Here is a 117388-nt window from a genome sequence, read left to right as displayed (position 1 = left end):
ACACAAACCATCTCTTCAAGGTGACTAACCTCCCACATCGTGTGACCCGACCACCATAAAAATTGGCATCAAATAAGATGAACACAACTTCTCCTTGCGAAGATTCACATCAGGTCACTTGTTCAATCTCCATATTTTGCGGAGGTCAGAACGGGAGACTCCAAGGGCAGGATGCTTCGCTCCGAGACAACAAAACAGGAAAGCCGGACTAGGACTAGGAAGCAGGCCTCCAGCCGGGGCTAACCCCACAACCCCGCTGGCCCCGCTCCCTGTCCCGCCCAGGCCGCCTCGCCCCAGGCCCGCTGTCCACTGGGCAGGGGGTCCCCCAGCTCGCTCTTCCTTCAGCCACCAGAGTTGTGACTTGGGGTGGTCTGTGGGGGTGGGGGTGAGTTCTTTCCTGGGGAAGTGGGAAAGAGAGACAGGGCAGAAGGGAAGGAGGAGGTAGAGAAAGGGGGAAATACGAGTGTCTAAGGAGGGGATGAAGGCGGGAGGATGAGGAGGCCAAAAGAAGGAAGTGAGGGAAAGGAGCCTGGCTTAGTCACTTTTCTTTCCCTCCCCGCAGGCCCTCTCTTGAGTAGGACGACCATATAATTTGTCACCCGAACGAATGAGGACAGTTTTGAGAGTGAAAGAGGTGCTAACTGGAACGAGAGGCATAAACCAGACTCTAGGACAGAGTGCAAACCAGGACTGGGCCATGTGGTCACCCCATCCCCGGGGGACACCTGTGAGCCCCGGATGTAGACGCCCCGTGTACCGTCCCACCTCAGGTCTGGACCTCAGCTTCCAGCCAGGCGCCCTCACCCCTCCAGCGGCAGAGACCTTCCATTTCAACAAGCCCGCGAGCACTTCCTCCTCCTTTATCTTCTATCCCCACTAAGGAAACACCTTTCACCTGGCCCCCCAACCTGGAAATCTCCTTAACCCTTACTTACATCCACCTGGTCGCCAAGTCCCTGCAGCGGCGCTTGCGCTCCCACCGTGCGTCAGGAGTCGCCCTTCCTCCTTGCCAGCCCTGCTTGTCCCTTCGTGCCTTCGGTGGTGCCTCCTCCAATCTTCTCTCCCCCGGGCCACCCTTCATCTTCCATGCCCAAAGCCCTAGAAGCTCTGGATTTGGGCTGAGTCAGGGACCACACTGGTGTGAGACATCGGGCAGAACCGCCTAACCTGTTGGACCCATTTCCTAACTTTTGTAAATTGTTCCGGAGTCTCTCCAGGGCTTTTGAACGGTTGGCCAACCTCCCAGGGACCCCACACAAGTGCCCAGATACATATAGCCCTTGATTTGCTTGGGCCTCAGGAGCCATGTAGGAAGGAACGCAGCCTCGCTTAGAGTCAGAACTTCTTAGCTCTTAGGCTGAGGTTTCTGGAAGATGGCTGGCAGGACACAGCCAGGAAGTACGGTGAGGGAGGTAGGGGGCGGGGGAGACACAGCCTGGCAGAGGCCCGCTGTTGGCCCAGAGGCCAGGCAGCGGCAGGGGTTAGCGGAGCAGGCCTCGAGTGGGGCAGAGAGGTCAACGGAGTAGAAAGATGGCGAAAGGAGCCTGAAGTGGCTGGGGAGGTGTGTGCAACAGCCCTGCCCCATCCCGTCTACTGGACAGAGAGCCGTCTCTGAGTCCGTGAACTGGGGGAGGCCAGAGAGCATTTGGGTAAGCACCTCTGAGAAATCTAGGAAATATTGCATCCAACTTTTTCTTTTAGAAAATTCGAAGCGTACGCAAAGGTAGAGGTAATATGCTTATGAACCCCCGTATTTCTATGTAGCTGCTTACTCCCCCTCCTAATATGTTTTTTAAAAGTGTTACTGAGATATCTAATTCATATACTGTAACAACTCATCCATTTAAAGTAGACAATTCAGGGGCCCCTGGGTGGCTCAGTCGGTTAAGCGTCCGACTTTGGCTCAGGTCATGATCTCACGGTTCGTGAGCTCGAGCCCCATGTCAGGCTCTGTGCTGCCAGCTTGGAGCCCGGAGCCTGTCTTTGGATTCTGTGTCTCCCCCTCTCTCTGCCCTTCACCTGCTCATGCTGTCTTTCTCTCAAAAATAAATAAAACATTTAAAAAAAATTTTTAATAAATTATACAATTCAATGTTTTCAGCATATTCATCATCTTGTGCCACCATCACCATGATTTTGCCATAAATATGATTTGTGTCTCCTCATTTGTGTCCAGACTGGGCAGCTGTACTGTCATTAGGCATGTCTAAGGCCACGCACCCATTAGAAAGGATGCTTACAAAAGAATTGCAATGATTTGGGGAAATTCTCATTGTATAGTGTTAATGTAAAAAAAGTCAGGATAGCATTTCATGAATGGGTGAAAATAAGGAAAAGAAACAATCAAAGGGAACATGCTCTAATGTTAAAATGTGTCTGGGTCATGGAGTAAGTGATATTGTTTCTCTAAATTTAAAATATTCGAAGTTTTATACAGTGAAGAGCCATTTTTTGTTAGACGCCAGTTTAAACTTTGCATACAAATGAGGGAGTAGGACCTGACGGTATCCCAGGCCCTGCTCACCTCGAAGATTCTGATATGTGAATATTCTCCAAGCAGGCATCTTGTTGCCCACCAGAGGGCGCAGCGGGACCTCACAGCAGCAGGGCGAGGGCCCTCTGGGGTGGAGGAAGGCCTCCGATGGGGGGACCGGGACCACATGAGGGTTCTGGGGATAGCAGCCAACTTCCCTCTTCATAGGACACCCAGGGAGTGTCCTCACTCAACCGGTTTCTTTGATAAAAGAAATTCTTTCAGAGAAAAAAGAAAAATTCTTTCACTACCTCTTTTATTTCAAATTCAGGCACTTACTACATTGCACTAAACATACATAACCGTTTGCTTTTAGAGTTGCCTTTCATTTCACTTACAATCCCTAAGTAATTTCCATGGATATAGCCCAACATTTTGTTCAACCTGTGTTTACAGGTTGTTGCAGATTGTCTTTTGCAACATTAAGAATCAGACAACTGGGGTGCCTGGGCCAATGACTCTTGATTTCCGGTCAGGTCATGATCCCAGGGTTGTAGGACTGAACCCCGCATTGGGTTCCTCGATGAGTGTGAAACCTGCTTAAAATTCTCTCTCTCCCTCTCTCTCTGCCCCTCCCCAACTCGCTCCTTATGGGGTATATGACTTATTTTTCTCATTTAAATACAAGTTACAAAACATATATTGTAGTAACGATTTCAGGAATAAAATTTAGTGATTCATCATTTAAAGGGGTATATGAGTTAATTATTGAATAACATTTTTTAAAGGGGGGGGGCAACCTGGGTGGCTCAGTCGGTTAAGCATCCCACTTCAGCTCAGGTCATGATCTCACAGTTTGTAGGTTCAAGCCCCACGTCAGATTCTGTGCTGACAGCTCAGAGCCTGGAGCGTGCTTCGGATTCTGTGTCTCCCTCTCTCTCTGTCCCTCCCCGAGACTCGTGCTCTGTCTCTCTCTCTCTCTCAAAAATAAACAAAACATTAAAAATGTTTAAATAATAATATGGAGCATCTGGCTGGCTCAGTTGGTAGAACATGCAACTCTTGATCTTGGGGTCATGAGTTTGAGCCCCACCTTGGGTGTAGAAATTAGTTAAAAATAAAAAAAAAAATTTTTTTTTTTTTTAGTGTTTATTTGAAACAAACGTGAGATCATGACCTGAGCCAAAATCAAGAGTCGGATGCTCAACCGACTGAGCCACCCAGGTGCCCCAAAATAAAAAAAAAAATCTTTTTAAATAAATAATATAACTATTCCAGTGAGTGACTCTAGCTACGCGTTGTACAGACTCAGAATTGTGACCGTGTCCTTACATGTCTGTCGGCTGACAATTTTTCCAATTGTTCGTTGCTACTGTATAGACACTGTTGATTTGTATACAGCGAACTTCAACCTTCTTAAATTTACTTACCAGTTTTCATTTCTGTTTTTGCAGTTTCCTCGGGATTTTTCTATGCACATAATTGCTTGCCTATGTAAACAAAGACAATTTTATTTGATTGTCTCCAATCTGTATGCCCTTTATTTTGTGTCTCACTACACCAGCTAGGACCTCTAGTCCTGGGTTGAATCAGAGAGCTGAAAGTGGACATCTTTGCCTTGTTCCTGATTTTCTAGAAGGAAAGTCTTTCATCTTTCACCATTGAGTACGATGTTAGTTGTAGAGTTTTTGTAGGTGACTTATCAGGTGAGGCAGTTCCCTTCTAGTCCTAATATTTTGTTTCTGTTTGTCCCCTCTATTTTTTGTTCTCTGTTCTTCCTTTCCTGCCTCTTTTTCTATTTAAAGATTTTTTTTTTTAAGTTTTCTACTGGCTTTTTAACCATACTTCTTTCCATTGTGTGTGTGTGTGTGTGTGTGTGTGTGTGTGTGTGTGTGTGTTCTAGGGATTACATTATTCATTCTTACATTTACCCAGTACTGTTCCATACTAAATGTAGAAAACTTGTAACATATAGACCCATCTATCCCCTCTCCAATATACTATAGTGCTAGATGGATTCCTAGATACATCTTATTGACCCCACAAGACAATGTCGTTGCTTTTACTTTAAAGAGTCACACATATAGGGGTGCCTGGGTGGCTCAGTCAGTTTAGCATCCCACTTCAGCTCAGGTCATGATCTCATAGTTCGTGAGTTCAAGCCCCATGTCAGGCTCTCTCTGCCCTTCCCCCACTCGCACTCTGTCTCTCTCAAAAAAAAATAAACATTAAAAAAAATTTTTTTAGGGGCGCCTGGGTGGCTCAGTTGGTTAAGCGTCCAACTTTGGCTCAGGTCATGATCTCACAGTTCGTGAGTGCGAGCCCTGCATTGGGCTCTGTGCTGACAGCTTAGAGCCTGGAGCCTGCTTCAAATTCTATGTCTCCCTCTCTCTCTGCTCCTCCCCCACTCATGCTCTGTCTCTCTCTCCTTCAAAAATAAATAAAAACATTAAAATTTTTTTTTAATTAAAAAAATTTTGGGGTGCCTGGGTGGCTCAGTCAGTAAAGCGGCCGACTTCGGCTCAGGTCATGATCTCACGGTCCGTGAGTTCAAGCCCCCCTGTCGGGCTCTGTGCTGACAGCTCAGAGCCTGGAGTCTGTTTCAGATTCTGTGTCTCCCTCTCTCTGACCCTCCCCCGTTCATGCTCTGTCTCTCTCTGTCTGTCTCAAAAATAAATAAATGTTAAAAAAAAAAACTTAAAAAAAATTTTTAAAAGAGTGACACATATAATAATGAAATCAAGAAGAAAATAACAGACCTTTACACTTACCCACTGATGGTCTTTTATTCCTCTCTGAGGATCTAAGTTTCCACCTGATATTATTTCCCTTCAGCCTGTAGGACTTTCTTTAGCAATTATCGTGTGCAAATCTGTGAATTCTCTTATCTTTTATCTAAGAATGTCTATTTTACCTTTATTCTTGAAAGACGTTTTTGCTGGATATAGAATTTTGAGTTGACACCCTTTTTTTTTCAGCCTTTAAAAATATCCTTTTACTTTTGTTTGGTATTTACAGTCCACTCCCTAGGGGCTTAATTTAGCTGTGTGTGTGTGTGTGTGTGTGTGTGTGTGTGTGTGTGTGTGTGTTGAATCCAGAGTTTCTCTTTTTTTTTCTTTCCTGTGTAAAGTTGCTCTGGTAGGATCTTACTCAACCATCACTAGAGGTAGACGACATATCCCAACTTAATTTTCAATTAAGCCTTTTTTTTTTTTAAGTTAAACCAATAGGAAAGTTGCAAGAATATTGCCACAAAGTCCCATATTCACCACATAATACCTATTACTCTTTCTTTTTTCTGAACCATTTGAAAGCAAGTTCTAGACATCATGCTGCTTTGCCCAGCGTGTGTTTCCTAAGAACTAGAACATTCTCTTACACAGCTAGAATTCAATTACTAAATTCAGGAAATTTAATCCTAATGCATAGTATTCAGTTCATATCTAATTTTTATTATCCAATATTGACCTTTATACTTCATAGAGTTCTTTTTTTTTTTCAAGATTAAGATCTAGGCTCATGCATTGTATGTAATTCGTTGTTGTGTCTCTAATCTAGAACAGTTTCTCAGCCTTTGTTGAACTTCTATGAAACTGACCATCTCCAAGAATACAGACCCTTTGCTCTGCAGAATGATCAGTCTGGGCTGATGCGTCACTGTCAGGAATACTCAGCACGTTGCATCAGGAGACAGGTGATGTCAGTTTGTCCCATTTTTCATGATATTAACTCGGATCACTTGGTTAAGGCGGTGTCTGCTGGGTGTCCCCACTGCAAAGGCACCTTTTTCCCCTTTGTGATTAATGAAGAATTGGTGGGAAAATGTTGACTGAGTCAGCATGCTGTTTCCAGTACACTCTCACATCCCATGATAGCATCCATTGCTGGTTCCTGCCTCGGCCAGCTACCACTGTGATGGTTGCCACATGCTGATTTCCTAACTATATCATTTCCTCATGAATCAGTTGGCATTCTACGGTAAGAGGACCTTGCCCTCCACCCTCCCTTTACTTATTAACAATTCACAAATTCTTCTAAATTCTTCATTTATTGTGATGCTCACACTGAAGTCTATTTGACCGGTGTGAGCGTCTTTCAGCTAGTTCCTGGGTTCCACCGTCATGGTCCCATAATTCTTTGGAACTTTTCTTACTTTCTGGAACAACAGGACGTTCCAGGGTCATTCCGAGCATTCCCTGCCTCACCTAAGAATGGACTCAGCCATTTTTTCAAGAACTGCTGCTTCCTGTTAGTGATCCGTGGATGGTACTCTAGGGCAGTACTATCTTGAGTCCAGAGGAGAGATGCTCATCAGAGATGACAACAAGAAGCTTGTGTTGTCATCTGAGGGAAAAGTGTCCACAATCCTGCCCACCTGCTGCTTATCTCTGTGGATGCAACACCATAATAATCAACTGCCCTCTCTGCTGGCAGGCTGCATAGACCAAAGAACAGTCTGAAAGTCTTTCTTACTGCTCATGATTGAAGTGCCATGTGGGTACTGTCACCACGTGTTCTTACAAAAAGCTGAGCCAGGGGCGCCTGGGTGGCTCAATTGGTTAGGTGTTCGCCTCTTGATTTTGGCTCAGGTCATGATCTCACGGTTTCATGGGTTCAAGCCCCACGTCAGGCTCCGCGTTGGGGGTGTGAAGCCTGCTTGGGGTTCTCTCTACCCTTCCCTCACTCACGCTGTCTCTGCCTCTCTCAAAATAAATATATACACTTAAAAAAACAAAAAAAAGCTGAGCCACATCGGAGTTCTGGGGGACTCTTGATCTGGGGGTTGTGAGTTTGAGCCCCACGTTGGGTGTAGAGATTTCTTAAATAAATACAACTTAAAATAGATAAATAATCTTAAAAAGTTTAGCTGAGCCATTCGTAAGGACATTTAAAAACTGAGTTTAATTTGTTGACTTTCAGTCCTCATTCAAGTCAGGACATAACACTGTGGTAGTTTCATTTTTATTCATCCTCTACAGTTAAGAATAGTTCACTGAAGATTTTCCTTCTTATTTCTGTGGTGTGAATTAGGAAATTACTTAGAACACAGCAAGATATAAAAGAACCACAATTTGATTGACTGGCAATTTACTGAATGTAGCTTGTTATTGCAAAAGAAAACATGGAAAGGAACCCATCAAGGGGCTTTTTTTCTTTTGTATGTTTATGGTTTATCATAAAAAAGAGACTATTGTAAGGAGAAAGAGGAATTGAAACCTAATCCTTATCTATAGGCTGTCTCTGAAATGCTTCTTCCTAAAAATAAATAATTCATGAAATATTTACCTCAGGAAGCTAGAATTTTAAGTTTGGGGTCAATAGTGCTGAACACAGTAAATCATACTATGCCTCTTATAAGTTGTGTATTTTTTAAATGAATATGTTTCTTTATTCATTTTAGTTTAGTTATTATTTTTAACTAAATAATACATGTTTAGGGGCACCTGGGTGGCTCAGTGGGGTTAAGCGTCCAACTTCGGCTCAGATCGTGATCTCACAGTTTGTGAGTTCAAGCCAGGCGTTGGGCTCTGTGCTGACAGCTCGGAGCCTGGAGCCTGCTTCGGATTCTGTGTTTCCCTCTCTCTGCCTCTCCCCAGCTTGCACTCTGTCTCTCTCAAAAGTAAATAAACATAAATTTTTTTTTTACAAAAATAAATAATACATGTTTATCCTAAACAAAACATTTTGACTCTAAATAGTATTTTAAGCTTAAGAAAGTCCTAAGTGATCAATATGTTTCATTACTTTCCTTAATCCCTATTTTTTATTTTGTAAAATTTATTCTAATTAAACTTCACTCTTACTAAGACTTGTTTTTTTTTTTAATGTTTGAGACAGAGAGAGACAGAGCATGAGGAGGGGTGGGACAGAGAGAGACACACACATAATCCGAAGCAGGCTCCAGGCTCTGAGCTGTCAGCACAGAGCCTGACTCAGGGCTCGAACTCATGAAACATGAGATCATGACTTCAGCCGAAGTTAGACGCTTAGCTGACTGAGCCACCCAGGCGCCCTCACTAAAAGTTTTTTTTACAAAACTATTTGTTTGTTTGTTTGTTTGTTTAGACAGAGAGATAGAGAGAAAGTTGGGGGGAGAGGGCAGAGAGAGAAGGAGAGAATCTTTTTTTTTTTTTTTAGCAGTTTCTTAAAATGTCTATTTTTCTCAGAATAGCCGATGATTTTCTGTTGTCTTTTGGTTCATTTTTTTTTTTTAATTTTAACTTGTTTTATTTATTTTTATTTATTTATTTTTTATTTTTTTTTTAACGTTTATTTATTTTTGAGACAGAGAGAGACAGATCATGAACGGGGGAGGGGCAGAGCGAGAGGGAGACACAGAATCGGAAGCAGGCTCCAGGCTCTGAGCCATCAGCCCAGAGCCCGACACGGGGCTCGAACTCACGGACCGCGAGATCGTGACCTGAGCTGAAGTTGGACGCTTAACCGACTGAGCCACCCAGGCGCCCCTATTTTTATTTTTTTTAATTTACATCCAAATTAGTTAGCATATATTGCAACAATGGTTTCAGAAGTAGATTCCTTAGTGCCCCGACCCATTTAGCCCATCCCCCCTCCCACAACCCCTCAGTAACCCTCAGTTTGTTCTCCATATTTATGAGTCTCTTCAGCAGCTGCTCTCCGTGTCTTTTTCGGCACAGAGGCAAAGGCAGTGTTAGTGGCCAAGTCCAGGGCCAGCTCCTTCTCATCGTTTCTGAAGCCTGTTCTTGGACAATATCTGCATGACCCCTCCAGGCTGCGGCCTGCAAAGCTGTGTCTCCCAACTTGTTCTGTTGGTTCAGTTCAATGTTTGGCTGAGTGAACAGCATTCCCACTGTATCTGTGTGGCCCCCGTGGCAGGCCGGGTATAAAGTAGCGCTTCTGGCTTTGTCGGAAGCCATTAATGCCGGAGCCATTAACACCGACCCGGTTGTCCAAACGCTCTCTCAACCAGAGCAAATCGCCTCTGTTTGCAGCCTCGTGCGATGGATTCTGCCCGCTTGGCCACACAGTTGCCTGGGATTAATCCGGTCCTGCCTTTGGAGGTGCCTTTCCACCAGCTGGTACAGCTCAGGTCAGTCGTGTAGACAATACGCCCCTCCTCAAAGTACAGTTCATCTGCAGCTCTGGGTTCAAACGTATACAGAGATCTGAACACTTTAACTGGCCCTGGTTTGACCAGTGTGGGTGGCCGCTTCGACATCATCGCGCTCCCTTGAACAGCAGAGGAGCCTCAAGACCACGCACGAAAAGCCAACCCAACGCCCCGACAGCCCGCACTCCAGGGGCCCCAAGGTTTCTTTTTGTCTGGTCTGCAGCTGTGGGCCTTCAAGGACCTGTGCCCACCCTTGGCCGTCAGACCAGCAAGTGCAGGCAGAAGAAAGAGAATCTTAAGCAGACTCCACGTGGGGGCTCGATCCCATGACCCTACAGTCATGACCTGAGCTGAAATCTAGATCTGGCATTCTGACTGAGCCACCCAGGTGCCTGACTTTTTTTTTTTTTTTAAGTAAGCTCTATGCCCAAGGTGCAGCTTGAATTCAGAACCCACCCCCCCGCTGCCGCCGCCCCCCATCCCATTGCAACCTCTGCCCAGTGAGCCAGCCAGGTGCCCCCCCCCCCCCCCGCTAAGACGTTTTTAAATCTGATGTTTCATTATCCTTTTGGTGTCTTGCTTTTAAATATTTTTATTTTTACAATATGACAAGTTTCAGAATCCTTTAAGAATGACTTCATTCAAATTGTTTTCTAAAAGAGAGATTCTGGGGCGCCTGGGTGGCGCAGTCGGTTAAGCGTCCGACTTCAGCCAGGTCACGATCTCGCGGTCCGTGAGTTCGAGCCCCGTGTCAGGCTCTGGGCTGATGGCTCGGAGCCTGGAGCCTGTTTCCGATTCTGTGTCTCCCTCTCTCTCTGCCCCTCCCCCGTTCATGCTCTGTCTCTCTCTGTCCCAAAAATAAATAAAAAACGTTGGAAAAAAAAAAATAAAAAAAAAAAAATAAAAGAGAGATTCTGCGCTGGGTGTCGTTCATACTGTTCAGAACCACATTTGCCTGAATAAACATTTCGGATGGACTTCGTGTCATCTGGGCCCAAGCGACAGCAAACGATGAAGCAAAACTGTAGAAACTGTCCAACATCTTTTGTGTGAATCAAGTCGATGAATTAGCTGAGCATCTAACAGCTTTGCCTTTGTCTGCTGAGACGGACCGTCCAATAATTCCAATGAAATTCCCATCTGAGCAATGAGACAATTCGATCGATGGAAGAGAATAGAGAGCCAGAAATAGACCCATAGAAATATACTCAGCTGATCTTTGACAAAAGAGCAAAGGCATTCAATGGCAAACGAAAGAATAGTCTTTTCAACAAATGCTGCTGGACCAACAGGACATCCACACGCAAAAAAAAAAAAAAAAAAAAAATCTAGAGGCTCTTGGCTGGCTCAGACCATGCAGCGTGTGATTCTTGATCTCAGGGTTGTAGGTTTGAGCCCCAGTTGGGTGTAGAAATTACTTTAAAAATAAATTGTAAAAAAAATACAGAAAAAAAGAATCTAGACACAAACCTTACACCCTTCACAAAAATTAATTCAAAATGGATTCTAGATCCAAATGCACAATACAAAACTATAGATTTCATAGAAGTTAACACAGGAGGAAACGTAAGTGACTTGGGGTGGGCGATGACTTTTTAGATACGACATCAAAAGCACGATTCATGAAAGAAAAAATTCATGGAAGAGATATTGGACTTCAGTAAAATTACAAACTTCTGTTCTACCAATCTGAGCAGTGGATAGAGCGTGGACAATATTCACGGTTACCAAAGAGTGTTAGCTTCCTTCTCCAGATTTAAATCTGACATTTTGAAGAAGGCAACAAATCCTAGGAACTAACATATGGGCCTACATCTGAATCAGAACAGGAAAAGGGCAGCTTCCCCTTTTCCTCGGGAAATGGAATTATTCCCATCACAAAAAAAGTACAACATGGCTGATACTTTCATAACCAGGAAAATCAACCACAAATTTACCCTTACACTGCTTTGCAGCTGTTTACAACAAGGATTCCAGCCACCTGGCAGGAGGGGTGGAAGGCGGCAACTGAGAGGCCCGGGCTTACTGATCTAGTCAAGCCAAGGAGTTTCCAGAACTTGAGCTCCTACCCAGTCACCTACACGGTGACTGGACAGCCCTCCTGGTAAGTTGGATCTATCCTCATGTCACAAGTAGACATCCTGGCCTCGCAAGTAGATACCCAATCAATGCAGAAACTCCAAACTCACTGTGTAATCACTGGCAGTTACATGAGAATTTCAAAGTTTTTAGCAAATTATATATTTCAACTTATTTGTGTTCTAAGTGGAATTCTATTGAAGAAAAGCATTTAATTTACTACTGAACCACTGATAAAATTAAAAACAATATAATGCTATTGTTGAAAACTATGGTAACAAAAAAACTTGTGGTAACACAACATAAAGTTTACCATTTTAATTTTTTTTTATGTTTACTTATGTATTTTTGAGAAGGAGTGGGGGGCAGGGAGGGACAGAGAGGGAGAGAGAGAGAATCCCAAGCATACTCCGCAATGTCAGCACGGAGCCCGACACAGGGCTTGAACCCACGAACCATGAGATCATGACCTGAGCCAAAATCAAGACCAACTGAGCCACCCAGGGCGCCAAAATTTACCATTTTAAAGTGTACAATTTGGTGGCATTTAGTACATTCACAACATTGTGCGCCCATCACTGCTATCTAGTTCCAGAACATTTTCATCGCCCTAAGAGGAAACTCCACACCCACTAAGCAGTCCCTCCCCAGGCCCTCTCTTCCCCAGCCCTGGCAACCACTAATCTACTTTCTGTCTCTGGGATTTTTCTTTCTTTTTTTTTTAATATTTATTTTGAGGTGGGGGGGGGGGGAGCGGGGGGCAGAGAGAGAGGGAGAGAGAGAATCCCAGCAGGCTCTGTTGTCAGCACGGAGCCAGACGCAGGCTCGATATCATCAACCACGAGCTCATGACCTGAGCCCAAATCAAGAGGCAGATGCTTAACCCACTGAGCCACCAGGCGCCCCTAGGATTGTTCTATTCTGAATGTATCATACAAATGACTCCTACACCACGTGATCTTCTGTGTCTGGCTTCATTCACTTAACCACAATGTCTTCTAGATTTCATCCCTTTTGTAGCATATATCAGTACTTCGTTCCTTTTTGAGGCTGAAAAATAGCCCAATGTATACACAGACCACATTCTGTTTATCCACTCACCAACTGATGGACATTTGGGTACTTTCTTCCTGTTGGCTATTGTGAGCAGTTCTGCTTTAGTCGGCGGGAACAGGTTCTTGTTTGTTTCATTTCTTTTGGTTACATACTTAGGAGTGGAATTGCTGAGTCATCTGGTAGGTCTATGTTTCATTTCTCAAGGAGTCACCAAACTGTTTTCCACGGTGGCTGCACCATTTTACGTTCCCACTAGCCAGGTACCTGGTTCCAGGTCCTCCACATCTTAAGCAACACTTGTCTTCTCGGTGGGGTTTTTGGTTGGTTTTGTTTGTTTGTTTTTGTTACGGCCATCCTAATGGGTGTGGAGTGGTATCTCATTGTAATTTTCAAGACAGAAGGGGCTTTTTGATGATTTCAATCTTTTTAAATGTATTGAAACTTGTTTAATGTAGTGCTATTTTGGAAATGACACGAATCTATTATTTTTTTAATGTGAATTCTTATTATTACAGTATTCTGGGAAATTAAATATTAATAAAGACAATCGGTTCTGAAAAAGGGAATTGTAAACGCTAGTCAATTGTATACCTACACCTCTGTGTGATGCAAAGTCCCATTTTGATATCGTAGCATATATACTTTTTATATCATTTCCTAAAGTACTGCTTCATTTTTTTGAAGACTTTATTTTTAAGTAATCTCTATACCCATCATGGGTCTCAAACCCACAACCTGAGATCAAGAGCCACACGCTCCACAGACTGAGCCATCCAGGTCCCCAGTACTGCTTTATTTTTACTATAAATATCAAGGAGTGAAAATAGCCCTTCATGAGGGCATAGACTTCTGTGAGTCAGACCCGCCTGGGCCTGAACCAAAGTTTTTCTCCCTGCTGTGTGACCTTGGAAAATTACATAACTTTGCTGAGCTTGCATTTATTTATGTGCCAAATGGGGACAATGATGCAAGGAGTATATATCCTAAGTCAGGATTAGTTGAAATCAGATTATAAAAGGTGGCTGGCAGGGGCGCCTGGGAGGCTCAGTCGGTTGAACATCTGACTTCAGCTCAGGTCATGATCTCACAGTTCATGAGTTCGAGCCCCTCGTGGGGTTCTGTGCCGACAGTGCGGAGCCTGCTTGGGATTCTCTCTCTCCCTTTCTCTCTGCTCCTCCCCTGCTGGCTCTCTCTCTCTCTCTCTCTCTCTCTCAAAATACATAAATAAACTTTAAAAATAAAAGGACAAACATGGTGTCTGAAGCCAGGAGTTTGATGGCATTCCCCGGGGCATGAGTGCAGATAAAGGGGAGACAAGTGCTCTGAGAACTGAGTTCTGAGACACTCTGACACTTGGAGGTCAAGAGGAAGACACCAGCAAGACTGAGGGGGAAGGGGAGGGAGTGGAGAGCAGGGTTCTGGAAGCCAGGTGAAGCAAGTGTTTCAGGAAGGAGGGAGATTCAGGCAACATCTCAAGAGTGAGTAGCCACTCTGACCTTGGCAGGAGCTCTCTGGCTGGGGTGGAGGGGAAGGAGCCCTGAGGGAATGCTCTAGAAGGGTTGGAGACAAGTACACACGGCGCTTTCGGAGAATTTGGCATAAAGCAGAGCAGAGAAATGGCTGTTGGAGCCGGGCATCCCAAGGAGAGGGCTTGTATTTTTTGCTAAGTATTAGAGATATTTCAGCATGTTTTCAAGTTGTGGTCTTCCTGTCCTTGTGTGCAATATTGTGCCCTTAGAAGAGATTTCCCTGTTCTAGGTGGTTTGGAGCCATTTCTCTAGAAAACATTTTCCCTCTGAGTTATCCAGTCCATTTTTGTCAACGCTGAGAATTTGCCCAGAGTAACGGCTTCCTCTCTAATTGTGGCAGCCAGTTTAAAAGGGAGGTTCCAGGGGCTGGAGTTTTGTACCCCTGCTTTCTGCCTCTTACTGCGTGTGAGGATTAATCACAGCCCTGACGGGAAGGTTTCAGGTCACCACAAGCCTGCGCTTCATCCTGCTCGTTTCCCAGTAAGAGTAGAGGCGCCAGGACAAAGTGGAGATGGCCTTGATGGGGAAGAGAGAGCGACCTGGGCCCCCCTGCAGCTCAGGTCCCATCAGCTGTGTGACCATGAGTATGTCCGGTGGCATCTCTTGGCGTCTGTAAATTAAAGCACCACAACCAGATCTCTAGGTGACCTATCTGTCCCTCAGATTGTGCTTGCTTTCTTGAGAATTTGGCTACGCACTTACAGTTCTTACAATGCACCAATGATTCCTCCTGCTTGTTCTGGAGACCACGTCCTCCGGGTCCACTGGAGGCGGCTTGCTTCCTGGGCCAGCTGCACAGCTGTCCAGGGCTGGCTTCCTGGGACCCGGGGCTCCCTCTTTCTTGCGGCACATTTTCATTTTGCAAGAATGTCCTGTAATAGATTCCTGAGGATGTGAGCAAGGGAAGGAAAAATTTACCTCTTTGTATATCTGAGTATGTCATTTTGTATTTGACAGTAAATTGAGTAAGTACAGAATTCTACATAGAACATCCCTTTCGTTCAGAATTTTGAAGATACTGCCCCATTGTTTCCTAAGTGCCTGCATTACTTTAGGACAACGTATATCATTCAGGTTCTTGATCCTTTGTATTCCCCCCCCCCCAATACTTTTTATTTTTTCTTAATCTTTTCTTTTATCCTTGCGGTTCTGAAATGCCACGATGACGTTCCTTGGTGCAGGTAGTTTTTCGTTCTGTGCCAGGCCCTTTCAATCTGGAGACTAGTATCTCTCAGTTTGGGGCAGTTTTCTTGCATTCTCTCTCCAATGATCACCATCCTTCTGTTTTCCTATTTTCTTTTTCTGGACCTCCAATTAATCCGATTGTGGCCTTTGGATTCGCCCTCTGAATTCCTTACCATTTCTTCCACTTTTCTGTCTCCATGTCTCCATTTCCCTCTCCACGCCCCCCCCCCCCCCCCATCTTTTGCTAGTTTGTGTTTTACTTTCTGGGAGATTTCCCTCATTTTCACCTTCTAATTCTTCTCTTGAATCTTTTATTTCAGTTGACCATTTTTATTTTTGTGAATTCTCTCTCATTGTTTTTGTTTCGTTTTGTTTTGTTTTTTAAAATATCATCCTGAAGCACCTGGGTGGCTCAGTCCGTTAAGCATCTGACTCTTGGTTTCGGCACAGGTAGGTTGGTTGTTCGAGCCTCGAGGAGGAGTAGGGCTCTGTGCTGGCAGGGCGGAGCCTACTTGGGATTCTCTCTCCCTCTCTCTCTGCCCCTTCCCCGCTTGTTCTGTCTCTCAAAATAGATAAACATTTAAAATATAGCATCCTATTCTTATTTATTTATTTAAGTAACCTCTACCCCCAACACAGGGATCTTACAACCCTGAGATCAAGAGTCACGCACTTACAGACTGAGTCAGCCAGGCACCCCAGCATCCTACAGTTGCTTTACGAATTCAACATCATGTTGTATCCAAGGATATTCATTAAAGTGCATTTGAGGTTTTTCTTTGGTTTTCTCCAGGTTTTGTTTTGTTTTGTTTCCTTTTTCTGTCTCTCTGTTGGTTGTTTTATTCTCTTTTATGTCACCACGAAGAACTGAATATCTGATTCAATGCAAGTATCGGTTAAGTCTGGGTATCGGGTACGTGGATTTTTATTCATTTTTCTATACTTTTCTGTATGTTTGAGCGATTTCATATATGTTTCAGGTAGATTGAAAACTTCATGTATGTCCGACTAGGTGACTGGAAACCTTCAGCACAGCATAAGCCACAGCGAGCTGGCCTTTTACGTGGTATGACTCCAAGTGCAGTATTCTCTTGTGCCAGGTTTCCCAGAGCAGATCTTCTCATCTTCTGCCTGGACATCCCCAAATTCTGGGGGAATGGAGGCGAGAACGCAAGAGTCTGAGGAGCCCATCATTCAAGATGCAGCCGTTCACTGCCCTGCTTTTGACCCTGCACCTCATCCCCACCTTTCCCTATGCCTGGTGCCCTTGAGTCCAGAACCTCTGTCACTCCATTTCTGCAGATAATAAACCTTCAGCTTCCCGGCTGCAAGGGATGATCAGGGACACCTGGGGACCCCATTATTCCTTTTTTTAAAAAAAGATTTCATGGGGGGGGCACCTAGGTGGCGCAGTCAGTCGAGCTTCTGACTTTGGCTCAGGTCATTTGGGAGTTCAAGCCCCGCGTCGGGCTCTCTGCTGTCAGCACAGAGCCTGCTCTGTCCCCCTCTCTCTCCGCCCCTCCCCTGCTGGCTCTCACTCTATCAAAAATAAACAAACATGAAAAAATACATATACTTTATTCTTTTAAGTAATCTCTGCGCCCAACATGGGACTCGAACTCAGAATCCCGAGGTCAAGTGTCGCACATGCTACCGACCAAGCCAGCCAGATGCCCCCCATTATTTCTTATACAGACTCTCTACCTGTCCCGTTCCATCTATGGCCACATGCCTGACATCTCAATGGTACCCGGTGCTCCTAAATCCTGGAATTGGGGATTCAGGGCAAATCTCACTCTTTTTTGGCATTCTTCTCTGAAAACATTGAGGTTGTAACTTCTGCTCTAGGACATTTTAGCTCTGTTCCCCATCTCTCATTTTTAGAAGACTTAGTTCAATATTTGCATAAATAAAACTTTTAATCCTCACAGATGTCACTTGCCTTTGAATATATTTTCTAAATTTGGGTACAAATGACACAAAGTGTTACATTAGTTTCAGGTGCACAACATGGTGATTCGAGAAGTCTATACTTATGCTGTGCTCACCACGGGTGTGTAGCTCCCATCTGTCACCATGCGACACTGTTATAATATCATTGACTATATTCCCTAAGCTGTACCTTTCATTCCCATGACTTATTTATTCCATAACTGGAAGTCTGCATCTCCCACTTAATTTTGTGTGGCTATGTTTACCATAAATTCGACAAGACGGGATCTCACACTGACGGGCTCTGGGAAAATTTCTCACGGACACAATGGAGACATGCAGTTCCCAGAAATGGTCACAAGGTGGCGCGGGGACTCTACATTTAATTTCTAGTTTCTCCGCACTACCCCAGCCAACCGGCAAGAGTTAAAAGTACTGTGAATCTTGGTTAAATCCAGCAGAGGGGAACCAGCAATCTAGGATCTTTCTGCGGAAAGGAGTCTCAGATTACTTTCTGGTCCACCCGCTTTTAGAGACAAGGTAATGGAGATCCACAGGAATCAACCAATCTGTCCTATATCCGGAGGTGGTCAGTCGGAAAAGACCCTAGGCTTGAATTTTAAAATTCTCTTAAAGTCATATTCAGAGTTGCCTTCAAATTGTAATACAAATGTGAGTGCATGAAGGTGGCCGTAGGAACGAGGAGGCCAGTGCAGTCCCTGCGGAATGAGGTGGCCTGAAAGAAACAGAAGTAAAAGTCGCCGGTTCACTTACCCCACGTCCTGAGCTCTTGCCGCAGTGTGCGAAGTGTTGTGAAGACATGAAGGGGACAAGACAGGGTCCCCGCCCTGCAGAGTTTACAGTCTGGTAATGAGCCAACAGGAGACAGTGAACTGAAACCAAGGAAGTCTGCCCCGGGGGAAGGTAGGTCACAAGGGCTCCTCTCAGTACGGAGAAGCAGAAGCCCCTTCCCTGCTCAGGAGCGGGTGCCCTTGCTGGTGGGATTTGGGCTGGCTCTGGAAGAACAGTGGAAGTCAACCCTTCTCAAATTGGAATCTGCTGCGCCTAGGGCTTTTGTTTAGACGCAGATTGTAACTCAGTAAATTGTGTGTGCTGAGATTCGGCATTTCTCCCAGGCTCCCAGGTGATTCCGGTGTGGCCTACCTGAAGGAACAGCAAGGCTGGAGGCACTGGTTCTTGAACAAAAAACTACTAACACTCCAGTCTCACCTGAGAGATACTGTGTTAATTGGGCTAGGGTGTGACTTTGGCATTGGTATTTTTAAAAGCACTTCCCAGGGGCACCTGGGTGGCCCAGTCAGTTAAGCGTCCGACTTCGGCTCAAGTCACGCTCTCGCAGTTTGTGAGTTCGAGCTCCGCCTTGGGATCTGTGCTGACAGCTCGGAGCCTGGAGCCTGCTTCAGACTCTGTCTCCCTCTCTGTCTGCTCTTCCCCCACTGGCACTCTGCCTCTCTCTCTAAAAAATAAGCATTAAAAAATTAAAAAAAAAAAAAAGCACTTCCCAGGTGATTCTAATGCAGAGTAAGGTGTGAACATCACTGATGTGGGGGACATTTGTCACTCTTTCTACCCAGCACCTGAAACCCCCCCACCCACACACCTAGAGTCAGAGCCCACCCCCACACTACTGAAGCTAAAATCAAGAGATACCCTTTCCCCCACTTCCCAAACATCGGGGGGCACAAGTGTGCACTTTGGGCTTCACCAACCAACTTAACCATCTCAGACTTTGCAGCAAGAGCCACTGAAAGGAGTGGAGGCTGCACGGTATTGACCTCAGCCAGGATTCTGGCAGTGTTGGCAGCTACATTGTTCCCAGAGGCAGCGGTGACAATTCCTGGGGCACGATGTGCAGCAGCAGGAACTGTCAGACCTTAGCAGACCAATTCTGCTCAGCCTGATTTTGAGCAGGGGACTGGGCTGCACAGCCTCTGAAGTTGCTTCTGTGGTCCCAGAGATTGGGGGCTACCCACTGTAAGTTTAAACCCACACGGAGGCTTTATGATTAAATATAATATACACTTTAAAACACCAGAAAACAAATGCATGGGTTAATGAGTTGCTACAAGGCAAACACCCTTATAAACACCCATGCTAGAAAATTTTGCTGTCCCCGAAACTCACTTATAACTCCTCGCTCCCTGCTAAGAATATCCCTGTCCCGACTTTTAGAGTAATCATTTCATTAATTTTCTTTATAGTATATAACTTCTGTGGTTCCCTAAACACCTTATAGTTTAGTTTTGTCTTTTCTTTTCCCCTTTCAGTCTTTGATTCACTTAGAATCTCTCTCTCTCTCTCTGCCCCCACTGAAATTTAATGGTTTGAAGAGACTGGATCAGTTGTCTTGTAAAATTTACCGGTCTGGATTTTGTTGATTGATGCAGTTCAGTGTGTTCCTCCGTCCTCAGATTTCCTAGAAACTGGCAGTTGCATCCAAACCAAAGGTTTGATCTGAGGCTTGAGATTTTTTGGTATGGCCTCATCACAGGAAGCACTCTGTTAATGGTCAGAAGTACATGTCTGTCTCTGTTTTGTTGAATCTCCCTTTGTGATGTTAGCCATTAGTCATTCCTAGATCCATTAATTGATTAGCAATTTCAAAACAGTAAAATTCTGTTGCTTCTCTCTTCTTTGGTGGAATACTTCTCTGTAGACTAACTTCACCTTGTTTACTATTTATTGAGAAGAAAAATGTTCTCTGTCCTCCTAGGGGCAGTTGTTTGGAAACTTGCAAACTCAACCAAAAGACACATTAACAAGAGAAAAGCAGATTTTTATTCACTATGTATCTGTGCGTTCACGGAAGAATGTGTCTCTTAGAATTTGGGGTTTATATACCACTTTAATGCAGGATAGGGAAGGGCAGAGAGGCACTTCTAAGGGGACAAATGACTTCTTATGGGGGGAGGGGGAGAAGGGGCACTTAAGTGACTTTTTGGAAAGATAAATGATCCCTTAGGAGGACAGGGGGTAAAATAGTCCTGCGACGATGTATTTGGATGTGATACAAATCTGTCCAAAAGCTGAGTTGCTCCTTAGTGACAAGTGAGTTCTTTTGGGAAGCTATGTTTTTAGGCAGATAAGGGATTTCAGAAACTCAGATACTTTTAAGTTCAAAATAATTTTTAGGCCACAGTGGCTTATTTTGGCCCCTTCACTCTTTTAGTCACCCAGTGATATAGTATGCATGGGGAAATCAAGGTAAATTCTTGATTGTTTTCTTTACCAGGGAGAGGTGTGGTCGGGAGGAGAGCGCTGTTTCCCAAGCAACCTCCAGTAGCGACCAATTAGGGGCGTGTGTGCACGTACATGTGTATTACATCATTATGGAAACACAGATTTAATAGTATTTGATGTGTTTGAAATGTCCTCTCTCTGGCCAGAGTGGGCTTCTTCAAGCTGGCATCCAAGCCATACATCCTTATGATGAGGGAGCGTGGGGCAGGCCGAGAGCCAAGTGCAGTTCACAGCAAACCCCGCCCCGTCCTGTCCCCCACCCCAGGTGGGATCTGTGTGATATTCCCCGGGCACTCCTGGCTACCCAAGAACAAAGGAAAGGGGCGTAAGTGCTTGCCACGATGATGTGGGAAACTAAGGCAAATGAAACATTAAATTCCCTTGCTGTCTACAGTCCACTGACAAGCCCTTGAAACTGGCAGAGTGACCACCTTCTACGAGCTCAGCTTGCCTGCATGATGACACTGTTAGTGGCCAAAGAGAATCTTGGCTGACCACGCAGTGTAGCAATTCCTGCCCACGGGTCCGGTCCCCGTGCTTTAATAAAATCACCTTTTTGCACCAAAGACATCTTCAAGAATTCTTTCTTGGCCATCGGCTCCGGAACTAGCCCCCCACCCCCCATCACCCTAAAACTTCATCGCTTAGATTTTCAGAACTTCTCTGGTATGACATTTTCTGGTTCATCTTACACATTTCCTGTCACAAACATGGACTCTGCCATTTCTTCACAAAGCTCTGGTTTCTTTTAGTGGGAAAAAGGAACTTCTGAGGGCCCAGTCTGTGGTAGCCCTCGGTTTATAGAAGATTCCCTGCATTTGCTGTTGGAGGGTGCAAGCCCATGTGAGTGTCAGCTACGGCTCCAACACTGGTTGGCAGAGTTTCCAAGCACTTGCTGGTTATCTTGGAGTTCTTCGATCCATCAGATGCCCCATTTCTTCCCCGTTTTCTTCTGCGCAGATGTTATTATGCAGCTCCCGTTTCTGTCAGATTTGGAGGCTTATGGGGGAACGTCATCAACTACTTTGGCTGTATACATCGTTCGTGGGTTTTACTGTCCTACGTGCTGTGTTTTTATGGCGGCCTTTGTGGAAAATGGAAAATTATGCCACTGCTACCACCTTCTTATAAAAATGCACCTTTAACAACCTCGTAACAAATGTCCTCCATCGTGTAAGTAAAGCCACACTGGTTTTTACCGTTCTCAGCAAAGAACCAAAACCGATACGGAGGGGTCTTAATTAAGCAAAGGGATGGCAGAGGCAAGGATTTGTCACCTGACCTGTTTTGAAGCCTCCAAAGAGCTAAGTACATTTGTGTAGCACTTTGGTTGACAGTTAAGGCTGTAACATGGGTTGGGGCCTGGAGAAGGTCTTCAACTGCCGGATTAGGTCGACTCACCGTTTTATTTCCCCGGAAGCTTGGATGGTGACAAACTGTGATCAAAGCACAGGACACATCCTTGGTGTAGGCAACTGGGCCACTGGAGATTCTTGAGCAGGGGGATTCAGAAGGTGAACTTCTGATGCGTGCAAGATGGACAAGGGGTGTGTGAGAGGTAGGCCAACACGGGGTGTTGGGCCCGGAAAGTGGTGCAGTGTCCAGAAGAGAGGACCGAGCACCAAAACTAGAGCGGTGGGAGTATGAAGGGGAAGGCGGGCAGTAATGGGGGGGGGGGGGGGCAGTGGGAGAGACTGAACAGTACGCGGTGACGGGGAGAGGAAGGGCAGGCAGCGGCTGAGGTCTCAAAGCTGGGTGATTAATAAGAAAATAGGAATGTAACCTCCTACACGAGGGACCTCGGGCTGAAAGCAGAAAAATGATCCCTGTCCTAGGAATTTATTCTTTACACAGTTCTCTTCAAACATTTCTTTCCTAGGAAATACTTCATCGGCCTGTTAGAAAGCAGAGCGCATGGCCTGTGTTGACGCGGGATGGGAGGAAGGAGAGAGCGGATGGGAGGAGGGAGGGAGCGGGGAGAGAGGACTGTGCTGATGACGCGGAATGGGAGGAGGGCGCAGCCCTCGCTCGGCTGTTCAAGCGGCGGCCCGTGGGAGGCGCCACAGAGAAAGGCGCCCAGCCGCAGCCCGGCGACCTACAGTCACTCCGGAGCTCGACTCGATCTCATCCCACAGCTCGCCCGGAGAAAGTCGGTGCCTTCACCTCACAGGCACTGCTCGCTGCAGCATCCGCCTCCAAAATCTGCCAGACCTAAGTGGTTTCTGTAATTGCCAACGTGAAACTGAAGAGGCTTTAACGGAATACCTGAAGCACTTCGGAAGAGGCACGGGTGGACGGCCTCTCCTTGGAGTCCGATCATGTGTTCAAAGCAATATCCACTCTGCTACCTGCACATCCGGTCGAAAGTAAATGGACCGTTCTCACCGAACACGAAGACCCTGCACTTCAAGCAGTCACAGGAGAGCGCAATCTTGGATTGACTACTCTCTAGCTTCAGTCAAAGGACGAACTGAGCCCATTTCTGAATCAAATGAGAACATGAATTACCCTCTCTTGAAGAACCTTTAAACAAACAGTAAGTCAAATCACCAGAAAGCTACAAATGCCACCACTGGTTTTAATTTACTGTTTTATGGAAATTCTCAAAAAGGGTAGAAGTACACAAGCAAATTTATGCATTTTAGGAACTTGCATTGGAGACGTTTTCACTTGTAGGCCACTGAACCTTAATGGCGGGAATTTCTGAATTTTGTGCCAGAGATTTTTTCCTTAGCAACCATTCTCTTTAAGATGTAACAAGACTACACACCTTTTTACCTCCGTGCTGGAAATCTCAGACCTAAATTCAGTGTCCCAGAAAAGCTTGTATGACTTAATCTTATATGAAGTTATACCGTACTAGTCATTTGTTACAAACGATCTCAAATCCACCTAAGAATTTGGCAAAAACTATATCCAGCTACCTTCCTTCCCCTCTCCTGTATTTTATTTCACCATTACTTGTGGTAGCAATTCATAAGCAACCCAGGTCCCTCTCAAAGTCTACCCTTAGCCAATTAAGAGAAATGTGAAAAGCAACTGCCTTATTGTTGACCTTCAGGCAAAAGACGTCTGGAAGGAGGAGGAAACATAAAATTGGTAGGGTGGCAAGGGGGAATATAGGTTTAAACTAACAAGGGCTTTACTCTATGAGAAAAGTGTCAAGGTTAGGCTCAATGGTTAACATTAGCTCGGTAAGACCTGGGGCACCCGGCTGGCTGTCAGAAGAGCACGCGTCTCTTAATCCCAGGGTTGTGAGTTCGAGCCCCGTGTTGGGTGTAGAGATTAAGTAAATAAAATTGTTTTTTAAGAACTAGGTTAAGACTACACTCCAGCACTCTGTGGGCTCTGGCACATGTTGATCACTCCCATTATAATCACTATAACCAAACCCTAAGACTCTTGTCCTGAGAAACTGGTAAAGTGAAGATGAAAAGAAGGAGCACTGGCATCACGCTTGTTTTCCAAACCCAACTCCAGCACCAACTGGATGTGCAACCGTACGACTTAATCTGAGATGTTTTATTTTGTAAAATGGGTACCATTTCACCAGGTAGTTGTGGACATAACCCAAAGAATATAGAACTGTGTCACAGTATCTATCAGGCTCCTTAGTAGGCAAGAAATATTCTTTCCCTTTCACCTACTGGAACTGAAAACGCTGCATTGCCCTCTGCCATCATTTTAGCCTGGTCCTATTCAAATCTCAATTCACCTAACTTCCTAGGTGATCAATCTCTAGGACCCTCCTGCTTTTTTTTCTCCGTTTCCAACACCTCCAGACTTGTTTTCCTCAGACACACTTCTCTCTTGCCACTTCCGAGAGCTTACCAGGATTCCCCACTGCCAATCATCGACCGGTTGGGCTTCTGGTTTCTCACGTAAGCAAAGCCTGTTACAAATTTACTTGTGGACCCTCCTTCCCTTCCCCCTTAATTCACTTATTTAAGAACCAATTCATGTCCCTATTCCCTCAAAAGCCACCCCAACTATTACCCACCAACTGAACTTGCTCTTAAATATTAATACAGCACTTGGGGCGCCTGGGTGGCTCAGTCGGCTGGGCAGCCGACTACAGCTCAGGTCATGATCTCACGGTCTGTGGGTTCGAGCCCCGCGTTGGGCTTTGTCCTGAGAGCTCAGAGCCTGGAGCCTGCTGCCGATTCTGTTTCTCCCTCTCTCTCTCTGACCCTTCCCTGCTTTGCTGTCTCTCTCTCTCAAAAATAATAAATAAAAAAAATTTTTTAAAGTTTTAAATACAGTACAGCACTTAAAACCTGAATCACATCTAATTGGGTAAGCTCTACACCCAATGTGGGGCTTCAACTCATGACGCCCCCGAGATCAAGAGCTGCGTGCTCCACCGACTGAGCCAGCCAGGCGCCCCTAGTTGGCTCTTACATCTGCTTACCTCATTACTGCTTTTGCTTTCTAAACAAAATCATACACTTAAGGGCAGAGACCGTGTTCTATCTTCCCATACCAATATCAAAAAGAGAATCGTGGGCCTCATCCTAGACGTACAAAACAGAGACAGTTGGAGTGAATGGGGAAGCATTAAAAACACTCCCGGGGGCTCCTATCAACATCGCAGTAGGAGAAAACTACTCATTACCCTGCCAGCAGAGATCATCTCGTCAACATTTATCTCTACTAATAACACCCTAATACGGGATCAAGAGTTTTCTCTCTATAAAACAAAGCTGTTGCTGATGGTTCACAAAAAAGGAAATACTTTTTTTCGGACAAGAGGATGGTCACTGCCGCAGCAAGTGCTCGGCCCTCCAGCGCAGGAGCCCACCGCGGTGCCCCCGGGGAGTCTGCTGCGTTCGGGGGCAGCTGGCCTTCGGCAGAGTCCAGCGCTGTCAGCCGCAGAGGGACCATGACCCTATGACCGTGGCGTCTCTTTGGACACCAGGACGATGCTGCTTTAGTGCCCCAGAGAGTTCCGTTTTTTAAGCAGTTTCTTACCAAAGGTAGTTCTTGAACTTTCTGCCCCTCTGATACTCAATTTGCTATTTTGCATTGTTTTCAGAAGTAATCCTCCAACTCCATGAATAAATGAAAACCAAGCCACACAGTTGGAAATCAAGTTTTGTTTTTATATGAACAGAAGTAGACCATCTAGAAATATTTCAGTTTATTTAAATTGTTAAGTAGAATATGAAACCGAATTTGTAGCTAGTACCAGAGAATGGACTTAACTGTTTGGTGTTTAATGAGAACAGCTTCTACACAGGATCCCAAGAGACTTACAGAAAAAGGGGCAAAGCCCTAATATTAAGCAAATAAAACTCATGTTTCAAACAGGTTATACAAAAATTGATTTATACTCCATTTCCCTTTTTTTTTTTTTTGATATTTAGAAAGTGCAGATTTAACAAAAGGTAGCCATATCCTTTCTATGTACAATGCCGATTATAATTATGCAAACAACAAAACTGTCAGTCTGTTACCCAAAAATCCCAGTGTTTAGCTCTCAAACCTTAAGTCACTGAATTGAATAAGGATTAAAGAGGGTTAAAAAATAAAAAAGCTATTGCCACATTCCAGATAAAGGAAAGCAACACATACATTAAAATTAATCTAACGACAGTAGGTTTAACCTATAACTTTTCGAGAAGCTTAACCTCATTTCATTATTATTTTTAGTGGAAAATTAGGGACTATTTGGCAATGCTGCTTTTCCTAGTAAACAATGATAAAGTCAAGTGAAGGAAAAAACCTAAGAACAACCACCAGTGAGGCATATAAAATTGTTTTTAGGGCACTATCTGAAAAATTCATGGATGTTCAGAGCAGATATGTCCCTATGTTGGTGATGTGAGCCAAGAGGGCATTAAAATGCTACCCACGACACAGAAAGACTTTTCAATGGAAGCTGCTGTCCTAAACTCAGCCTCTGCTAGAAATGAATCATGCTATTCACAATTATTTCAACAAAGGTATCATCTTAGGATGCTAGCAGCGTGGCAAACTTAACTTACCCTATCCTGATGATAAGCAATGAAGCGAAACTAGAAAAACGAAGTGAAAAAGGACAGGGTTAGAGACAGCCGGAGATCTGATCTGTACATGAAAAGCCTTTTGTTGTCCTTTTCCCAAATCCATGGTAATACAAGTTTTCCAAAGGGATGTGAAGATAGGACTTCAAATTAATAATACTCTAAAGTACTTCTAATCTTAAGGTAAAGACAACTTAACACTGAAAAAGTGTTCTTCAAAGGCCAAATCTCAGTATATTTGGCAAACATGTTAATAAATTTCACTCCTCCTTCCCACCTTAAAAAAAAAGAAAACCAAACAAACAAACAAACAAAAAAAACAAAACAAAAAACATAACTTTTACTGGGCTACCAAACTGCTAGAGGAGTTGCCAAAATGGAGACTCTTCAAATTTAGGTTAAGAGATTTATTCTAGGAAAGTGAATAGGCTATACACCTAATTAGAAAGACAAACCACAACACCCTCCAAACACTAGTGCATGCAATTAACTCTTCCATTTCATAAACTCAATGGATAGAAAGGGAACAGAGAGGGAAGAGGAGCATGAAGTAAAAGAGCTGATGAAGGAACCTGGGGCAGAAGTTTTAGGGGAAAGAGAAAATGAGGGAAAGACATTAGATAGTAGTAGGCAGTTAGAATTTCTCTTTCAGTTTACTTAGCAAGTTAAATCAGTACTTTATGTTAAACTTGAAAAACCTACTAGTTTGCCCCTTTCATTTTGAAATAACTCATACCATCGGGTGGTGGTGGGGGGCGGGGGAGCAAATAAAGCAGCATGCAGGAAGACAGCGAGGAGAAAGTGGCCAGACAGAAGAACTGGTGGCAGGAACAGTTTGAAGTATCAAGGCCACTTGAAATTAAGACTCAGCAAACCAAAGCTATCATTTCTGCATTACCCTTTGTCCTCAGTTAACTACTTTGAAAATTATAGCCAAGCAAACCACAAACATCTGAATGGTTTATGTTTGGATGATATGTATGTCTCCTGCACATGCTTCCACCAAAACAAAACAAAACAAAACAAAACAAAACACAAAACAAAACAAAACAAAACAAAACAAAAAAACCAAAGCGGTTCCTTTCCACATAAGGCACAGGACAAAATCAATCCCATTTACATATTCAAGGCGAAAATGAGTGTTTTCCTGGCTTTTGTTTCTTTTGCTATCACATGTCTATAGATTATAGGGACTCAAGCACATTATCCATGACAGAAAATTCCACTGTTGTACAAAATAAAATTGTTAATTCTAACTTTTATTCTTATACAATTTGCAGAATAGAGTTGAAATGATTGCTATAGGTTTTAATGTTGATAAGAAGAACTGGACTATAATACAACTGAAATGCAGTGGTGAGCTGAGCAAGTACATTTAAAAATGAAGTCACAGACATGATTTTTCTATACATTTTTTTTTTTGGAAGAAAATTATAAAGTCAGCAAGCAGTCACAGATGAAAGAACAAATAAAATAGGTGGACTGGATAATTAAGATGAGGAACAAAAGTATCTGTTTCGAGTTAAAAATGGACAGAGTGGTTTATTTTGCAGCAAGAGGAGCCAACAGGGTGGTGGATGGCAACTGACGGAACAGGAGGATGTTCAGCAACATTTGCTCTTCCAGCCTGTCACGCCTCCTCCACTGCTGATATCTACATTCTCACTGTTGGGCTCTTTTACAGGGGTCTGGAACACACACACAAGGAAAGTAACCCATGAATAAACACTGCTATGAAAAAATCAAGATTCAACACAAATATTCTCATAAATGTAACAAAACGTAATTACGGTCACATAAGATAGGTGTTCTCTCCCACGCAAAAAGTAAAGATTTGGCAGCTTTGTTTCTGATCTACATTTTGCCTGCTCACTCCAAGCTGTGAATGTCTAGAGGCCTCCTGGCATCCTTTTAATAAAGCTTCCAATATCCCTTCTGCTGTCTGCACAGAGGTTTTTCTTAGCCCTGACCCCTGAGTGTTTAGGGCTTAAAAAGCATTATCAGGCAAATGTATAAAACCAATGTTGGGTCGAGTCTAACCTCAGAGAAGTGAACCAGCCCTTTTCTGTCTAGTTAACTTGACTTTTGAGACTGAAGCTTGTGATACCTTACCATACCTTTAAAAAGGCAGTCTCAACAATGATATGCTAACATTAAGTGGAAGGAAATGGGTGGGGCAGAACACAAAGTTGTAGAATTCATATTAAAGATGGACACAGAAAAAAGTCAAAAGGAGAGACATCAAATGTCAACAGCAGTAACCCTTAGGTAGTGGGGTTGAGTGATTTTATTTTCTTCTATGAATACTCCTAGATTTCCCCAATATCCTAAATAGTACTTTTAAAATCATAAGAATATCATCTTCTCAATGGACAGCCTACACTGTATGTATGAAAGGAACATTTTTTAGCAACAGCTTGTATTTAGTAAAGTATACAATTTTTTTTGTTTTTTTTTTTTGTTTTTTTTGTTTTTTTTTTTAAATTTTTTTTTTTATTTATTTTTGGGACAGAGAGAGACAGAGCATGAACGGGGGAGGGACAGAGAAAGAGGGAGACACAGAATCGGAAACAGGCTCCAGGCTCTGAGCCATCAGCCCAGAGCCCGACGCGGGGCTCAAACTCACGGACCGTGAGATCGTGACCTGGCTGAAGTCGGACGCTCAACCGACTGCGCCACCCAGGCGCCCCTTTTTTGTTTTTTTAATGTTTACTTTTGATAGAGACAGAACACGAGCAGGGGAGGGGCAGAGAGAAAGAGAGACACAGAATCTGAAGCAGGCTCCAGGCTCTGAGCTGTCAGCACAGAGCCTGACACAGGGCTCGAACTCACGAACCACAAAATCATTACCTAGTCGAAGTCAGATGCTTAACCGACTGAGCCACCAAATCTTAACTGTGCTTAGTATATAATATGAAACTATCAGATCAAAATCTAGAATGTAATACTCCCAGAAGGCTCCCTTATATCCCTTTCTAGCCAGTACTACCCTACTAAAGGTAACCAGTACTCTCATTTCTGTCACCGGAGATTAGGTTTTTTTCTGTTCTTGACCTTCATATACACGGAACCATGTTTTATGTATTCTTTTATGCATGACTCCCTTTACTCAGTATCAGTCTGGGAAATGTATCCAGATTGTTTTGTGTGTTAACAGTAGTTCATCATGAGTAAAAATTTAAAAGCTAGGATGTAACTGGGAATATATTCTCTCCTAGAAACAATATAAAGTTAAGGTAACCCAGGGGGGGAAACAAAATATTTTAAAGGCACGTAGCCCAAGAGAAACCTGCTTAACTAATACTGAGGTGAAATTTCAACTTGCACTTTGAGGTCACCTACCTATTCTCACTGCTTTATGGGATTCTTCTCATTGTACGTTACAGCTATAAGCTTTGCATTTAAAAAACCTTTGTGAGTTTTCCTGAACTAACTTTATTCCTATTGCAGATCTTGAGAAAAATGAACAGAAGAGAAAGAGGCCAGTCAGCATCTCGCCCATAGCAGAAGAATATGACTGCACAGGAAATACTCTCTCTGGTAACTTCCAGGTGTGGGTCAGTTAAAAGTACATGGGTGCTTAAAAACAAACAAACATGGGTGCTTGTAAGCAGGGAGGTCACTATATCTATTCACTTAGCACTTCATTCACAGTCCATCCCTTCACAATTTAACTTAGAGCCTTGAAAGAGACTCCCTAAAAAAGGGAATTATTCTATGCAGAGCAAAACATTTTAGAGCCAAAAGTATTAATCAAGTTTATTAAGTACAACTCCAAGCTGTTCCCAGCCAAGAATAAGAGAAAGGCCAATAACTACATTTAAAAAGTGAGGGAAAGAATAAAATAAGTTTACAGAAAAGGATATACAAAAGTGATTGTTAAACAGATCTTTAAAAATGCTCACCTTACTCATAAGAGAGCTGCAAATTAAATCCACCTTTGTTTCTTGTTTTTAAACCTGTCAGGTTGGGGAAGATCTGAAGGTCTTACAACCCACTATGTGGTCAGAGTGTGAGTAAACAGACGTCCCCATACACTGCTAGCAGGAGTGTTAATGGGTACAACCCTCAGGACAGCATGTGGTGCCATGTATCACAATTATTAAAAAACACATATATTTTCTCTTTGGCCACTTCCAGGTATCTGTCCTTCATATATTTGCACATAATCATGTACTTACAAAATGATTTAAATACAGGATTATTCACTGCAATACAATTTATGAGATCATAAGGTTGAAAATCACTCAAATGTCCTTGAGAAAACCTGTTTAATTATGACAAATCAACTCAAGGGAGTAGCATTCAATTATTTAAAAAGTGGACTTTATGTATACATTTAAAGTGTCAAACAGTGTACACGTTGCCTTACCCAAAGAGTGGGAATAAAAATATATTCATATTAACACCTATATTAATAACTAAGAGGTTAAACTGGTTACCTGTGGGAGAGAAATGAGGAGTTGGGGGAATGCAGTGGGAAACTTCTCTGCACTTTCACTCTCTTTATTTTAAATGTTTGAACCATGAGAATGAATTACCTAGGCTAATAATTAAGTTAAAAAATGGTTTAAATTGCTTTCACTCTGAAGTTAATTTTTCTTGGAGCACCTGGGTGGCTCAGCCAGTTGAGTGTCCGACTTCAGCTCAGGTCATGATTTCGTGATTCATGGGTTCAAGCCCCACATCAGGCTCCATGGTGACAGTGCGGAGCCTGCTTGGGATTCTCTCTCTCTTTCTGCCCCTACCCCGCTTGCTCTCTCTGTCTCTCTCTCAAGCATCACTCCTGTTTCCCATATTCCAATGTAAAACAAGTTCATGTTTGATGTTTTAACTCATAACCTGACGACAATGAAAAGCATTATGTATGTGCATAGAAAAAAAATGCAACCTCACATTTGGGCCTGCCTACATGGGGAAGACTCCAGACTGAGATCTTTATTGGTGTATCCATACTTTTGAGCCTTTAATATGAGAACAAGGAAAACCTATTTCATAGGAAAACAGGTTATATGATTATATAAGCATTTTTTAAAAATGACAACATTAGTGAGAAGTTGAGGGCTACAGTACGGACAGAAAGAAATCAGAAACCATGGAGAAAACTAAAAAATCCAGAAAGAGAACACAAAGAATATTAACAAGTGTTATGGTAAATCTTATGGGTACTGGAATAATTTTTCACTGTGACCCACAAAGCTCTGAAATACAAAGTATATTATCACTAACTTAAAAAGTATTTTGTGGGGCACCTAGGCAGCTCAGTCCATCTTCATGATCTCGCGGTTCACAAGTTCGAGCTCTGCGTTGGGCTCTGTGCTGACAGCTCAGAGCCTGGAGCCTGCTTTGGATTTTGTGTCTCCCTCTGTCTCTGCCCCTCCTCTGCTCGCGCATGCTCACATATGGTCACATGCGCGCGCGCTCTCTCAAAAATAAGTATTTAAAAAAATTTTTAAAAATATTTTTCTATCCCTGTTATTCCCTTCATTTAAGTAAAAATGCAAACATTTTGGGGTGCCTGGGTGGTTCCATTGGTTAGTTAACTGTCTGACTCTGGGTTTCGGCTCAGATAAGGATCTCCCAGTTTATGAGTCTGAGCCCTGCACTGGTCTCTGTGCTGACACTGTGGAGCCTGCCTGGGATTCTCCCTCCCGCACCCTCTCCGCCCCTTCAGTGCTTGTGCTTTGTCCTTCTCAAAATAAATAAACTTTAAATTAAAAAGTACAAACATTTTTCCTTATCCACCTAGTATTTTAATTTCATAACTGGTTTTTCTTATTTTTTAAATTTACTGTTTGTTTTTCTTCTTTTTGATGCTACTGTAAATGGAATTATATCCTTAACTTCATTTTTGTTAGTTTGTTTTACAGTCACTCTGAATAGCAATAACTGATGACTTTTTTCCAGTTTGAACACACAATTATAGTTGACAACTACATTTTGCTATATACAAAAGTAAGTTGTTTGATTTCTCTGAAATTTCACTAGATTTGTTTTTGAGATACCATTTCTATTACACCTTATGTTTTATATATATATACATATACATATACGTATATGTATATGTATATGTATATGTATATGTATATGTATATGTATATGTATATGTATATATATACACACACATAAATTATATATACATAAATGATAATTTCCGGGATTGGTTTTTTGAAAAAAAAATATTTCAATTATAAAAATAGAAAAGTTACCAGAGCAATTAAATTTTCTCCTATACAATGCTTGCTTCTCCTATAGGATTTGTGTAAAAACAGATTTGTTCTGTTTTTATGTGCATTTAAATGTACTATAGAGTGAATAGAGAACTCAGGATTCATAACCAAATCTGTGTATTGTATCTAACCATCTGAGGAAAAATAGGAAAATCAGATTTCCCAATTTTGCTACAAGTTACTTGTAGTGGTGAGTTTCACAAATTAAACCCAGAAACTAATCTTGAGGCAAAGTTAATTCCCTGAGATTACATTTTATCAATTTTTAACACATCACAGATTGAAATGATTGGCTAAAAGAAATATAGAGATGGATTTACTGTATTTATTCAGTATATAACAGATTGTGCCCTTTACTGGCACATCTGAGAAATGACTATATAGAAAAAAAATGATTCTGTACAAATCACCATTAGCTTAAATTTTAAGAAATTACCTATGGAAATGCAAAGAATGTATAAGAGAAATGAGTCCAAAAGTAAACAAAAGAGCCACAACACCATGGACCGGACAAAAAGTTGAAAAAAGGAGCATGAAATTAGGGACCTGAGAGTCAGTGTGGGAGTTCAGAACAGTGTTACCACTGACCAGAAGCCACAGATTTCTAGTGGCTCTCTGTTCTCCCCAGGTCCTACTTCACTTTGGAGGGCTAGATGTTGGTGATAGGTAAACAGTTACGAACAATACCACCCAAATCTAATTTCTGTATGTTAATCTAGTACTTCAACAAAGACTAAATGCTCAATTTTGACACTGGCACCTTAGAATTAAAAAGTAAAAATACGATCTTACCTTTCGAAGGATATCTTCAGCTAATGTGAGAAAAGCCTTTTCGATGTTTATATTTGCTTTCGCACTAGTCTCAAAAAATCTAATACCATGCTCCCTTGCAATCTAAAACAGAAGCAAAATGTCATCATAAAATTATCAAGCATAGGGTGCTGACTGCTGACGTTAGTATCCTGGAGGAAAAAATATTATTCTAAAGGCAGCAGTCTCTACTAGGTTATATAAAACGAAGTTATTTCAATGGGTCAAGATTCAAATGGTCAAGTTCTTTCAAAAATAAATAAGTAAACAAAAATACTAAAAGAATCCTCTTCTCACTTCAGGAGTCTACTTCAGATAGCCTAAGTGAGGTACTTAAAGTCTGAAGTTAAAAAATTGAGAACCTCTTTGTAATTTAAATAAGGTTAACAATACTACCACCACAGGTTTGATTCTCCCATACATGTTGGACATGCACTGAAAAAATTCACTCAAAGGATAAACTATTGTTTCCCACAGCATTTATAAAACATTGTGAATAGCTCAGCATCCTCCATTACCAGTAGCAGCCAATCGAAAGCAACACCATCTTTACAAAGAAAGCATATTAGTTTCATTCAGAGCTTTTTACCTGTTCTCCTTTTCCTTTAGGTACAACTCTTTTATCATCCATATCACATTTGTTTCCTAGTAACATTCTTTCCACATCTTCATTGGCATGCTACAATGGAAAAAATTTTAAATTTACACACCACCACCAATTATAGCTTAATATTCTCTAAAAATGACTTTATTTTTCTCAATTTTCAGTGTCATTTTTATAATCTGAAAGTTTTAAAGCAATCATCCTGAAATCATCCCCATGCTAAGGCCTACACAAATTCATAAATTACTTAGAAAAAGAAACACAATCCCTAATATTGCTGTCAAATATTATTTTCCCCCAATAAGAGGCTGTATAGTTTCTAATATATTCTCACCAAAAGAGAAGATTTAGGCAAAAGATCTGAAACTGGAATCTCTTATGCATAATCTAAATCCAAGAAGGATGATGATTTTGGAGAATATGTATTACCCTGTAGAAGCCTTAATTATAAATTCTATAAAGCCCTTAAAATCTCAAAAAGCTATACTGCTAGGGTGCCTGGGAGGCTCAGTCACTCTTGACTTCAGCTCAAGTTATGATCTCACCACGGTCTGAGAGATTGAGCCCTGCTCTAGGCTCTGTGCTGACAGCACAGTGCCTGCTTGGGATATTCTCTCTCTCCCTCTTTGCCCCTCCCCTACTTGCGCATGCTCTCTCTCTCAAAATAAACATTAAAAAAAAAAAAAAAAAAAAAAAAAAAAAGCTATACTGCTAGAGCACTGAAATCCTAATAACATCTTTTGCACAAATAGAAAAACCCATCCCTAAAATTCATATGTAATCTCAAGGGACCCCAAACAGCCAAAAATGATCTTGAAAAAGTACAAAGTTGGAAGATTCATACTTACTTCCTGACTTCAAAACTTATTACAAAGCTACAATAATCAAAACAGTGTGTGCCACTGGCATAAAAAACCATATGCAAATAAAACAGAATCCAGAGCCAAGAAATAACCCCTTGCATGCATCTGACAAGTGCTCTGACAAGAGTACCAAGCCCATTCAATGGGAGAAAGAAGTCTTTTCAACAAATAGTGTTGGGCATACCAAATATCAATAAGCAAAAGAATGAAGTTGGGACCCCCAACTTACACCATATACAAAACTAAATTCAAAGTGGATCAAAGGCCTAAATATAAGACCTAAAACTGTAAAACCCATAAAAGAAAATACAGGGGAACAAGTTTTATGACACTGGATTTGTTAATGGTTTCTTGGATACGACACCAAAAGTATAGACAACAAAAGAAAAAAAAGGCAAATTAACATTTCATCAAAATTAAAAACTTGTGTGTGTCAAAGGTCACTACCAGAGTGAAAAGGCAACCAACCCCCGGAATACCAAAAGTATTTGCAAATCATCTATCTTTGGCCCAACACACCTTTCTTTCCCTGAATGTCTCTGCAGCCAAGGTACAGGTTTTCTAGATAACGAAGTAATTTGAGATTTGATTGGTCTTAAATTCGAACCCATCACATTCTTTTTGACTAGCCCCATTCTTTTCTGGGTCACTTGTACTCATTTCTTCAGGTCTCAGCATAAATGTCATTCCTTATATCAAGAGGGTTTGGCTATTCAGGGTCCCTTCCATTTCCATATGAATTTTATCTTCCAATTCATAAACACGAAGTATGTTTCCAATTACTCAGATCTTCTTTAATTTCTTATAACATTTTTTCAGTATTTAAGTCTTGTACCTGTCTGGTTACATTTTTCATAACTAGTTTTCCTCTTTGTTTTTTTAATTTATTGTTTTTCTTCTTTTTGATGCTACTGTAAATGCAATTATATCCTTAATTTCACTTCTGGATTTTTCACTGCTCGTGTATAGAAATACAACTGACTTTTGTATACTGATCTTATTTCCTCCAAGCTTACTGAGCGTGTTTATTGGTTCTAACAGTTTTATTTTTTGGTGTATGTGTATGGACTCCTTAGGATTTTCTATATACAAAATCTCATTATTTACAAATATAGTTTTACTTCCCAATCTGGGAGCCCCATTTTTTTCCTCTAATTGCCCTGGCTAGAACCTCCACTACAATTAAGAATTACAGGTGGCATACTTCTCATTTTCTTAGTTGCAGGGGGCAGGTATGATGTTGGCTGTGGGATTTTCACAAACATCTTTTTTTTATTAATCATTTTTGTTAATTTATTTATTATTGAGAGACAGAGAGACACACAGTGTGAACTGGGGAGGGGCAGAGAGAGGGGGAGACACAGAATCCGAAGCAGGCTCCAAGGTCTCAGCTGTCAGCACAGAGCCCCACGCAGGGCTCAAACCCACAAACTGTGAGATCATGACCTGAGCCAAAGTCGGTCGCCTAACCAACTGAGCCACCCAGGCACCCCACAGACATCTTTTATTAAGCTAAGGAGGTTCTCTCCTATTTCTAGTTTGTGGAGTGCTTTTATCATGAAAGGGTGTTGGTTCTTTGCCTCCTATCAATATGGTATATTACACTGATTGATTTCTTTTTTATTTTATTTTGAGAGAGAGAGAGAGTGGGGGGAGGGGGGAGAAAGAGAGAAAATCTCAAGCAGATTCCGCACTGTAAGTGCAGAGATCAACAAGAGGCTTGAACTCAGAAACCAAACCGTGAGATCATGACCTGAGACAACAAAATCAGATGCTTAAACCAACTGAGCCACCCAGGTGCCCCTATACTGATTGATTTCTTATATTAAACCACCTTTGCATTCCTAAGTAAATTCCTCTTGATCATGATATATAATCCTTTAGAAAATGTTGTTGGATCGGGATGCCTGCGTGGCTCAGTTGATTGAGCGTCTGACTTGGGCGCAGGTCATGATCTCACCGTTCATGAGTTCGAGCCCCGCATCCGGCTCCAGGCTGACAGCTCAGAGCTTGGAACCTACTTCAGATTCTGTGTTTACCTCTCTCTCTCTGCCCCTCCCCTGCTCATGCTATGTATCTCTTTCTCTCTCACACAAAAATAAACATTAAAAAAAAATTTTTTTTAAGTTTCCTTAAAAAAATAAAAATGCTGTTGGATCAGTTCAGCTTCTTTTCATTTAGTTAAAGCTTTAATTTCTACAAAAAAGTGAAAATTAGGCAGCACCATTCTTCTTTGAGATAAGAACTCCTTTAAAAAAAAAAAAGTATATTTATTTTGAGAGAGAGAATGAGCAGTGGAGGCGCAGAGAAAGAAGGAGACAGAGAATCCCAAGCAGGCTCTGTGCTGTCAGTGCAGAGCCCAACACAGGGCTCAATCTCAAGAACTGAGAGATCATGACCTGAGCGGAAATCAAGTCTCAAGAGTCAGATGCTTAACAGACTGAGCCATCGAGGTGCTCCCACCAATATCTTAGATGGCTTATATATGTCAGTTATGTATCTTAACTCTCATGTTGGGAAACTTAAGCCATCCAGCCTTAAGTATGTAAGGCTGTAATATAATAAAAAACATATTTGGTCCCTCTCCCCTGGCACAGTACTCCTAATTTCCAGAGTGACAGATTGTCTTTTGTTATTCATAACAATGCCCTTTCAGCTTATCTAAGTTTATGCTAATGAAGACTAGGGCAGAGGGTACCCACAGAGCTTCACAATGGAAGATGGTCACCAGAGGAACCAAACATGTAATTAAGGAATTGGAACTTCAGCCACTCCCCTACCTCCCATGAGGAGAAGGGACTAGAGATTAAGTTCAATCGCCAGAGGTCAATGATTTAAGTAACCATGCCTATACAGTAAAACCTAGATTAAACTCTGAAACAATGAAGTTACGGCACCTTCAGGTTGAACAAATCAAAATGCCCAGAGGGTGCCATGTCCAGAGACGGCTTGGAAGCAGTGTTCCCCAACCCCAATACCTATATGCCTATGCATCACTTCCATTAGCTGTTCCTGTACTGTATCCTTTATAATAAAGTATTAAATGTAAATACAGCACTTTCTTGAGTTCTGTGAGACATTCTAGCCAACTACTGAGCCAAAAGCGGGTCCTAGGAACTCCCAAATTTGTAGCCAAGTCAGAGAGAAGTGAGGGTAGCCTGGGGAACCAGGATTTAACATTTGAAGGAAGGGCAGTCTTGTGTGACTGAGTCCTTAAACTTGTGGAGCCAGAATGGCATTGAACTGTAGGACATCCAGTTCATGTCACAGAATTCAGAAAACTGGTTGCTGTTAGAACAACACTGCACAGTCTCTTTATAAACTGCTCCTACTACACATGCTACTTGGCTGAATCATAAAATAAAGGCTAAAAGAAATCGAAAATGGAGCCTTTTGTGTCAAAAATCTGTGAACTGTTAACTGATTATTAAATACTAATAGGCTTCTTGAAGATTTATTGTAGCGATGGAAAAGGTAGTAATGAGCTGTTAGGACTGGTACCATTGAAGATACCATGATCTTGTGTCTAATACTGGCTTAAGCCTTGATCTTCATGTACCTAGCCAAAAATGCTTTAAAGAGTTATTAGTCTTAATGAAATTAAAAGTCTAGAAGGCAGCAGTAAGACATGAAAAATAATTTCAACAAGAAGCTACCTATGCTGCAGCACAGAAGCAGACATGCTTTGACACATATTTTACCTTATAAAAACTGACATCTTCACATGCAATGGTATGGTTCTATTTTCTTGGTTAGGTTTTTAACACATTACTACTCTGTATCTTTCAAAATGTCTAGAAGTGATATGACCTTTCTGTTGTTTTTAAATTACTACTGAAAAAGGTAGTAATTCATTCATTCATTCAATAAAAATTCACTGAGAAATAATTCATTTAGAGAGAGCTGTGTAAAACCACTGGTAGCTTCTATGTGGGGCCATCTTAGAAGATGGCTGCATAAAGGTTTTGGGTAAGTTAGTAACTGCCTTGGACAGGGTTCTAGACAGACCCAAAACTTTAAGACAAAGGTAGGCAAAATATAACATTAACCTTTAAAAAGGAGAAATAACTAATAAAGACAGTACATTATATACTAAACATCAATTAGAATATTTATTCTTAACACAAAAATGTGTCTTTATAAGGGGTTTATACAATTTCTAGGTCTTACCTCATCTATGTTTCTAAGCCATTTGCTGATGTTTTCAAAACTTTTACCATTGGTGATGTCATATACTAGCATGATACCCATTGCTCCTCTGTAGTAGGAGGTTGTGATGGTGTGAAATCGTTCCTGGCCTGCCGTATCCCTGAAATAAACAGCAATAATTTGTATTGAGCATTTTGATATTACTACATTCTAGATAAAGGGCAAAACAGAATGGTTTGGTAAGAAAAACACAAAAATCCATTATATGCCACAAAGCAAAACTGAACCACTCATTTAATTCTTAGATGTTAATAATTCTGGTTTATTCTTAAGAATAAATATATATAACTTTTTTTTAGTTAAAGAATTTAATGACCTACCTATACTGGATGAAAATCTGGAAGGGAAAACAGTAGAAGAATGACATGTAAAACTCTTGGGAAATTACTGTAATATGAACACCAGCAAGTGTAATAAAAACTCTTAAAATTCTGTTTTATTCAGTGATCTAGTTCCATAATGTAATACAAAAGCATGTGGAATGTTTAGAACATTAAAGGACTACACCGTAGTACAGCCACATTTACCCATTTAGAATCATTTACAAAATGTTATAAAGATAACTTCATTTTTAAGTTAACAAGATGGAAATACGTAAATAGTATTTTTCAGTTCTTTCATGTCAGAGATCTAAGATCTGTATTTTGCTCCTGTAATTTCCCCCTTATTTGCATCACCTATTTCTTCCTTTTATAGATCATTCTCATCAGGATACATACTTGCTTTAGTATCCCCTATCTTTCTTTTAAAGTTAATTTTATTTAAGAGAGAGAGAGAGAGAGAGAGAGAGAGAGAGGGAGGGAGGGAGGGAGGGGGAGGGAGAGGGAGAGGGAGAGGGAGGGAGGGGCAGAGGCTGAGCAGGGGAGGGGCAGAGAGAGAGAGAGAGAGAGACAGAGAGAGAGAGAGAATGAATACGAATATCCCAAGCAGGCTCCGTGCTGTCAGCACAGCTCCCCGATGTGGAGCTTGAACTCACGAACTGTGAGATGACCTGAGCCAAAATCAAGTTTCAGACACAACCAACTGAGCTACCCAGGTGCCCCCTCTTTTTTTGTTTACAGTTTTATTTAAACTTTATTTATTTTGAGAGAAAGCACGGGCAGGAGAAGGCAGAGAGAGAGAGGGAATCCCAAGCAAGCTCCACACTATGAGCACAGAGCCTGACACGAGGGTCAAACCCACAAACTGTTGAGATCATGACCTGAGCTGAAATCAAGAGTCAGACACTCAACCAACTAACTGAGCCACCAGGTGGGCCCCTTATCTTTCGTAAAAAAGTAAAATTAAAACAAAAAAACCCACTCTCAACCCTACATCTCTTCAACTAACATCACATTTCTGTTCCCCTCCCCAGTGAACTTTCTTTTTAAAATAATTACAGGCTCACTGGAAGTTACAAAAACGTATTCTTGTGTATCCTTCACCCAGCTCTCCCCAATGGTAACATCATACACCATCTCACAAAAGCAAAACCAAGAAAGTTACATTGGTACAATCAAATGACCTTATTTAGAGTTTTTTTTTAACATGCATGTGCACATGCATGTATTAGTTCTCTGCAATTGTATCACATGTATAGATATGTGTAATCACCACCAGAAACAAGATAGAAAATTGTTGCATCACCTTTCCATCTCCTATAGTCCTACACCCTGGCCAATTATGTTTTCCGTATCTATAATTTTGTCATTTCCAGAATGTTATATAAATGTAATCATGCTGTATACAACCTTTTGAAATGGTCGTTTTTCACTTTTTTTAACCATAAATCTCTTTGAGATCCACCCACGTTGTTGCATATAATACAATCTGTTGTATTATAATCTGTTCTGTGCTATTACTGAATAGTATTCCATGGTATGGACATATCACAATATGTCTAATCACTCATCCATGGAAGGACATTTGGGTTGCTTCCAGTTTTGGGCCATTACAAATAAAGGTGCTATGAATACTTACGTATAAGTTCTTGTGTGGAAATTAAGTTTTCTTTTTCTGTGGGATGAATATCCAGGAATGTGACTGCTGAGCCATATGATAAGTATATGTTTAACTTTATAAGAAACTGCCAAACTTTTCTAGAGTGGCTACACCACTTTATATTTTGACTAGCAATGTAACATAACACATCCGGTTTCTCTGCATCCATCAGCATTTGGTGTTGTCGCTCTATTTTTTAATCTAATAAATAGGTTGCGAGTGATACCTCATCGTTTTAATTGGCATTTCTCTATGGCTAATGATGGTGAACATTTTTTCATGTAATTATTTGCCATCCATGTATCCCCTCTGGTGAAATGCTGTTCTTGTTTTCTGCCCATTTTCTAATTAGATTGCTTATTTTATTTTTTTAAACTGTCGCATGTTTAGGGTTCTGTACCCAGTTTTTTAATTCTCTTGACAGGGTCTTTTGTAGAGCAAAAGTTTCAAATTTTGAAACCTGGGGTGCCTGGGTGGCTCAGTCAGTTGAACGTCCGACTTCAGCTCAGGTCATGATCTCACAGTTCGCGAGTTTGAGCCCCACGTCAGGCTCTGGGCTGACAGCTCAGAGCCTGGAGCCTGCTTCAGATTCTGTGTCTCCCTCTCTCTCTGCCCCTCCCTTGCTCATACTCTGTTCCTGTCTCTCAAAAATAAATAAATGTTAAAAAAAAAATCTTAAAAAGTTTAAAACCAGCTTGTCTAGATCTAAAAAAAAAAAAAAATATCTCCCCAGCAAGGTTCTGCTCTTCTTCAAAAGGTCTCCAGAAACCACTGATAGCTAAATCCAGGATTTAGTTCCTTTTTGTATATTTTAACCATTCATCAGGATGCCATAAAATTGACCACCTTCTCATTTTAAAACATTTTATTCTCATGACTCTTCTGACACCACCTATTTCTGCTCTTAGCTCTATGGCACTGGCTGCTCATTCTCAGTTTCTCTGGCTAGCATTCTAACATTCAGAGATACACAGGCTGACAGTCCCCACAGAGTAGCCAGAGTGATCTTCTTTAAACTAATGCTGCCACTGTGCAAAATAGTCTGGCGGTTCCTCAAAATGTGAAACATACAGCTACCATATGATTCTGCAATTCTACTTCTTGGTACATACCCAAGAGAAATGAAAACATATGCCCACACAAAAACTCATACACGGATGTTCATAACAACATTATTCTTAATAGCCAAAAAGTAGAAACAATCTAAATGTCCGATAATTGATGGATAAATAAAATGTGATCTAGTCAGAGAATGGAATATTATTCAGCCACAAAACAGAATAAAGTACTGATTATCTGCTTACAACATGGGTGAAACTTGATAACTGATACCATTATGTTAAGTGAAAGAAATCAGAAACAAAAGACCAGATAGTGTATGATTCCATTAATATGAAATGTTCACAACAGGAAAATCCACAGACATTTAGTGGTTGCCCTGGCTGAATGGTTTGGGCAGGATGGGCAGTTTCTTTTTTGGAATATACACATGTTCTAAAATTGTGATGATGGTGAATATATACATTGTAAATACACTAAAAAACTAACTGTACACTTTTAAAATGGATGAGTTACATGGTACATGAATTAAGTCTTATCTCAATAAAGTTATCACAAAACAAACACAAAAGATTACTAGGCTAAAAAACAAAACAAAATTTCCAATTCATTATAACCAGAACCAGTTTCAAAACCTTATCTCGAGGCTTTCAAAGGGCTACAGGACTTGTTCTTTTCTCCAGCCCCCCATATTTTGATATATTCCTTTCCTTCAAAGCTAGAGCCGCGTTTGTTTTTGTTTTATTTAATAATTTGAGCTCGTTGGTCTCACGTTTTTTTTTTTTTAACGTCACCAAATTCACAAGCTTGCTTTCACTTGAAAACTACTGGCTGTTCCCACAGCCTCACTGGCTCATGTTCACATCTGAACCGTCACCTTAACAATGAAGCTTTCTCCAGGCGCCCAATTTAAATAGTCACCCAGTCTCTCTCCATTCCGACTCCCTACTTCACTCCTCTGTATAAAACTTATTACAGATTTATTTCTTTACTGTCTCCCATGTCCTCTAAAATTTAAGTTCCATCAGATTTGTCTTGTTCATCGCATAATCCATGGTCTTTACATGGGAGAACAAGCATTCAAATGTTAATGAGTCAGTTCTTCAGAATCCTATCTTGCATTCTTCATTATTTTACAATCAAGCCACTCTAATTCAGTTATATAATCCTTAAAAAACGTATTTTTAAAATAATACTCAGAAGTACCTGGGTGGCTCAGTCGGTTAAGTGTCCGACTTCAGCTCAGGTCACGATCTCGTGGTTCATGAGTTCAAGCTGGGCATCAGGCTCTCTGCGGTCAACACAGAGCCCGCTTTGGAACCTCTGTCCTCTCTCTGCCCCTCCCCTTCTCTCTCTCTCTCTCTCGAAAATAAATAAACATTAAAAATATTTTTAGGGGTGCCTGGGTGGCTCAGTCGGTTCAGTGTCTGACTTCAGCTCAGGTCATGATCTCGCAGCTCATGAGTTCGAGCCCCGCATCGGGCTCTGTGCTGACAGTCAGAGCCTGGAGCCTGCTTCAGCTTCTGTGTCTCCCTCTCTCTCTGCCCCCTAATCTACTCACATTCTGTCTCTCTCTCAAAAAGAAATAAATATTAAAAAAAAATTTTTTTTAATATTTAAAAATAATGCTTATATGCCTAAAAATATGTGTAGCCAGAAATAGAACACAACTACCAACACATCAATATTCCTTACGCTCAATCCTGGTGTACAATTACAGTGTTCGTACATCTGCCCTCTATCCATCTATCCATCAATTCAAATATGTACTGACTGTCTACTGTGTGCTAAGCATTATACAAGAACAAACAGAGAACATGGGTTTGGAGTCAGATCCAAGTTTATCCTCAGGTTCTAATCCTTCCAGGTGGGTGAACTTGAAGGTACGGCAACCCTTCTGGATCTTTGTTTTTTCATTCACAACTAAAAGAAACAACTCAAGTAAAATTCCATAATTTATTTGTGTATGTGTTATAGATAACCTCAAAGCAATCCGTAGTATAAAAATATACAAAGATGCAATAATGTCATTTTGTGATTGTCCCAAGTCAACACCATCTCTGCAGATGCTCTCTCAAGTTAGTGTGTCAGTGTTTAAGCTGTACTCAAAACTGCTTCACAAGGAAATCCCTGGCTTTCCCTGAAGCCTATTTCTGTATAAAGATAAAATGAGATGATTTTTTATTTAGCCAAGTTAAAGACAACCTGGCTGGACTTTTCAATTTTCAGAAGAGAAAGAATTTCAGGTCTGTCACTTGCCCATCTCATCTCAAAGTACATGGATCTGCCCTTTAAAATAATATAAAATCCCATTTATTCATTCTGTAGGTATTACTGAACAAACAGTACATGCCAGACACGCTTCTAGGCAATGGAGAGAAAGCTGTAAACAGAACAAAAACTCCTGCTTCAATGAAGTTTATATGCTCCTGGGGGCAGATAACAAACAAATAAATCGTAATTCCTAGAATATGTATCTTCAAGTACCAAGAACACAAAAAGTAAAGAGAATAGGGGCTAATGCTGGAGATGGTGCAATCAAGTAAAATTTTAAACAGGGTGGTGAGGGAAGGCTTCGGTGAGAAGGTGAAGGGAAAAAGGAAGTATCAGGGCATCACAGTGTTCCAAGAAGACGGGAAGAACAAGTACAAAAGTCCTGACACACGGTTGGGGAAGAGTAAAGAGGTCAACAGGACTTCAGCTTTTCCTCTGAGATGGGAAGTCTACTGGAGGGTTTTACAAAAAGAAGTAATTTAACCAGGGTTTACAAAGAATCATTCTTATTTACTGTGTTGAAAAGGGGTGTGTATGCAGAAGCAGAGGTAGGAGGTAATGCAACACCAAAAAACTGTCAACAGAACTGTCATTTAAGAAAAAACATCTAAGACACACTATCAGTTCTTCCAGGTTGTATTCTTACATCAGGTTAGACTGGTAAAGACTACACACACATACAGGCACACATATGTATTTGTATTTACATGTTTATTCACATTCTTAGACCATAGTTTTTATCACCACTACCTCTTAATGTGTTAATTTATTAAAAATCACCACAGGAAGGAGCTTTATGAAAATGTATTCTTTTTTGTTCTGATCTATTTTTTCCCCATTCTTCATATTATTTCTGAAAAGAGTAATGCAATCTATTGTGGAAAGCCCCCCTTCCCAGTCCCCCCGCCCTTTTTTTTTGCCTTGGCCCCTAAGAAGTTTCTAGGTTAAGTTTTACAAATTAAGCATAGCAAGAGGGTTGTCCTTTAGAGATCATGTATTTATATCTTCCATTTTCCCCAATTCCAAATTCTTGTTTTATCTTTTATTAATCCTATTTAGTCACAAGGTACCTGCAATCAGGCATAATTTATGATTTCATGGGGGAAAAAACCACAAAAATTTTGTTTCAACACATTAGAAATAGTTTAGCTCTTTTCTGAACTGCTAAAAAGTATAAATCAACTAATAATTGTATACCCTGGAAGAGGAGTTAAAGTCTCCTAGCTAAAATCCAGTATGGAAATGTACTCACTCAGTAGTGCCTACTAGCTTTGGTGCAGGAGGCATGGAAAACTTTTACTTCATTTTTTGTCATAATAACAATTTAAGAGATTTCTACAGCACCTCACTATGAACAGCCACCCCCAACTCTATCGTTCTTCTTCAACAATGAAAACCATTCACGTTACAAAATTAGCAAATTATACACCCATTTCGGTGTCAAATCTATAACTACATTCTCTGCCAAGAGAGAATACACTGCAAAATAAACTACTTAGCTAAATCTAAATTAACGGCACTTAGGAGGTATAATACTGGTTAGATATGAAATGTCAATATAATAGATACTGAAATATTAATGGCCCCTATGAAAAGAGAGTAATCACTATTTAGATTCAGAGCGAAGTTTCTGTTCTGATCCATGGCATTCTACTCCCATCTGCTCTTTGGTCTCCTCCACCTTTCCAAATCTCTTACACCCAAGAACCTTCCTTCCCTCTTTATATGCTTTCCCTGCAAAGTCTTTTTTTTTTTTTTTTTAAGGCTTTCTATATCCCATTTTCATTTGCATTTACACATGCCATATATTTATACTTCCCAACATGACTGTATTCACCCCACATGATGATCTGGCTCCTCAGCTCCTTGATTTCCAATTACCTTTTTTCTGAGCCGTGCCTGGATACTCTTACCAGCCCCTACCAATTGTTAAGGCAAGCAATCATTTATTTCAAACCAGAAACAGTCCTTGCTCACTACCCCTAAGCTAACTGATGAGCCTCTGCCAGGGCTAAAAAAAGCCACAGCTGCTTATTCATTGCCCAAAGTATTTTTAGGCTTGCATGCACACATACATACACCCAAGATTAAAGACAGCAGGTTGACTCCAATAAGCAAAGCCAGGTATTAAATACCTGAAGAGCAATTAAACATTGTATATACTCACAATATATTTCTATGTACCATAATGCAGGTTTTAAGCCTATTTCAAAACACTCAACTTGGGGTCGCCTGGGTGGCTCAGTCGGTTAAGCATCCAACTTCGGCTCAGGTCACGATCTCATGGTTCACGTGTTTGAGCCCTATGTCAGGCTCTGTGCTGACAGGTCAGAGCCTGGAGCCTGCTTCATGGATTCTGTGTCTTCCTCTCTCTGCCCCTCCCCCACTTGTACTCTGCCTCTCTGTCTCTGTCTCTCTCTCTCTCTCAAAAATAAATAAAACACTTAAAAAAAAAAAAAAAACACTCAACTTGGTTTTCGTCTCCTATTGTAATTGTTTTTCTTCTTGGGAATGCAAGCTGGTGCAGCCACTCTGGAAAACAGGATGGAGGTTCCTCAAAAAACGAACAATAGAACTACCCTACGACCCAGCAATTGCACTACTAGGCATTTATCCATGGGATACAGGTGTGGTGTTTCGAAGGGACACATGCACCCCCATGTTTATGGCAGCACTGTCAACAATAGCCAAAGTATGGAAGGAGCCCAAATGTCCATCGACAGATGAATGGATAAAGAAGATGTGGTATGGTGTAATACAATGGAGTATTACTCGGCAGTCAAAAAGAATGAAATCTTGCCATTTGCAACTATGTGGATGGAACTGGAGGGTATTACACTAAGTGAAATTAGTCAGAGAAAGACAAAAACCATAGGACTTCACTCATATGAGGACTTTAAGAGACAAAACAGATGAACATAAGGGAAGGGAAACAAAAATAATATAAAAACAGGGAGGGGGACAAAAGAGACTCATAAACATGGACAACAAACTGAGGGTTACAGGAGGGGTTGTGGGAGGGGGGATGGGCTAAATGGGTAAGGGGCACTAAGGAATCTACTCCTGAAATCAGTGTTGCACTATATGCCAACTAATTTGGATGTGAATTTTAAAAAATAAAAAATAAAATTAAAAAAAATTAAAAAATAATTGTTTTTCTTCTCAGCCTACATTTAAGGTTTCTAAAATTACAACCCAGTGGCAACAGAACTTCCCTTACAGAAAATAATAGACACACAGCTAAGACAATCCTATTTCCCCCCCACTGACATATTATAAAAGGAGTGATATATGTTCCTAGGAACTAAAATAGCTTATTTCCTTGTTAGTCCCACATGCAGGGTCAAGGAAGCTGTGTACCCTGGCTGCTATTCTGACAGTTATTTTTAGTTTGGACACTGACAGCACTGGAACAGGCCAGAGACAACATCAATCTGCTCTGCAAAGAAGAGACCCCAAATTTCATAACTTTGTGTTTTTGGTAACATAATGAGGTTATTTCTTGCTCTGTAAATTAGATGTCAAATTTCTCACTGAAGTGTTTTTTGTTTTTAAAGATTTTATTTATTTCATTTTTTATTTTTTTTAAAGATTTTATTTTTAAGTAATCTCTACACCCAACACAGGGCTTAAACTTACAGCCCCAAGATCAAGAGTCTCCACCAACGGAGCCAGCCAAGCATCTCACACTAAGTTTTACTTTAGCAAGACCTGGATTTCCTCATAGACATGCAATTTCTCTACTCAAAAATATGAGTTTTAATTATGTTTATCTTCATTTAAGAAAAAAGTCTGAAACCTGGCCTTGCAGAGCTTACATTCCAATGGGGAAAGAAACAAATAAATATATACTCCCATATTATGACAGATGCTAACAAGGTAAATAGGGCAGAGAGATAAAGAATGAAGTATGGGGGAAGGAAGAAGTAACCTAGATAAAATGATCAGGGAGGTCCCTGATGCTTAAGGGGAGTGGGAAGTATGAACAGAGGTCAACCAAACAAAGTCATTTAGTCACCAAATATTTACTGAGCATCAGTATTTGCCAGGCTCTGTTCTAGATGGTCATCACAATAACCACCAATCAGACAGAAAGAATCCCCACCCTCAAAAGGGGGGAAATAATGGGCACTTTTTAAAAATATGGTAACTTTAGATACTAAAAACATACTATGATAAAAATAAATTAAGATACATGTGACATTGCCTGAAGGACTGGGCTACTTTAGCTCGGCATCATGCAAGGCCTACCTCAGAGAACGTGGAGCTGTGAGATCTGAATAAGAGAAGGCAGCAGGACAAAGATCTGATAAAAAGCATTCCAAGCTGAAGAACAGTTAAAGCAGTACAAAGGCCCTAAGACAGGAACACGCTTGGCATGCTCAAGGGAGAGAAAATGGCCACACTGTTGGAGCAAAGCTGGTGAGAGATGAGGTCAGAACCAGTACTAACAATCTGACATTTTCAGTTTTTATTTCTGATGACATGGGAAGCTTCTGGAATAACGTGGTACTTCAGAATGTTCAGTCTAGCCACAGGTGGGGGTGTGGAGGTGGGGCTGTTTAAGGGAGATCTACAAGGCATGTACCAAGGTCCCAAATTGAAAAAGAACTTGCCATGTCCATGCAATTGAAAGGAGATCAGCTGGGGGTAGAGACTATATTTACACAAGAGAACACAAACTGATAAAGAGGCCCACTTTGTTAACTGTGGTAAAGAATTTGAATTTGGATTTGGAATTTAGACTTTCATTTGAAATGCAATGAAACGGGGCACCTGGGTGGCTCAGTCCGTTAAGCATCCGACTTCGGCTCAGGTCACAATCTCGCAGTTAGCTGAGTTCGAGCCCCGCATTGGGCTCTGTGCTCACAGCTGAGAGCCTGGAGCCTGCTTCAGATTCTGTATCTCCCTCTCCCTCTGCCCCTTCCTAGCTCACTCTGTCTCTCTCTGTCTCAAAAAGAAATAAACATTAAAAAAAAAAAAAAAAAAACTGAAATGCAATGCAATGAAACTCAAAACGGTTATAAATGGGGAAGGAATAAAAACCATGATCTATATTTGATTGTATTTGGAAAAAAGATTACTCTGGTGTTATGTGGGAAAAGGCAAAAGAGAAGAAGGCAAAAGGGGGAAATAAGAACCTGTTAGGATATTAAGAGCCTACTTACTGCAGTGGCTCAAAGAAGTAGTAATGGTGGCTTGGACCGGGGGTGAGGGTCGGGGGTTAACAATGGAGATGGCAAATTGTATTTGGATTCTAGACATTATAAGATTGAATCATAGGGCTTACCAAAAAGGATGTTGGGATTAAGGGAATGAGAAGAATCAAAGATGACTCCCTTACATAGATAAATGGTTAATTCTACAAAGTGACACTATTGATTTCTGGTTACTATGCTGATGTTAAATTGAAAGTACAAGATACAGATGCCAATAGTAACAAACATTTCTGACCACCCTCCCTTCAAAACAGAACAAAATGAAACAAAACAAGGAAAGGCAAATTTGAAATACTTCACTATGGCCATTTTCCTGGCAAGACCTACAACTCTATGGAAAATGTAGATAGATACTGTGGTGGAATTTCTAGAGATCTGGGATTTAAAAAGCCACAGCTGCCAACTTCGGCTCAAGTCATGATCTCATGGTTTGTGGGCTCAAGCCCCCCATCAGGTTCTGTGCTGACAGCCCAGAGCCTGGAGCCTGCTTTGGATACTTTGTCTGTCTGTCTGTCTCTCTCTCTCTCTCTCTCTGTCTCTCTCTCCCCCTCCCCCATGCGTGCTCTGTCTCTCTCTCTCTCAAAAATAAACATTAAAAAATCTTATTAAATAAATAAATAAATAGCCACAGCTGCTTCTCTATCAGCCAAACAAACTAATTTTAGGCCTACTCACATATGCCGTGGCCAGGGTGACACACATCTCCACCCTTAGGCAACAGATACACTAAAAGACCCCTAGAAATAAGACGAGAAGTGAAGATCATTCAAGTAAAGAAAAATAAATCTTTAGCGCAGACTGAAGAAAAGTTTCCCAAATCAATATTCAATCAAAGCACACAAATTTTTCATGCTGAAACAAGAATCTGAAAATATTCATTCAAACCAGAGACAGATAAAGATCACTGTGCTTTTTTTAGGAACTGGAAGCAAAGCATTTAACGTTGAAGACAGCATTTTGAATTATGAACAACGGGTTTTTCATGCTAAAAGCCTTCTTGAATTATTGTGGCATATCCCAGATCTCTTAACTTGGAGCCTTCTCCTTGGATTGTCAGCATGCAAACTTTCAAAACCAAAGAAACAGAATCAGCTAGTACAACGCTAACCTCTTAAAAACCATCAACCTCAAATTTTAACCACTCATTCCTAATCTTTATTGGAAAATGGATATTTCAAATTAAAAGCGGTCAGTTTTATATGTGAAAACCTAGACTAAATGCAATTTTCCTTTTAAGGTGCTTTTACCCAAAAACGGTTATATTAATAATGTCTAAAATCAAATGATTCTAAATTAGAAATGTTACCATTTCTGTGCCATACTTGAGATTTATAGGTACAGTAGAAATCTTTTCTAGATTAATTACTGTTGCAAAACAAAGTGTTCTGGGAAGGCTCTCTTTTTAAAAAAGCAAGTGTTAGTTGTTACTGTTTACTTCTAGATGCTACAAAAACTAAAATGACAGGGAGAAAAAATATTTTAAAGTCACAGGACAAGAAACAGAAGGGAAAGTCTGTGGAAGACAGAGAGTATAGAAGGAACAGGGCAAATTTAGTAGGGCAAAGGTTTTCTGTATTATATAGAGAAAACTGTATCCTAAAAAAGTGGTGTGTGCACTTTTGTGTCCATTGTACATACACTCACATACACATGTACATATATATTGAGTCACAGAGTCACAATGTAAAATATATCTGTTACCGCCAAAAAGTTTGAACAGTATTAGTTTAAGGTGTATACAGAGGAGATGCAGTTGAGAGGAAAGCCAATCAGTGTGGCAGAGCCTAGGAGGAGCTTGGAACACACATTAGATTACCCTGTAGGGTCAATGCTGCTGGGATAAGGCACTGGTGATAAAAAAGGGGGTTGGGGGAGAGTTGGTTGAAATTGAGAATAACTGACAATCTTCCCCTTGAGATCAGCTTTAATTATAAGGAAACAGAGTATGAGGCACAGTTCCTTTCCTTAGTTATTTCCCAAAGTAAAGAAAAAAATCAGTGATCATCAGGTGGACCATGTGTCAAAGAAAATCTTTAATAAAATGCCTACATTTTAGGGGCACCTGGGTGGCTCAGTTGGTTAAGCATCTGACTTTGGCTCAGGTCATGATCTCATGGTTTGTGAGTTTGAGCCTCGCCTCGCGTTGGGCTCTGTGCTGACAGTTCAGAGCCTGGAGCCTGCTTCGGACTGTGTGTCTCCTTCTCTTTCTGTCCCTACCCGGCTCGCGCTCGCTCTCTCTCTCTCTCTCTCTCTCTCTCTCAAAGATAAACATTAAGAAAAATTAAAGAGTGTTACTCTCAACCTTACATTCTGAGCATGTAATGCATCCCTGCTCTACCATTTACATGCTAAAGATCTTGGTTAAGTTATTTCAAAATCTGTCCATTTCATTACCTGTAAAACAGGAATAACCCAAGAGAAAAGAAAATATTTACCTACACAAAGATTTGTAGCAGCTTTGTGGTGAATAACCCACTTATGATGTAACAATGGAATAATACTCAGCAATAAAAAGTAATGAACTTATTGATACACATAAAATCATTCACAATTCTCAAAATAATTAATTATACTGAGTAAAAGAAGCCAGACCTCCCTCCCAAAAAAGATGAGAAAAAAAAAAAAAAAGACATTATATGATTGTATTTATATACACTACTAGAAAATGGAAACTAGTCTACAGTGACAGAAACCAAAAGAATGGTTGCTTGGGGACCAGGAACTAGGAGGAAGAAGAGATTACAAAGAAGCTTAAGGTGATGGATTTGTTCATTACCTTGACTGTGGTGATGGTTTCACAGATTATATATATATGTCAAAACTAACCAAACTGTATACTTTAAATATGTGCAGTTTATTGTTATATAAACTGTTATACCTCAACAAGGCTGTTTAAAAAATGGAATAACACATCTTGCAAGGTCATTTTGAGTATTTAATAGGTTAATACATACATGTAAAACACTTAATATTCACCACACAATACTGCTATTCTAATTGTAAAGTCTACGATTCAGACTTGAATACAAATTTAAAGAATTTCATTTTATTTCTATGGGGCAAACCTTACATAAACTAATTAAAAAGTTATAGGGGCGCCTGGGTTGTGCAGTCAGTTAAGCATCAGACTGTTCGTTTTGGCTCAGGTCATGATCTCCCAGTTCGTGGGATAGAGCCCGTCATTGGGCTCTGTGCAGACAGTGCAGAGCCTGCTTGGGATTCTCTCTCTCCATCTCTGCCCCTCCCCTGCTTGTGTTCTCTCTCAACAATAAAGAAATAATCTTTAAAAAAAAAAAAGTGATAAACACATTAAAGGAAATCTTCTAGCTTAAGAGTCTCAAAGCAATGAAAGGATATTAACTTTTCGTTATTGAGTGTGAGCAAAGTATGGTGCTAAATAAAGGCTCTACACAGATTATTTCATATAATCCTTAGAACAATGTTTTGAGATAAGTGGTATTATTTCTATTTTATATATGAAGACATAGCAGCCTCACAGTGTTATGTAACCTGCTCAAGGTTCAAAGAGCAAGTGGAAAAGGTAAAACATCCAGCCAGATCTCATGGACTCCAGAGTCCATGTCAATATTTTTTTTTCCCTTTTATTTTTCTGAAAGAGAGCACAAGTAGAGGAGGGACAGAAGGAGAGGAAGAAAGAGAGACTCTTAAGCGGCTCCACGCCCAGCACAGAGCCAGAGGACATGGGGCTCGAGTTCATGACCGTGAGAGATCATGACCTGAGCCAAAATCAAAAGTCAGACACTGAACCAACTGAGCCACCCAGGCACCCATTTATGTTTAAAGTAATCTCTACACCCAACATGGGGCTTGTACTCATGACTTTGAGACCAAGAGTCACATGCTCTCCTGACTGAGCCATCAGGTGCTCCATGTCAATAATTTTTTTTTACTTCACTGAAAGAAGGTGTCCTGATTGCTGGCTTAACAAAGGAAAGTCTCACAGAATCTAAACAGGTGACAAGGAAGGATTTCACTGCCAATCCTTCAGGAACTTGGTATTCTATTTATAAAGTAAGTAAATTAGCATCACTTACCATATCTGTAGCTTGATCTTCTTTCCTTGTAATTCAACTGTTTTGATCTTAAAGTCTATTCCTACAACACAGAAGAAAAAAAGGTAAATTATATCTAGGGCTCTGAACTTGGCTCTCCCAAAATTAACTGGGAGTAAAAATAAAAATACACTTTTAAAATTTGTGTCTGTTTGGCTCTTGATAGCCTCTAAGTATGCATATTCTGAACAAATTATTCAATTTTAAACTTGAGTAATACAGATCCAACATGGCAGAAGAAAAACAGCTATATAAAGAGTTTTTACACTAAAGAAATGAAAAGGTAAATTTTTAAATATCTAATTTTTTTAAACTAAGCTCCACACCCAAGTGGGGCCTGAATTCACAACCCTGAGATCAAGAGTTGCATGCTCTACCAACTTAGCCAGTCAGGTACCCCTAAAATATCTAATATTTTAATGCAAAAAAAAAAAAAAGTTTCCCACTAGGGAAAAAAAATAGCCTTAACTAGCTTGCAAAGCAAAAACCTACTACCAGGGATAAAGAGGGTCATTTCATAATGATAAAAGGGTTAATTCATTAAGAAGGCAAAAATACTAAATGTTTATGCATCTTATAACACAGAGCTTCAAAATACATGAGGCAAAAGTAATACAAATCTCCCAGATGTGTCTACTCCTTAATCAACCAAAATCTTCAGCTTGGGTTGAGTTTCCCACAATCAAATCAAAAGAAAAAAAAGGGCGATGTGCCTGGCATTTATAAACCTCAGACTTTGTCTACAGCCCATGTTTTTGTTTCTCTAGGAATTACTGAGACTCTGAACAAGACTAACAATTCCAATTAGGCATGCAATTTGCTAATTAACCTATATAACAAACCTAACAACCAATACTATTTCAGAAAACTTCTCCAAAGACAAGTGAAATTAGGACACAGTCTGAAAGCTCCAAATCTTTTGAGAGACAGAAACCAGGTACAATTGGAAAATTAAGATTTTTAGGCTGTTTTAAGTCACCTACCTCATCCTAGACTCCATGAGTTTCTCTTTCTCTCTCTCTCTCAATGTTGTCTATCCTCAAACTAATTAGCAGTGGTTAAAGCAGTTCTTCATTCTTTTCTGCACAAAAACTCTCCTAGCCTACCTCTGGGCCATTCATTCTTCAATCTTCATTACTAGTTTCTCCTTGCCTCTCTGAACTCTTCTAAAAACCGAAGTGAATTTTTCTATCTTTACTCATTCCCATGGTGATTTTCCCTAATTTCATGGCTTTAAATTCCAAATACGCACTGGTAACTCTCAAATTTATATCATAGCCCAGACCTCTCTCCTGAATTCCAAACTTGAGATAACTGTTTATTGCCTATCTGCAAATCCCATCTTTCACAAAGACTCAAGCAAAAGTCCTTAAAATGTTTCATAAGGCCCTACACATTCTGCCTACCCCCCCATATTCCATGCTGTCCTCATAATTTTCTGTATCTTTCTTTGATCTAGCTAACTAGATCAGCTTCCTTATTGTTCCACACACAAGTCAGAAAGATTCCCACCTCAAGAACTTTGCATATAACTGTTCTTCCAACTTAGACCACTCTTCTCCATTATGGCTCCTTCCCCTTGTTGTCCTTTCCTAAGTGGCAACATTTTCCCAAGTCCCCCACCCCATGTCCATTGTCTATTAATAATCCCTACCCTTCTTCCTTACTTTTTTTAACATCCCTTAAATATGCTGTATTTACTTATTCCTGTTATTTATTTTCTGTCTCCCTATGCAAAACTATAAAATCCACAAGGGTAGGAATTTTTATCTATTTAATTCAGTTGAATTCCCAGCACCTAGAGCCTGACATAAAAGCAGACATTCAAGAAGTATTTGAATGAAGAGATAAATGATGTTTTCTAGAGAAAGTGAAATGATACCCGAGAAAAGATACATATAGATGGGTGCCTCAGTGGCTCAGCTGATTGAGAGTCCAACTCTTGATTTTGGCTCAGGTCGTGATCCCAGGATTCTGGGATCAAGCCCCAGGTGGGCTCTATGCTGAGCATGGAACCTGCTTAAGATTCTCTGATTCTCTCTCTCTCCTCCTCTACCCTTCTTCCCTACTAGAGCACCAAAGAAAAAAATAAATTAAAATTAAAATTAAAAAAATATATATATATACATATACACACACACATATATATACATATTTATTTATTTATTTTATTTCAGCATTAGGGTGAAACTTACCACTTGACAAGCTCCACACCTGTCCACTTAGCATCCAGATTTTTTGAGCCTCAGGCCAAAACACAAAGGATGAAAGTTTCAATGAGATACTAAAAACTAAGCAAACCAAAATAGGGAACCTGAAGGAAACAGGGACAATGCAGAGAAAAAGACAGTTCCTTTTATCTTCTCGGAACAAGAGTGGTGGGGGCAGGAAAACGAACTTGAACCAGAAAAACTCTTGAAAATTAAGGGAAAAGAAAAAGGAAGTGGAAGAAATAATATATTCAACAGGAAGACCAAGAGAAAACTGAGATCTCCTAGAAAATATTAACAAAATGACCAAGAATGGAATTTATGTGATATATGACAAGTTAGAAGATCAAACCAGGAGGTCTGATATTGAACTAACATAAGTTCAAGAAAGAACAAAGAAAATGACACATAGAATATAATAATTTAAAAACTGTGCGAAAGGGCGCTTGGATGGCTCAATCAACTGGTTAAGCGTCCAACTTCAGCTCAGGTCATGATCTCGCAGCTCATGAATTCAAGCCCCACATTGGGCTCTGCTGACATTTGGACCCCAGCCTCTGCTTCAGATTCTGTGTCTCCCTCTCTCTCTGTCCCTCCCCTGCTCACACTCTGTCTCTGTCTCTCTCAAAAATGAAAACATTTAAAAATTTTTTAAAAATAAAAAAAAAACTGTGCAAGAAATCTGCACAGCAAAGGAAACGATCAACAAAACTAAAAGGTAATCTATTGAATGGGAGAAGATATCTGCATATGACATATCCGATAAAGGGTTAGTATCCAAAATATATAAAGAACTTATAAAATTCAACACCCAAAAAACAATCCAATTAAAAAATAAGACATGAACAGACATTTTTCCAAATACATAGAGATAGCCAACAAACACATGAAAAAATGCTCAACATCACTTATCATGAGGGAAACGCATATCAAACTACAATGAGGTATCACCTTATACCTGTCAGAATGGCTAAAATCAACAACACAAGAAACAATAGGTGTTGGCTAGGGTGTGGAGAAAGGGGAATTCTCTTGCACTGCTGGTGGAAATGCAAATCGGTGTGGTCATTCTGGAAAACAGTATGGAGGTTCCTCAGAAAGTTAAAATAGAACCACCCTACAATCCAGCAACTGCACTACTAGTTCGAAGGGATATATGCACCCCAATGTTTATAGCAGCACTATCTACAATAGCCAAATTATGTAAAAACCCCAAATGTCCACTGAATGATGAATGTATAAAGAATGTGGTGTGTGTGCGTGTGTAACGGAATTTTGCTGAGCCATATGAATGAATGAAATCTTGCCATTTGCAACCACAAGGATGGAGCTAGAGAGTATTAATTATGCTAAGTGAATACCATGTGATTTCATTCATATGTGGAATTTAAGACACAAAACAAATGAGCAAAGGCGGGGGTGGGGGGGGCGGCAAACCAAGGAAGACTCTTAACTATAGAGAACTGATGGTTACGGGGGGAGGGGGGGGATGTGTTAAATGTGTGATGAGAATTACGGCATGCACTTGTGATGAATACCAGATGACATACAGAAATGCTGAATCGCTATATTGTACTAAAACTACACTGTATTTTAACTGGAATTTAAGTAAAAACTTTTAAAAAATGGTGCATGAAAACTTAACAGAAGCAAAAGAATCTATTCTAGACTAACTCACCAAATGCTTGCATAATGAAAAAAATAGGATCTATACCAAGTAATATAACCATGAAATTTCAAGACACCAGGAATAAAGATATTATAAAAGCTTGCACACACATAAACTAAGCCATATTAAATAATCAGAAGTGACAACTCTGAACTTCTACTTCTCAACAGCCAACAGCAACACTAGAATACAGAAAGATAATGTCTTTAAAAAATATTTCAACCTGGGCACCTAACTGACCCAGTAGGTACAGCATGTGACTCTTGATCTCAGGGACAAGCCCCACTTAAGAAAAGAAAAAATTTTTTTCAACCTTTTTCCAGTCAAAAATCAAGTGAGAGTAAAATAATGCATTTCCAGGCATGAAAGATCTCAAGAGTTAGCTCCCATGCATCTCTTCTAAGACAACTACTAGGAGAGGTTGCTTTGCCAAAACCAGGAAGAAATCCAGCAAAGAGTGAGGTAAATGGCAGCTCAAACTGGCCTAGAGAGCAACCAGTTCAGAAGCGAATGAGGACATAAAAGGACAGAATCAAATGAGAAGAAAATTCCAAGAAGTATATCTACTAAGAGAGGGAAGGGAATAAATGGTACTAATGGAATTTGTATGAAAAGCAGAAATTCAGAGAGCTTGGCAATTCTGTTGCCGATTTTGGATAAAGTATGTACAGTGTCTTGAAATTTAAGCAAATGTAATAATAAAGGAACTGTAAATTACAGTAAAAACAGAAAAATCATCCAAGAAAGGAAATGTGATTATAGTACACTACTTGGTTTAACAGTTAATAAAAAACATGTGTTATAACTATTTGAGAAGATGAAAAGAGAGGCACCAGGAATGTCTGGAATAATTGATTCTCATTTCCCGTAACAAGAGAGAATTTCTAATGTTAGTTTTTTCTTTTTGCGTGGTTTTTTTTTTTTTTTTTAAAGTTAAAAGCCAAGACTAAGGAATATGGTGTTGAATAACAGATAAAAAGGTCATAAAGTGCTTGGAAAAGGAAATACACAGGTAGGCACAGGGCAAAACTCTATTGTTGCTACTGTCCTCACAGACCTTGAAATACTGTGACTTCTAAAATTCTGCTCTATTACTTTAATAGAAATAAAAACTGGGTTAACAGAGGGACGCTTACAATAAGTTCTCTCCACTACTTAACCACTTCAATTTGATCATTGTATTCCTCCCATGGCCCTCAGCCACCCCTGCAGTCTCATTCCCTTCCAGTCGGCCTCCGGTAGTCACCTTCAAACACAACTTTTTGAAGCAGCTGTGTACTTTTTCCAAGTAAATACCTTTGTCACTCCATCAGGTAGTTTCTACATTCCCCAAAACATACACACCTAAGTGTGGAAAAACTTATACTTAAGATAGAGTAGAAAAGCTTTTGATAACATTTAAGAATTAGAGCAAAATAAGTAGCTCAACTGCCAAGAGAAGGTAGGAAAACCTATATCACCCTTTAAGATTCTGCCAGGAGGAAGAGCACCTGGTGGCTCAGTCTAGTTAAGCATCCATCTTCACTGTGCTGACGAGCTCAGAGCCTGGATCCTGCTTCAGACTCTATGTCTCCCTCCCTCTCTCTGCCCCTTCCTTGCTCGTGCTCTCTCTCCTTTTCTCAAAAATAAATAAACATTAAACAAAATTTAAGATTCTGCCAAGAGAAATAATCAGATTCTCCTGCAACACTATCATTTCCTAAATTTTCACAGACTAGAGCAAACATAGGATTTGATCCAACCAGTGTTTCTCTTTTAGGTTGTATTTATACGAAAACACACTAAAGGAAATCTCTTATTTTTACAGATTCCTGGGACCCAGCTCAAACGAGTATTTCAATTTACTGCACTCTAACTTTTATCAATTTTCAGCTGCTCAGAAAGTGAGAAACACGTATCAGCCAAAATATTTGCCTTAATGATGTTGCAGAAGCACCATCCAGTGGCAAGAAAAGTTAACTGCAACTTCTAGCCACTGTAAATATCCGTTTTCCAAAGCTTAGCTTCTGATGACACACCAATACATAGTATTTAATGTAGGAAGAAATATAATAAACTCCAGACAACTAAAGTTTAACAGCTCATAGGTAAACGATCAATATCTGTGGTTTTTAACAAATGAAAATAAAGTATTTTCACCACATCAGGAAAGGAAATAAGAATCTTATACCTACAATCCTTTGAATATAGCTTTTTTCTGGAATTTAAGAAACATGATTCTTTAACATGATTTAAGAAACATGATTCTTAGTCCTAGCTCTAGCTCTACCATTATAGCACAAATTTTGAAAAGGCCACTTCCCAATACAGCCATTAGTTTATCTGGATGCAGATGTGAAAATGCAGAATGCAGAAATTTCCTCTAAAGCTCTTCTTATTGGGGCGCCTTGGTGGCTCAGTCAGTTGAGCATCCAACTTCAGCTCACGACATGATCTCGTGGTTTGTGGATTCGAGTCCCATGTTGGGCTCTGTGCTGACAGCTCAGAGCCTGGAGCCTGCTTCAGATTCTGTGTCTCCCTCTCTCTCTCTGCCTCTCCTCCCCCCATGCATGCACTCTCTCTCTAAACATTAATTTTTTTTTAAAAGATCCTTCCGGGGGCGCCTGGGTGGCTCAGTCGGTTAAGCGGCCGACTTCGGCTCAGGTCATGATCTCACGGTCCGTGAGTTCGAGCCCCGCGTCAGGCTCTGTGCTGACAGCTCAAAGCCTGGAGCCTGTTTCAGATTCTGTGTCTCCCTCTCTCTGACCCTCCCCCATTCATGCTCTGTCTCTCTGTCTCAAAAATAAATAAACATTAAAAAAAATTAAAAATAAATAAATAAAATAAAATAAAAGATCCTTCCGTATAATAGTAATAGCTTAGTAAACACCTTGAGAATTTATAATGTGTTTAGCCCTTTGGAGTGGATTAAAGCATTAAATCCTCGGGGCGCCTGGGTGGCTCAGTTGGTTAAGCGTCCGACTTCGGCTCAGGTCATGATCTCATGGTCTGTGAGTTCGAGCCCCGCGTCAGGCTCTGTGCTGACAGCTCAGAGCCTGGAGCCTGTTTCAGATTCTGTGTCTCCCTCTCTCTCTGCCCCTCCCCTGTTCACACTCTGTCTCTCTCTGTCTCAAAAATAAATAAACGTTAAAAAAAATTTTTTTTGAAAAAATAAAATAAAATAAAGCATTAAATCCTCAGAACAGTCCTAACCTATACTTTTATTTACAAACTACAAATGAAAAATAAAATTAAAATCCAGTAGTACTAACAATATTTACTGGATAACTACTAAGTGTTCTAAGCATTTCCCGTATTATCTCATTTACTATTCAAAATTATCCTCGGTGAGGCAACTGTCAAGTCAGTTGACACTCTTGATTTTGGCGCAGTTCATGATCTCACAGTTCACAGAATCGAGCCCCGCATCAGGCTCTGTGCTTGTTAGCTTGGGATTTTCTCTCTCTCCCTTGATCTCTGTGCCTCCCCCACATCCACTCTCAAAATAAATAAACTTTAAAAAAATCCTCTGCAGCAATCCCTATCAAAAGAACACCAGCATTCTTCACAGAGCTAGAACAAACAATCCTAAAATTTGTATGGAACCAGAAAAGACCCTGAATAGCCAAAACAATCTTAAAAAAGAAAACCAAAGCTGGAGGCATCACAATCCCAGACTTCAAGATTTATGACAAAGGTGTAATCATCAAGACAGTATGGTACTGGCACAAAAACAGACACCCAGATCAATGGAACAGAATAGAGAACCCATAATGGACCCACAAACGTATGGCCAACTAATCTTTGACAAAGCAGAAAAGAATATCCAATGGAATAAAGACAGTCTCTTCAACAAATGGTGCTGGGAAAACTGGACAGTGACATGCAGAAAAATGAACCTGGACCACTTTCTTATACCATACACAAAAATAAACTCAAAATGAATGAAAGATCTAAATGTAAGACAGGAAGCCAACAAAATCCTAGAGGAGAAAGCAGGCAAAAACCTCTCTGACCTCAACCACAGCAACTTCTTACTCAACACGTCTCCAGAGGCAAGGGAAACAAAAGCAAAAATGAACTACTGGGACCTCATCAAAATAAAAACCTTCTGCACAGTGAAGGAAACAATCAGCAAAACCAAAAGGCAACCGATGGAATGGGAGAAGATACTTGCAAACGACATATCAGATAAAGGGTTAGTATCCAAAACCTATAAAGAACTTATCAAACTCAACACCCAAAAGACAATCCAGTGAAGAAATGGGCAAAGACATGAATAGACACTTCTCCAAAGAAGACATCCAGATGGCTAACAGAAACATGAAAAACCACTCAACATCACTCATCATCAGGGAAATACAAATCAAAACCACGAGATACCGATACCACTTCGCACCTGTGAGAATGGCTAATAACATTAATAACTCAGGCAACAACAGATGTTGGCGAGGGTGAGGAGAAAGAGGATCTCTTTTGCATTGTTGGTGGGAACGCAAACTGGTGCAACCACTCCGGAAAACAGTATAGAGGTTCCTCAAAAAATTGAAAATAGAACTACTCCACAACCCAGCAACTGCACTACTAGGTATTTACTCAAGGGATACAGGTGTGCTGTTTCAAAGGGAAACATGCACCCAAATGTTTACAGCAGTGCTATCGACAATAGCCAATGTATGGAAAGAGCCTAAATGCCCATTGACAGCTAAATGTATAAAGAAAATGTGGTATACACACACACACACACACACACACACACACACACACACACACACACACACACACATACAATGGAGTATTACTCAGCAATCAAAAAGAATGAAATCCTGCCATTTGCAACTACATGAATGGAACTAGAGAGTATTATGCTAAGCAAAATTAGAGAAAGACAAATATCACATGACTTCATTCACATAAGGAATTTAAGATCCTAAACAGATGAACCTAAGGAAAGGGAAGCAAAAATAATACAAAAACAGGGAGGGGAACAATATAGAACAGACTTTTAAATATAGAGAACAGAGGGTTGTGGGAGGGGGGATGGGCTAGATGGGCAAGGGGCCTTAAGGAATATACTCCTGAAATCATTGTTGCACTATATGCTAACTAACTTGGATGTAAATTAAACATTAATTAATTTTTGAAAATCCTCTGCAAAACTACATATATGCCTATTTTAAAGAAAAGGAAAGTTTAAAGTAATTTTTATTTTTTTTTTTAATTTTTATTTTTTTTAACATTTATTTTTGAGACAGAGAGAGACAGAGCATGAACAGGGGAGGGTCAGAGAGAGAGGGAGACACAGAATCTGAAGCAGGCTCCAGGCTCTGAGCTGTCAGCACAGAGCCCGACGCGGGGCTCGAACTCACGGACCGTGAGATCATGACCTGAGCCGAAGTCGGATGCTTAACCGACTGAGCCACCCAGGCGCCCCAAGTTTAAAGTAATTTAAATAAGGTCAGAGAATTAACGTGGCAGAACCAGTACTCAATTCCACTTGTTTTTTCACACCATACAAGCTCTTAACCTAAATTAAGTTCCATAATTCCATTTTTTATTTATGTATTTTCTACTGAGGTAAAATCCACATAACATAAGATGTTCTCAGTTTATTTGGGTCTTAAGTTCTCTCGACAGTATTTTGTAGTCTTCAGGGCCTAGGTCTTACATTTTGTTAAATTTATCCCCATTTCATTTTTCATGTTTAGGGTGCTATTATAAATAATACTTTTTTAAGAGTTTCATTTTCTAATTGTTGCTCAATACAGAATACATCTTATTTTTGTATACTGACCCCTATCCTGTAACCTTGCTATAGTCACTTCTTAATTCTAACTGCTCTTTATTTGGGAGGTAGGGTGCTTAGAGTTTTCTATGTATGTAAGTCATATATATAATCAGGTAGTCTACAAAAAGGCACTTTCTTAATCATTTTCCTTTCGAACCTCTGATATCTTTCTTTCTCTCGCCTTATTGTTACCAGCTAGGACCTCTAATACAATGTTGTTTTGTACTTGATCCTTAACAAAGAAAGCTTAGAGTGAAAGCTTCACTATTAAAGTATCATGTTAACTGTACATCATTTAGTAGGCTGAGGAAATGTCCTTTTACTCCTAGTTTGCTAAGGTATTGTGACGCAAATGAGTATTTTGTAAAATACTTTTATTATTTTTTAAGCTAATTTATTTATCTTGAGGGAGACAGAAACAGTGCACAAGCAAGCAGGGGAGGGGCAAAGAGAGAGGGAAAGAGAGAGAATCCCAAGTAGGCTCTGCACTGTCAGCATGGAGCCCAATGTGGGGCTCAAACTCACGAACCATGAGATCATGACAGGAGCCCAAATCAAGAATTGGATGCTTAACTAACTGAGCCACCTAGGCACCCCATCGTATGCTTTTTCTGTACCTATTAAGATGATCATGACTTTTCTTCTTCTTCTTTTTTTTTTTTAGTAGGCTCTACACTCAACCTGGGGCTTGAACTCACAACCCCAAAGAGTCACATGCTCTACCAACTGAGCCAGCCAGGCACCCTTCTTCTTTACCCCATTAAGGGAGCTAATTAAAATTGATTTAGGGGGCTCATGGGTGGCTCAGTCAGTTGAGCGGCCGACTCTTGACTTCGGCTCAGGTCATGATCCCAGGGTCATGGGATCAAGTCCTGTGCCAGGCTCTGTGCTGAGCAGTGACCCTGCTTAAGACTCTTTCTTTCTCTTTCTCTCCCCCCACCCATGGCCCTCTCCTTGCTCTTGGACACATTCACTCTGTCTCTAAAATAAAATAAAATAAAATAGTGGCTCCTGGGTGGCTCAGTTGATTAAGCGGCTGACTCAGCTCAGGTCATGATCTCACGGTTCATGAGTTCAAGCCCCGCATACAGCTTTGCTGTCAGCTCTGTCCCCCTCTCTCTCTGCCCCTCCCCTGCTCACTTGTGTGCTCTCTCATTCTCTCTCTCTCTCTCTTTCCCTCTCTCCCTCCCTCAAAAATAAACACTTTAAGGGAGCCTGGGTGGTTCAGTCAGTTAAGTGTCCAACTCTTGGCTTCAGCTCAGGTCATGATCTCGTGGTTCATGAGTTTGAGCCCTGCATTGGGCTCTGCACAGACAGCATGGAGCCTGCCTGGGATTCTCTCTCTCCCTCTAACTCTCAAAATAAACAAATCAACTTGAAAAAAATATTAAAAAAATAAAAATAAGTTTTTAAAAAATATTTTTGAGAAAGAGAGACAGAGACAGAGACAGAGAGAGAGAGAGAGAGAGAGAGAACGTGCACACATGCACAAATGGGGGAGGGGCAGAGAGAGAGGTAAACACAATGTGAAGCAGGTTCCAGGCTCCAAGCTTTTGGTGAAGAGTCCAATGCAGGGCTCGAACCCACCAACTGTGAGATCATGACCTGAGCCAAAGTCAGACACTTAAGTGACTGAGCCACCCAGGCACCCTTATTTTATTTTATTTTATGTTTTATTTATTTATTTATTTCTTAATTTTATTTATAGAGAGAACAAGCATGCAAGGGAGAGGGGCAGTGGAGGGAGAGAGAGAAAGAGAGAGAATGAAAGAATCTTAAGCAGGGTGCCTGCTCAGGGCAGAGCCTGGCACAGGGATCAATCCCATGACCCTGGGATCATGAACTGAGCCGAAATCAAGAGCTGGCTGCACAACTAACTAAGCCATGCAGGCACCCGTAAACAAGCACTACATAAATAAATAGAGAGATAGATAAAATGATTTTTAAAAATTTATTTTGAACGTGAAATCAACATTGTATTCCTAAAATAAAGTCTACTTGGTCATGACATATTATTTTTTATAAGTTCCCAGAAACGCTGTGCAATTATTATTTTTTTAACGTTTGTTTATTTTGGGGGCAGGGAGGGGGCAGAAAGAGAGAGGGACAGAAGATCCAAAGTGGGCTCTGAGCTGACAGCAGCAAGCCTGATGTGGGGGGGCTCAAACTCACCAACTGCGAGATCATTACCTGAGCCAAAGTCAGACCCTTAACCAACTAAAACACCCACGTGCCCCTAGATAAGGATTCTTACATACATGTTCATGAAGGAGATGTCAATGTTCATTAGGGATCTCTCTGTCTGGTCTTAATATCCAAGAGAAGGCTGGTCCCATAAATGATTTAAAGTGTGCCCTCCTCCACCATTTACTGAAATAGTAGTATTTTCTTCCTTAAACATTTGATAAAACTCACCAGTGAAGCCATCTGAGCCTTAAAATTTCTTTCAGAAAAAACTTAAATTAAGATTCTATTTCTTTAATATATGTCTATTCTATCAATCACTACAGAAGAATATTCGTTGAGTATCCAACTATATAATTATAGATTTCTATTTCTCCTTCCAATTCTGTCAGTTTCTGCTTCAAGTATTTTGAAACTCTGTTATTAGGTATATAAATATGATAAACTGACACCTTTATCATTACAAAAAAATTTTCTTTATTCCTGGAAGTATACTCCTTGCTCTGAAATCTACTTTGTCTACTATTAATACAGCCACCTGGGCTTTTTTATGATTATTGGCTTCTTAGGTAGTCCTAAGATATTTTTTAGTGGTTGCACTAGACTTCATAACACACATTTTTAACTTAGCACAGTGCACCTTCAAACAGTATTATACCACTTCTCATATTAATGTAAGAACCTTACAGCAGTGTACTTCCATTTTCTCCCTATTACTGGGCTTTTACTTTTTACATCTACCTTTTACATCTACCTTTTACTTTTTACATCTACATTTTCTGAATTTTACTAGTCAATTGTCTGAAATAAATTTAAATTTGAGAAAAAAGTATTTTGCATTTCCCCATGTGTACCATTTATCCTCTCCATTCTTTTGTGTGTATCTGAGTTTCCACCCAAAATGATTTTCTTCAGCCTGAAAAATTTCCTTTAAAATTTTTTAAAGATTTTTTTTTAAGTTTATTTATTAATTTGAGAGAGAGAGAGAGAATGAGCAGAGAGAGGGACAGAGGATCCGAAGCAGGCTCTGTGCTAATAGCAGAGAACCCAACGCAGGGCTCAAACTCCAAAACCATGAGATGATGATCTGTGCTGAAGTGGGACACTTCACTGACTGAGCCTCCCAGGTGTCCCCCTTTAACATTTTTAATAGAGCAGGACTGTCAGCAAGAAATTCTCTCAGCTTTTGTCTGCAAAATGCCTTTTTAAATGTTTATTTTTAAGAAACAGAGCACACGTGTAAGCATGCATGAGCAGGGGAGGGGCAGAAAAAGAGAGAGGGCAGCGGATCTGAAGCAGGCTCTGCACTGACAGCAGCAGCCCAATGTGGGGCTAGAAATCAAGAACCACAAGATCATGACTGAGCTGAAGTCGGACACTCAATCAACTGAGCCACACCTGCGTCCTGGAAATGTCTTCAGTTTGTCTTGATTTCTGCAAGATATGCTTGTCAGGATTAAATTCTAATGATAGTTTTTTCACATCAGAACTTTTTTTTTTTTTTTAGGATTGTAGTTTTGGACCGCCTGGGTGGCTCAGTCAGTTGAGCCACCAACTCTTGGTTTCGGCTCAAGTCATCATCTCACAGTTTGTGGGACTGAGCCCCGTGTCAGCTCTGGGCTGGCAGCATGGAGCCTACTTGAGATTCCTTCTCCCTTTGTCTCTGCCCCTCCCTCCATCTCTCCCTCCCTCTCTCAAAAAATAAACTTTAAAAAAAGGAATGATCTATTTCTTAAAAAAAAAAAAAAAAAAGATTTAATTTTTAAGTAATCTCTACACCCAATATGGGGCTCAAACTTACAATCCTGAGATCAAGAGTCGAATGCTCTACCAACTGAGCCAGCTAGGTGCCCCTCCTTTCAGAACTTAAAAAGTGTTGCTCCACTGTCTTCTGGCTTGCATGACACCCCCCACCCACATACACACCCCTTTTGGGAGGAATCTAGACTTAAGAAACTTTTTATTTTGAAACGGCTTTACAGAAAAGTTGCAAAAACAGAGTCCACATATACCTTTCATCCAGCTTCTAATGTTAACACTTAGATAATCATTATCAGAAAAAAGAAAGTAACACTGGTATAAAGCAATTAACTTAGCTACAAACTTAAATCTACCAATTTGTTCACTAATGTCTTTTTTCCTTTTCTTAATGTTTATTTTAGAGACAGAGACAGAGACAGAGAGAGAGAGAGAAAGAGAGAGAGACAGACAGACAGACAGCATAAGAAGGGGAGGGGCAGGGACAGGGAGACACAGACACAGAATCTAAAGCAAGCTCCAGGCTCTAAGCTGGCAGCACAGAGCATGACACGAGGCTCGAACTCACAAACCATGAGATCATGGCCTGAGCCAAAGTAGGATGCTTAACCGACTGAGCTACCCAGGCACCCCACTAATGTCTTTTTCTGTTCCAGGATCCAATTCAGGTTCCCAACACTGCATGTAGTGGACACGTTTCCTTGATCTGTAACAGTTATTCAATATTTTCTCATCTTGCATGACCTTAATAATTTTGAAAAATACTAGCCAGGTATCTTGTAGAACCTCCCTCAATTTGGGTTTGTCTGATGTCTTCTCATAATTAGAGCAAGGCTTTGCATTTTTTGGTAAGAACACCACAGATGAAATATTTTGCCTTTCTTAGCTCATTATCAGGGAGTATATACACTGTGAATGTCTTATTGTTGTGCTATTAACCTTGATAACTTGGTTATGGTGGTATCTACAGAGTTTCTCTCCACTATAAATTCATTTTTTCTCTTTGTAACTAATAAATTTTTTGGAGAAAATACTTTAAGGCTATGAAAATATGTTTCTCACCATACCTTCACTCACTGATTTTACCTTCCATACCAATTTGTGCCTGTGACAACTATTACTGTAATATTTGCTAATGGTGATGCTGTGTTTAGTCACTACTTTACACTTAATAACTCTTTTACATTTTAGTCCTTCTCCCCATTCATTTAGTTATTTATTTATTATTACCAATATGGACTCATAGATATTTTATTCTACTGATTATGTAATACTAGAATTATCTGATTCCAGCTTTGGCCATCAGAAGCTCTTTCAAGTTGGCTCTTACATCCTTTTGACATGTCCCACCCTTTTCTAGCACTTCTTTGTTTTCTGGCACCAAAGATGCTTCAGAATCATCCTCTTTTGCCTCTATCCCAGCTCTTTCTTCAAAGTGCCATGGTATGTCTTAATGAAGAATTGCTGAGTCCAAGATCTGGGCACAAGATATGCTCATTGCTCCTGGAGTGCCACTGCTTCTATGCATTCCCAGGGGACAGAGCGAGGAAATACATTTATGCACAGTAACCCATGCATATACATACATCTACATTTCTAGACCTATTTATCTGTATATATTACATAAAACCATGAGTTAATACTGATACCTCCAATTCAAGACCAAAAAGTTCATTCTAGCCGTTCTCCTTTCCTTACTTGTAACCTCTTCATTTAACAGTTAGGTATCTGGCTGTCATGATCTAAACTAGATTTACTTATATATTCAATCTTAGTATATACATAAAGTAGTATATACACAGAGCAGTTTCAGGCTTACTAACCCATATCCTTATGAGAAAGGACAGATTTACTAACTAGAATATAATACTTGTATACAGTTCTTTTTATCTTTAGTCTTACAATATCTAGTCAAAATACTATTTTCTGAAGTTACTTTGATGATTTATTCTCTTCCTCCTCCTCAGTGTGGTTGTTGTCCAGTTGTAATAAAGTTAGGTTCATTTGTTGGTTTACATTATTTTTCTTGAAAAGTCAACAGCTGTTATCTTTGCCCTCTGTATATATAATGCGGTTTTTCTTTCCTCTAGTTTCTCTTAAGATTTCTCTTTAAAACTAGTTTTCAGCAATTGGATTAGGATGTGCCTCAGTGTGACTCTCTTTGTGTTTATCCTATCTGGGATCATTAAGTCTAAGGGATTATAGCTTTCATTACATTTAAAATTTTTTCAGCCCTATTTCTTCAAATACTTCTTCAACTGCAGCCTCCAAATGCAAATTGTATTAGGCAGGCTATCTGATAATGTCTCACACATCACTGGGGCTCTCTTTTTCTTCCAGTCTTTTTTTACCCTGTGCTTCATTTTGGGCAGTTTCTATTATCCTCTCACTGATCTTTTCTTCTGCATATCTAATCTGCTGTTAAGGCCCATCAACTGAATTTTTCCTTTCAGATACCATATTTTTCAGTTCTAGAAGCTCCAATGGGTCTTTTTTACATCTTACATTTCTTTCATGTTCATGCTTTCCTTTAAATGCTTCAACATCTGTCTTCTAAATCCATCATCTCTGTCATTTCTGGGTCTTTTTCCAAAAACTGATTTTTCTCCTGGTTAAGGATTACATTTTCCTACTTCTTCATATGCCTAATAACTTCAGATTAGATGCTAAACATCTTACAGACTTTGTTAATGTATAGACTTTTTAAATGTTGAGTTTTGTGAAGATGGGCAGCTAAATTAGTTGAGAATCAGCTTAACCCTATTGAGGTCCGTTTTTCAGCACAGTTTTAAGGAAGGGCTAGAGTAGCCTTTTCTCCAGAGTTATTACTTTAGCCCCACTCCTAATGAATGCCATTTCTAGGGTCTTCCCCAAATGGCCTTTATATTCAATGAGATCTCGTTCTCTTGGGTGGTCAGAACTAGAATGTCTCCCAACCCATTTTAAGTCTCAACACTTCTTCCAACTATCTGGTAGTTGTTCTTTCCCCTAATAGTTGTTCTCTGCTCAGCCATGGAGCCCCACACAGCTTAGCATCCAAAGATTCAAAGGGACTCCTTTCTGGATCTCACTGTCCACATAATGCCATCTTCTATGATAAACAACCCTGCAAATTCCAGCCTCCCCCTCAGTCTTTCTCTGAGTTCTAACTCTTTGGCCCAACAAGACTGCCTTGCTCTGCTTAGATCCTGAATTGGAATCTAGTTTCAGAAAGAAAGCCAGGGGGATTGCAGGGTTCTATTTATTTGTTTTCCTTCTCTCAAGGATTGCAATTCTGCCGCACCTGTTACCAAATATTTAAAAACAGCTGTTTCTTATGTTTTGTCTGGTAGTCTAGCAGTTTACAGCCAGAAGGCTATTCTGGTGCCAGTTACTCTATGATGTCCAGAAATGGAAGATCTCTCAACAGCTTTATTGTCTTTTAAAGGTTAAGTAATCCTTGACCTTTTTTAGAATAGGTTTCAAATCATTTGAGAACCTAAAGAAAATCACGGATCCTTTGCCCATTCCCTTACACCAAACTGTATATATTTCAGGGAGTTTAAAGCCTCTGTCCCAGTCCCCCACCTTCTACTGTTCCACCAGAGGGTTGTGGTTTATAGTACTGGTGCACTACACTATCATTCTTTCAAAGCTTTAGAGGCAATTCACTGAAAACTTGCTAAGGCTGAAATTCAAGTATTTGAACCAAGGAAAAACATTTTTTTTAATCAAAGAAGACACTTTTAAAAAAAGTATTAATACAAAGTTCAGAAACAATACAGCTATTATTCTTTCCCCACATGTGGCAGATAATATTTCTCACATATCTACATGATGATATACTGGCAGTCTGATATTACAGACTAAAGAAACCAAGCCAAAATAATCTAGATTTTTTATCTGATATCCTAATTAGCATTCTTTTGTTATATAATTATTAAAAAGCAATTTTTTATTATCCTGATCTAGCCACCAGCAACAGCAATATTGATACTGAATTATAAATATATACACTTCATACATACATTCATTCTTTGTTAACTACTGTTAAAAACTGGCATTCTCCTAGGTTACTAGTCCTTACAGCAGCATAAGCCAGCTCGGTCAGGCCAGATGGATGTCAGTAAATATCACTTCAGAATTCACCCTAGTCCCACATACTCCACAATAAATACCTGTTGATTTAAATAATGGGAGGGAGTTGGGTGCCTGCGTGGCTCAGTTGGATAAGCATCCGACTCCTGATTTTGGCTCAGCTCATGATCTCACAGTGCTTAAGTTGGAACCCCACATTAGGTTCCATGTGCTGATAGTGTGGAGCCTTCTTGGGATATTCTCTCTCTCTCTCTCTCTCTCTCTCTCTCTCTCTTTCTCTGCCCCTACCCTGTCCTCTTTCTCAAAATAAATAAACTTAAAAAAAAAAGTAATGGAAGGAAGTTGAAAAGATAAAGACAGAAAGGTAAATAGTAAAGGAGAACATTTAAGAGTGCTTGATATTTATTTTTAAAAATTTTTTCATGTTTATTTTTGAGAGAGAGAGAGAGAGAGAGACCATGCACGAGCAGGGGAGAGGCAGAGAGAGGGGGAGGCACAGAATCTGAAGCAGGCTCCAGGGTCTGAGCTGTCAGCACAGACCCCAATGCGGGCAGAGCTCAAACAGGAACCATGAGATTGTGTACTACCTGAGCTGAAGTGGGACACTCAACCAAGTGAGCCACCCAGGTGCCACAAGAGTGCTTGATATTTAATTATCAAAACTCAATTGGCCAGAATATAAAGGTTTATTTCTGGACTTTTCAATTCTTTTCCACTGATCTGTAATGCCTACTTTTATGCTAGAACCACATGGTCTTGATTACTGTAGCCCTGCTGTAAGTTTTGAAATCAGGTAATGTGTGTCTTCCAACATTGTGGTTCTTTTTCAAAATTATTTTGGCTATTCTGGGCCCTCTGCATTCCTATACGAATCTTATGAGTCACTTATCAACTTCTGCACACAAGCTTCCTAGTATTTTAACAGGAACTGCACTGAATCTGTAGACCAATTTGGATAGTACTGCCACCTTAATATTGTCTTCTGATCCATGAACAATGTGCATCTTTCCATTTACTGAGATCTTCTTTAGTCTCTTTCAATAGTGTTTTCAGTGTACGACTCTTGTACTTCTTTTGTTAAATTTATCCCTAAATATTGATTCTTTTTGAAGACAGTATAAGTGGAATTAATGTCTTAATTCCATTTGGAAATGTTTCATTACTAATGTACAGAAATACTTTTGATTTCTGTACACTGTTCCTGTATTCTATTTATGGACTTTTAAAAAGCGAAGTAGCTATTCTATTCTGAAGTACCCATACATTGTATTACATTAAAATTACATTACAAATAACAAAAGTCATTCTAACAAAAAATAACTTCATCTAACAAAAGAAGCTGACATTACAAAGTAGTATATAATAAAACTGAAAAACTGCTGAATCTATAGGTGTAAGTCAGGAGGAAGAAAGTCTTATCTGCTATGCACTAATTTTAGAGACACTCCTCTAATTCATTAAGATTCTCAGAAGTAAATATAGTTACAGAAGACAACTGGAAAATCTAATTCCACAATACCAGATAACAGAGGATAAAAAAAAAAGCAAGAGAAGCAATGTCACAAAAACAGAAAATTAACATGTTTGTCTATGCACAAAAGATGTAATATCTTTATTCACCCTGACAAATTTAAATTTTCTTATTTGAAAATTTAAAATCTCCTCTAATACTTTATGTAAGTATTATATAGAAGTACATAATACATATATATGTGTGTATATAAGTATATATATGTACATATATATATAAGTATATACACGTATAAGTGTATATATACGTGGATACACACACACACACACACACACACACACATATAATGCGAAGCTCAAATTCACAGCCCAGAGATCAAGTCACATGCTCAGGGCACCTGGATGGCTCAGCTGGTAGAGCATACAACTCCTGATCTCAGGGTTCTTAAGTTCGAGCTCACGTGGGGTATAGAGATAACTGAAAAATAAAATCTTTAAAAAAAAAAAAAAAAAAGTGGCATGCTCGACTGACTGAGCCAGCCAGGCGCCCCTAGTAAATATAGATTTATAATACCCATGTAGCACTTTAAGTATTATTTCACAAAATCTGATTTCTAAAAAATCAAAAGCTCTGAATAAGTAAAACACAACCACACTTACTGTGTCTTAATTATTTTGAACTCAAAATTAGTACAGTAGAAATTAATGAGCTTTGTGCTTTGTTTCACATAAGCCATAAGATGTATTTCATTGGAGTCATAGATTTCCAAAAGTAGTTTTAAATTTGGCATGTGTAGTTAATTCCTCAAGTCCCTCATGAATTTCCTTCATTTCCTTTATTCCTGAGCTCTTTATATGCTCCTTTGACACTTACCCAAAAAAAAGGAAGGAGGAACTTTTTCATGTCAAAGAACTGAGCAAGTAAATTCTTGCTTGTGTGACGCAGTACGTGTGTGATGAAACACTATTCTGCTGCTTCTGCTGTCACTTCCACTGTCCAAAACTTTGGAGGCACCTTCCAGAAGGTGTTCTGCAGAACATGGCAGTATCTCCTTATATTCTTATTTGGTATCACAGCATCAAGAGTAACCCTACCTCAAATACCTATCTTAATCTCTCTACAGAGCTACTCCAATCATATTTTTATGACAGGTTATACACTACACCTCCATAAGCAAACACAAGTATGCTGTTGACAGTGAATTCATTTTAAGAATTAAGAAAGGCCATGTGTAGCATAGTGACTAAGAGTACCCTGATAAACATGGTCTTCTGGCTCTGTCACATACTTGCTATGTGGCATTGGGTGAAACTTTAACCTCTCTAGACCTCTTGTTGCCTTCCCACTACAGTAGGAATTATAATTTCCAACTCCAAGATGTTGTAAAGGTTAAATGAGATCATGTGTAAAAAGTCTAGGAGGGTACCTAACAAGCTTTCAATTAAGCTATTCTTTTTTTTTTTTTTTTTTTTTTTTTTTTTTTATTTATTTTTGGGACAGAGAGAGACAGAGCATGAACGGGGGAGGGGCAGAGAGAGAGAGGGAGACACAGAATCGGAAACAGGCTCCAGGCTCCGAGCCATCAGCCCAGCGCCTGACGCGGGGCTCAGAGCCTGACGCGGGGCTCGAACTCACGGACCGTGAGATCGTGACCTGGCTGAAGTCGGACGCTTAACCGACTGCGCCACCCAGGCGCCCCTCAATTAAGCTATTCTTAAGGTGGTTCTGAACTCTACTCTGCTCGATTTCAGGCTTCTCCCAGTCTACTGATTTGCCACTAGTAAGTCAAACTATCTATTCTCTTTTTGGCCTGTCCTTATCTTACTCCTCTGCCACATCTCCTTGATCCAGCCCAAACTGTATCCCAGGCAGCAGCATGACTGTCAGGTTAGCAGCTCTCTACTCAACTTGCCCAGAACTTGCTCACTTATCTCCTAACCCTTTGCTCACTTTCCACCTTTATTCCTTTTTTGTGGAAATTTATAACTTTTCACATATTAAAGGTTTTTCTGAATCATTATAAAATGAGTTCATGTATGATCTCCAAAGGTCACCAAATCTTCAGAATCTAAGACTTGATTAAATGCTTCAAACTTATTAATGTATAATGCTGATCTCCATATAATATCATGACAACTTGTCATTTGGCCATTATACTTTCACATTAGAATAATACTTTGCAATGGCATTGGTTTATTCTGTATTAGATAAAACATAGCCACTTTAAATTCCTACTGATTGACTTGACTACCCTCCTCTCCTCTCACTTCCAGTTCAGGTTTTAATGTTTTTTGATTTTGTTTTGTTTTGTTTTGTTTTTTTGGTAAAGAATAAAACCACACAACCTTTCAAACAGCCTCTTCCCAAGCTTATTTATGAGAGAGACAAAACATCTGCTTAAACAAGTTAAATCTGCGCTGATCCATTCAGGACACCAGCCAACCAAGGCATAAAACCATTTCATTCCAACAGAGAAGTGGGAGGAGGTGGCTGGGAAGGATCTTCAAATGGGATCAGGCAATAAATGACTTAATGGAGGAAATGAGGACTGTTTTCCCTACTGGAAAATGAAAGAAAGTTCTTTTGGCACTAAAGAATTTAGGAGACGTTGGCTTGTTAAGAAAGTCTGACGTGGGAAAAGAGGATATACTAACAAAACTTTAGCATAATATTCTCTAATTCCTTACCAATATTCCAACCTTCAATTACCTCTTCTTGTCATCTTTCTTCAATTCTCCAGAAAGCCTGTACTCTCGTACTGTTCTATCTAGCTGCTCCAAAATTTAGAACCAGGCCAGTCTCTTAAGAACTCCAAATTAAGCGCAGTTTCTACTCTCAACAAAAGAGAAAAAGAACACCGCTGCCTTTTCCCCCAACTTCTTATCCCCTTCTGAGGTCCTTGGCTTTTGTTATTCTTTTTGTTTTATTTCACAAACATTTATATAGTGCTTACTACGTGCCAGACATGTTCCAAGCATTTTACAAACATTAACTCATTTAATCCTCATAGTACTTCTCAAGGTTTTGTGGATGAGGAAATCAAAGGCACATGAGGATAAGTAATTTACCCAAGGGTACACGGCTACTAAGTGCCAGGACTGACATTTCAACTTCATCAGTTTGACTCCATAGTCCAGGCTCTTAACTAAGAATGTTTTCTTCTTTTTTTTTTAAATTTTTTAGAGAGAGACAGAGTGTTAGCAGGGGAGGGGCAGAGAGAGAGAGGGAGACACAGAATCCAAAGCAGGCTCCAGGCTGCCAGCACAGAGCACAACATAGGGCTCGAACCCACAAGCTGTGAGATCATGACCTGAGCCAAAGTCAGAAGCTTAACTGACTGAACCACCCAGGTGCCCCAGAATGCTATCTTTTCTAAGCTTAAACAAAACCCTGTAACTTACAGAATGCCCATGCAAGAAATCAGAGCAAACAAGAGTTCTCCCTCCTTTATAATCCAACCTTAGGTTTTATCCAAGATGCCAGATGAGAAAAAAAATGATGGAAAGATTTAAAGGAAGGGGCAAGGAGTCCTCAGGATCCAGTGTAACACTACCAATGCTTCCACAGCCTTTCCTTTTACTGTTTCCTTCCAAAGCCCTAAAGTAACATGTAAATTATTTTACATATCATTTTAAGTCACTTTTCTTCCAAATGTCTCAATGTAATGTTGCTTTTTTTCCCAAAGGCTTTAGCTGGTACATTCCTATTTCCCCATACATAGGACCCTACAAACCATCTCTTGAACTGTGTTAATAACTACAACTATAATCCACATAAACCACTTAGTACAGTTGCTGGCACATAGTTAGCCTAAGTGTTAGATCATATTACTTTTATTATAAACAGAAAACTAAGCCCAAGAGATGAAGTCATTTGCCTATTTAAAAAAACTATTGTTGGGGCATCTGGGTGGCTTAGTAGTAAAGCATCTAACTTCAGCTCAGGTCATGATCTCATGGTTCCTGAGTTCAAGTCCCACATCGGATGAGCCCTACTTCTCTCTCTCTCTCTCCCCCCCTCCCATCTCCACCCCCCACCCCTTGCTCACTTAAGCTCTCTCTCAAAACAAACAAACAAACAATAATTGTTGACAAAGCTAGTTTTGTTTCCAATACAAGGTTTCATCCACTACCTACATTACCAAAACATTACTACAGAACAGAATAAAGAAACAAAGTATTCCAGTTTATAGCTTCTGGAATTTAAAAATCCAATGATTCAATTAGCATTCAATGCTCAACCTCTTCATCCCATAACTTTCACCATCTGAGTTTTCTTCTACTCTTTGTGCTACAAAATGATGATGGAAGGCATAAATCTAAGAAGTTCAAAACCATTTCTAACTCACACTGGTTTACATCAACCTCCCATTAGGGGTCCCTGGCTGGCTCAGTTGGTAGAGCATTCAACTCTTGATCTCAGGGTTTGTAAATTCGAGCCCCACGTTGGCTGTAGAGATTACTGAAAAATAAAAACTTGGGGCGCCTGGGTGGCTCAGTAGGTTGAGCAACCGACATCAGCTCAGGTCATGATCCCACAGTTCGTGGGTTTGAGCCCTGCATGGGGCTCTGTGCTGACAGCTCAGAGCCTGGAGCCTGCTTAGGATATTGTGTCTCCCTCTCTCTCTGCTCCTCCCCTGCTTGCACTTTGTCTGTGTGTCTCTCTCAAAAATAAATAAACATTTAAAAAAAAATTTTTTTTAATTAAATAAATAAATAAAACGCCTGGAGCGCCTGGGTGGGCTCAGTTGGTTAAGCAACCGACTTCGGCTCAGGTCATGATCTCACAGTTTGTGAGTTCAAGCCCCACATCGGGCTCTGCGCTGACAGCTCAGAGCCTGGAGCCTGCTTCAGATTCTGTGTCTCCTCCCTCTGCCCCTTCCCCACTGGCACTGTCTCTCTCTCTCTCAAAAACAAATAATAAAAACGTTTTTAAAAACTTTTTAAAATAAAACCTTGGAAAAAAAAAACCCTCCCATTAACCAGTTATCCCCATTATCTTTCACTGCAAACCTAGAATAAGGAATTATTTTTCCATTTGAGGGGTCCTAAACTGCTAAAAACAAAGCATTCCACTTACAAACTGTTAAAATTAATTTTATTTCTAAATCAAAGAGAAAATGAACAATTGTTTTATACAGAAAGCATTAATTCCAGATTGCCCTTTACATTTCCTGAAACACCCCACCTGCAACCTACACACCCTACTGCACTAAATGCTTCTACTTAAGTGATTCCATCACTCCCCTACACCAAGTCTTCCTTATCTAAACTCTCAAATCACAAGGTTGCAAAAACAAGTTATAACAATATGAAAATACTTCACTCATCACATGGACATCGTTAGTATATCTCTTACCAGATGGTCCAATAACAGTGTAAACTTAACTACAGAGAGACTGTGACTCCAATAAAAGATGTAGTGAAAAATGTTAGTGTAGAACCAACTGTTAAGCCACTGGCAAATGAGGAATGGAGAGTTAACAGATGAACAGAAATAGATAAGGATGACAGCACCAGTGGGCTTAAAATTAAAATGATATGAAAAGGACTAAAAGAGTCCCCTGAGGAAATGGACTTTTAAATATATTTTTAATGACTTTTATGTTCATAATATAAAAGTCAAAAGTAAGATTAAAGGATCTTATCTACACAATTTTGTCAGAAAAGGTATGCCAACCCTTCCAACACTAGATTCTTTCTCCCAGTGCTAAACAGTAAACCAAGAATTAAATTTATAATCCAATTTTGTCAAATACAAGATAAAGCAAACTTGCTTTCATAAGTTTTAATTTCATTTCTCAACAAGTTCCCAACATCCCCAGCCCCCCCCCCCCCCCCCCCCATTATTTGCTAAGAAAATTTGTTCATGGTTTTGAATGGATTCCCTTCAGGTGACTCTTCTCAGTACAACTGTTTCATATGTTATCCTATCATTTCACTTTTCATTTTGTCTCAGCTTCCTATACTACATTATAGACGGAATTAGGAGGGAATATAGAAGCAATGAAAGAGGTACACCACCAGTTCTCAAACTTTTTGTTCTGAGGACTCCTTTAGGTTCCTAAAATTACTGAGAATTCCAAAAGGCTTTAGTTTATGTAGGTTATGTCAATTTATATTTACCATACTAAAAATTAAAACTAAAAAAACTTTTAACTATTAATGTATTTTAAAATAATAAACCCATTGGGGCGCCTGGGTGGCGCAGTCGGTTAAGCGTCCGACTTCAGCCAGGTCACGATCTCGCGGTCCGTGAGTTCGAGCCCCGCGTCAGGCTCTGGGCTGATGGCTCGGAGCCTGGAGCCTGTTTCCGATTCTGTGTCTCCCTCTCTCTCTGCCCCTCCCCCGTTCATGCTCTGTCTCTCTCTGTCCCAAAAATAAATAAAAAAAAAAAAAAAAAAACGTTGAAAAAAAAAAAAGAATAAAATAATAAACCCATAAATAACATTTTTATGAAAAGTAAGTATATTTTCTAAAAACAAACATAAATTTGGTGAGAAGAATAGCATGATTTAATAGTTTTGTAATTTTAATGTCCAGCTTAATTGACAACAAATGGATTTTCAATCTGCTTCTGCATTCAATCTGTTGCAATATGCTGTTATGGTTGAAACATGAAGACTATGACATATGAAGTCTAACTGCATACAGATATATAGCTGAAAAGGGGAGTTATATTTTAAGAGCATTTTCAGATAATTCTATGATGCTGCAAAACTCAACAAGTGGTACTTTCTCAAAGATTAGCTGCAGTGCGGAATCTGAAACCATATCAACAAATTTTTCATATTCGATTGCATTAAATCTATCGGTTACTTTATATTTTGAGTGGATCTTTTTATCCATGTCTGATTTTACAACATCATGTATTGGTCATTTGGAAAATACTGGTTCACTAGCAACATAGTTTTCCACTTGCTGACACATCTCATTACACAACATGGAAAAAAAATGTTCATTAATATCACCATGGACCTCATCAGGAGAATCTCTAAGTACTGGAAAACTGTCAAGCTCATGAAGGCAGACACAAGTTTTCCAAAATTCTAATTTTCATTTAAAAGCATGAATTTTGTCATTAGCAACAAATACTATCATTCATTTGAGAAAGTGTCTGCCAAATACTCAAGGTAGAACTAGTGTGCCAGTTGTTCTTTCAAGAATACATGGTGTTCCATGGAAAAGGTGGCCAATTCAAAGACTTTCACTAGTGCTTTTCCTTGAGACAACCATCGCTTGTTTCAGAATGAGGCAGAAATATTTTACATTTACTTCCCATTTTGTCACACAGAAAAAAGATACGTGAAGGATCAAGATTTAGTAAAAATAAAAATTATTTCTGCTTCATCAAGGACACTGCTAAGTGAAATTAAGCTTTGTTTTTTTTCCTGTGAGTCCATGGTGGTAAAGAAAAAAATGACTAGTCCAGCTTGATGCAACTGTCTTTGTTAATGGCAAGGCCAGCAATTTTACACGCCATTGCTTCTGTACAATCAGTTAAAGCATCAACATGGTGAAAAACAGCCAACATCTTAGAATTAATATGAGGGGCGCCTGAGTGGCTCAGCTGGTTAAGTGGCCGACTCTGGATTTTGGCTCAGCTCACGATCTCACAGTTGGAAGAATGGAGCCCCATATTGGGGTCTGTGCTGACAGCACAGAACCTAGTTGGAATTCTCTCTCCCTCTTTCTCAGCCCCTCCCCTGCTTGTGAGCTGTGAGAGCACGCTTTCTTTCTCTCTCACAATAAATATTTAAAAAAATTAATATGAAATAGTTTTGACTTTCTAGTCATTAAAAGATCCCCAGTCTGTGGAGATTCAAATTTTGAAAATCCCAGAGCTATCACTAACACTTGTTGAGAATTTACATGTCATACCACGTGTTAGACGTGATCATTATCTATTTCATCTGTTCCTTGCAACAATCCTGTAACAGGTTTGTTTTTTTTTTAAACAGAGAAGGAAATTCAGGTAGGGCCAAAAAAGCAAATCCAACTGTTTCTAACCCCAGAGCTTCCAATCACCATGTTTAAGATCAGGCTCTAACTGACATATTATCAAGGGTGCATCATTCAATTCTGCTTCCTCATCTGTGAAATAGTAATTGGTTACCTACTTTGCCCTCTTCACAGCATTGTGCAAGGCTCGCAAGAAGGAAAGTAGTACTCTAAAATTTTTTCTTAACTATATTTAGCAGTATTATGCAACAAATAAAAATCAATTCCAAGAAGGGGGGAAAATCCTTGAAATTCAAAAAGATGTAGTTACCTTATTAAGTGATTATGAAAACTTACCTGTTTTAAAACAGGTTTAAAAAAATCACCATTGAAATCTTGTGGAAGTTTGAGACCAAGAAATACTACATCACAATCATCAATGCCCCAGGTCACCCGAGGTTTTTCAAGAACATGAGCACTGGGGCACCTGGGTGGCTCAGTCGGTTGAGTGTCCGACTCTTGATTTCGGCTCAGGTCATAATCTCACAGTTCATGAGTTTGAGCCTGGCATCGGGTTCTGTGCTGACAGCACGGAGCCTGCTTCGGATTCTGTGTCTCCCTCTCTCTCTCTCTCTCAAAAATAAACATTAAAAAAAAAAAGAACATGATCACAAGCACCTCACAGGTAGAACTGCGCTGTGCTGATTGTGGCAAGTAGTATAGGTTGAGTTTGAGTCTGTTTTGCTCCAATCACAACTTCTTAATATAATCTACTCTTTCCCCCCATTTCCTATTGAGCTCTCCAGCTTATCCCTCTGAACAAAACCTAACTTCTGAACTTCTCAGAAGAACCTAAAGTCCTCTACTCTTTGTGGAAAAGCCAGGAAGCCAAACCCAGAAAAAGGGAAATGTGAGGCAAAGAAGACCAGCTCCCAAGAGAAAGCCAAGGATGCTTAACTTCAAGTCCAAGAAGACTGAGCCCTAAAAACAAGGAGCTCAAGTAGAATACTTACAGCTGTACATCCATTATAGCTCAATATAACAGACAGTCCAAAGATAAATCTAAGACTGACCCACACAGAACTACACTGCTCCAAAACCAAAACTGTTACCATCAAACTATCTGAGCAGTTGAAGTTTTTTAAAAGCTTTGCTATTTAAGGCATTAAGATCTTCAAAATATGCCTCAAAAACTTTAAATTGTGGAAAAACATAAATCTATAAATCCTAAGGAACACTACAATCCAGCATCATTCTTGGAACAGCTGAAATTTAAATATATATATATATATATATATATATATATATATATATGAAATTACAGAGGCATAAGGTAAATTTTAAAATTCTTAAATTCAAACTGCCACTAAAATGCAAAGTGTATCATCAGTCCTGTCCCCTAGTTACAATGTACCATATTCTCTCTCAATGAAGAATCTGCATGAACTGATACACTGTTCTGCAAAAAACTTTTATTAAAAAACAATATATAAAAACATCCATGAAACAACTTCTTTCCTCTGACTTCTACAGGACAGATATGAGATGTCATGAAGTTTGCCAAGCCGGCTTTAAGTAAGCCTTACCCACAGTCTGAGAAAATGACTCAGCAAGACTAACCCCATATGTTAACTACAGTTAAGCAGTTAACATGATTAAGTTAAACACGTATTTCTCTAACATGCCCAATTTACAAATAAAAAAAGAGGCTCAGAGGTTAGATGACTTACTCAAGCTCACAAATTAATGATGATTAGAACCTTGTCTCCTGGCTTAATACTGTAATATATTTGGCACTAAAAATGTAATTTCTAAAAATTAGATCATTCCAAAAAAATATTCTTTGTGTCATATTTATGTATCTTTATCAGCTTCATCTAATGTCATGTCTCTTGTATTTATTTCTCTGAAAAATGTGTTTTTTCCAGTATGGTTGTGTTTTTTTTAACAGTCTTCTGTAGTCCCCTAAGTTGTATTTAAAGATTGATATATTGGGGCACCTGGGTGGCTCAGCTGATTGAGCATCCGACTTCAGCTCAAGTCATGATCTAGCAATTTGTGGGTTCAACCCCTTCATTGGGCTCTGTGTGGACACCTCTGAGCCTGGAGCCTGTCTAGGATTCTGTGCCTCCCTCTATCTCTGCCCCTCCCCCGCTCATGCAGTGTCTCTCAAAAATGAATAAACGTTAAAAAAAAAACTTTTTTTAAAGATTGATATATTGAAAATTGTTGACACTTTCATCTGGCACTTACCTGCTTGTAAGGTTTTATTTTCAATAACTTCAATTTGCCAAAAACTACAAAACCTGAACTTTTTGGCATTTCAACTCGCTGAATACTTCAAATACTTCCAACTGATTAAAAAAATGCAACCAAGGGATACCGGGCTGGCTCAGTGGGTGGAACATGTGACTCTTGATCTCAAGGTCAGGAGTTCAAGCCTCACACTGGGTGCAAAGTCTACTATATAATGTGTATGCAATATATACACACAAATAAATGCAACCAAAATTTATAAGACATTTATAAAAAAGCTCAATGCCACTGTAGGACACTTAGGTAGATTTATGAAGTTCTTTAAGAGCTCAAACTTTCCAAAATGATTGATAACATGTAAAAAGTGGAATCACATGCTGCTAGTCATATGTATGTATATATAAATCAGCAGCAGCAGCTTGATCACAAATTGTGTACCTCAGTCATTGTGTGTGTTTCAAAATTTTAACACCTAAAGCTATCTTTTGAATGGTAGATACAATATTGCAGCGCCTTCCCACTCTCCCCCCACCCCCATTTTATTTTTACTTGAATATCGCTAACAGGTGATGGGACATCAATTCCAGGTATACAACATAGATTCAACAACTCTACACCTTATGCTGTGCTCACCACTAGCAGAGTGACCATCTGTCACCAAACAACGCTATTGCAATACCATTTACTACATTCCCTCTGCTCTACATCTTTTTTACTCCCATGACTTACTCATTCCATAACTGGAAGCCTGTTATCTTCCACTCCCCTTCACCCATTTTGTCCACCTCCCCACTCCCAATCGTAGCCTCTTCATAAGCAGTTAGAACAATGTGCATTCCACAGTCATTCCAAGTATATTTTTAGTTCTATAGTTCTTTTTAGCTTAACAGGAACATTTCTGCCATTAACACTTCACACTCCACCCAAATTTATATGCCCATCATCACTAAAAGAAAAACCTTTCCAATAGGGTTTATACAGATTGATAGAGACCTCACATAAATGAAGTCACAAATAAGGGAGGGTGATCCCAAACCTCCTCCTGCCTCTGTCAACTACCATTAACTATTTCAGTTAAAGATAGTATCAGTTACTTAGATGCCCCAGTTAGAAACCTAACTGGCCCCTTGCTCTCACCAATCCTGTCCCCAATATCTAATCACACTAAATCAAGTGTATTTGTTTACTATCTTAATCCTCACCTTTGTAGCTCAGACCCTCATCATCTCTCTTAGATTCTACCCAGCATTTTGCAAATTTGTCTCTCTCCCTCCATTAACTTCCATGTTAACACTTTGATACATACCTCTTCATATTCTTTTCTACACATATCAAAGTATATATAGTACACACCTTTTAAACCAAAAAAAAAAAAAAAAAAAGTCCTATTTTAAATCTAAAGTCACCATTCCTCTGCTACAAAACTCTTGATGACACCTTAGAAAATCCTTCTACAATCCAGCCCCAATTTATATCCTGCCATACCTCCCATTCTAGGTCACTTTGTTCTACCTGTAGTCTCCAAACACACCATGTACCAATGACTCCATTCCTATGCAATTCCCTCAACCTGAAAATACCTCTAACCCCCTGGCACCTTATTAATCATGCTTTAAGGCTCAACTTAAATGATTTCCTCTGTGAGGTCTATAATCTCAAAGTTTACAAGTCCCTCCCGTTTCCCACATAATAGCTTTATTATCTTTTACACATTTTACTGAACAATTAGGTGAGTGACTCGATCACTGAATTGTGAACTCTTCAAAAGAGAAACTCTCATATTTTTTTTACCTTTCATCTCTATATAATCATCATGGCCCTTATACACAATATATGCCCAATAAATGCTTACTGAATAAACCAAATACCTTACTGCTACTGGTTGAAAAGGTTTTTGCTTGTTTTGCCATAATTCAGATTTCAACTGGTGGTTCTAAAAAGTTTTAATTACAAAGAAACACACCTCAAACAATCTTCCTTTCTACTGTCAACGATTTCTTTTCTGTAACTCAACTACCAAAAGAGGTGAAACACACTATTAGAGGTGTTCCCATATCTCACCTATTTCCATATCTCACATATCTAACACACATATTTCTAAAATAGTGGGTTTTTTTTATTTTGAGAGAAATTTATTTTGAGAGAAAGAGATCGAGCACACACAAGCCAGGGAAGGGACAGAGAAAAGGAAAGATAGAATCCTAACCAGGTTCCGCGCCATCAGCGCAGAGTCTGATGCAGGACTCAAACTGAGGTACTGTGGGATCATGACCTGAACCGAGATCAAGAGTCTGACGCTTAACCAACTGTGCCACCCAGGTGCCCCTTAAGTAGTGTTTTTAACCTGAAGATCTGTTGTGTTTTTGATTAAAACCATTTTCTCATTTTTTTTTTTTTTTGTTAACGTTTATTCATTTTTGAGAGAGAGAAAAAGAGCGAGCGAGCATGAGCAGGGGAGGGGCAGAGAGAGAAGGAGACAGAATCTGAAGCAGGCTCCAGGCTCTGAGCTGTCAGCACACAGCCCAACATGGGGCTCAAATCCACGGACCACGAGATTATGATCTGAGCTGAAGTCGGACGCTTAACCGACTGAGCCACCCAAGTGCCCCACAACCATTTTTTTAAACCTGAAAATTAGCTGACATATGCTGTGAGCTAAAATTTAGCACTGCTCAAATATATTCTAAGTAAATAAGGTTAATTTGAGATAAAATTTAAAAGCTTTTCTTTGGTTTGTTCACCAATAGCAAAACTATTACATGTCCAGCAAGACTTATTAGTACCCAGATCAAGACCCTTAGAAACTTAGACTTTCAAGGTAATTCTTTCTGGAAAATTAGAAATACTCTTTTTCAGGTATGACACTGGACCAATTTACTTCAGATTCTTAGTATCCATTCAAAAACTGAATAGCAACAAATGGCCAAAAATGGAAAATAAGCTCCTAGCACTTAACAGGTACATCAAAAGTGCTATTTTTGACTTGAAAAATCACAAGAATGCAGATACAGAAAGGTGTACATAAAAGAAACACTAAAAATAGCAAGTATAGATACTGAGAATATGAAATTACTTACGCATATAATTAAGTTCAAAACATGCCAGAAAGAAAACTAAGTAACTATTCCATTATTCAGGCAGGGAGTCATCTGTGTGTTTATATGTACATGTGTATATGTGCGCACATGATTTTAACTGCCCTTTAAAAATCCAATCAAGAAATTGGGGCACCTGGGTGGCTCAGTCGGTTGAGCATCCGACTTCGGCTCAGGTCATGATCTCACGGTCCGTGAGTTCGAGCCCCGCGTCGGGCTCTGTGCTGACAGCTCAGAGCCTGGAGCCTGCTTCAGATTCTGTGTCTCCCTCTCTCTCTGACCCTCCCCCATTCATGCTCTGTCTCTCTGTGTCTCAAAAATAAATAAACATTAAAAAAAAAAAATTAAAAAAAAAATCCAATCAAGAAATCAAAATTAGAACACTAAAAAACAAAAGCTAATTAAAGACATATGAAGGAATATCAGAATTAAGAAGACATATAGGGCAAATAAAAGACCCAGGTACATCCCTAAAATAGAACATTCACCTTTTATAAGACTAATCAGCAGCATGGATTATGAAGCCAGTATGTCTCGGCTGAAACTCTCATATTTCACAAAAGGAAATCAACAGATAATGTCTAAAATTGATAGATAAACAGCAACATAATCATATTATTTAGAAATATGGGACGCCTGGGTGGCTCAGTCAGTTAAGCATCCGACTTCGGCTCAGGTCATGATCTCACGGCTCGTGAGTTCAAGCCCCACTTCGGGTTCTGTGCTGATCGCTCAGAGCCTGGAGCCTGCTTCAGATTCTGTGTCTCCCTCTCTCTCTCTCTGCCCCTCACCCACTCATAGTGTCTCTCTCAAAAATAAACATTTAAAATTAAAACAAAGAAAAAAGAAAAATGTAATAGTAAATACCAGGAGAATTAGCTAGGAGTTGAAAGGGCCGTCATAGGGAAGAAGAACTCATAGCGGAAACAATGGTACAGCAAACACCTATTTTTCATTGCAAATCATGCAGTACAATGTAACTTTTTTAAACTACAAATAGTTATTACTTTGATTAAAACTTTTTGAAATTTGTTTAAAGAAAGAAAAGACTGGGGGCGCCTGGGTGGCTCCAGCTGGTTAAGCATCAGACTTCGGCTCAGGTCATGATCTTGCACTCCGTGAGTTCAAGGCCCCCATCAGGCTCTGTGCTGACAGCTCAGAGCCTGGAGCCTGCTTTGGATTCTGTGTCTCCCTCTCTCTCTGCCCCTCCCCCATTTTCTCTCTCCCTCTCTCATAAATAAACATTTAAAAAAATTTTTTTAAAAGGAAGCCTATTATGGTTGTGCATGTAGTTTTAAAAAAGTCAAAAAAATGCTCAATTGGGGCGCCTGGGTGGTGCAGTCGGTTAAGCGTCTGACTTCAGCCAGGTCACGATCTCGCGGTCCGTGAGTTCGAGCCCAGCGTCGGGCTCTGGGCTGATGGCTCGGAGCCTGGAGCCTGCTTCCGATTCTGTGTCTCCCTCTCTCTCTGCCCCTCCCCCGTTCATGCTCTGTCTCTCTGTCCCAAAAATAAATTAAAAAAAAAAAAATGCTCAATTATGTCCATGTTAACACAATTTTCACTACTGAAAAGTGACAGTAGGCGGCCAAAGGACTCTGGTGAGAGTTTTTATGGTCTTCGAAGAAGACAAAAAGGAATGAGAGAAAGAGAAATATTTTTTCGCAACCCCAAATGTAATCACGGATTCATTCATGGATCAAACCACTGGGTAAAATGTTTTTAGATAATACAATAGTCACAGTCTCAAAGCATCACCACACCTCTTAATTATTAATTACATTTGGGAAAATACCTTAACAATTTCGCAGACTGTATCTTACACAAGGTTCAAATTTATTGTCTCCAATAACGGACAAAATGACATATGCACACTTCCTGATGTGACGCACAAAGACAAATCACCTAGTTAGTATGTTTGCCAAAATGTTTAACTTGAATCTAATCATGAGGAAGCAAATCCAAAATGTGGGACATTCTATTAACAAAATACTTATACTCATTTGAAAATGTCAATGTCATGATCTGTTTTGTTCTCAATTAAGGAAAATTTATAGAGACAGGACAACTAAATTCAATATACAATCCTGAACTGGACTCTGGACACCTCCACTGCCAACCATCCTCCAAAGAAGTCAAAAGAGGGGTGTCTGGGTGGCTCAGTCAGTTAAGCATCTGACTTTGGCTCAGGTCATGATCTCACAGTTCGTGAGTTTAAGTCCCACCTCAGGTGAACACGAGCCCTGATTCTTTCTTTCTTTCTCTCTCTCTCTCTGCCTCTCACTCACTTGTGCCATCTCTAAAAAAAAAAAAAAAAAAAAAATCAGAGGGGGGGGGGGGTGCCTGGGTGGTTCAGTCAGTTAAGCATCCAATTCCTGGTTTCAGCTCATGTCAGGTCATGATCTCACTGTGAGATCAAGCCCCACATTGGGCTCTGCACTGATAGTGTGGAGATTGCTTGGGATTCCCTCTCTCCTTCTCTTTCTCTCTGCCCATCCCCTACTCTTTCTCTCTCTTTCAAAATAAACTAAAAATAAATTAAAATAAAATAAAATAAAATAAGGTAAAATAAGGGAAGAAAAAAGAAAGAGAAAGAGAAAAAAAGAAAAAAAAGAGTTAGAACGTGAGAACTTGCATTTCCACCAGGTTTTCTGGTGATGCTGGTGCTGCTGCTGTTAAGAAAGACACTTTGGAACCACTTTCTTCACAGTCACTGCACATTTTTAAAAATGGATCATTATTATCATCTTTAAAGAAAATCAACCCACCACACACTGTCGAAATTTTATAATGGTAAAGGAAGGCCAAATACTACCTAAAAGCAAATCATCCACTGAAGCAGATTCATGGCAGTTATGTGAGAAAACTTAACTGACAAATAGCAAGAAAGATGCGACAAGCTGTAATACTATTCCACGGTGCATGTCAAAATCCACAAAACAACGTATGATATGCAACATCAAGTAAGCACACAACACCGTTGCTTTCAGAAAGATGTGTTTTACAAGTAAAAGAATCAAGGACAAATTTACAAAAAATGTATTTACTCTTGAAATTGTTAGCTATAAGGTTTTCTATAAGATTATCATTTAAGACTTCCAATTCTTTCCTTGCAGCCACTCATTCCCATCAATCAATAAATTCTAAAAGAAAAGCTATATTTGAGAAAACAGTTCCCTAAAAAAATTAATACTCCACTGAGCAGTTTTAAACTCAAGAATTTACTAAAACTCATTAAGAGATCAGGAAAAAAACTGTTTAAAGAAAGAGTCCCTTCAGCAGAAACGTTTTTATGGTGCTAAAGTATTCCAAGGGTAGATAAAATGTCAAGGATGGAGATGTTCCCCAAGACTGAAGAAAATGTTGAAAAAGCAAACTGTGGTTAACTAGATCACTATTGCAGTTGGAAATCATTATTAAATGAGAAGATCACAACCTAGGGCAAAGGGTAAGAGCATTTATATATATATATATATATATATATATATATATATATATATATATATGTGGGTGTGTGTGTGTGTATATATACATATATATACATATATATATAAATGCTCTTACCCTTTGCCCTAGGTTGTGATATATATACATGTATGTGTGTGCATATATATATATATACGTGTGTGTCTGTATATATATATATATATATATATATACGTGTATGTATATATATACATATATATATATACATACACACACACACACACACACATATATATATATATGGCCTCTTCATCAATAACCTAAATAACAATGCCTGCTACGTAGCATCATCTAGAAAAAAGTTGAAATCAGCTCAAGAAAATATGTACTGGGAGCTAAAGAAGAAAGTTTAAAATGTTCTGTACTTTAAAAAAAAAAAAAAAGTCCTGTTAAGTTGTGGTTCCTACATATAAAAACACCTTGGGGCACCTGGGTGGCTCAGTCGGTTGGGCGCCCAACTTCTGCTCAGGTCATGATCTTGTGGCCTGTGGGTTCAAACCCTGCACTGGTCTCTATGATGACAGCTCAGAGCCTGCAGCCTGCTTCAGCTTCTGTGTCTCCCTCTCTCTCTCTGCCCCTTCCCCACTCACGCTCTGTATCTCTCCATCTCTCAAAAATGAACAAATGTTAACAAAAAAAATTTTAAATAAAAATAAATGAATAGACATTGTAACTAACCATAATAGATGAAGACAAAAAATCTTATGACCTCAGGGTCCACTAAAGACACCAATGAGGAGCAAGCCACTTCATGTCTCAGAACCCTGAAAAAGGTTTAATAGGAGGTATCAGGTACCAGGCAGAAACTGATTAAAGGTTTACATAAGGACACCCCAAGATCTAGCCTCCATCTCAAATAGCCAGATTTTACCACTCCACAAGACTAAGCAGGAGTCTAAAGGTTTATTCTCCAGAAAATATAAAACCGATATACTTTGAATTCAAGAACAAGAGGCTCAATGGAGTATGGAGAGACAAAAACAGGGAGGTTAAAAAGCCCCACCCATGCTTACAGAGCTTGCAAACATCTTTTTAATGACCCATTCTTGGGGCGCCTGGGTGGCTCCGTCGGTTAAGCGTCCGACTTCAGCTCAGGTCATGATCTCACGGTCCGGTCCGTGAGTTCGAGCCCCGCGTCGGGCTCTGTGCTGACAGCTCAGAGCCTGGAGCCTGCTTCGGATTCTGTGTCTCCCTCTCTCTGACCCTCCCCCATTCATGCTCTCTCTTTGTCTCAAAAATAAACATTAAAAAAAAAAAAAAATGACCCATTCTTAATTATGAACATACACCCTGAAATCACCAATCATTTGAGAAAGGCCTCTAAAATACAAAATAAAACAAATGTGGGGAGAGCACAGAAAACTTGAAGGAAAAAACAGGCAAGAAATAGAAATGTCAAACAAGCTATCTCCCAAGAAAAAAAAAATTCATGAAAAGAGTACACTTTAAAAAAAAAACAAGAAAAAACTACTACAAATTTTAAAATATGACAGCTGAACTAAAACCTTCAATAGAAAAGTTAAAAGATAAAGTTGAGGAAATCTTCCAGAAAATAAAACCAATTAGGGGTGCCTGGGTGGCTCAGTCGGTTGGGCGTCTGACTTCGGCTCAGGTCATGATCTCGTGGTCCATGAGTTCGAGCCCCGCGTCAGGCTCTGTGCTGACAGCTCAGAGCCTGGAGCCTGTTTCAGATTCTCTGTCTCCCTCTCTCTCTCTGACCTTCCCCCATTCATGCTCTGTCTCTCTCTGTGTCAAAAATGAATAAACGTTAAAAAAAAAAAATTTAAAAAAAAAAAAAGAAAAGAAAACCAATTAACAAAGCTGGAAAATAGGAAATTACACAATAAAAAGTCCAAAAACCAATTAAAAACAAAATAAAGGGGGCACTTGGGTGACTCAAGTCAGTTGAGCAGCTGACTCTAAATTTCAGCTCAGGTCATGAGTTAAAGTCCCATGCCTGGCTCTGTGCTGACAGTATGGAGCCTGTGTGGGACACTCTTTCCCCATCACTCTCTGACCCTCCCCTGCTTGCTCGCTCTCAAAATAAATAAACTAAAAAAAAAAAAAAAAATAACAAAAAATAAATAAATAAAGGGAAGAAAATTATAGGGGGTAAAAATGCAAGAAAAAAACATAAAGACCAAGTATTTAGAAAAATGGGTTCATAAAAAAAAAAAAAAAAAAAAGACCCCACCCACTAAGATACATCATTCTGGAATCTGTTACCAGTCATCAAAAAAACTTAAAATTTTTTACATTTTTATTTATTTTTGAGAGAGAGAGAACACAGTGGGGAGAGGCAGAGAGAGAGGGAGACACAGAATCTGAAGCAGGCTCCAGGCTCTGAGCTGTCAGCACAGAGCCGGAAGCAGGGCTCAAACCTATGAGCCGTGAGATCATGAACTGAGCCGAAGTTGGATGCTTAACCAACTGAGCCATCCAGGCACCCCTAAAAAAACTTTTAAATCTAAAAACTTCTAGAGACAAACTAGATCACAAATAATGGATAAAGAATCAGAATGAGGGCGTGCCTGGGTGGCTCAGTAAGGTGAGCATCCAACTCTTGACTTCAGCTCAGGTCATGATCCCAAGGTGGTGGGATTGAGCCCCACATGAGGCTGAGTGGGGAGCCTGCTTAAAATTCTCTCTCCCTCTGCCCCTCTCCCCTACTTGTGCGCTCTTTCTCTTAGGGGGAAAAAAAAAAGAATCAGAACTGTACCGGATTTGTTAGCAACATCAGAAGCTAGAAAATAGACTAATATTTCCAAAACCCTAAGGAACAATTATTTTCAACTTAGAATTCTATCCCTATCAGACCTTCAATTGAATTAAAAAGAATTAAGATGTTGTCAAAATGGAAAGTCTCAAAAAATTTCCTTTGCCATACAACCTTTTTTCAAGAAGCTACTTAGAAGAGGAAAGGATCCAAGGCAGTAAACCAAAAAACAGTGTCACAAAGAAGAGGCAGTTAAGGGAAGCCCCAAGGCAACAGCAGTACAACAGGCTTAGTTACTAACCAATCTATTACTGAAGCAGGAAGGAGAAAAGATCTAGAAGAGGTGTGTCCAGGAAAAAAAATTATCTCTCTGACAGTATGACTGTATAGATAATCATTCTGAGAGGTTGTTGGAGGATGTAGGAAAACTTGACAATGGGTAAAATGAAATTAATCAAATAAAGAGAATTTTAACTTCAGAGGAAAGAGAGAATCATAATAAATTATTTGGCTTAACAGGGAATATTTACATGAGCATGGAACCACCAGAAACCAATTTGACAAAAAGGAGAAAGAATAAGATGAGATTATAAAACGTTAAAATTCCCATCTAATATTAAATTAATGGGACACGTGGGTGGCTCAGTCAGTTAAGCGTCTGACTTCGGCTCAGTCGTTGAACTTGTGGTTCATGAGTTTAAAGCCCAGCATCAGGCTCTGTACTCACCGCAATGCAGAGCCTGCTTGGGATTCTCTCTCTGCACCCCCCTTTCTGCCCCTCCCCACTTGCGTGTGCGCGCGTGTGCGCGCATGTGCGCGCACTTTCTCTCACTTCGAAAAAATAAACTTTAAAAATATAAAAATGGGACGCCTTGGCGGCTAAATCGGTAAGTATCCGACTCTGGCTCCAGTCATAATCTCAGTTTGTGAGATCAAGTCCCACATCCGGCTCGCTGCTGTCAGCGCAGAGCCTGCTTTGGATACTCTGTCCCCCTCTCTCTGCCCCACCCCTATTCTCACGTGCTTGGTATCTTTCAAAAATAAACATTAAAAAATTTCAAACAGAAAATTAATTAATGACTCAAAAGATATATGGGCATATCATTTGAAAACAGAGGTATGTAGGGGCACCTGGCTGGCTCAGTCAATAGAGTATGTGACTGGGGGTCGTGAGTTTGTACCCCACCATGGGCACAGAGCTTACTTAAAAAAATAAAAATGAGCGCCTGGGTGGCTCAGTCAGTTAAGCATCTGACTTCTTTGAGCCCCATGTTGGGCTCTGTGCTAACAGCTCAGAGCCTCCGTTGGATTCTGTGTCTCCCTCTCTCCCTGCCCCTTCCCCACTCGTGCTCGCTCTCTCTCTCTCTCTCTCTCTCTCTCTCTAAAATAAACATTGAAAATAAAAAAAATAGTGGGGCGCCTGGGTGGTCCAGTTGGTTGAGCGCCTGACTCTTGATTTCAGCTCAGGTCACAATCCCAGGGTCGTGGAATCAAGCCCTGTGTCCAGCTCTGCACCGAGCATGGAGCCTGTTTAAGATTCTCTCTCCCTCTGCCCCTCTATCCGGCCCATGCACACACGCTTGCTCTCTCTCTCTCAAAAACAAAACAAAACAAAACGAATAAAAACATAGAGGTAGGTACCAGAAGAGCTAGACAATGCCTCTCAAGAGCAAGACTGGGGATGGACAGGGATAGGACAAGAGATTTCTTTATTACTAAAAATCTTATACCAGTATTTTATTTCAAATATTATCACTGATAAAAATTTTGAAAATCTTTCAGAAAGCAGAGTGTAAGTTGCTATTATATAAAAGAGTCACTTGAGTCAACTTTCACTCTTATACATAATCTCTGAAGCCTTCAGAACATCTGCACCACCTGATCATGAGATTTAAAAAAACAAAAAACAAAAGGCCTGTACATTCAATAAATGGTACTGGAGCAACTGGATGTCCATTCCATAGCCAAAAAAGATTAACTTCAACCTAAAACTCACACCATATACAAAAATTAACTCAAAATAGATCGCAGGCTCACATGTAAAATGTAAAACGATAAAATTTAGAAAACACCATGGAAGAAAATCTTCAGGATCTAGGACTAAACAGAGTTCTTAGACACCAAAAGCATGATCCGTTAAAAAAAAAAAAAAAAATTAGGGGCGCCTGGGTGGCTCAGTCGGTTAAGCGGCCAACTTCAGCTCAGGTCACGATCTCGCGGTCCGTGAGTTCGAGCCCCGCATCAGGCTCTGTGCTGACAGCTCAGAGCCTGGAGCCTGTTTCAGATTCTGTGTCTCCCTCTCTCTGACCCTCCCCCATTCATGCTCTGTCTCTCTTTGTCTCAAAAATAAATAAATGTTGAAAAAAAAAATTAAAAAAAAAATTAGTTAGACTTCATCAAAATTAAAACTGCTCTATGAATGTCCACATAATGAAGAAGAGACAAGATACAGACTAGGAGAAAATACCTGCAAACCACAAATCCAACAAAGGACTAGTATCTAAAATGTATAAAGGGGAGTGCCTGGGTGACTCAGGTAACCGTCGGACTTCAGTTCAGGTCATGATCTCACGGTTCGTGAGTTCAAGTTCCACATCTATTGGACTCTGCACTGATAGTATAGAGCCTGCTTGGGATTCTCTCTCTCCCCCTCGCTCTCTGCCCCCCCCCCCACTCCCACTTTCTCTCAAAATAAACTGTAAGTAAGTAAATAAATAAATAAATAAAATGTGCAAAGAACTCTCAAAACTCAACAGTAAAAACAATCAAAGAAAATGGGCAACTGACATGAACAGACATTTCATCAGAAGATATATAGATGGTAAATAAGGACATAAAAAGATTTTTCAACACCTCTGGCCAGCAGGGAAATGCAAATTAAAGCCACACTGAGAATATCACTATACAGATACCAGAATAGCAAAATACAAAATAGTAACACCACCAAATGCTGGTGAGGATGCAGAGAAACTAGATCACTCACACACTGCTGGTGGGAATGTAAAATAGTAAAGCCATTCTGGAAACAGTTTGGTAGTTTCTTATAAAACCAAACATGCAATTACCATATGACCCAGTAATTATACTATTGGGCATTTATCCCAGAGAAATGAAAACTTATGATCATATAAAAACCCATATACAAATATTCCTAACAGCTTTATTCACAACAGCCAAAAAGTGGAATCAGCAGTGATGTTCCTCAACAGGTGAATGGTTAAACAAACTGGTGAATGCATACCATGGAATACTACACAATAAAAAAGAACTACCAATATACACAACAACTTGGGTGAATCTCCAGAGAATTATGCTATGTGAATAAAAGCCAACCCCAAAAGGTATACCCTGTACAATTCTACTTATATAACATTTACGAAACGACAAAATTTTATAAATGAAAAACAAAGTTCTGGAGTAGATAAATGGGGGCAGGGGTAGGAGTATAGTTAAAAGAACACCAGGGATCTTTGCTTCTTGGAACTGTTCAGTATCTTCACTGTGGTAGTGGCTACATTAACATACACAAGTGATAAAACTATGGAGAATTTAAAACATATACAAATCAAAACAAGTAAAACTGAGAAACAGGGACGCCTGGGTGGCTCAGTCGCTTGGGCATCCAACTTCAGCTCAGGTCATGATCTCGCTGCTTGTGAGTTCGAGCCCTGCGTCAGGCTCTGTGCTGACAGCTCAGAGCCCGGAGCCTGCTTCCAATTCTGTGTCTTCCTCTCTCTCTCTCTCTCTCTCTCTCTCTCTCTGCCCCTCTCCCACTCACTCTCTCTTTCTCTCAAAACTAAATAAACACTAAAAAAAAAAAAAAAAAACCTGAGAAACCTAAATATGTAATGTATGTATGTATGCAAATGTAAAATAAGACTGATGTACTGTGCCAGATGTTAATATCCTGGTTGTGATATTACACTAGTTTCAAAAAATGTTTCCACTGAGAGAACTGGGTAGAATGCACAAGAATTCCCACTGTATTATTTTTTATAACTGCATATGAATCCACAATTGCCTTAATAAAAATTTCTATTAAAACACATCTGCATATACATCGCTATTAATATGAAAGAAACAAATCAACACTGTCCTTCTATACTGATTTTGATACATTGTACTATTTGGGTCTCCACAAAACTGTTTTTCCTTTTTCTAATGATTTACGACCTTGGATGCTCTGTTTCTGGGCCATACTGGAAACTCTGTGTTCCACCACCGATGGCTGTTTTCCTCAAAAAAAAAAAAAAAAAAAAAAAATTCATCTCTGGAAAGAAGGATAAACATCAAGCAATCACTTTTGCTTGTAATCTAAAATATGCAGTACTGTTTTCAAAGAAAATTTTTTCTCATTTCAGATTTCTCTTCAGGTGAGTTTTCTGCACTAATATTTTATTCTAACCATTTATTTTCAAAGTCTTTATCTTATAATTCAAATTTTAAAAACTTATTCCAAGGACATTTGGCTGCTTCAGTAGGTAGGACGTGCGACTCTTGGTCTTGGGGTTGTTAAATTCAAGCTCTATGTTGGATGTAGAGTTCACCTAATTACGTAAAAATAAAATTTTCAAGAGAAAAAAAAACAGGATTCCATTAACCCCCAATACTCATCGATTTAAAGGAAGCAAATCTATGATCTTTACAAGACTTTTATTGGTCTTACAGATTCAGAAAATGTTCTATTAACATTCTCTGTAGCTTCCTTAAACTCTTCCTTTCTGACCTAACCAACTCCATAAGCATTTTTCCCATGCATATCTCTTTAGCTAATTTATATTTCATATTTATACAGAATACATCTTTAGCAATTTATATTTTATGCTAAATAAAAGTTTATAATTTGTAAATCAACACTCAACGAGCTCTAACAGTTCTCTGTTAATTACAGTTCCTACCACAGCACTGACTGGGCAAACTGGTACTGTTAAAAGTTGAAAGAGATTGCCAATATTTCTATCACTCTTTCTCTTTTTCAAACCGAACAGGCATACAGGTATTCTTTTAACTTATTTGTACACTCTTATACACTGTAATTCTGGAAGTGAAAATAATTATCCTTAACATCAGCTTAGCTCTACTCTGTTAAGCTCTAGGTTTGCAAAGGACAAGTAACCCGAACAAAACTCCTTGATATTTGGTGCTGATACTTGTTACTTCTTCACTCCTGCCAAAACAACAACAAAAACAAAAAACAACACTGCAACTTCATTTTTCAAATAGAAATTGATGAATGGGAGAATTAGCCATCATTAATTTTTTTTCAAACAAAACCATGAAGTTCTCATAATCAGAAATATGGCCATAGAACTAGATCTGTATTCTAGTAAAAAAGCTTTCACTAATTACCCATAAAATCTTTTGGAACTTACTTCACTTCACCAGTCTGTTTCTTGACTTAAAATTAATTGCAGGATTCTTTTCCTGCATTGATATTTTTTTTTCTAACATCCCAAGGAGCTCCATGTAGGTACACACAACAAAAAGACAGACCAATGATACTAAAGTGTGGGAAAGTACCATATAGGATCCTCTTGACTCAAAGACCACTGGTTAACAGTAACTATCACATGGAACACCGAGGAGCTGCCTGTGATTAAATGCTCTTACAGAGAACTAGGTCAAGTGTTGGGTAGCTTTTGTTTTTTGGATTCTTAGTAAAATACACATAACATAAAATTTACCAGTTTTTAAAAACTGTGGTAAAAATTCATATAAGATTTACCATCATGAGTCGCCTGGGTGGCTCAGTCGGTTAAGCGTCCAACTTTTAGTTTCAGCTCAGGTGGAGCCCCATGGTTGGGGAGTTCCAGCCCCATGCTGGGCTCTGCACTGACAGAGTGGAGCCTGTTGGGATTGTCTACCCCCATCTCTGCCCCCACTCCATCAAAATAAATAAATAAAAGTTAAAAAAAATACTTACCTATCTTAACAAGTTTTAAGTGTATGGTACAGTAATGTTAAGTATATTCACTTTGTTGTGCAACAGATCTCCAGAACTTTTTCACCTTACAAAACTGAAACTCTATACCCATTAAACAACTCCCTATTTCCCCCTTCTCCCAGTCCCTGAGGGACTATCATTCTACCTCTCACCATTCTACTTTCTGTTTCTATGAATTTGACTTTAGATACCTCATGTAAGTGCAAGCATATAGTGAATATTTGTCTTTTTGTGCATTTAACCATTTTTAAGCATACAGTTCAGTGGCATTACATGATATTCTAATTATTATACAATCATCACCACTACCCTCTCCACAACTTTTTCATCTTCCCAAAGTCAAACTCTGTACCCATTAAGCAATAAATGAAATTCTGTACACATTAAGCAATAACTCCCCATTACCCAGTCTCCAGGCCCTGATAACCACTATTCTACTTTCTCTATGAATTTGCCTATCCTAGGTACCTCATATAAATGATTTCACACAGTATCTGTCCTTTTTTCGGTCTGCCTTGTTTCCCTTAGCACAGTGTTTTTAAGGTATCCATGTTGTTGTATATGCGAGAATTTCATTCCTTTTTAAGGCTGAGTAATATTCCACTCTATGCATATACTACTACATTTTGTGTATCCATTCATGTGGACATTTGGGTTGTTTCTACCATTTGGCTATTGTGAATAATGCTGCTAAATAGATAGTAAGTATGGTGAGGATGTGGAGAAATTGGAACCCTGGTGCAGTGACAGTAAGAATACAAAAGAGTACAGCCACTGTGAAAAACAATAGGGTGGTTTCCCAAAAACTTAAAAATAGAATTACCACATGATCCAGAAATTCTACTTCTGGGTCTAAACCCAAAAGTACTGAAAGAACTTGAACAGGTAACTGTATGACAAAGTTCATTTTTTTAAAAAATGTTTATTTATTTTGAGAGACAGAGTATGTATGTGAGCAGGGGAGGAGCAGAGAGGGAGAAGGAGACTCCCAAGCAGGCTCCACACTCAGCACGGAGCCCAATGCAGATATCAATCTCACAACTGAAAGATCACTACCTGAGCGGATATCAAGAGTCATATGCTTAACCAACTGAGCCACCCAGGAGCCCCTGACAAAGTTCATTTTTGATAAGCCAGTCATCCTAATGGGTTGCAGTAACATCTCATAGTGGTTTTGAATTGCATTTCCCTAATTATTAGTGATGCTGAACAACTTTTCATGTGCTTACTGGCCATCTGTAGATCTTCTTTGGAAAAATGTCTGGATAGTTTTTAATCAATCCTAAAACTAGGTATTAAAATGAAAGATTCCTTAGGCACCCTGGCATTCCTATAGCATGAGCTGCTGACTGAGAATCACAGCAAAGTCCAGGCATGTTTAATATGACAGGGGTTTTGCTCATTTCTCTAAAAAGCAGCCTCCCCATATAAATGGGCTCAGTTCAATTAAATCAACCAATTCTTAAATGCAGGTTAGTGGAACCATCCTACTCTAATAAAGCTTAGCAAAAAGGATGCATTCATTATACCTCTCCCAGAGGCAAGAGCCTTTACCAATTTAACTTCTTGCATGGAGCCCAGACAATCCATTTCCCAACAAAAGATATTCCCTATGGAAAAGGTAATAATACACCAAGGCATGGAATGAGGAATTAATACCAAAAAATAGCACATTCAGTAATACAGCCCACTAAAAAATTCTGCCTTAGGACAAGTCCGTGTAACTACCATTAAAGAGTAATGTTTTCCTGACGTCATACTGCCAAGAGGGCTATAACCAAATGGACCCCTGAATAGCTCTCTTTAGCAAATATTTCTCAAACCAGTTTTACCCTAAAATTATTCTACTAGCCAAACAGCTATTATTCTTAAGCAAAATCTGATTGCAATATACTTCACATATACAATGTTCAGAAAGTAGACAGGAAGGAAAATATTAAAATAAAACTGGCCCCTATTCTATATTAAAGGGTCCTGACTGTATTACTTGTCTGCCTGTCTTCATTCATTATTTATCTCACACCCATTAAGAGAAACTTTTTTTTTAATTTTTTTTAATGTTTTTATTTATTTTTGAGACACAAAGCGCTCACTTCGGCAGCACATATATTTTTGAGACACAGAACATGAGCAGGGGAGCGGCAGAGAGAGAGAGGGAGACACAGAATGTGAAGCAGGCTCCAGGCTCTGAGCTGTCAGCACAGAGCCTGACTCGGGGCTTGAACTCATGGAGTGTGAGATCATGACCTGAGCTGAAGTCGGACACTTAAGTGACTGAGCCACCCAGGCGCCTCAAGAGAGACTCTTCTAAGTGCTTAGCCTCTATCCACAAAAAACAAAAAACAACAACAACAAAAAACCTCTGCCCTCATGCAGCTTATATTCTAGTGCCCTTGGATTCACTTTGAGAATGGTGAGTGTGGGACATAACAGTAATTTGTTTTTGCAACTCTGCAATAAATCTGACCATAAATATCATAATTTCTGCTATAAATGTGTGGGAATTGAAAGTACACAGAAAAATTTAAATACTGTAGTCTTTGTGAGCACTATGGGCATAATAAGCCCATAAAAATTCTTTCTTCTAAGAATCAATGACCAACAAACAACTAAAATGATTCCATCTGAATAATGAGGGTCTGCCTTCTATCGGCAGTTTGGTCCTTGTGAATACCTACTTCTATTTATTTCTGAATACTCACTTAGCAAGGTAACTACTTACTCAAACCTCAAGAGGTTTTAACAATCAAGTAACAACTCAAATTTCACTATCATTCATAATTAGCGAATGCTCTAGATTTTTTAAAAAACAAAACTAAAGAGATAACCCTAGTCAACTGATAACATTTTTTAAAAAGTAAAAAAATAGCATACAAAGTCACTTCTAGCCAACTAGCTAGTTCAGACTGTTCAGACATACACTGTCCAATATGGTAGCCGCTAGCCACAGGTGACTATCGAGCACTTGAAACGTGCCAAACCCAAAGTGAAATTAGTTTCAGTAAATAACATACACACTGAAGAAAAACAATAGAAAATATTTCAACAATTTTTAAATATTGACTACATAGTAAGATGATACCATTTGGGGGAAAATGAGTTAAAACATTATTAAATTCTTCTTTTACTTTTTTAATGTAAAAAAAACCTTTTTTTACTTTTTTCAATATCAAAAAATATGTGGCTCAGATTCTATTTGTTTTAAACAGCACTGGTTTAATAGACTTCTAAACCTGCACACAGAGTGATACATGCAATATCTGTTGGAGCTATACTTAGAATTTCATACTTATTCACTTCTCAGTTCACACTCTTCAGCCTATCTCCTATATCAAAATACCAAACATATCAAATATTTTTATATCAAAATATGAAACTTTCAGAGTCTGATGTGAAATTGTTTAGCAGAGACTAACAAATATTTGAGTGACCATATGCTCAGGGCATTCAATCCATAAAGTAACTTGTTCTGCTATCCTTCAACAGCCAAAGGTACATATAGTCTGTATCTAGCTAATAAGCACTCTGCTCCTACAGTATGCCTGGCACCATGCTAGACGCTTTACTCTCACTGACCCATAAAATCCTCACAACTACCCTATGTAGTAGATTCTATTTAAAGAAGAAATTGAGAGGCACCTTGGTGGCTCAGTTGCTTAAGCATCCAACTCTTGATTTCAGCTCAAGTCATGATCTCACAATTCAGGAAATCAAGCCCCACATCAAACCCTGCACTGCCAGTGTGGAGCCCACTTGGGATTTTCTCTCTCTGCCCCTCCACTGCTCGAGTGCTCTCTCTCAAAAATAAATAAATAAGCTTAAAAAATAATAATAAAATAATGAAGAAATTGAAGCACAAAGAGGTTAAATAACTTGCCAAAGTCCCACAGCCTGTGGAAGTAGGATTCCAACCAAGCAGGCTCTAACCAAAACCACCACACATTTCCCCTAAAAAAAGGACTACACAAGGGGTGCCTAGCTGAAAGTTGGAAGAGCATGCAACTCTTGATCTCGAAGTTGTGAGTTTGAGCCCCACGTTGGGTACAGAGATTACTAAATAAATACATAAAACTTAAAAAAAAAGAAAAAAAAAAAAGACAGACTACACAAGACTGAGTCATTATCTTATAGGATTGGGTTCTAGTTGTGTGTACGTACCCATTACAAAAAGACTAGAATAGATGGGGCTTAATGCATTGCTTCCTACTCTCATTCCACCCTTCTCAATGGCAGGTTAAAGTTGATCTTGATCTTGCTAAAGGTTTACACTATGCTCCCTTTTCCAGAATTTCTAGGCCCTATCCTATTCCACTGGTCCAATTCCTATGTCCTTCAGGCTTCATTTCAGATACCATCTCCATGCAAGCCTACTCAGATTCCCCCATGATTTAGGCTGGTCCCCTCTCCTCCCTATGTTCATCCCTTTGTAGCACTTCCCACGCTCTGTTGTGACTGCTCAAGGGGTCTACCCTGTTCACCACTTATAGTACCTAAAACCGTGCCTAGCATCAGGTGCTCAATAAATATTTGCTGAACTATCTAACCATGTGACCCACCCAGTTACAGCTAAAAGTGGTGGCATATTAAAAGCAAACTTAGTGGTAGGAAGTGCTAATCCACAAGCAGAAAACAAGTTCTAAATTTCAGGGAATTTATGACAGGTCAAGAGAATAGTATGATACACATCCAATAATGATTGCAATGTCTCCCACCCATCCCGAAAAAAGGAAGAGTAAAATTAAAAATCTATTTAAAATTATCATTTGCCCAACTTAATTTCAGTATAATTTCATATGAATTAAGTAGCTAACAAAAATTTTGTCATAAATCCAAATCAACCACTCCAATAATGCTGTAAATTGAAATCAGCTTAATTTTGCAATTCCCAGAGTTCAGAGAAGGCTGCAGTTGCTTTTTAAAATCTCTCAAATATAAAACTAGTTACATGTATAACTGGGTTTCACTGCACTGCCCCAATGCTGAGTGCTGGGTTCCAAATGACAGGGGCAACCATGTATCCTTTAAGATATTTACTGCGTGTGGTTGGGGGGGGTGGGCATTTTTCGCATACAATTCATTTAACACAAGTCGTCTTAATGCCACTAAATTTTCTAACCAGAATCCAAAGGAATTTTCCCAGAGTCTTCCCTTTTTTTTTTTTTTTTTCCAAAACCAGAAACCAACTAAAAAGGTCAACCTTTAGTTCTTACTTCCACACTAAGTAATTCTGAAACATAAGGTGAAAGTAAATTAGAAGTTCTACGGCTAGGACGGGCCAAACGTTTTCCCGGAAATTCTAGCGTAAAGTCTAACAGAAGGGAGAACTTCATTCTTTCGGGTTTGAGAACAGAAACTGATCATCTCCCTTAGATTACTGTTTCTGTTGACGTCTGGAAAAGCACTGTGAGGCAAACATGCCATTGAGTCCCACCCCAAGCACTAAGAGCCTCCGATTGTTTGACACATCAATGGATTAGTCAACGCGGGGGAACTCACTTTTCCCCTCTAATTTCCTTTAATTATTCCTCACACAAACCCTCAAGTTTACTCTAAGTTATGACCATACAGAATCTTCTCTTTGCCCTGAAGTATAAATTCAGGCCTTTACCAAATGACCTACGGCTTCAATCCCAACCACTAAAATAAATCCCTTACAAGTATCGTGCATCTAGTAACGCCACACAAATATGGAAAAAGCCAGTGCAGTCGCTTAAAGAAACAGCATTCTGGAACGTGGTTAATGCTGCATATTTTGCATCAGAGGCACCGAACAGAGTAGGAGACTTGAAAGCAAAAGACCGGATGGAAAGCAGAAGACCCCGCCCCAGTAAGCTCGATGTCGATTCAAACAGTAACTTAGGTCTGTCGCTTGGAATCGGAATCACTGAAACAAAGGCGTTTATTACGGGAAGCAAGATGTCTGGAGTAACAGAAACGGTCTGCAGCTACCCAGACCGTACACCATCTTCCCACAGGTCTTACCTATGGTGGAAATAAAGGTGGTATTGAAGGCATCATCCGAAAAACGAAAAAGGACGCAGGTCTTCCCCACTCCCGAGTCTCCGATCAGGAGCAGCTTGAAAAGCAGGTCGTACGTCTTCTTCGCCATTGGGAGGAGCGGCTCAGGCTCTCGCCGCCGGCGGCCCCAAGGGATCGGTCCCTCTCACTACAGCCAACTCCTCGCTCGGGCGTTCTCAGGCCGGAGGACCGGGGAAGCGTGGGAAAAACGAGGGCTCGAGAGGGCGCGGGCGACCTGCGAACGGCCTCGTCGAGGAAGCCCCCCGACGGTGGCGGCGTCCGGTGCCTCCGAGGGCGGCGACCGCGGCTCCGCAGCCTCTCCCAGCCGCTCCGCCCGGTTCCGGGGAGTCGGTCGGGACAAAATGGCCTCCCCTCCCCCCTCAGGGCTGCTCGGCCGGGACGCTCCCACGGGCGAGCAAGCAAGCTCTGCCGTCGAGGGAGTGCGGCGGACGTGAGGACAGTCTCCCTCCCAAGCAGAAACTCCGCGCCAGGACGCGGCGGTGGCAGTGGAGGACCCCGAGCCGACGAGCTCAGCTACATAGCCGCAGGAAGCCGAGCCGCCCCGGCCAGAGCCACCTTTTCCCCGTGCCCTCTCACGCCGGCGTGCGCGCTGCCTGAGACGCACGCAAGGACGTACGCCCGCCCTTCCCTCGCGCCCTAGCCCTGCGGATCGCCTCTGCGCACGCGCGCCGGAGCGTGTAGGGGCACGCGGGGGCGGGGAGTGGTGTGCCGGCTCTCCGAGCCTCTGTCTGAGGCCGGACGGAGAAGAGAGAAGGGAGGGGCGAGAGAGGGCGAGGCCGCGGGCGCGCTCCCTGCGGCCGCCTGATAGGGTGCGCCGCGTTAAGAGTACGCCCCGCGGGGAGGCGCTGCCTGGTGACTGCGCAGGCGCTGCACGCTGGAGTAGCCCCTTGACACCCTCTTTCCTCTCGGGGCCGCCTCCCCGGCCGCGCTGAGGATGCCCCCGGTTGTGTGTGTCGTGTGTGTCGAGCTGAGGGGCTTGGCGCAGCAACAGCCCTTGATGGCCGTGAGTTCCTGTGTAGCTGTAGTTCGTAAACGCCAGAAAAAGTGGCGCCCTGGGTCATTAATAGGCTCTTTGCTAAGATGAGACGCATCCTGGAGTGCCCTCCCTGGTGGCTAATGGTAACAGGAGAAGCATTAGAGCTACATCCTGGTTTACTTCAGGAGCAAAAGTTGACGTTCCAGAGAACAGGAGTCTGAAATGGAAAAACTGGCCGGGCTGCTCAGGTTGGAATGATGTAATCCGCCTTCCAGGGCGAGGGGAGAAGGACTGAAGAACACCTGGGTGCAGGGAGAAGTCGAAGCTTCGGTGCTGTGCTCTACGCCCAGGACCCGCTCCAGGCCTTGCCGTCCTTTTGGAATGCCCGAGAGCCCAGCAGCGCCATACGGAGGCAGCAGGGCTGGTCCCTGCGGCCAAAAGCTAACCACCGGTGTCCAGAATTGAAGGACAGTGAAGCCAACCCCAACCCGACGCTGCCTCTTCCTTGCCCTTCCTTTTCCTGTGCCTTACACCCTTTCTTCCCTATTAGTTTTTATCCTTTCCTGTTCCTCTTTTTCCTTTCTGTCGTTTAAAGAGTCACGCCCCTGCCCTGCCATTCTCAATGTGCTTCATCGCTGCCAAGCACACCCAGGATGTGGTGGTAGGGTAGTTGAACCTGGTGGGCTAGTTCAAACTCCTACAAGAGAAAACCCTGAGGCATCTGGAAACAGGGTTTGAGAGAGAAGTAAAAACTACATTTTTACATCCGCCACCACCCCCAAAACGTTTGTGCGTTTAATACGTAATTAAAATTGTTCTTCGAGGCCGTTAGGGTAATCGTATTTCAACCTCCCATTTTTTAAAGACTTGGCTTGCATTTTTCCTTCCCAACCACCCCTGAAGCTTCACTACTGAAAATGCTTGTCTTCTCTGATACATCTCGCTCTTCAGTTTGTTTCTGTGATTGCTCTTGTCACTTAAACCTTATCCTCTATGGATCATTCTTTCTATAGTTGGGAATGTCTTATGATAATGCCAACAATTCTAATATAGGCTGGCTATGCAAATCACAAAATGAGCTATGATCAGTGCTTCACAGGTTTGTCGTCCATTAAGAGGCATTACATTGAGCACTCCGGAGTGTTAGCGTGATTCTCCCTTTCAAATAAGTTTAACTCAAGCCCCAGTGTTGTAAAGCATTTCTTAAATGTTATTATTTCTAAATGTAGAAAGCCCAATTAATTCCATGACATAAAATTTGGGAATAAGGGCAGTTACATATAAAAAATAAATTGGGGCGCCTGTGTGGCTCAGTCGGTTGAGCATCCAACTCTTTTTTTTTTTTTTTTTTAATTTTTTTTAACGTTTATTTATTTTTGAGACAGAGAGCATGAACAGGGGAGGGGCAGAGAGAGAGGGAGACACAGAATCTGAAACAGGCTCCAGGCTCTGAGCGGTCAGCACAGAGCCCGACGCGGGGCTTGAACTCACGGGCCTCGAGATCATGACCTGAGCCGAAGTCGGACGCTTAACCGACCAAGCCACCCAGGCGCCCCGAGCATCCAACTCTTGATCTCTGCTCAGGTCTTGATCTCTGGGTCATGGGATCCGCCCCCGCATCAGCCTTGTGCTGACAGCACAGAGCCTGCTTGGAATTCTCGCTCTTCTTCTCTCTGTATCTCTGCCCCCCTCCAAATAAACTTGAAAAATTTTTTTTAAAAATTGAAAAATAAATTTAGAAACTTCACGTTTTATCCTAGCCCTTTCTTTTTTTACTGTTTATTTGGTTTGAGGGAGAGCTGGAGCACGCAAGTGGGAGAGGGGCAGAGAGAGGGAAAGAGAGAATCCCAAGCAGGCTCCTCAGTCAGCGGAGAGTCTGACACGGGGCTTGAACCCACAAACCATGAAATCACAACCTGAGCCAAAATCAAAAGCTAGATGTTTAACTGTCTGAGTCACCCAGGCACCCCTATCCCGGGTGTTTGGAGCAGTTACAGCACGTGGAGCCTTTTCTCCATGGGCTCCATATTCTGAAACCTTAGGAGTGAACTGCACTTATTAACAAATTGTATTTATTATTGGGTCTGGATCATAGAATTTTAGAGCTTTCATATCTTTTACATCATAATTCAACTCCTGTGTGTAATTTACAGATAAGTCTAAGGCTTAGAGAGGTTAGAGACTTGCCAGAGGTCACACATTAGTGGCAGAGCCAGCACTATATGCAAGGGGACAGGGAAGAAGACCTCTACAGGACATCACATTGTATGGAGGTGGGAATTGGGAGGCTCAGCCAGTTCTCAATGTTCGGCTTCCCCAAAGTTAATTAATAGTTTTGCTGAAGTAAGACCTAAGCATCAAGCTACGTTGCCACGGAAGATGGCTGGAATGATCAAGGCACGAAAGGCCTCTGACTTTAGGGGGAAAAAAAGAATAAAATGGGGTCTATGTAGGCCTAAAAGGAAAACATAGTGTTATGAAGTAATATTTGATAAATCCTAAAACTTAGTGAAAGAAAATGCCAATTTAGTTAGTACTAGCTTAGGATTTATGCCCTTAAAAATTTTTCTCTGTAAATCTTGCCCAAATATTTGCAAAGCCAAGAAAGAAAATAGATATATTTATATGCTCATATTATTAGTTAAGGTATTATTTCTATATCTTTCTAGAGAACACGCAGCTGACCAAAGTCATGTTTCCAGTCCTCTGCTTCAACTTTTAGGACCTGCCTTTAAAGCTTATAGGAAATTCCTACCTTGGTGCCCGCCCCCCCCTCATTTGTGCTCCCTCTCTCTCTCTCTCAGAAATAAACATTTAAATTTAAAAAAAAAAAAAGGAACATTCTACCTTGGGACGCCTAGCTGGCTGGGTCCAAAGAGCATGTGATTCTTGATCTTTGAGTCTTGAGTTCGAGCCCCATGTTAGGGGTAGAGATCACAGACAGACACAAACAAACAAACTTTAAAAAAATTCCTGCCTCAGAAGATCATTATTATGCCTCAGGATCATCATTATTCCTCTTCCTGCATGTATCTTCCATCCTCTGTACCTGATTTCTTCCTCTGATTTCTCCGCCCCTTGCTCTCTCTATCCTTAAAAATGGAGTTATTCCCGTGAATGGCAGTCCCACTGCTATGTCGTCACCTGGCCATAAAAGCTACCACTCCAATCTCAGGGATTTTGCCTATTTGCTAGTGCCTACCTCCTGCGTTCACTCTCCCAGCCTTCAGCAGAGATTTCCATGAGGAAGGGCTTTGTTAGACATCCCTGATTGCTGAGAGGCTGCAACCATTCTTCTCTCCATCACCTGCCAATATTCTGCTCTGCCTACATATCTTGACTTAGTCCTACCTCTTGTTAGAGAATGATTGCCCCATGAGCCTTCCCATCCCATTGGATGTGTTTGTCCTAAGCTTCTCCGGGGATACCTCAGTTCTGAAATGCCGGACTACTCAGCTGGCACTTAATGGCAAGCCCTAGCCAACGAGCTTTATCTCCTATCCCAGCTTCCTCACATTAGTCTCCAGACAAACTGAACTAGTCGTTTTTTTCTGCAATTACTATGCATCTTCCTGACTTCATGCTTAGTTTCACGTGGTTCTCTCCATGTGAAATGCATCCCTCCCTCCCCCCACCTCTATCCCTTCAGCCTTCAGCTTAAATATCCTCGCCATGGCCTGTCTTCTGCAACACTCTTGCTGGAAGGAATTTGTTTCTCTTTTGTAATACATATTTATCTTTAGAAACTTAGAACCTGCAGATAAACAAAACAAAAATATTTAATTATTAAAAATTCTACTCCCGGGGCGCCTGGGTGGCTTGGTCGGTTAAGCGTCCGACTTCGGCTCAGGTCATGATCTCACGGTCCGTGAGTTCGAGCCCCGCGTCGGGCTCTGTGCTGGCAGCTCGGAGCCTGGATCCTGTTTCGGATTCTGTGTCTCCCTCTCTCTCTGCCCCTCCCCTGTTCATGCTCTGTCTCTCTCTGTCTCAAAAATAAATAAACATTAAAAAAAAAATTTTTTTTTTTTAAATTCTACTCCCAGGATTACCTGGCTGACTCAGAGAGCACGTGACTCTTGATCTTGGGGCTGCGAATTTGAGCTCCATGTTGGACACAGAGCACACTTAAAAAAAATCTACCCCCAGAGATAACCCCTATTAGTATTTTGATGAATAACCATGTAAATATTCTTCCCGTAGCTCTTTATTTAGACACTTCTTACACATTTTCCACATTTATAAAGATATTTGTGTACATATTTTATCCAATTGGAGTCTCCTTAAGAGCTTGTGACTATTATATTCATGACTTTGCAAAGAGTCTTCAACATATCAGAAAGTCAAAACATGTTTATTGAAGAGAAAATAAAATGAAAGTCACCAGGTCGCTTTTTTCCCTAGAAAACAATACTAATTTGGAGAAAATTCTCAGTGTCAGAAAAAAAAAACTGAAAACTCAGAAGAGAGGGCGCCTGGGTGGCTCAGTCAGTTAAAGATCTGACTCTCGATTTCGGCTCAGGTCATGACCTCAGAGTTCCTGAGTTTGAGCCCCACGTTGGGCTCTGTGCTGACAGCAAGGGGCCTGCTTGGAATTCTTGGTCTCCCTCTCTCTCTGACTCTCTCCAACTCACGTGCATGTGCTCTCTCTCTTAAACATTTTACTTTACCTTTTTTAACGTTTATTTATTTTTGAGAGAGACAGACAGAGTGCAAGCCGGGGAGGGGCAGAGAGAGAGGGAGACACAGAATCCAAAGTAGGTCCAGGCTTTGAGCTGTCAGCACAGAGCCCGACGTGGGGCTCAAACCCACAAACTTCGAGTTCATGACCTGAGCCAAAGTCGGACGCTTAACCGACTGTGCTACTCAGGCGCCCCAATAAATATTTCTTTTTGATAGAGCGTGCGCAAGTGAGCAAGGGGCAGAGAAAGAGAGAGAGAATCCCAAGAGGGGAAGAGAGAGGGAGAAAGGGAGAGAAGCAGGGCTAGAAGCAGGGCTCCTGTTCACCTGAAGCGGGGCTGGTGCTCACCCAAAGCGGGGCTCTAGCTCACCCGATGTGCGACTCAAACTCACAAACCATGAGATCATGACCTGAGCTGAAGTCAAGATGCTTCACAACTGAGCCACCCATGCGCCCAAATAAATAAACATTTTTTTAAAAATAGAAATATAAAAATAAATAAAAGTGATTATGGATCCAGTAGGAACCCTCACCAATCTACAGGTTGTATATTTACATATAAAAATGTAAATATGTAAATTAACCATTTGTTCATGTCTTAAAGAAAAAAGAATCATCCAAGGCAAAGGATAATTATTTTCTAATAATTGGCCATTCAACTAGGCATTAAAGTAATAACTGCTCAATTCGCACTACTTAAAAAATGAGAGCAGCAAAACACAAACATAGTAGTTCTCTTTTAACATGAAGATATACAGAGTAAACTCCTGGGTGCATCAATGCAAAATGGGCTACAAGGCACACATGAGCCATCACAGGAACTGGAATTTTTACAGCAGCAAAAGTCAGAGCGCTGAAGAGCAAAGAAGGCTTTAGGTAAATTGAGAGAGAGAGAAGAGGGGAGAGCATAAGGTATGGCAACTTGACCTGCATGAGACGGTTGGAAAAATCACAGAAGCACCAAAAGTAAGAAGAGAACAGAGAGAGGAAAAAGTCACTTTCCAGAGGCAGAACCAGGGGAGGCGAATGCTTTAACCCTTTTCCAAGCCAAGAAATTTGAAGCTACACTTGTGACTTACAAATTTATAGACTCATGGCATGACGTGATGGAGTCACAGTGATCTGATCTTGAAGCCCTGGTCCATCTCACTTAGCTGGGTCATTTTTTTTTTTAATTTTTTTTTTAATGTTTATTTATTTTTGAAGGAGAGAGAGACACAGAGTGTGAGTGGGGGAGGGGCAGAGAGAGAGGGAGACACAGAATCGGAAGCAGGCTCCGGGCTCTGAGCTGTCCTCACAGAGCCTGATGCGGGGCTCGAACCCACGAACTGTGAGACCATGACCTGAGCCGAAGTCGGACGCTCAACCGACTGAGCCACTCAGGCGCCTAGCTGGGTCATTTTAAGCAATCACTAATCAAACTGAACTTCAGTTTCTTCATCTGGAAAGTAAGGTTACCAGGAGCTACCAAATCAAGTGATTGTGAAGATTAAAATAATCCATGTAAAGACCCTGGCAGTGGGGCTAGCAGTCCCTTAAACGTCGATTCTCCTCCCCTGGTAAGATGTAAACCATCTAAGGAACTGCTGCTGTGTCTCCTGTAATACCTAACCCAGAGTCTTACATGTACCAGGGGCTCAATACATGTAAATTCAATTGAATCACATCTGCATTAGAGGAAATCTTGGAAGGCATCTCGACTAATTCCCTGCTCCATGCAGAAATGCCCTAGCCAACCAGTGGTCTGTCCAGTCGTTGAGCACCACCAGTTAGCTTGCTGATGCCAATAGGACTGATTACAGCTCTTGGTATTTCATAATTTATTTTGAGAGAGTATGAGCAGGGGAAGGGCGGATAGAGAAGGGGACAGAGGCTCTGAAGCGGGCTCTGCACTGATAGCAGTGAGCCTGATGCGGGACTCCAACTCACAAACCGTGAGATCATGACCTGAGCTGAAGTTGGATGCTCAACAGACTGAGCCACCCAGGTGCCCCCAGCGCTTGGTATTTCCGACGGAAAAGTGTTCCACACACTGAGTCTAAGCGTGCTTCCCTGTAACATCACCTATTTGTCCTAACTCTGTGCTCCGGAGCAACACAGAGGGAACTTTCCCTCACATTCAGATGACAGCTCTTCAACTATTTGAAGATAACATTGGTATTTTCCTCTAAGCTGCTCCAAGCTAACTCTCTTCATATAAGATGACTCTCAGATAACTATCAGCACTACCATTTTGGTTTGCATATGTCCCTCCAGTGGAATGTGGCACCCATAATTGAGCATTATTTGAGTTAAGGACATGGCCCTGTGGAAACGCCCAGATCAGGCTACCACTAACAGGTTATAGAAATAAGGGCCAATTGGGATACTCCCTAAGACTGAGGTGATTTGGTACCTGATTGAGAAGAAACTACCTTCCAGATCAACCTTGCCTTGTAACCATTCTTTTGTTTTTAATTAATTAATTATTTATTTATTTATTTATTTATTTATTTTTTATTGAGAGAGAAACAGAGAGACAGAGTGTGAGCAGGGAGGGGCAGAGAGAGAGAGAGAGAGGGAGACACAGTATCCAAAGCAGGCTCCAGGCTCTGAACTGTCAGCACAGAGCCCGACGCGGGGCTTGAACTCACGAACTGCGAGATCATGACCCAAGCCAAAGTTGGACACTTAACCAACTGAGCCACCCAGGCGCCTCATAACCGTTCTTTAAGTTACTAAACTTTTCAAACAATTTAGATAAAAATCACCTCTTACATACACAAATTGAAAATAAACAAAGGAGGGAAATGACGATTCACAGGAGTGTAAGAATGTATGAAGAGTTGTTTAAATTCACTCGTAATCAGAGAAATTCAAATTAAAACAAGATAGTATTGGGGCGCCTGGGTGGCTCAGTCGGTTAAGCGTCCGACTTCAGCTCAGGTCACGATCTCGCGTCCGTGAGTTTGAGCCCCGCGTCGGGCTCTGGGCTGATAGCCCAGAGCCTGGATCCTGCTTCCGATTCTGTCTCCCTCTCTCTCTGCCCCTCCCCCATTCATGCTCTGTCTCTCTCTCTGTCTCAAAAATAAATAAACATTAAAAAAAATAATAATAAAAAAAAGAAAAAAAGAAAAAAAAAGAAAGAAAAAAAATTAAAAAAAAAAAACAAACAAGATAGTATTTTCTGCCCATCAGAATGACAAAAAATTAAAAAGATGGATAATACCAAGTGTTGGTGAGGATAGGGCGGGACAAGAACTCTTGCCGTTAGCTAGTGGGAATGCAATCTGGCCCAGCCATTCTGGAAAGCAATGAGGCAGTATTTAATAAACGTTGTACATGCCTATGACCCCACAATACCACTCCTGGGTGTGTCCGTGAGAAATCCTCACATAGGTTCATCACGGCTTTGTTTGTGACAGCTATTGTTGGAATCAATCTAAGCATCTGTTACCGGGGTGGAGTAAATAAACTGTGAAGGATGCACATTGAGGTAGTCCGGATCACAAAGGGTTAGCTTGGTTTGAAAGCTGGCTAATATGACAACTCAGACCCAAGGCTACATTGTTATCACTTCAGTTCGCTGATAAACTAGAAAACAAGTAAAGCAAAGAACAATGCCTTCCTAGTTCCTCCCAGAAACATGCCCAAATTCTGGTGATCAGTGCAGGCCATTTAGAGGCAGAAAGACAGATCTAATGAGTTCAGAGTCGGGACTAAGTTTTTATAGGATTAGGCTTGGTGAGGGACTGGGTCAGCATTCAAGGGCCTATAATCTACCATGTAAGAAAATTCTTTGTTGTACTATTGGGCCAGCCGCAGGCCTGTCCATGGCCTACCCCACATGCTATAAAATACTGTATAGCAATATTAAGCTAGTAACTAGCTGCACATTCAGCAATTAGAACAAAGGAAACAGAAAATGATTTATAGTACAATGCCATTTGTGTAAATTAAAAACATACAAAACTATATTACATGAGGTTTCACACATATTTAATGATGTACATCAAATACATTACAGAGGGAACCTGGAAAGGTAAGGCAATGACAGAGGAAGAGGGGAAAAATATGAAATAAAATGGGAGGAACCTTGCACAGATTAGAAATGTCAGGGGTGCCTGGCTCAGTCAGTTAAGCATCCAACTTCGGCTCAGGTCATGATCTCACAGTTCGTGAGTTCAAGCCCCACATCAGGTTCTCTACTGACAGTGGATCTTCTCTCTCTCTCTCTCTCTCAATCTCACAAAAATAAACATTTAAAAATACATTAAAAGTTTTCAGTGTGTAAATAAATGAGGAAAGTGACTCAGTGCTTTGCCTCCCAGATCCAAATTTTTTTTTAAATTTTTTTTAACGTTTATTTATTTTTGACATGAACATTTATTTTGGCATGAACAGGGGAGGGGCAGAGAGAGAGGGAGACACAGAATCTGAAACAGGCTCCAGGCTCTGAGCTGTCAGCACAGAGCCCGACGCAGGGCTCGAACTCACGGACATGAGATCATGACCTGAGCCGAAGTCGGATGCTTAACCGACCGAGCCACCCACGCGCCCCTCCCAGATCTAAATTTTTAAACAAAAGTGAAGAAGGGATTCAATTGTACAGAGAGATACAGAGATAGATGAAATTAATACTGATACTTCTCATGGATATTAGAATAATAGCAAAGTGAGAAAAAAAACTGTAAGTATTTGGTTTGGCTTGAAAAAAGAATAGATTCTGGCTGTTTGTTTCTATGTCTAATTACCACATAATATAACAACAGTAACGCACATTTAAAATTTGTGACAGATTTATTTGATCACCTTGATTCATAATGGAAGCTCAGACATCATGGAATTGTCTGTTCACAAAGCTTGGAGCTCAGCTCTCAGCGGTCACCTGTCAGCCCTCACCCAGCCCCGCTTCCAGCTCTTCGGACTAAGTACTCAGTTATCTGCAGGCTGTCCCATCTCTTTCCTGGAGCAAGAGAGAGGATAGAAGCACGGGGTGTCAAAAACCTCCATGCTATAGGGGCGCCTGGGCGGCTCAGTCGGTTAAGCATCTGACTCTTGATCTCAGCTCAGGTCTTGATCTTTAAATTTTTTTTTTTAACGTTTATTTATTTTTGAGACAGAGAGAGACAGAGCACGAACGGGGGAGGGCCAGAGAGAGAGGGAGACACAGAATCCGAAACAGGCTCCAGGCTCTGAGCCGTCAGCACAGAGCGCGACGCGGGGCTCGAACTCACGGACCGCGAGATCATGACCTGAGCCGAAGTCCGACGCTCAACCGACTGAGCCACCCAGGCGCCCCTCAGGTCTTGATCTTAGGGTCTTGAGTTGAAGCCCTGCGTTGGACTCCATACAGGAAAAAAAAAAAAAAAAAAAAAAAAAGGAAAGGAAAGGAAAGGAAAGGAAAGAAAAAAGAAAAGAGAAAAAAAAAACAAACAAAAGAGAAAAGAAAAAAGCCTCCATGCTACATACCAGTTGAGTCAGACACTGCCTAGATAATATCTGAGTGCAGCCATCTCAAATGTCCAAAATACTCCAGGAGGAAACCGGGCCTTTGCCACGTAGCTTGTACATCCAGTATTCCCCTCACTACCTTTTGCCTTGCCCTGGGGGCAATGGTGTCCGTGACAGCCACATGGAAGTCCTGCTTTTTCGCCTTGTCCCTACCAGTGCCAGTCCCCCACCCCTCACCCATATTCGCACTCACGTCCTTGCGTAACAGACATTTGTCAGGTCTTTGGCTGCTCGGTACCCTTCCTTTGACAAGGAAACTCCCCACGGTGAGCTTCCAGTATGCAGAGCCCTCCTCCCACTGTATTTCCCTTTCCCGGCACCCGTGCCCCTGAGCACGCGTCTAGGCTGTGGGGACATGAGCTGAGCTCTACCAGCCTGAAGCACCAGCCTGAAATCTCGATACAGGGCTGATGACACAAAAAAGAAGGCACAGGGGGAATGTCCTGAGAAGGCAGTGGGGCCCAGCAGCAGCACCTGGTTTCCAGGGAGGCTGTGAGCCCCAGCAGGACAGTATCCCAGGTCCAGGGCTGCCCACGCTGGTGCTGCAAGCTGAAGCACCTCTTTGGTGTGCAGGGGGCAGTGATGGCCCCTACCCCCGTGCCATCTGCAGGTGCAGCCTCGTCTCTGTCCCCTCATCCCTTAGCCTGGTTCTCCAGCCTTCCCAGTAACTCTGAGAGCTTCCCAATAACCCTTCAATGCACTTACTTTCAGGTTCTATCTGCGAAAGCCAGTTTGTGTTGCAACCCAGATCCCTGACTGTCACACTCTCTTCTGCCAGAACTCCTACAGTGACTCCAATTTTGCCTGACGTGCCCATCATGTTCCACTTTGTCTTTCTCATCTTCTGCTGACCTTGCCCCGTGGACCTGCCATACCTCTGCTCAAACTTGGCCCGTGTCCACCAGTCTGTCTTATAAGGCTGCTGTACCTTTGATCTCTCTTTCCCATGACTCCATGGCCTCCCTCTCGCCCCCTCCCTAGGACTCAGGCATCCTGAGGTGTCCGGGTGGTCATCTTAACCCTGTTGTGATGTCAGCACTGGCCTAGTGCTGAGAGGGGAGAGATTCCTTAGATGCTACAAGAAGTGTCACTAGGAGGTAAGAGGGGCACAGGCAGAGAGATGGGAGGGTAGCAAGACTGTTCTTATTCTTATTATTTAATTTAATAATACAGATTGTCATTTACTGAGTTCCTGCACTGTGCTGGCCCTTTAGAGCATGACCTCACATTAATACTTGAAAGTAGGGACTATTATAATCCCCATTTTCAGAGGAAGAAACGAGAGTTTGAAGAAGTTCTGTTGCCTGACTAGCTCAGTCTCCAGAGCATGTGACTCTTGATCTTTTTTTTTTTTTTTTAACGTTTATTTATCTTTGAGAGACAGACACAGAGCACAAGTGGGGAAGGGACAGAGAGAGAGGCAGACACAGAATCTGAGGCAGGCTCCAGGCTCCGAGCTGTCAACATAGAGCCTGATATGGGGCTCGAACTCACAAACCATGAGATCATGACCTGAGCTGAAGTCCCAACACTCAACCAACTTAGCCACCCAGGCGCCCTGTGACTCTTGACCTTGAGGTTGTGATTTCAAGCCCCTCATTGGGGGTAGAGTTCACTTAAAAAAAAAAAACAAAAACAAAAAAACAAAAACGGGGTGGGATGACTTTGTGGCTCCGTCGGTGGAGCTTCAGACTCCTG

At 40.5% G+C, this 117388-nt stretch overlaps 1 protein-coding gene, 1 long non-coding RNA gene and 1 pseudogene across 2 annotated transcripts; all 3 read right to left on the bottom strand.

The window, feature by feature from the left end:
- Positions 1-5041: 5041 nt before the first annotated feature.
- On the bottom strand, positions 5042-10011 carry LOC132676726 (osteoclast-stimulating factor 1 pseudogene; annotated as a pseudogene).
- Positions 10012-25689: 15678 nt separating this feature from the next.
- RAB10 (RAB10, member RAS oncogene family) lies at positions 25690-105146 on the bottom strand. The gene is made up of 6 exons (XM_060645035.3): positions 104487-105146; positions 53917-53977; positions 39291-39429; positions 34243-34332; positions 33636-33737; positions 25690-28301 (listed from the first exon to the last, which is right to left on the bottom strand). Exons 1-6 carry the CDS (start codon positions 104611-104613, stop codon positions 28218-28220), a joined length of 603 nt encoding a protein of 200 aa, XP_060501018.1. The 5' UTR covers positions 104614-105146; the 3' UTR covers positions 25690-28217.
- A 9811-nt stretch (positions 105147-114957) lies between these two features.
- On the bottom strand, positions 114958-116658 carry LOC144615968 (uncharacterized). The gene is made up of 2 exons (XR_013554807.1): positions 116396-116658; positions 114958-115142 (listed from the first exon to the last, which is right to left on the bottom strand). It is a non-coding gene; the product is annotated as an uncharacterized LOC144615968 (long non-coding RNA).
- Positions 116659-117388: the final 730 nt, after the last annotated feature.

Source organism: Panthera onca, chromosome A3, assembly GCF_046562875.1.
Source record: "Panthera onca isolate mPanOnc1 chromosome A3, mPanOnc1 haplotype 2, whole genome shotgun sequence".
NCBI lineage: Eukaryota > Metazoa > Chordata > Mammalia > Carnivora > Felidae > Panthera > Panthera onca.
The sequence above is the reverse complement of the archived record's forward strand: the minus strand, read 5'-3'. Positions and strand labels throughout refer to the sequence as shown.

Excerpts from the sequence above, each read along its gene's own strand:
- RAB10 (XM_060645035.3), bottom strand. The coding sequence starts at position 104,613 with ATGGCGAAGAAGACGTACGACCTGCTTTTCAAGCTGCTCCTGATCGGA. Across the intron at positions 34,333-39,290 it reads GGCTTAGAAACATAGATGAG|CATGCCAATGAAGATGTGGA; the intron begins GTAAGACCTAGA and ends TTTCCATTGTAG. Across the intron at positions 33,738-34,242 it reads CTAAAGGAAAAGGAGAACAG|ATTGCAAGGGAGCATGGTAT; the intron begins GTAAAAAGCTCT and ends CTTCTGTTTTAG.